Source organism: Clinocottus analis, unplaced genomic scaffold (genome assembly GCF_023055335.1).
Source record: "Clinocottus analis isolate CAN_PGR_092001 unplaced genomic scaffold, fCliAna1.0.p SCAF_1, whole genome shotgun sequence".
Lineage (NCBI taxonomy): Eukaryota > Metazoa > Chordata > Actinopteri > Perciformes > Cottidae > Clinocottus > Clinocottus analis.
The window spans coordinates 11,210,912-11,355,090 of NW_027175820.1; the positions used below are offsets into that span (position 1 = coordinate 11,210,912).

Consider the following 144,179-nt stretch of genomic DNA (forward strand, 5'->3'; position numbering starts at 1 on the left):
CACACACATATATGCGTGTATGTGTGTATATATATATATATATATATATATATATATATATATATATATAGGTAGAGCTCAGAAAGAAGAAAATATTACTTTGTATGAAGTCACTGAAATTGTTCAAACTGTAAAGATGAACAGTTTGTATTTTCTGTATTGGTGTTTGATGCTAGTGTTTTTACTCTCAGTGTGTTCTGAGTGACAGTGTGTGTTATCTCAGTGAGGGTTGTGCAGTGTTTGGCTGCACTGAGCGTGTTTTGAGCCATGTGTTAAGAGTTGTGTTGCTTGGAATGAGTTTTGCAGGTGATGTGAACTGTTTAGCTCAGGTGACTGTTGGTAGTGCAGACTGTAGTTGGAGTTTTACACATGTGACTCCAGTTGTGCCCACTGTCGTTTAGCAATCGAAGAAAACTGTAAAATGATCCAAGCAATAAAGTAAAAAACACAATTTCCAGTATCTACCAAAAACTGTTAGGATCTGACCTGTCAGTGGTTCCCAACCTGTGGGTCAAGACTTCTCAAAGGAGTCATTCAAATAATCGAGATGATGAACAAGAAACTTGTTCCGCTACAAAACCCTTTGCGGTTTTCAGACTTTTCGCTGAACTTGCTTTTTGGTAGAAACATCGACAACTTGGTGAGGTCACAAGGAAAGCGTTTGTAAATCATCGCATGTGCCAATCAGGTGTCTATTGAGACAATATGTGATTTATAAATCTGACCATTGATACATTTAAATTATCCACGGGGGACTCCTGGTTGAGCAAGACAAATTCAGTAGTGTTTACAATTTCACTTTTACTACACGCAATGAAAATCTCAATGAATAAAATACAGCTGCCATTGTAAAAAATATTATTCAAATAGTAATGTTTCGTCACATTACAGAGCACATTTAGTCTTCCTAGCAGTCCTGATTGTTTTCACTATAAAGCCACCAAGAAGCTTATTTCTAAGAAACACCTAATTATTGATTGGCAATACATGTTACATAAGGGCCAGTATGATCACAGCTTGATTGTTTAATTGTAATGTGTGTGTGTGTGTACTTGGGAAATCACAGTATGATTTCACCGGATTTTGATGAGCTATTTTTGCATAACTTTTTTTTTTTTTTTTTTTTTACATTTGAGAAAAATATCAAAGCACACCTGAGCTCCACAGAGGCACAATGACGAGAACCGCTGCTTCGCTCTGCCTTAAGAGATTTCAGGGTGTTGAATAAAGCAAGTCTCTGAGTGAATGCAATGACTCATCACCAGGGTCATTTGCCCTTCACTGCAAATGAGTGTGGGTGTCTGACTAACTTGCAGTTATAAGCTGGATATTGTTTTTTAATCATTGGAGAGGGAGAGAGAAAGGGTGAGAAAGAGACTACTAGTTTCGGTGCTTGTATGTACACAGTAAGAAAGGGTGTGTGGGTGTGTGTGTGTGTGTGGGTGTGTACAGTATGTGTGTCAAAGAGATAAAGACTTTGAGACGCATTCTGCACCCGGAGCCACGCGTGTTATTTATCAAACAGACGCTTCGGCCCGGAAGTGTGGTTACCTGTCATCTGACGGAGAAGCCCTCTGTGTGTCCGCCTCCCGTCCTCCCACATTCATTTGAGGGAGGAATGCACCAAAGGTGGGAGGAGATTTGAAAAGTGTGGTTCGCTGCACATTCTGCCTGATTTCTTAAAGTTCACACACTCTGAGAAGGCTGGTGAAACTTTATTTTTTTTTCATCTCTACAAAGCAGGGGGATTTTTTTGAGCAGGTTTTTAAAAATTAAAGGCTATAGTGGGTAGGAGAAAATGTAATTAAGCTCTATCTGCTGAAATCAAGCCCACATAGCTACTATAATATCCATGGTAACACTTTTTATTATGAGAGCTGACAAGATCATTGACTCAACTTCTCGATGGTTTCTGACTGTTGTCATTAAGTGTCGTTAAGTGTATAATGTCACACAAAGGTGTTATCAATTGCTTTAAGCTTTCAGCAGTGTAATTGTCACTAAATCATTTCTTTATAAACACCGATACACTCTACCACCGGAAAAGTAAATGCCTAAAGCAGGGAAAGGAAATAGATAATACGTATGAATAAATGATTACATGAATTAATGAAATATAATATTTGAATGCCTGCCGTGTTTCTCACAGGCTTAGCTACGGCCAAGTTGTCATGACAAAAGCTGATTTCATGGGTTCTTATGAATGCGTGCACATCCCCATATTTGTGCAGGGGAAAAGATATTTGGATGGACCTCAATTTCAGTGGATTTCTGTCTACGGAAATCAATATTTGACCAATGAAATGTCATATCTCCAGTTGGCTTGCTGACAAAATATGTCTCACCACCCAATATAGTACGAGAAACACTGCAATGACTACCTCAACAGATAAAGGATCAAATATAATTTGATGTCACCCATATCTTATATGTTGGTCACTAGCCTCAACGGCTAGAGCTATAGCATCAAATTTGGGGTCCAATTAGTTTGATGTATTGTGTAGTGAACATTTAGCCACTTAAACATTCTCTGTTGGGGCAGGTTTTAGCTGTGTGCATTGGAACGGGGCCTCTCTGCGTGAAGGTATCAAACTGTTTTTACAATTGATCAAAATGGAACATGCAGACATTTGCATTCGGACATTTTGTATTCTGCAGGTGCTCTAACTCTTAGAGTCGTCAGTCGTTGTGAACCGACAGAGGAAACAGGTTTCTCAGAAATGCTGATGAAATACTTCAAACTGAAGGCGATAACATACACGTTGGCGACATGTTTCTTTGTTGAGAAAGAAAGAGGATTGTGAAAAAGAAAACACATTTTTTTTGTATGGGAAAACACTAATTTAACCTTTTCTCATCACCTAAGGTGACCGAACTATTTGGAGGTACTAACAGGATCAGTGATCGAACAGGGGCAACAAAACTAGGAGGAAAGTGACGCACATGTAAATCACGCACAGCCTCTTCACACCCACACAGTCCTGAGAGGAGGTCAAATGAGGAAGAGCAAGTGAAAGCCCCTGCGTGAGCATAATGGGGATGTGTGGTGGCTCCGTCTTTATTTGAAACGGGACAGAATGTGTGAATAGAAAATTGTTAAATTGGAGCACAAAAAGGATGTTCGTGGCCTAAGGTGCTGTGTTGTGCTTACACTTTCCTGTGCAGGTGCACATCCTCAATTCTGACACACTAACTTTGCCACACCCCAGCGCACACAGCCAGTCGCCTACGCCGCCTTTCGTGAGAGATTTACATGTTTTACTTAGTGGGTAGCATAGTAGCTTCATGTTCAGCACGGTTGCCCCACAGAAAGTAGATCCTCAATAAGACAACCTGACTTTTATCCACACATATTTTCCCAACTACCAGTTTCAGTTTTTCCCATTTGCTTTTTGAAAATGTGTTACCGGTAAAAGCCTCTCAAAGTATAAAAATCAAATAGCCTGACAAGTTTTATTCACCCTTTGGTTTCTATGGTCGTAACCAGTAGACATATGCTATCTGTGACTATTGCAATTACAGTACAGGTGTAAATGTGTTTGGGACGAATTATGATGCAAACAGCCAAACCCCTTCCAGGTGTGGTCGGGTATGTGTTGAACACAATGCAACGCTTGTTCAATTCACACACAACAACGATGTGGATTAAAATACGTCACGTGATGTCTGACCTGGATGAGGACACGGGAGGAACATATTGATACCAGGTGCGAATGTAATCAGGTTAAATCACGTTTAGATACAATCTAAGTAGGAGACACATTTTAGTGCAAGGTAAAGGAGGTCAAAAGGGGATGTGGACCTCGCTTTGTTATGATGAGCCAAAAGCCACAAATGCTCTTCTGTTATGTTCCCCTCAAGACGTGCACGCTGGGTATCAGAGGGGGTGTATTCCTACAATTTGTTGCCCTGGCTGTAAAAACAGGGTTTGTCCCTATTGGGCCTGCAGCACAGGGATTATAGGGATTAATAAAGTATAATTTAAATCAAATAAATTTAGACATATGTCGTCATCGGGTGGATAACCCTCACCCCATTAGTGGCAAACTTTAGGATATAAACAGCACAAGCACAGACGGCAGAAGGACAGGATGCGACAAGCTGAATGAGGAACGAGGGAAGCTTTGCGTGGCATTTGAAGGGAATGGGTGCGAGAGGCTGATGGGAAACAAATATAATTTAAATGTCTGCATATTCCCTAACCACCCTAAGGGGGTGGAGTCATCCATCCACTCAGTGTGCAGTGTTTCCTGGAAGTTGTGGTAAAGGGTAATGAGCACACACTCATGCATTGTAAAATACCAGTAGGTTTCTGTCTCCATGGCAATTGCTGCAATGATGACAAATTTGGTGTTTCAATAAACAAAATGACATTAACTGATGTCTCATTGCTGCGTGCCTTTAGCGACATAGTCATTACATGTGTAACACAGAAGGGACACGGGGGGGATATTTCAGGCCGTGTTTCCTCACAGGCAGAATCAAACTGAATTGGTTTGTCAGACTTTGTATTTGCAGTCTGTGTGTTCAAACTGAAAGTCAGCAAAGTACTCCAGACTCTGCAATTCTCGAAATGTTTATTTGCATGGGTACCTGCACCATACAGCTCATTCTCTTGAGGATGAGTCATCCACAGGCTACATACAGTACATTTGAGGTGGGCTTTGGATGAGCTCCTGGAGGAGAATGTAGAGGGGCAAAGAACACTGCTGAGCCATCACAGCTGTACTGATTTTCTGTCACATTGTTTCACAACAGGAGACATTACCTGGTAAAGGAAACTGTAAATCTCACCCATCCCCCCGCTATAACCACTGCACAAGGTCCTGTCATCAGTCAGCCTGGTATTGATAAGGGGAGCCAGGTATTCGCTGCCACAGTGTTTCCTCACATTTGTACGTCTGAGTTAAACGCAGAGGGAGATTTTAACGGCAAACATTTCAGCAAACCAAATCACGAGTATAATAAACCAACATGTTACTAAAAATACATATACAGTTACATACATATACAATATACAGATAGTCTGTAAAATAATCCGTGTGGTTACATTTGACTGAGAATAATAAACACCCGGTTTGTTGACAGACAGTATATATATATATATATATATATATATATATATATATATATATATATATATATATATATATATGTCCTTTGAGGACTGATGTTTGTTGTTTGTTGTCTCAGATCACCTCATTTTTGTTTTGAAAACAACATCAAATTCAAAAAATGTTGCAGATTTCTTGATGACTAATTGATGAATCACGTTATTGTTTCAACAAAAGTTTAAATATCTGTAAAGGTGTAAGTAATCAAGGCTTACCTTGTCCAAAATCACTTTGTCCAGCCTTTTGTTGAGTTTAAGTATCTCCCCAAAATGTGATCCAATTTTATGGACAACACACTTAATTTGTATTGTTGTACCTATATGCCGATTACATTGCCTCCCACTGTCGGATGTACTGGACACGAAATGTACGTGGTGTGTAAACAACAATCTTCTTGGCCTTGCTTTACATGCCAAATCCAGGGTGCATACCACAAATTTCCATAACCCGCATTTAAATATTTGCATCAAGCTTCACGGGACAGGTCGATGAGCACAAGCAACTCTTGTGCTTTGCTTTATGGTGCTGTATTTTACGACTGAAAATTGAAATACATTTAAGATTTGAAATATTTTTTTGTCTTTTTTTGTCTTCTTTTCTTGTTTATTTGAAGTATCCATAAATACATCAATGTCCCCCAAAAAAGATAAGCAGAGGAGGATGACATGAATAAATACCAAGGTTGCTGCTGACGAGTATTTTAAGCACTATTTGAAATATTAATCCTCACTTTTCAGCGCGCTCACATCAACATGAGACACAATAAACTGACGTACAATTTTAGGCGAAGAGGTAAAACAAACGTTAAAAGAGACACTTTTGGTGGGAAGAGGACAGACAGTGTTGATGGTCAGCTCTCCACCAGTTATTCCCCTGAGACATATTGATGTCGAGTCATCTAAGTCGACAAAAAGTTCACAGCTGCCTTGTGGGAGTCATTGTGAGGAGAGATCAAATGCTTGAATTTGTATGTAGTAATCTTTCCACAAACACAAAGGCTCTTGTCAAACACTGGATTCACCAACACACTTAGGGTTCCTTTATATTATAATAGAGTCCAAAACAATTGCACCAGTGCTTTGTGTGTGTTAGTGTGGTGGTATCTGCAGGTGTGGCAGATTAAATAAGGCTTCAAAAGCAATCGCTGATGTGTCCTCCTCTCTGTGTAGGATCTTTGTTTTCACCAGCCTCATCTTTTGTGCCCTCTTCTCTGACTCCGCATGAAGTCCAATAAAGGGTATTATCGCCGTAATTAGAAACAACGAAGGAATCAATTAAAAATGAGCTCCAATTGTATGTGACTTAGCCACGGAAATCAGACCGATACATGTTCTAACATAATGAGAATCAATTAAAAGTGCTCTGACGTGAGGGTGAACTGCCATTTAACAACGTGATCTTTGTTTAACAATACAAAAATAGAGTTAACAACTTTGTGACGCATTTTCACAGAGGTGTTTTTTACTAACAAATCACAACACATAGCATGTAATGTCTCTCAGGGAGGCAAGATAAAACAATGGGTCCGACATGATCTGAGATTCTACCTGCAGTTGCTAAGCAACACCCACCTCCAACCTCTCAATGTGTCCCATTGGTCAGCGGGAAAAACGCACAAGGAGCCCCATTGGCTGAGAGAAAGTTAATAAACTTTAGCCAAGACCTGCCTCCCTGTGTGCGCACACACTCTCTCTCTCTCTCTTTCTCTCTCTCTCTCTCTCTCTCTCTCTCTCTCTCTCTCTCTCTCTCTCACACACACACACAATGAAGAAATTCTTGTGAATGAGAGCATGAGAGGGTGTCAGTGCTTGCGCAGTACAGTGCTGATATATGCATTGAGCTGCTGAGCTAAAAATAAAGATCACACTGAATGCTGTGCCACTGAAAGTTGCAAGACTGAATTGAAAGTGACAAGTCTAGTTCTCTCCAGACAGAGCAATGAGGTCCCACCCTCATCAGAGATCCAGGAGGCCTTTTTTGACGTTTGTTTTTAGTACAGAATTCTAATAAAAGCTTGTTTCTGTTAATTCTTAACATTTGATCAGGCTAAAAATGCAACACAGGAAAGCCTAAATATATCTTTGAAATACCATTCAAAAGATGTATTTAGCAGTAGTTCCCAACCTTTTTTCCCCCAGCCCTCAGATGAGCTCAAGTATTTTACACTTATTTAAACTGGATGTCATTTAATTCTGAATATGATGTTGCCTACAAGTGGATAAACTTTACGTTATTATCTTTCCCTTGAATTGGGACATTACAATATGCTACAATGTTTTTCTTTATTTGTAGTAGTTACATTACTTCCTACTACTAATTCCACTTCTTTTCAGCTTATTTTAATCCTTTATTAGTTTGAGCCAATGGTTATTTTTACCTAACAATTCCAATCATTGATTAATTACTTTTGCATTCCTTATTGCATCCATACATTACTTTTTACGACAGCTTATCGGGTACATTTGGGTCATTTTATTAGTCACTAACCATTTCAACCTTTTTTTATCAGCCAACTAAATTCTGCTACGCTGAGGCAACTAGTTCAAAGATTTATCTAGTACTTTTAACTATTTTGATAGGCTCACGTTTGTGGGAGGTGCATGTAGACTACAGGCCGATCGTAGCCTCACACCAATTTGTAAAGGTTTAGGAGTTGATTTTCCTCCTTAACATACCGGTAAATATGCAGGTACAGTATATTTTTCATTCAAAGAATTTTGTTCCTTTCTATAAGCTGAGCTACTTTCACTTCTGATCATGTGTGCCCCAGTGACTGCAGACATTGTTTTGTTTATTTCAAAATTAGGAATCTTTTGGACATCGGTGTTTGACTTAGTTGTCTCTTTCAAGACTGAATGTAGAGTCTGTACTGTTTAATGGTGAAATACACTCATCATCCTGAGGCCCCATGAGGCCTCGGTGGACACAAATAGAATATCAATCACTACAGGTTTACATTTTTTCCTAAAGGCATCTGAAACGGTTGCTTTTTCAATAGGAAGACAATGAGAAAGTTATCTTTGCGAGTTATACTGTGAGTCATTCCTAGGTCAGTTAAATTTGTCTTGCCATTGTATTTTTCACCTCCTCTGTGCCTGGCCTACGTCACTTATTTATTGTCAGAACATCTTGTCACCCAAACTTCATTGAAAACCCCAGTCAGACTCAACATCAATAGCACAAAAAAAAAGATATCACATTTTGGAAAGGGATATACTGATTGAAAAACAGCCACAGATTCTGTTACAAGCACTTTTATTATGAAATATCTATAACCCCATGTCACTAACTGTAAAGGATAGAAAATACAGACTGCTCAGTGTAGAGCGGTTTCAGATGATTTTGCAGCCAGTCGTCCATTCCACTTAAGGTAACGTAGAAACAATCATTTTTAGTAGCTGTAATAGAATAATAGTTCATAATACATACCGTAGGTAAAACACAGAACACCCACAGTACATATTTTCATTCTCGCTCTTGGTGTGAAAAATAGTGTTTTAAGAAGATATATATTTATATACATACACACACGCACACGCACACGCACACACACACACACACACACACACACACACACACACACACACACATTCAAATCTAAAGGTAAGGGTTAGAAATTAGACCAATGGATCTTGAAACAATAATCTACACAGATGTCTATACATTGTTTATTTACAAGTCAAGTAAAATTCCACAGTAGTCTAAATCAAAGACAAAAACTATATAGTGCAACTTGTATTACATTTTCATTTCTAGTGGAGTAACCTACACAATGGAACACTATTCTAGGATTTGAGAAAATATTTTTGACAAGATGAAAATGATTTACCAATGTCAAAATGATTCATCAATGTCAAAATGATTCATCAATATCAAAATGGCGCAATTCAAACGCAATGTTGCTTTACATACGTTTGGTCACTCGTTTTAACTGCTGAGACGTTTTATAAAAGAAGGACTTTGATTTCTGAGTTTCAAGAAGATTCCCTTCAGAAACGCTCCTCACAACTCTTCGAGGCTTGTTCTCCTCTGAACCTGGGCACAGACACGTAAACAAAGAAAAGTAGCAAGAATTACAACTATATAATGTGAAGAAATACAAAAAAACACACACAACTCTTTTCCAAACATAATACAGAAAGAGTTTGAAGTCGTGAGGGACAAAATATTTCTGGTTGCAACTCACCAGATTGAGAAAAAATAATAATCACCTTCTGGTATGTTCAGATGAAAATGATTTTATATTGCAAAATATCCAGTCGGTTTCTTTTTCTGTTTCGTCACTTACCAGCAAAGCGATGCACTCTGAGTGGTCTGCGGGCGACTGAGGGGTCCTTCTTTATGCGCTTGGGTGCAGAGACACTCTGTGTTAAATCTTCTTGGATGCTGGTACAGTTAAGAAGATGGACAGGGAAAATAAAAAAAGAAGGTAAATTAATCACATTAATAACTGGATTCTATCATAACACGCAGAACTGGCTAGGAATTTTGTTATTTTGGTGACAGTTTGACCAACTTTAGTCCAGCTGCAAGCACTTACAAATATACCAAAGCAGTGTTTAATCAACTGCTGGTAAAAAATAAGATGATTTCGGTGTACGCAAGAGGAAAAAGGTAGCGGCCCATTACCAGTTCATTTTACGCTTTCCTTGTGCAGCTGACGTCAAGGCCATGTATGTCGGGTTGGCCCGTCTCAATTCTTGTAAAGACGAGATCTGTTGACTACAGAGCAGAGGTTCACGTCACAATGACATTTTTACATCAGGAACATTTCATAATAGCTTAAAAGTTATAATTTTGATTGTGTTGTATTGCAAAAGTGACAGATATAGAGATCTTAAGTTTTGATATTTGAGGCGTTGTTTCAATGCACATGCAGGAGTCCTAAAAACCTGGAAATGAGTTTGCATTTTTGCACTTCCGGTTCCTTTGTCTGATATACAATGGGTTTTTGGTTCGACACCTGAAATATGGTTTGTGATTAATACAAGCTTAGAAATCATGTCAACACGTAAATATTCCACTTGTATATTTTTAAGCTTTTACTTGTCTTAAAAGAGGCGGTTACCAAATAAATAAGAATGAATGGAAAATTCATTCTCCCTCTGGTGTCCCTGTATCCTAAACCTCGCATAAACCCTGACCGGAGAACTGCCACTCACCCGCCTTGCAGCTCCTGAAATCCCTTATGAATTGTTGCCAGAGCAGAACTAATGCACAAAGTTTCCTAAAGTCGTTCACACAGTTGGCACTGTCCGAACAAATATTTTTACAAAAAATAATGCTTTTTCTTACTAGCTAAATGGAATAGTTTCCCTTTGAGATCAGACCTGTCTGTTGCAGGACAAGTCAGTAGCCAGGTGCAAAGAGCTCTCATAAAGTCTGGATTAGCCCCGATTTTTAGTATGTTTGGAAAAAGAACTCCTTGTTGTATAGTATGATTGTGGGGTCGCACAAATGTGGCCAAGCAATTGTTATTTCCTTGATTGAGGTGATGTCTTTAGATTTTTAGGTTCATTAATAACAAATACAATAATACACGATTAATGTGTGAGCTCATTGGCTTGGAGCATTATTCACTGACACAAACCCTGTTTGATGCTATGGCTGGAAATGTTTCCTATTCTGTTTGCCCTTTCTTAGCTGACTTAAGCCTCTTGGCCCAATGTTCCAGTCTGGAAACTTGCTGCTGGTGAGAATTTGTATACCGTTTGCGCTCTAGTCTCTGTCTTGTTTTGAATAAGGTTTGGGGGATTTATCACTTCTGAATGGTTTAGTTTCCCTCCACACTGAGCGTCTTTGACACAGAATTCTTCAATTGCTATGAAACTTTCAGTAGACAGCCAGGGGGGCATGTTTCATATTGATTTTAAACATTTTATGGAAGGGCTCTTTCCCTCTAAACCCATTTTTTATAAAAATGAAATTTTCTGTTTATTGCAACTAACAATTTGTTAATTTATGCTTTCGGGGAGTAATGTTTAATTCATAATGTATGGTACAAAAACTGGGTTTAAAAAGGCATTAACACTCAACAGACTTTTAAATTATTACGTTAAGACATATTAACAAGATAAGCATGGGTGAAAAAAGTTTTTGCTCCATTACATATACAATGTTTTAACTATGCACACAATTGCCATAGTCCTTGGGAAAATGGGAATTTTTGATGCCAATTAACTGCTCTGTGTATATTAGAGGTCAATTGTAATCATGATAACAATGCTGACTGGTAAAGTTCTGCTTGAACAAGGGGGCAGATAAAAATGCTCCCTGGCTATCAGTTCATTGCTGATAAAAGCATGTTCAGATAAATTGTTTAATGAACAGCAGGCAAGAAAGTGTGACAAATGGCTTTGATACATCACAGCAGCTGCTGCATATTTCACTCTGAACTTGATTTATACAAAATAATTTCCACAGTTAAATGGTAATGTTCGGTTTTGGTTTCTGCTGTAACAGCAGTATTTAAATGTACTTTCTAAGTTTCTCAGTTTCCATGAAGAGGAGTGTTTCCTACATTTTCTTACGATTTTTGCTGTTTATGGGGAGAGAAGTGAACACTATTGTAGCTATTGTGGATGGACCACAGGAGTGCAGTAGGCGGAATGTGGGTGTATTGATGCATTCGTTTACGACTACGTAAATGTGTTAAAAGGCTGGCCCATATGGAGTCAAGAGAACAGAAGTCCACATTGCAAGTCAGCCTGCAAATTGATTTGTTATGTTAATCTAATTGACTTTCAGAAGAAAGAAAATATCAAGACATGTGAAGTGTGTCCACATAACCATATACACTGTTAATCATCGTCAAATTAAATGAAAAGTTCTGAAAAGATTGGGATATTTTCTTACTTTTTAGAAGGAACTTGGTTCCCCTTATTGGCCTTAGGAGAATGGAGTAGTCGACTGGGATCCGAGAAGTCTATTGATGTTGATGCTCGACAGGGACTACCGCTGCCAATTATAATGGTTGCATTACTTGCAGTTTGTTCATCATTGTCCAGAACTTCAAACGTCATGTTGGGATCCATGGCACTGGCGGAGCTCTGTGGCAGGACCCTCACAGTTTTTTGTGAAGGTTCTGGTGTGCACTGGAGTGGGAACATGCTCTCCTCAAACACTTGGGCCGTGGCAACGGTGTGGGGGCTTCGCGGTGGCAGTGACGCAGACAAATTTCTCCTGATTGGCATTCTGGGACGTTGTCCCAGTTTCATATCTGTCTGTTTTCCTTTACCTAAAAACAAAACAAAAAATAAGGTACAGTTAATAGAAATGAAACAAAGCAGCAATACAATGTATTCAACCTAACAGACAATGCACAGTAATTAACTTCCTATGAAAGATGAACAGTCAAGCTAGTTTAAAAAAAGCATGGTAAAGACCATGAAAACATCTTTTTACTATTAGTGATGATCCTGCAGAACCACTTGTTCTGCCAAAGCAAGAACAGTTTTCGGTATTTCACATAAGGGATTTCTTTATTTTTTATGTACTGTTCTCACTGGTTTGAAGTAGAAGGGGTCAGGTCACATATTTCCATGCACCAATCAGGATTGAGCAATATTTGAATAAAAACTTGATGGAAGTTGTGTTTTTTTTTGTTTAAGCCCAGCTCTTCAATCAAACCTGTTTAAAACACACCCACACAGTCATATTGAACCAGGTCAATAAAGAATTTGACTGTTAAAACTTTCTTAAAAGACGTTTTACAAACTTAAACTTTGTTTTTCTATAAAATAAATATTCTTGACTAACACTTAATATGCGAGTACACAGGAGATTTAAGAAGGCAATGTTTAGGCACAACTTGTTTCATAAATTATAAGGTTCCTTATCAAAAAGCAAAATATTTGAACATGACATATAAGAATCAAATCGGACTGAGAACTCTCGAGTAGATTGAAAGGGGAATGACCCAATAATCTGCTCTTTGTATTCACTTTCTTTCATAACATATTTGCAAAATAATGTATGCATCCAGTTTTTAAGGGTCCAAACGTTGCATGTTTTTGTGCTTGCTGGTCAGAATATCACATGACGTGGTATGGCAGAACATCACTACGTTACTCTGTGACTAAAATGCTTGCTATGGGAATGATCACCTCTGCAACTGACAGCTTTTTAAGACGTCTTTGCAGATGCCAGCATCTGTAACAAGCCATCTTTGAAGTACATCAATGCATTGTTACAGCTCAGGGCTTTGAAAGATACACCAAACCAAATCCATTTAAAAAGTAAGCATGGCAATACTAAACACACCCCTCCACAAATGATGCTGTCCCCCATACTAAATCAGTAATAAGCGCTGAAGTGCCAGCCTTCGGCTAAACAGTGCAAATTAAAAAACAGAGAAATGCGATCATATGTTGCATCAAAATATGATCAGTAGTTTTGGAGATATTATGCATGGCACGAGGCATTTAAACATTATTGGGCCCTCCTTGCACATATAAACTTTACAATGTCAGAATGGATCCGTGACATGCATTATTATTCAAGAAGTGCACTGCATTTCATAAATAGACATGAACTCGAGGATCTTCATTTCCAAACTGAGTAAAACATGCTGCTCAAACACACAACTCTGAACTCTTTTGAATGTAGGTGCTGCTGCTGAAGCAGGTTTAAAAATGTATATCTATTTTTTGTTCATATATTACAGGTTACTCAGTTTGTTGCTCCCATGACGTTAAAATATACCAACCCAGTGATTACCAGGGAACCATAAAGTCTTGATGAATGTGCCTTAAAGCTGTGTGCTAATATTAGCTAGTAGTTCTGTGAAAACCAACTGCATTACTAGGAGTCAACACAGCACATTTTTTGGGGTCGAGTGTTTTTTTGCATTAAATATTGCATTTGCATTATTTTTTGTTCTAAGATATTGTGAGAATTAAAAAGAAAATTAACTTGACCCCGGTATGATTTTAACCGCATAAAACATCAAATGTCCCGGTACTCCAACTTCTGTACTCAATTGTCGCCATAAAATCAAGGGCATGATCAATGCTGTGTGCAGGCTTACTTTAAAAAAATTAAAAAAATGTGTAAGCTGTATTAGCATGTATTTTGTAAGTTAGCCAAGCTACAAGATAAGATTGCATTGCAAAGTGGTACTTTTTTGTTATTTGAAAAAGCTAGCGAGGATGGCACCTGGCTATTTGCGGTTCAAGAAGACGTTATTGATTTGCTTGAGTCAACTGTGGACATCAACTACACATACTGTAGCAGTTGAGACAGACAGACAACTGTTGCAGATAATGAACAATATTCGGAATCTACTGACCAGCATAGAGATTGGTTGACTTTGCCTTAATTTATGGTAATAATTGCAAGAAAGCCGATTCCAAACAGGACTGATGTTTGTCATTCAAAGCTTGTTTGAACTGCTAGCACAGTTAAATACCTTCAGATCAATTTTGAAATCCAAATACATGTTTAGGCCCAATGATAATGAACCCTGTGGTATGTTCAGCATTACTTAATCTCAAACGCTAAAACAGGATTACCAAATTATATATAGAAATATGTATTCAACTACCAATTAATATGGGACATTGTATACAGTAACTTCCCTCCCACATTGTCGAGCTTCATACAACAACAACCACAAAACTTGCACAAGTTGCAGAGCTGAATGAGGTTAAATCCCGGTGTATGCATCACATTATGCTCATGGCATTTCCTGCTGGCATGTAGTGGGGGTTAGGGAGGGGACTAAAAAGGAAAAATGCCAGCACATCGAGTAAGTGAGAGCACTACATGCAATGGTGAACGACTGAGACATTACCTTACATATCAAAATGGAATATTTAGCAAATGTGAGTCAGACCTCAGACAGCACACCAAGTGAGGAGATGATGACAAATAGCCCTTTTCTGTGGCAGAGGAGTTGTCCCTAGCAGTAAATGGCAGCAGAGTTCCTTCAATCACATATTTTTGGCTTGTAGGGGATTAATACATGCATGAGTTGCTATTTCTGGTGGAGGCTGCGCTGAATTAGGGTCGCCTGGTTGCTGCTGCATGTTTTTTATAGTGCGCCTTTTCTGGTTGGTGGAGCAGGGGAGTTTACGTCTGTTGACGTTTTTTCCTGCCCTGCTGTGGATCTGCATTTTCATGAATGAAGCTCAGGAGGGATTGGGAGGGTTAGATGCTAGACAGAGAAAACATTTCAGGGTAGGAGGGGAAAAAAAGGCAGAATGGAGGAAACATCTAGACTAACAGACGTTTGAAGCAAAAGGCACAGCAAAAATCTGAGGAGGAAAAAAATAGATAAGAGAAGTGAGAGGTAGAGGATTGAATGAGAGTATAAAAAGAACAGCATAAAGGAGGCAGTGGGAGGTAGCTGAATGAAACACGAAGCTATTAATAAATGCATGTGTGGACACGTTTTAAATCAACACCGATTTGTGTTCCTTCAAAGTGATTACTTTTGTGTGCTTTGCTATTATTAAGCAGTGCACAAATAGTTAATGTTCTTTCAAAACCTCAACCCTCTCTAAAACCAGTGAGATTTGATTGGCTATGCAAACTGCAGGGTGGAGCTATTTCTCATAACATGCTGCAGTGACTACCATTAAGAGCTGAGGAAGCAGTAAGGGACTGCCAAACAGCATGAGGATAAGAGCCGAAAGGTTTGTCCGAATCCTATGTAAAAGCATTATTCATCCGTGTTATTTCAAACGTATATCATTTAGAGTTTTGTCAAAATTGACCAAATAGAATAGCTGATAATGCTGCACTACATGTATGAAGCTGAACCTATTGTACATGTGTGTGTATATACTACATTCATGCACCAGTTGGAGCTCTGAAATTAAGATGGACATGGTGATATGTGAGCCAAAGAACAGAAAAACAAAGAGTTGGTGAAACAGTAAAGATATGATCTCAGTTATGGGAACATAGTGATGCAAACCACTTTTTAAAAGCTAAATAAATTACAATGATTGTATTTTATAGTAATTCATTATTATTAAGACTATAATAGTATGTTGAGTTAAAATAGGACAATTATCTGGACAATTCCCTTTTTCTTAAGGTGCTGCTGTATGTAGGATGTAGATATTATTGACAGATTGACAACATACATCTTTTCGGGTCTGGTATACGGTATTGAGCTATATTACAACTGTGTCAACTACTGTTGAAGGTACATTGTAATAATTACAATTTTATATATATATATATGCATGAGGAAGGTTGAAGATTATATACTTATCAAACACTCAATACAGTTTTTTTTGTTAATAGTTAAGTATCATTAAATTAGTGGAAAGTAAAAAGTATTAACTAGTGTTTCTCAAATACCAAATCCACCCAATGTTATATTTTGGGTATGCCAAATGCGGAATAAAGTTAAACATTGGCCATACAAGTTTTTTTGCTAAAATATTAAAGCTTACCATAGCGATACAGTTACAGTGTGTGGAGGTGTTGGCACATGTGGAAAGACGACGATAGATGCATTGGCAAAGAAAATTAGAATGAATAACCAAATGGGGAGAAAAAACAACTATAAAACCACTGGCTTGACTTCGAGAGAAGGGTCAGACAGACAGACGATACAGACTATTTTCATAATAACTTCCAAGGAGATTTAATAGCAGTGGTGACAAACTCCCAGGTGCTTTCATGTTTCATTTCCATTCACGGAACTCTGGTCATCTGGCAGGAGTATTTTCTTTAAAAGTTAAATTTCCCACAATAGGTTTCAATGAAATGTAGACCACCTGCAGTAAATATCATTACAGCCAATTTGAACTGCAATATTTCACAAAGGTTTTTGTGTTACATTTCCCCAAAGGTTCCATGTGTACAGTTTTCCCTCTATAAAACTGGTTGTGAGTATTCACATCGTTTTATTATTCATGTTTTGGCCAAGACAGAATGTCTGCAGCACAGCTATAAATCAAATTATATTACATGTCTGAGTTTTATTGTTTATTTTACTACTCCCAACAAGTACTTTTACTTCAACTGCTAAAAACATGTTCAGCAAATAAAAAGCAACACGGTAAAGTGGAAATTTAGGCTAACCTAAAACAATTGAACATTCAAATCGCACTTTAAAAACACAACTTTATGGCGTGTTTGTTCTGCTTTAATAAAATGTAGCATCATCTCTCAAAGCGTGCTTGGGCAAGTGTGATTGATTGAGTGAAAGCTGACAAGGAGAGAAGTGAATGATTGAGGGGGAGGGGGGATTACCAGGCATGCAGGCTTTTTAGATTAATGACTACAGTATGTTAGCATGACGGGGGAGAGGAGAGTAGATTTACCTTTGGGTGATGGAGCAGCATTGCACATTGATGTACTTTTCGTACGGCCCTCCGCGCCTAAGATTTCAAAAAATCATAAAGAGATTCAAGTAGCAACATCAACACATCATCACAGTTACTACAACAACGTCTTCAAGCCATATGTGGTTTTCTTTTATTAAAAATCTTACATTGTTACTAAATGTCTGAAAAATGCGCTCTTACTTTTATTTCTTGGATTGGAGTTTCAAACTTAGTTAAAGAATTCCCTAAAATTCCTGCCAATAATTGCCAAAATAACAAATTGTGGTAAAAAAGAATCTAGAAAGAGTCAATCCGGCTATTGTAAAAGGTTCGAGAAAATTAAATCTCACACAAAAGCCCAAGTATGATGCACAGTGCAATGTGGCCCAGATGGGAAGTTAGAAGAAACAGTTGCCATTTATAATGAATTGTCCAAAGATCAAGTCAACCTCTAGTGTTTTGAGTTTCAAACAAACACGTTTTAATCTTTCTGACTTTAATCCATGATCTACAGCAGACTGCAGCTAATATCTTTATTCAGGAGTTAGAATTATTTGTTCTACTAACAAATAAGTTTAATTGGAATTCCACAAAAACTGTTTCAAAGAAGTACTGAATGTAACACAATTTGAAACGAGCCAGCAGTGGAACTGAGGGACAGATGCAGAGTTTAATGCCTCAGAAATTATAGAAATGTTCGTAGTAATTGAGTATTTTTAGCCAGCTTTCTAGTGTCTTATATGTCACGTGGGCCTGGTGCCACAGCTGTTAGGTCGTACTGAGATGTCAGTTAAAAAAGGGATTGTGTTATCTGGGTCTCATTGAACTACCTTAGAGGACACCTGACTGATATATTTAACACTTTCTTACATATAGGTGACACGTGGTTATAATCTTAAATTTAGCAAATGAGGTCAGCCACATTTTAGAATCATCAAATAAAAAAATATATCTAAATCTTTTTTTATTTTTATTTTTTAGAAGTTTTTGCTACAATTATATAAATATTGGCTTAATGAAAAGTAGCCTGTGCTCAACGGGATACTACTCATGTGTGTTTGGAGTTTCAGCCACTTCAATTATAAACTGCATGTGCTACCATGGGACATGACACTGTGGGAAGGGACCGTGCTCAAAGTGAAGGACACAAACAAACTAGTGGCAGCCTGTTTAAAATACTAGGAGAATGTCAAAATAATTGTTAAGGACATTGTACTTTTTCTTTAATTTGATGTGTTTTCCATGACTAGAAAATTGCTCAACTGTTTTCCAGTACACGTGGGAACCCTGATCAAGCTCAGATTTAACTTCAAGTAAATATATTTACATAAAAAAAAGTATCGGCTCAGATTCTGCATTGATATTTGATATTTTGGGTGTGACTATTCTCAATTAATTTACTTTGGAGCTGTGGTGTATTATCTTAGTTTCTGTTCAAAAAAGATTTAATGGACATTTTCGAAGTAGTTGTCTTCATTATAAGCAATCCCTAGTTAAGGCAACATCTGAGGTTTTGTTTTTTTCAGGCATTTTGCAGTTATGTGGTCAGTTCTTTATGTATTTTAGAAAGGCAAAAATATCCCACCCCAATCCTATTTAGGCTATATAGCAGTATATTTCAATAACTCCCTGATTAATTTGATCTTTCGATAAATGTATCAAGGAAAATGCCAAACACTGGTTCTAGCTTCTCAAATGTGAGGATTTCTTCTCAGTGAAATTGTTATAAATGATGGGACTGTGTGATGGGCATTTTCCCCTTTTTAAAACTTTCTAGACTGACCAACTCATGGATTAAGCTAAACCAATAATTGCCATATTAATTGATAACGTAAATACTTATAATCTGCTCTACCATACCTTCACTCGTAATTTTATCAATGTAAACATATTCGAAATAGACAGAATGATAAGAGTATGATGACTTACTGCAGGGGCTACTCTGGTGATAGAGCAGATGTGAGAAAGAGAGGACAGGTGCCAACTCGCTCCGGTCCACCTCATTTATCTCCTGCGACCCCTCTCCATTTCCTACACCTTTCAGCAGCTGCCCCACCCCTTCCTGGTCAGCCCAGACCACGCCTCTCTCCCTCAACACAAGGTGCTCTAGTTCATGGTTCTCCATCTCGTCTTCGGCTGTGACCTGCCCAGCCCCTTGCAACGTTGAGTAGTGCCGACTATAAGCTGGCAACAAGATGTTTACCATCCTGAAAATCAATGGGAAAATATTATTGAGACATTTCTTCCAGGAAAATAAACACAGTTACAGTGAGATAAAGTGCAGTATCTTCGGCTGCACTTAATTGGTTCCCAGTAATGTCAACCTACTTCTGCATACGCTTGTTCTCCTGATCCTGCAGTGCAGTCAGCTCGACCATCTGCTTGATATGTTGTTTGAGGTCATTAACCTGCAGCTCCAGTCTGTGGCAATGTAGGCTCTTATCTAAAACCTGAACAAATCAGATAAATTAGTTCAGAGAGCATAAATGATGAGATAATAAGCATTCTAACATAACAGCATATTGAATTAACACTTTGGTGAGCAGAATTAAAAAAAACATTATGTGGCTAGGGGTCAGGATACTAGAGAGAAGATGCAAAGTTCTGTTTCCATCCATGTTTTATCAGAAAAGCTATCTGCTCAGGTTAAGGGAGAGGAAGGGGAAAAAATAAAAGAACTCTGACGTAAAGAAACTACGAAACAACAGCAGAGAGAACATTTGACCGGTGAGTGCGTCACAGTTCTGGGTCAGTTCCTGGAAGAAAGGATAAAGAAGGAAAAAATAACATGGGCATGGTTTGAGGTAACTGGCTGCTGTGTGAGGGATGAGTAAAGGGTATTGATTTATTCTCTTCAGTGATCCACGAGTGAGCCGGAGAAATAAAATGAGCACGGTTCTAATTACTAGGAGAACAGATGGGAAGAAAACAAAGACAGTCACGACACCAGTAGAGACACAGCCTACCTTCCAAAATAAACAAACAAAAACACCAAGCAATGGCTGTAAACCACATTGTGAAGTTTTTCTCTCGTTTGTCTTCTAACAATATATATTAAATCCTCTCCGCAAGTTATGTAATTTTAGTAACTACTTTTAATCACCGTTTACATCTGCCGATCTAACATCCAAACAAAGTCTGACAAGAATTCATGCACTCCATCACTAATGTCAGTGTCAAGTGCTGTTTGAATTCATATAAACATGGCTAGAAGAGCTGTGGTTACACATAATATAATCAAATATATAGATTACACATAACAATTAAGCAATTATATTTGTTTGAAAACATTAGATAAAATTGATTCAACATAACAAGTGTGATATGTAAATACTTCAGACAGAACAAAACACGTATTTGCCAGTCAATCACTCAGCTGTTTTTCAGCACCGGTAAATGTGAGTCAATTACTTCTTCTTACCTCTGAGGTTTGATCATTTGACTTCAGCAGCTTAATATCATTCTCGATACGATGAAGTAAGCCATCATTGTCCAGGAAACGTGTTTCTGTCTCATTCAAACATTTGTGAATGTGTTGCTGCCGAGTGCGTAAGCTGGCAATCTTCCGCTCGTGCTTACAAGTTGCCTATTAAAAGCGACAACAACAAAAGTAATTTAGGTGACATCATTAATCGCCCATTGTTTGCACAAGCATTAGTATACCACACCATTAACTATGTGGTCTAAATAACAACAAATATAGCTGCTAACAACAATGTGTCACCAAGCTCCAGTGAAGTTATATTGAATAATCAAAAAATTAGGGCTGGGCAAAGTTGAAAAAAAAAAAATCGCGATTAATCGCATGATTTTTCTGCGATTAATCGCATTATGCGCCAAATTCAACAATAAAGTAAAAAAATAGTGTATTGCGTGCTTTTATTTTAAAGTAATGTTACCAGAATAATATAACAGCACTCTGGAGAAACAACAAGTTAACATAAATACAGTTCAGTAGTAAGGGTCCCTGTGAGGGACAAACCACTCCTTCTTTTGTCCATGTTCAGTCTGTTGCTTACCTTAAAGATGTATGTTAAAGACCAGCAGTTGATTCACTTCATACAAAAGCAATAAGTGCTTTTCATATTTTTCAGTTCAGTTTTTCTTCCTCAGTGAGAAAAGTCCAGTCTGTGTTGTCTTGAACAAGAGCACTGGACATCTTGTGATGTGAGGAAAGTTCTCCTCTTTGAGAGAAGAGTAAAGATTCAGAAGTAATGCTGCTATAAAATGCTCTGCATGGATCAGACCGCGGGGTCAGGAGCTTTGTGCATGCGCGGTTAACTTTCAATCTGGACGCGGAACCTGCCGGTACTTGTAGTGTATTTGCCCGCCTATTAGCGCGTGTGAAGCGGCTCGCGGCAGCACCGTTGCTTGTTGAGAACAGAAGCTACAGAACAATACGTGCTTTCACGTCAGACTCACGTTGTTACGCTGCCAGTCGGCGAGGCTGCTGAAGCGCGCACGCATCATTATGAATCGCCTTTAAAGTGAAAGCAGTGCCGCTGTAATGCGTTCATGGCGTTTATCTTATTTATTTATTTTTCATGTTTGATTGGCCTCATGCGGGCCAGACTGGGAGAGCCGTGAGACGCCAGGTCTGAACTCTGGAGTGATTTAAAGCGATAAGCCCCTCCCAATGCAAAAAACAACAAAAAAAAAAAAAAATGCAAAAAAACAACATGCAGTTAACGCGTGATCAAACAGTTAACGATAAGAGATAAACAATTCTGCAAAGTTTAGTACTGTTCATTTTCTTTCTACACTTTCAATGGCAATTACAGCTGGGCCTAACACCGGGACTCGAATGGCGGAGCAAGGAGCTGCGGAGCAGTGACCCTGTCTTGTAGTGGTGTAAATGAGAGGCCAATACAACTATAGAGAACAAAGAAGTGAAATGATGACTCAGCTGCAGATTTTCTGCGGGGATGATGGACTCTGTGGATAGCAGCGTAAGCATCAGCTACCTTCTCAGTCTTTTCTTTGGCACAGAAACATTGGACCTGCAGGTTGTCCTCCTCAGTGTACCGCTGGCGCAGCTCGTTCTCCTTCAGTTGTCTCTCCAGATCCAGCTGTTCTTTCCTGATTTGGGCCCGGCCCGAGAAGATTTGCTGCAGAGCTTCTGACACCCTAGTGAGAGAGGAAGGGAGGGAGTGAGAGAGAGAGAAGATTAGAACATTTGAAAGTAACAAAAGTGATTGTAAACTTTCTAAAAAATGGTCTAAATAGTCTTCTAAGACTCAGCTTCTTTGCAATTAAAGAAACATGTGATATATGTAAACTAAACTGGAATTGAGATGAAGCTCTAGATTATATGAAAAAATTAACAGCACCATTAATTAATTGCGGAGAATACCCGCATCACATACACTGTATATGTATATATATATATTTGTGGTTCATATTGTCAAAAGTGATGAATTGTCCTCTAAAATAGACAAATAGCTCCACATATGTAGTATAATGGAATTGATTACACTAGCCTTGATCCTGGGTCTTTGTGAAAATGTAAGGCTCAGTTTTTACAGTTACTGTCAGACAGGGGTTTGGCTGTTTTTGAAGCTGTAGTATTGTTTTTAACTGTATTATATTGAAATGTTTTTTTCGTCCACTCTTATTCAACTACATGGGACAGAATATTAGAAACACCTTTTAGTATAATGCAATCCAATAAAACATCACCATCATCCCGGATTCAAGCCAGATGTGATTAGAAGCTGGTGTGCCACATGTATGGGGCACATTTATATTAATTGCTGTGCCAAGAGCTCTTACAAACCACTTGTTCAGAGTATTTAACACACTGAAGGCCATACGATATTTAAAACTAGTTTAAATACAGTAATACAGCTAATAATGATAATGTAAAAATATACCAATTAATTTGATCAAAGGCTTGCATGGCTGCTACAGGTATTCTCCACTATTAATTAATGATGATGTTTTTCATATAATTTAGAGCTTCAACTAGATGCCAGTTCTTGTCGGACTGAGCCAGAAAGATATTCTTAGCTGTATGATGTATATATGTATTCTTGGAACAGAGTTGCGGTGATATCACAATGGGATGCAAGTGGCTGTCTGGTTGAGGTAAAGTAGGAGAGACAGGAGAGACATGCAGGTAAATAAGACTGGAGAGCTGTCGCTGAAATGTGACTGCACTCTTCAATGTAACTCCAGTGACGTAGGAGACGTCGTGGCCTTGCTAGACTGCTGAATTTTTAATAGCGTGAGAAGCGTGCAGCCTCTATTCAGAGCCTCTCACTGTGCGAGTTGTGAATTCTGATGCCAGTGAATGAAATGTGTGGGAATGAGACTCATTCAGCTTTTCCATGTCCCCCGCCCCCAACCCAAATACCCCAACAGATGCCACTGTGTGCCTTAAAAATTAATCGATTGGATGTGGTTAATGTGATTTACGTAAAAGAAATCAATGTGTATATATATTATTTAAATACAAAGAAACAATCTGCACAGCTGTCCTGTCAAATTAAAACTCCACATTTACATAAAAGATAGTTAAGCTAATGTTGATTATAGCTATATAAAACACGAACTGTATAACGAACTGAGTTACTAACTGTATATTTGGTGCAGGTAAAAATGAAAGGAAGTTGGTTGAAAAGCAGCAGTACTCAGTGCTATATGTTTTTGAATGGGTCACCATGTTTTAATGAAAGACAAATAACATGTAAGCATATAAATAGCAGCAAATTACAGAACACACCAAAAAATGGAATAATGCTTTCTATACGATGAATTTTGTCATTAAAACTGTATTAGTTACCGTCACACTGTTTATTAATATTTTAGTATCTGGCTGTTCTCTGCAGGTCTATTGTCTACAGTGGAGGTTAGGTGTGGTTGTGGAAAAGTCAAAAAGTCTTCTCTATAACAATATTGATATGTTGCAGAGCGTAAATTCTTACTCAGTGCTGGTACGATACTGCAGTTTTCTTACCAAAACAATAAATACACATTCTAAGAAAGAAGAAAGAAATATCTGAAATGTTTCTAAATGAAACAGTATTAATTGCCTTTGAAAGATATTAGTAAAGAGGGACATTAGATTGTTAAGAAGATGCACTGTTTTCCGGGAGGTTCAAGTGGCCATTTCGTGGCATAGCATTTCAAAGAAGCAACACAAACAAGTTGTTTAACAGAAGTGGATTGGATCACCAATTCTGAAAACTGTTTCCGATACACTCTGGGTAGGTCAGCTGTCAAAAACACCACTGTATTGCAAGTGTGTGCGTAAGGCAGCACACACAAATAAATAAACAGCAGCTGGCATTTTCAACTAATGATATCCACACAGACACTGTGAGTTACCGAGAAATGAGAGTAGAGTTTCTTTCGGTAAGAAAAAGCTTCTTCGCTTCTTTCTAGTCGAGCAACATTTTGCAAGTGCACCTCAACTTGAAAGTGCTGCTACTGGTTGAAAACTACATTGGAACTTTAGGATTTTGTTCATAAAGGGTAAAGGGTGAAGGTAGGCTATCTAAGCACGACCAAATCATTTTCAGCCACAACATAGTTTTAGTTTCTCTCCAGAATTATCAATTTATCATACAGAAAATTATAGGTCGTCATATATCAGTTAAGGTGCAGCCTAACACACTGGAGGGGTTACACAGTTTATGCCAGTTTTTGGCCTGGTAATGCATTGTGAACCCCAAGAAAGAGTTGGAGAAAGTGGGCAGAGAGTAGATTATACTTCATCCAACTAAAGGTTACTCTGCTACAACAATGACCTACCAAGTGTCAGAAAATCCATCAAATGATTCATCTGGCATTTTATATTCATATATATATATATATATATATATATATATATATATATATATATATATATATATATATATATATATATATATGTGTGTATATACCTGACCCAGTCCTCTATACATCATGTTATTTATTGATTGTATCATAAATGACAACAAATAAATAACCTTTAAAAATATAAGTCAATTGGAATAGCATATTTGATTGTACAACCTCGGCCATCGTGGCTAATTTCCTCTTACACGGCCTGCAATCAGTCTCTGGCTTTCAATTAAAATGTCTACAATAACAGTGTTTATAATACATGAAGAAACAACCTCTGATATGCCTCAGGTTGCAATCTGAATCACACGTACGTAGATGCTTACCTTTTGAACTCTGCCTGTTTCTGAGACGAGATCATGTTCGAAGCTGCATGCACCGTGTTCTTCTCATATTCATTCAGCTTTTTCTTCAACTGTTGAATCTTTAGAGAACATAAATAGCAGTCAGAATTGAACCACTGATTAAGCGATTGATCAATTTTTTTCTTTTTACCAGTTCAACAAGGTTTTTGTCAAAGAAATGGAGCATGGCAGTGTTGTTGTTTCATACTACCTCTTGTCGTTGCTTCTCACATATCACTGCATACTGGCCAATGTGGCTGTCCAGGCTTACAACATTACTTTTTAGCTGAAAGGTAAGGGAGTAGAGAAAATTATTATGATTCAAGAGAAATTTATACATCCATAGCTCAAGTATCACATTGTTATATAATACAATAACTTTAATACTGACCGAGGACTTAATCTCTTTGGCCCTGTTGGCATACTTCAGTGCATTGTGGGTGTCATCGTATGACTTGGAAGAGGGGCTAACATTGGTAATCATAACCGTCCTGCAGTTGCCCCCTAAGGAGTCTTTAAGTAGCCGCGTCAGCTTGCTGTCCCTGTATGGTATATGAGTTTTCTTACTCTAAAACAAAATCAGAAAAAGATAACATTAGCACAAAGAAATAAGACCATTTATTATGTTTGGATTTACAAAGGTGTACACAAACAAGCATCTTAAAAAAACAAAACAAAAAAACTCATGTCGTTTTATTGAATTTACTTGTATATCAAATTAGAGTTTGAAATGAATTAAAACAGGGTTGGTGATTTCAATTCAGTTCAGTCAACTATTACACAAATCAGAAACAAAGAAAAGGTGCGTTATTGCTGTGGTATGCAGAAGAGCACAAATGTGGGAAAAGTCTTAATATGCATTCTCCATCTGGACAAGCTCAACAAGAGAAGCTTAGTCATATTACACTATTTGGTGGGGACTAATAAACCTAACGGGTAGCCACATTCAAGATAGAGTGTTCACTTTAGGGTTAAAACATGGAACCGCCATTCACAAAACTGGTCTGGAGTCTTATTGCAGCTGGTCTGTGAACACAGCTCAGTCTTTAATAATGACATTAGATAGACTACAGCTGCTTAGGTGAGTCACAATCTCGTGGGCACTGGGATTGGAGAAAGTCACATTAAAGTGAAGTAACAAAGGAGTGTAAAATAATCTCTTTTGGGGTTAGCAGCTGTGCCTGCACTTCTCTCTGGAAAAAAACAGACTCCTACATCTGGATTCAGACAAAGTTATTGTTCATGTCAGGTCCAGGGAGTTTCAGGATAGTTGTGCCAATTTGGAAAATATCCTTTTTAATAAGAACATAAGCACAAGCATCTAAACCCATTCTTTCAGCGAAGGAGGTATCTCAAAGTCAACTAAATGTTTTTTTCAATGTGAAACAGGTTCAATGTGAATGTTTCACCTGCAAATTACAGGTGAATGGAAGGAGCTGCACTAGTGTGAATGGGAGGCGTGAAACAACCGTGAAAAAGAAACGCTGGCTTCAAAAGGAACCTAGTTACAAGTGGCTGTGTCTGGTTATACTGACCATGTGGTGCTTTGTTCCCTCACCTTCTACTCTCCATCATCATTCACATTGTTTTTAATAACAACATAATATCACATAATACAAAATTGAAGTTTGAATATCTTTTTGTTGACGCTGCAAGAGCATATGGTAATTTGAACACTGGTTGTAAATGCTACTTGGTTAAGAGTAATTCTATAGATAATTTTCACAGATAATCTGTCTCATGTACGACTATAGAATATTATATTATATACAGTTTCAGCAAAAATTACTTTGTTTTCATTCAAGTTATCAACTGTAGTGTTAACAATACTACAAGGATCCTGATGTCTCAAAATGTTAACAACCACACGTCAGTATTTTTCAAAAAGATCAGCTTTCTTGCCAAAAAAGATTGGCATAATAAAATGTATCCGGTTTGGACAACATTTTGAGAAAGCCCCTTTTTGTTGGAGGGAAACACTGGCCTTGTGTGGATGGATGGCCAACATAGAGAGAAAGGATGCTGCATCAAATGTATCTGCATTGCATTGGACATCGCCTAAGGCAAACAACTTACAACAAAAACCTCTGTGCAGCATAGCATGAGGATGACATACTGAGGAGCCCAAACAGAAGTAGCGGACATTCTTCTTCTACTCAAACGAATGGCATGTCAGCCCAGACACAAGTGGGGACATTCTTTCCTGCAAACAATGGCCACAACATGAATTCCTTGTCTGCCAACAGTAAACACTGCAGCACCAATAATCATGGGACATGGTGGGGAAGGAGAGGGGATTTGTGGTGGGCGTTGTAAGTTGACCGGATCAAACTATGTCCATGACGGCAACACTCAAGAATGGTGAGCAGGGTATAAAACCAACTGGACAGTTTTAACACAAGAATTAAGTAACCTATTGAAGAAGGATCACATTTCAACATGGACGTAATACATTTGCACAGCACTTCCTGTATGCATGTGGCCTGCTAGTGCCTCATCCCTTGAGACCGGTGTGTAAAATGAGACGACTGCTTGGCAGGTTAATGTATGCAACTGGAATGAAATAATACCCAAATACTCAGTTGACTTGCCACTTCCCAGGCTCCGCGTCTTTTATACAGAGGCTTTTTCTTAAGTTCATACATGCTATAACCATAATATTCTTAAGATAATGCAAAATGTCCATATGCACGCTGACTATATACAAGCATAAAAACAGTACTAAATAAAAAACATAGTTGAAACACGTTCACTGTCAAATCTGTATGTCATATATTTTTTTTTATTTGTGTCGTGACTGTGACATTCCTTGTCAAATTGTCTGTAAATGTGGTATCAACATCTGCAGTTGTTGATAGAGGGAATAGCTAATAATGTCACAAACTAAATATACAATTTATCAATGGAGTATTCAGAATGTAAAATTCAGCTATAATTAAACTGTATATCAGTAAACTGTCTCTCTAGTTAATAATAAACTATTTCTCTATTGAAGTCTGGAGAGTTATTCATTTGTTTATTATTTGTGTGTATTTGATTACCTTTATTGGTTTGAACTGTAGAATCTTGCTTGATTTTATGTTATTTGTAAAGCACTTTGGAACATTTCATCAAACGTTTCTAAATAAATCATCATTCTAACTTTTGTTCAGTGATTCATAAAGTAGCTTTTTATTTGTTACCAAGCTAAAACAAAAAACACTTTGTTCAGTTTCTACAGTCTGACAGGTGCTGCTGTGCACTGTCGTCTTTGCTAACCAGGAGGTGTCTTCTGTGCATCCAAAAGGGCTACAAAAACAGGCACAAAACACTGTTTGAATGTTAACTCCTCTGTGAACAAATCACTAATCTTAACCTCCAGCTGTCAGAGAGACAGCTGGAGTACATTCTGACTATTATATGAGCAGAGCATTCATCAAACCCAGTGCACAGGTAATAAACACAATTTAAAACAACATAAACAAGTATTGCTGTGGTTAATTTAATTGTTGACAATTTTTATTTAATTTCCCTTATTTTGCTGTATGTTACTTAAATGCATAGACAAAATGATACATGCTCTGGGCACCAACTTTTTGTTCTGTTTATTGAACAAAGTAGTTTTATATTGAGTTGTAACGGTATTTTTGGTAACACTCTGTATGTTATTTACAGTATATGAAGGGGGATATAAACTCACCTTTGGGTCAGCAAGTGCATTGATAACATTTCCTAGGGCAAGAAGTGAGCGGTTGATGTTAGCACCCTCCCGCAGACGTGCACCTTTGGCGTTGGTGGCGCTGGCTCTCTCTGAGCCTGCCAAATCAATCAGGCTCATTTTGGCCACGCAGGCATTAGGGTTGAGACTGGCGGTTTTGTCCTGCTGTCTTAAATATATCTGAAGAAAATAATACAAAACTGTTAATTCAAGACTATCCAGAAGAAAATGGTGGCGCAATATTCGATAATTGTAGTGAAACAAGATACTTCAAATACTCATCGTCTTATAAAATAAAGATATCTTGAAATGGGCCGTTCGCAGTTAGGCGTTTGTGTTTGTTATTTTGCAAATTATTGTCTTTTTATTATCTTATTATAGGTTTTGACATCATGCTATAGCCTAATTGTACCTTGGGATTTCAATAAAACTAGTTGAAAATACCTGAAATACAGCATGTGACCGGGAAGAGGTGGCATTCATGTCAGTGGGGTGCTGGGTCCTGTTGCGATTGCCAGAATCCAAAGCCTCAAGAATGTGTTCTGCAGATTTGGGCTGTGTTGGAGAAACAAAGAAAATACATAGATGTTGTGTGTGACCTAATAAAAGGTTACCACTTGGAATCACCACAGAAACAGAACATTGAGGATACCCACCATTAAATAGAAAATTATGTTTTTTGTCATCTACTTTTGTACAACATCTACAGCCTTGGAAAATATGATTTTCTAATTAAAACATGACATGTATTGCAAAAGCATCCAAGGGTTACCTAAATAGGTTGTAATAAATATACTTTGCAATCACACTTTTAGTTACCTTTAATACACTCTATGATGCTATGGGGAAGTCTATATGATACATGTGCTGCTACTGACCTGATGCAGTGTGAGGCCCTGAATAACCACTCCTTTAGAGCCGTCCTCTCTGACTGCAAGAGGGCCAACATTAGCCAACAAGTCTCTGATCTGTTCATTGTAAACCTGTAAACAAAGAACAAATATAACTGAAAATAGCTGCGTTCCCATCAAACCCACCCAAAGAAGTCAGTCAAGATATAAAAGTATGAGTTAGCGAAAGGAATACTTCACCCACAACATTACCATTTGTATACAAATTACTCAAAACTGTTTGCCTTGAAATATGATCAAAGTTTAATTTATCCAGTTAAATGCTCAGTATTTTCAAATGCATGCATTTAAACTAAACCTTAAGATTCAAAACATTTCTGACTCTTCCAGACTTGCATGTGCAGAAGGTACTTCAATTAATCTTCTTTCAATGTGTAAGCATGCAATATAAACAAATAAAAGATTGGTAATTCTAAAAGAATTGAAGGGTCAGAAATAGTTATACAAATGGTCATTTAGTGAGTGAAGTAAGATTATTTAAGGGATAAGAGTCTAAGACTGAGAATTATTTTGAAACAAAACAAGAAGGTTCTGCAATGATACATAGAACAAAACAAACAAAACATCACCTCAAGATATGAGAATGCCACAGCAAACTCTTTCTCCTCCTTGGCATCATCCATGCGTTTGAACAGCTCTGTCATGGTGCGGTACATGACTCCAGGCTCATTTTGCGAGCCTAACATAGTATGCGTCTTGCCTGCTCCAGTAGCACCGTAGGCAAACACTGCAATTGATAGACACATTTTAACAAAATAAAACATGTCGATAAAACATAAACACTTATCGCAACAATAGCAACGACTTATTGTGAAAAGCCTGGCTAAGGTGAGCCTAACTGATTAAAAATGATGATGTTCAAATCAGCCTGTATTTAAAGGTGGGCTTACAGTATGTAATACTGTCACCACACCAACTCAAAGACATGTTTTAAACATATTAGAATTCTGCATCCAATATACACACAGCAGCCAGTTTACTGGGTACACTAATGCAGTGCAATACACACATCTTACAATAAATGCTACCTTCATGAGGGTTATAACATTTTGTTATTGTGGAAACTGTTTTAGAGGAGTTGCTTCGACTGTATGGTCATTTTGGAAGCTGTAGTTTGTGGTGACATTGAATTGTATTGCTGGATGGAAAAGTGTTTCTGTTATTTCAACCACCTCATTTATACCAATGAGGTTAGGCTTAGCAACAGAAACACCTATTTGTATAAGTTCAACTGCACCACAAACTAAAACCCACAAAAGGTACATTAGGACGACTACAACAAAAACTGAGCATTATAACATTCATGAAGGTAGGCTTTACTGCAGGACGGCCGTATTAGAGTACATTAGTTGTAGCCTGGTGTACCTAACAAACTGCCAACAGAGTGAAGATTGTTCAGCAGGTTCAAGACTTTTTGCTGCTCTCAGCATCTTTCAATGGATCAATGATGACTCTTAAAGCCAAATTTGTTTCAGGTCCTGTTTACAGTGGGTACACTAGCTGTCAAAATTTTCCATTTGTGCTGATTTAAAACACTGGTACTGCACTGTTGTGAGCTAGTGACCAGCAAGTGAACCTTGGAGCAGATAAAGTAAATTAACAGCAGCCAGCAGTTTCAATTAATGATATTGCGGCAAGAGTCAGCGAGCCAAAATTCTAATTGAAAACACGGTTCTTACTTGGTGTGGCTCATAACTGTGCATGTGAACTTCAGTATTTGGTCATGCTGGAGTTGAAGATCCAAAAAGTTTACTGCCATGGCAGATTAGTTCATTTTATTACAGAACCCGAGGAGTCACTGAGGGACTTTTTTTCCCTGAACTACTCTTGACTTTCCTCACAATGAATATTATGTTCCCTTACTTTACGTTTTGCATTAAGTGAGCTACTGTTTTCTTGAATTCCTTTGGTTTATTGGTAAACCCTGTTTCACGTAACATGTTTGCTTTGCTAATATCCATAACACCTTTGATAAAAACACATCCACAATCAAATATAATAGCCAGGCAAAGCAGTGTTTGTATATCAGGATTTACCCTCTCGAAGAAAAAAAAGTATTTAGCGATACAAAGATAATAAGTGTCACATAATCTTTCCTTTCTGTAGACCAACACACTATCTCTTCCTGTGCATATTATTTACGTTACCTGTGCAGTTATATCCATTCATCATACCGTCCAACACTCCTTTAGTGGTGCTCTCAAAGATGTCCTCCTGGGTAGAGTTCTCACCAAAGACATGGTCAAAAACAAACTTAAGGTCTTTATTAGCCTTTTTGTTGACATTTCTGTTTCGTATTCTTTGTGACCCAAAACATGATGTATCCTCTTCCTTGGGGTCAAATATGAGCATGTGGTTGTCAACAACCTGGACCACATTTCGACAGTTTTCGCATTTCTCCCTCTCGCTAATTGGCCTCACTCGAACAACCACCTTCACGTGGCTGCACACGTCACTTGCCATTTTGGTCTTTCTGCAGTGACTGAAGTGATGCTGAAAAATAAGAAACAAAAAGGTTAACTATAATATGCACATTGTAAATCGAAATCATCGGTGTAATTTTTAACAATATGCTAAAATCATAGAAATTAAGAAAGAAACAGTGGAAATGGACAAAAGACAGCAGGCGATAGCATTTTTACTTTGTTTCATGTTGAGGGTCTGAGGATAGAGGGTGTCATATGCTGTACAGATTGTAAAGCCTGTGGGTCAAATTTGTGATGTTGGTCTATATAAATGAGATAAGATTACTCTCGGCTAATTAAACCTGCAGTTTTATGTATGATATGATAGCTGAGAGATCAGAACAGCCTTGCAATAAATTATAATCTAATGAAAGCCATAACGTTTAGTTGAGTTGAAAATGTTTCAGAGATATCTTGATTGGGGGCATATTTTTTGCAGTTCTGTTGAATTATATTGCTTTATACTGGCACACATTTCGAAATATCTAATATGTGTCCCATTGTCATTGCTTTAAATTGGTTTTGGCATATGATTTATATATTTTAAGTTTTGTTGTATAAATACACTGGTTTTAGCCAGGTGTACCAAATAATCTGGCAACAGAGTGTATATATTTGCATAAATATGTTGTTACTGGCATTATCTTTATGCACATTTCTGTCCACCATTGCACAGTGAACACACATGATTATTATGCTCCGTTGCTACATTTTACCATGAAACGGATGGACTAACGTTATAATAGCTAAATGGCAGTTACCACCTGGATTAAAACCAAGACGGTAAGAGAAAAGGGATAACAACACAATAACACATTCAAACTTTGCCTAACAGCTCATCCTAATGGATACAATGATTGCCAACGTTATTCTCCAGGTACAAAGGGGCACGCTAGTGTTGTTGGTTAAGTGATACATACATGTTGCCAATCTTTTTTTTAAAAATTCAAGCACACATTACAAAGCAATAGAATTAAAAGCCAACCTAAGAAACGTAAACTCGGCTAACGCCTGCTAGCTATAATAGCTAACAGTTCAAGCACAACTTCCACGGGTGAGTGAGCGTTACTTCCTTTATGTAGAAGTCACCGCATTCCGTCTTACCTTTTGTCATTAATATTTATTTCCTGTCACACGTATTATTTCACCCTTTCCTGACAGTACACACGTAGCTCGTATTGTAAAATAAATTCGCTGAGGGGCAGTGGGCATAGCTCGATAGCCGGTCTTAGCTAGCACGACGAGCGCCAATATTTTCAAAAACAAGACCTCTTCCTCTGTCGCAGCACATTGGACGCGCGTCTCCAGTCATTGGGCGGATCGCGGTGACGCACCGGACATGCTGCTGCAGCTGAAGGTGGAGCTACGCTCTGTTCCACTACGGTAAGCTACTGATACCTTTCAGAGGTCAAGACACGTTTCTCTGTTACAGCTCACCTTAAGCAAACATTTCTTAATGTAGCTGAATGTCCTGTTGCGACATTCCACATCAAGGAATTTGGTCGAGAGTTCGTGTAGGTAGTCTTGTGTGGGCACCCAACATGGTGGCATAGCAACAATATCCTATGCATCGCTCCATCGTCAGCCACTGACGATGTAACAACGTTACATATGAGTGTGATATGATACGCGCCTGATATGAGTTTATAACCCCACTTATCTTACCTCCAAACACACCTTTAACGCTCGAGTTGGGGTGTAAATTAACTCTATTTTTGTTAGCTCTGGTGTTTATAGTAGGGCAACCAGTGAGCTATCGTCCACCCGTTTCATACACAAACTGCCTGTTTTTGTGATACGACAACATTGACACACACTTGAATCCACGCGTCTGGTGAAATGAGACATAGCTAGCAGCTCCCAACTAATTTAACGTTAACTGTTACTCAGACTGCCGTAAAGCAGCTCACGCTCGTGTGACCTTTTCATCCCCACTCCTAGCTTAATGGCTATAGCAACTCAGCCATAGCGATATGAGAATGAGGCCTTACTACCTCCTTCTCAAATCGTTAAATAATGCCGCTATTATCCTATCCCTAGTACCTTACACTCACCGTATGGTACTGGGAATAGGCTAAAGGGGAGTGGTGTCTGATTGACCTACGTATCCACGGCTATATTACGTTGTAATGATGACACATACCAATAATTCAAGTGATATATAGTTTGCTCAAAACAGTCCATTCAGTCCTTTCTCCGCTCTTCTAGCTCTGTTCTAGTAAAGGGTAGCTTACCTTACCTAAACGATGTAAAATTCTTAATTTACATCTTGATGCGGGCTCAATATTTGATTGTCATTTCATGAACTACCGTGTTATGCTTTGCTGTCATTGGACATTTGCTTTCTGTTCACCAATGCCTGGTAAAAATGTGTTGAATTCCTTCAGCTCCTGCACATATTTCTATTTCATTAGAAAAATGCGTCACTAACTGATCTCTAATTTTCAATGCATCTTGTTGCCAGGAAACACCTGCATAGCTTTTTAACAATGTGGCTTACTGCAGGCAGTGTTGTCCATGAACAATGCCAAAATGTTGAACTAATATACCAAAGATGTACTTACGTGTATTGAGGATGTGGTGGCAAGTGTATGAGCCACGGATAAATCTAAAAAAGGTAAATCAAAAAAAAAAAGAAATTGTGTGTGTGTATATATATCTATATATCTATATATATATATCTATATATATACAGATATCTATAGATATCTATATATATAGATATATATATCTATCTATCTATAGATATCTATATCTATCTATCTATCTATATATATATATATATATATATATATATATATATATATATATATATATATATATATCTATATCTATATCTCTATAGATATATATATATATAGATATATATATAGATGTGTGTGTGTGTGTGTGTGTGTGTGTATGTGCCGGCCTAATGTTTGTGTTCCAAGTTATTATACTTGATCACTATTCCAAATATTAGCATAGCTAATACGAACCCTTTTTTGGTCACACTATTATAAACCTTGCTCCCCTAAATTGCTTTAAACACTTTGTTCCTCTTGTTTCCTCCATAGATCATTAAAGGGACCATGTTTTTCCGAGTGTACACCAACCCAATGTTATGGAAGGCAAATTCCACTGTATGGCGAGCATGGAGGTCATGGAAGTTAAGCCTGCACTCTTCTACAGCATGTGCATCTTCTGGTCCTGGTCCCCTTGACAAATCTGAAGAACTGTCTTCAGTTTTCACCCAAAGTCCTCCTCACAAACCTGTTATGCTTAAAGAGGTGCTTCATTACTTAGACATCCAGCCAGGTCAGGTACGTTTGCATCTTTTGTTTTTTGTGCAAGTTTAAAAAAAAAGAAAAAACGCTAATGTCTATTTGTTGAAATATTTCATGAGTCAAAGCTTCATTTAGATCAAATCAGTTCTGTGATTTTTTTTAATTTTTTTTTTATGGAAAGCAATATTGTCAATTTCCTTTTTTCTTATTGCCAATATAATGAATAATCATCCACTGATGTATTCTTACATTAAAAAGCTCATAGAATGTTTTCAGACCATAGGCAAATCTGATGAGTGTTTAAATTGAATCTCATGGACTGACTTCTCACTGATATAAGTGATTAGGTCGTGTTTTTATTTTTAGGCATTGTTGTTTCGTCTGCTTTGGTTGCTGTGGTAATAGCATAGGCATGCAGACTCATATTGAGAGGTGTTTATTATATTATGTCTCTCTAATATGTGTCAGGACATTTGAAACACCAATGGAAGTCATATATTTTGATACGCCACCACTTACTACATTCTTAGAAATGACAAGAATAATGTACATTTTAATCTCCACAAAGATAAAATGTATTGCAGGTCTGTTGTATTAGTTCAGTAATGAAAATATTATTTTATTTTAATTGGTTTTCAAATGAAAGAACATCAGTCTCAAGAAATAGCTTTCCAAATGTGTGCATAATAACACCAAGAGTATATTTTTGTTATCTGAAGATACCTATTAGAAATTACCTCCTCACTAATAATGATTTCCTTTCTGAGATGTTTGTTGCTAAGGTGAAACAGCACGCATGAATTGGACAGGGTGTCAACAGCTTGGCTTTCACTTAATGTATGTACTACCAGGACAGATGGGCATGAGTCAAAAGCCTTCTGGTGTGGCAGGCAGCATTAGAGGGGAAGTGATGCCCCCCCCATATAATGCATGGTCAAGACAGGTGGGGGCCATGGGTCAACAACTTAGTCAGGAACTGCGCCACCGTAAGGCTGTTGGCAGGACACAGGGTGCTGCGTCGCTCCTGCCTGAACTTTAGCACCTCTAAACTCCTCCGCTGCCCGCCCATTTGCCAACTGTCCCAAGACAGCTTGCCAATCAGATGCTATTAAAAAAGTCTGATAGATTTTGTTTTTTTGTGCAGTACATGCTGTAAAACCTCACTTAGTGTGACGCATTGAGTAAATGTTGTATGGTTACATCCACAAGTCATGTTTTTAAATGTTGCTCAACTGCAGATGTCAGCTAATTTATTTATTTATATGGTGACACGTGTAATGTTGCAGTTATATCATTTATATAAGCACCGCAACATTACAACCTGATTAGGGTGCTGCCATATTACACATTTATAGAGCTAAATCATCACTGAGTAAAGGCAGCCGCATGCCCCGTCAGTCTCAGTCAAGCAATCAAAAAATCCGAATTCTGACATGACTTCCTGATAGAGCTGTCATTTAAGCAGTCAAATGTGTGTGGTGGTTAAGTTATGGTGTCACTAACAGATCAGTTTCTGTGAGATTGAAAACCTGATATCATACAAGTGTCCACTGAAATCACTGAGGGCAGTGAGATGTATAATTTGAATGACTATTGTAAAATAATCACCAAAATGTAATTGCTCTTGTCAGCTGAAGCAGAGTATGTATGAATGGAGTACTTAAGCCATGATGGGTGTTGGAGCATGTACTGCAGTTAAACCAAAGTGTGTAAATGGAGCCTTTCAGTGCCCTGCTGCCTCCCACACACAGGCCATCTGACTGTAAATGTGTATAAAGGTTGTTAATTTGCGCTGCTAGCCTACACTGTATTTTCATTATTTTACAAATAGCCATCATGCTTATTGGATCTGGATTGATAGTTTTTATGTTTCTTCACTAAAAGCATACATTCACTGAACAAAGATATACACAGCTCATCTCTAATTGACTTTAAGGGAGAGGTGGGGGAAAAAAATAGACAAATTAAATCACTTTTTTTTCCAAGAAGGATCACAGGAGGTGATGTGTTCTGTCTTGTGTGTGACAGTGTGAGCCTGTGCCTCTGTGTCTGTCCAAGCCTAATCTCTCCTCCTGCCACAGCAAACTATGTAATATTTTGGTTGGCCTGTTATGGTTGCACGCTCAAGGACTTTTCGTGGTTGCGATGAATTTACCAAAATACATTTTTTATTGTGTGTTTTATACTGCCATTGACTCCCGATTTACTCCTCACTTGCCACTCTTTAACGGGCCGCTAGGAGCCGCAAGTGATAAAACTGCTGAAGGCATCGCCGACCCCCAGCCACTACTCTGCGCCCAGAGAAACACTGGGAAACAGTTTGCACACTGTTATTGTTTTGGACTGTGTGCTTGGCTAACAGCTAACAACTACCAGTACACACCCTGCAAGCCTCTTAGCCGCTGCTGTGTAGCTCACTTTAATTGTTCGATTGTTGTTGTTTTTTTACAAATGGCTAACAGAACTATCAGTACACCGTACTCTCGTGCGCTACTCTGATGCTCACATAGATTGTTATTTTGTTTTTGCTTTGTTTGTTTGTTTTCTTTGTTGGTGTATTTGGCTAACCAACACAGACACAGTGGGATGGGACAGTTTGCACTCTGTTATTGTGTTGGACGGTGTGTTTGGCTTACAGCTAGCGTAACTACCAGTGCACACAGTGATATTCTAATCAAAGACCTCAATATTGAGATTACAATATTGCCGGGTAGACTATGTACAACAACTGTTACACAATGATATTTTTGAGAAATAATCATCAGCAATGAATGATAAAGTGTGTAAGGTAAATAATAGTAATGCTATAGTAATATAGTAAGCACATAATTTGACATTAATTTATTGTAATGTTACTTTTTAAACCAGGAAAAGACAACACTTATGCCATATTACCATATCCATCGTCGAAAGTAATATCTAGTTGCATATCGCAATATTAACTTAATATCAATATATTGCCCTGCCCTACCATGAGGGTAGTTGTTATTGTCATTGTGAGCATGTGCTGACGGTCAATCAATTTTATGTGACATTTAAAAAATTTAAATTAGATCACGTCTTTATCAACATGTAATTTTGATGTTCTTCATATTCCTTGGATAGTTAAATATGTTTGCAAAAAGAAAATAAGAAATCCATGATTTTTGATTCACTGGCATATGAATGAATGAAATGAATGAAAAGTACTTTATTAATCTCCAAGGAGAATAAATACATTTGTGGTGTAGAGCTACAATGGTTACAGGTGTCATTCAGATTTATAGCGAGGTTAGTTGGAGAGGCTGTTTACTTGTTCACTCAGGGTCCATGTCACTCTCTTCTGCAGAAATCCTTAAAAAAATTCAGCTCAACTCTGGCAGAACCTCTTTCTCTCTGTTGTTCTCACTCACTGAACAGTACCACAGCTCCCAATGCTCTCAGAGCCTTGAGTCATTTAGAAGCTGAATTCACCCACTTTTTCACTGAAAGACAGTTAATTGTCTTGGTTTAGCTTGCCAAAGCATTGTATAAAGCAGCAGACATCTAGAGACACATTTAGCAGGTTGATCGAACTATACATTTCATCATGGTTCTCATTTTCAATTGTATCTTTTTATTTAGGTTTAGTCTAATTTCTGTCAAAAAAAAGCTTGTCAGATATATTTGTGTCCACAAAATGTACACTCCATCCACAGGCCCAGGTTAACTGAACTTTAGTAAGAGAAAATTAAAGCAAATTGTGAAATAAATCCAAATTGTCTATTGTAAACATCATCACAATTTACCAACTGGACTCTTGATTGAACTTTGACCTACTTGCCAAGATTTTATTGTGAACTTACTAGTGACAGGAACCCCCCAGCCTCAGGTTTTACCTCAAAATAAAGTAGTAGCTGATAAGACGTTTGTTGTTTTACAACCTGAATGATCATCTGATCATCCATCTTTTGTCCCCTGTTTGACCTCTCTTAGGCTGTGTTGGCACTTTCTGAAATCTTTACAATGAATTTCAAGAGTAGTAGAGCATGTTATCCTTCAACTGTAGAAGTAAAACCCATGTTGTCATCAATCATATTTTTCTATTAGTGTCACAGTTTTTACAGAATGTATTATTCAACTTGTCCATCAGATAGAGAGGTTTACAGTCAAGGCTTGGGAGTAGCCTCAGTTTTATCTGGGGAGGTCAGTGAGAGCTGGAAGCACTCACCTTGACAGTCCGCTACGACAATAAGCTTTGAGGTGCACAGAGCTGCACACTGTGATGTTGATGCTCAGTGGAATTGGCAGAACCTGCAACCGCTGTAAACTAAAGCAAGTCATTTAAAGAGTTTAAAAAAAAGTTTTTTAAACTTTTTTTTTTATCAAAGCTGTAAAGCTACAATAGGTTTAGGTTGTTTCTTTGTTATAACACTTTCATGAAACTTCCCCCTCAACTTGTTAATACTCATGGTTATGTAAAAGCATGGGCTGAAAAGGACAAAGCATGAGAAGTCCTCCACTGGCACAGGCTGCTTGTGTAGGGGACCTCCGCTAGAATAGATTAATGAGCTATCAGCTGAGAGTCCAGGGGAAAAACCCTGTGCTGCTGCAGAAGAAGAAACAAGCTGCATACTCTTACATTCCAGTCTCAACACACTCCCTCTTGTGGAATTTATGAGACCAGAAGTGTTGTACCTCCTTTTTTTGATCAATATCAGTCTTTCAATAATCAACACCTTTTTTGAAATTAGGATTAGGTAAATAATAACGATCACTTTACAGTTACATTTGATGATAATATGGCATTGAGATTTATTATTCCTTACAATTATCTGATTAAAGATATGTTAGTATTAATGTTGAACAAATGTTGTTCTATAGTTCATATAATTATGTTGCTGTAATGCGAGCGTCATGCCAGTCATTTAGAAATGTCCACATACAGATTTCATCCTGTTCACACTCTTGAAATAAATAGGCTTTATGATTAAATTCAAGTCAACTATCTTATCTCGGTGCAGTAAACAGTAAAAAAAAAAGAAAACTCCTAAAAGTGGAAACTTTTGAGAGGACCACCAAAGTACTGGAATCTTGAAGCCTGTGGTCATTATGAAAGTAACAGAATGCAGGTGGTCGTCGACGTGAAACCTGCACAGAATAAATAGTAATTGTAGCTTGTTTAGGCCCTGTACCACAGCAGTTGAGCGCTGCATTTGTCACTTCCCCTGTTATTGGGGTTATTTGGCTGGGTGTAATTCGGACACATGATGAGGCACTAAGTTCTATGGATGGATGACCACAAAACACTCTGCCAGCTGCTACTGCTCAGTAGTTGTTTTTCATTTCTTTTTGCATTTGTAGATGCAAGATAGAACAGAGTCTAGAATAAGTAGCGTACAGCTATGGGATATGAGTTGCCATCTGTTTTATCTGTAATTTTCCATTTTTCCATTAAATGTGTTTTTTTTTTTTGTGGAATTTATAGCTTCCGGTTGTCAGGAAGGAAAAGTGCATCAATGTTTAATGCAAGTTAATCCAGCAAATCTTCAAATGTGTCCCCTAGTGTGCTAATGTCAGCAGAGGATAATCTTTTACCGGGTACTGAGTGTACCAGCTTGTAAAGAGGGGCATTGATGGGGTTAATATGATCTTGTCTCATTTAATTAGTTTGAAGTCCTACAGCTGAATTTTGGGCCAGCTGAGGTGAGAAATGAGTCTACAGTAAAGGGAGCACCATGTACTTTTGTGCAAGGCTATTAAGAAACGTAATATACAATCTATAAAACCTGTATTGTAAAACTGACGGGGTCAACATTTGTCCTATAACTTAAATTCCCATCACCAGCCAGGTGAAGCGCCGTTGTGGATACAAGCAAAAGGGTAATATAATCTTGTCTCTTCAAATTAGTTAAAAGCCTTGCAGTTTCTGTTTGGGTTGTGCAGCTGAATACTAGAAATTGCTTCAGAAATAAATATAGAGCTCAGGGAGTTAGAGTAATTCAGCAACCCATGTTGTCTTTGCTTCTTTTCTTTTTTTCTCAAACTTTGAAAAACGGTTAAGACAGGGGCTTACGTTTTATTTATTTCTATAAATAATTTTACAGTTTGTCAGTCAGTGTCACCTTACGACATATATGTCACTGACTTTTCATGAATGTCCCAAGAGTTTATTTGTTATCTTTTATTTTTAAATTTGAACTATAATTCATTGTGTAGTTGTAGGCACTAAATGTTATTTTGAATTGTAAACACAATGCTTTAGAATTACATTTTATTTACACCTGACAACAAATACTGAAGTGACTTTTGCATATGATGCACAGAATGAACACTATATCGATTATCTAAATCAAGCAAATTGTTGTTTTCTGTTCACAAAATATGCCACCACAACCTCTTCTGGGTCTTTCATGTGTTTTTCTTTTTTTCTCTTTACACTCCTTTTTTGGGAGCACTGAGTAGTGAAAGAGGAGGCTGGTAAATAATTGATCCTTGTAATTAAACACTCCAGCCAGGGATGCTGGGGCTGATTGACGGCCAGATATTAGGCCCTTGTCTCGTAAGGTTGCAAGTTTAGTCTGAGGTTATCAGTGGCCAGAAGAGTCTTTCTCCCTCCCTGCCTCATTACTTTCATGAGTAGAACATTTCATAGTGGAGCGGTGGGTGGGGGTGTGGTGTGAAGACAGTCTGGGACTTCATTAGCCAAATGGGGTGCCTCAGTCTACAGAGCGCCAGATCGTTCAGCTTTGCTGAGCAGACAGCCCTTTTGTGGGTGCTTCACCGCACTGTCTTGTTGAGTTGTTTTAGCCCTTTCATCTTACACTTTCTTCAGCTTCACTTAAACAACAACTTCAACACATACTTTGAACCATATTGTGCCTACCTGAGCAGATGTTGTCTATCATTACTTAGCTCAAGTAAATCACCCTCCGACCTTCCAAACTATATTTGCTCACCTTTCCAGTTTAGCTGCATTGCTTACAAAGCTGTATTGCTCATAGCTACATTACATTGTCCAATGAAGCTTAAATGCTCTCTTAACAGTAAATAACTTTCCCAAATGTTGCACTTTATTAGTGTTTAATTGAATTTGCTATAAAATTGAGTGTGCGTGTGTGTTTTGGGGGTGAGAGTGCATTGTACATGGGTAAACTGGAGAAGAGTGCTGCTACAACATACATTATTGGGTAATATTTGCATTTAGCTTTAATAACTATTATTGAAATTGTATAACTCCATCCTCACATGCATCCAATATTGCTAAACTCAATGAAAATACACCGGAGCCCATCCTCAACACTGAATTGATACTATTACACCGGGTTTTATTGCAATATTTACATTTGTTCCTGGTGTGTGAGTGCGGGTATGCTAATCAGATACATGCCCTGTGGACAGCAGATGACTCATTCCTGCAACACATCTTCAATTGGTGTTTGTGTGAGGTCCAACTGCATTATCTCGGTGCTCTTTCTTTTATATATGTTCAGGATCATTAAAAAACCAAACATTCATCATGTAGTCCAGATCACTGTTTAGGTATGCATTGTAATTTTTGTTCTTATTTTTGTGATTTGCTGATCGTAAAATATATCTTAATTTTTTACCCAATTTGGTTTCTCAAAAAAGTTGATCTATCACAAATGTTTCGACGTTTTGGTGTTTTATGTAAAAACAGCAAAAAAAAGATACATTAAATGTATGGCCTTATTGTATTCACGACAGATGTGTGGTGATGCGCGTGCAAGTGGTGATGTATATAAAGTGACCTGATCTGTAAACACAAGCCAACACACACTTGCTTTTTGTGCAGTGTCATCAAAGGTGTGGCCCATTTCACAAAAGCGTTTTGTGAGCACACTCGGATTGCAAATGGTGGCAGCATCGTGTTTTAAAAATGAGTGTTGCTCTCAAATTGCAAACACATTTGCAAATCCTACCTGACTCTCAACTGCTTACAAGCTGCAGGTATGGCATTTGCATTTTAAGGATTGAAAGAGGTCAAAATTATCTAGAGGAAATTATCTCTAAATTGTAAATTGCAGCTTGCACATGTGGTGGAATGGGCCACTGGCTCAACTTTTGACACACTACAATGCACTGTCAGCAAAAGGTTGTTGAACACATAAGAGTTACATGCAGACAAGGTAATTCTACTCTTAACCTGATTGTCGAGACGGAAGAGAGAATGATACTTGGTGACTTTCCAATTGTAAAATGTATCATAAACCACAGTCTTGAGGCCAATTTAAGTGTTGGAAATTTAAAACTGATGTGATTTCTCTTACTGATCTTTCCTGGCATGTGTTCCTGCATCCTAATGATCTTTTTTAAACTGCTGCTGTACCTTTTCTGAGTTGCAATGACCTTATCTGTGTATTCAACATTATCTATATTCTCAGCAGCATCCTGATGAAATGTTGTTGTTCTCAGCTGGAGGGCTTCCACTTCTTGCCTACTCTGTTTCCCAACTAATTTGGCAGGGAAGAGCATGTCCGCTCGACACTACATGACACTACTGACCTAAACCAGTAGCAGAAATGTCCTTGCTTCCTTTTCACAAGTTCTTACACAGTGTCGACCTCCGCAGTTTCTCTGGAGTCTCCCTACCTACACAGGGTTGCTGTTTTAATATATACCAGCCTATATTGCAGACACCTTGCTTCATATGAATCTCTCAAAAACCTGCTTGAATCTTTTTGTCATGCTTTTGAGGGGAAAGCCTTTTTGAGGACCATTGTATCAATTATGACAGAACAGTGTTACTCCACCCTCACTTCTGAACCACCAGCCAGCTGTTCTGCTCAGTTTCTAATGTTAGCTAGTCAACTATCCTGCCGCCAAATGAGAAAATCTAAACAACTTAATGCTAAATCTACACACTCTTGTCACAGCGTCTAGATAAGCAGTCATTATCACAGATCCACCAGATTTTATAATTTGCAAATGGCTTAATTTCCAGTACACAAAAAGGTGATAACAGACTTGGGCTGACACGAAAGGGGAGGTTCAGAAGGCATTAACATTATTTTATTTCATGACTGAGAAAAGTCCCAAATGGTCGACTCTTATCTCAGAAGTAAAAAATTAGGACTGATTTAAAACAGTATATGGCGTTTTGAGCCATTTTCAACATTGCAATGCAGATTGTTTGAAAAAAAAAAAAATGGAAAGGAATGCCAATATTTAAATCAGCATTGACCTGTTTTATCACAGCACATTAATATTATTTAATTCAAAGACAACTTACAGATGTGCTTTGACTCACACCTTCACCTTTTGCTGAAAAGTACCTGGAGGAAATCACACAACAGTGTTTGGTGTGGTCACTTTTATCCTGACTGCATCCTGCTGAGGGACAGCCTCCACTCACAAGTGTAGGTACCCTTTAGGCAGCCAGAGGCTCCTGAGACTTACAATCCCCTCAAAGACATGTTGTCAGTGACTGAAAGCTTGGGGCAGGCTGATGGTCATTTTTCCAAGGTGCAACTCAATGTGTGACCTTTGGTCGTTTCTGCCTTTACAAACTACAGGTCTGTGCCAGCTCAGGGATGGAAAATATAAGTGTATGTAGTGTGGGATGATTGAAATTTGTCAACTAGCCTGGTTGTAGGTCTTTGAAATGCTATCCACACAACTGATTTGTCGGAGCGCTGTATGAATGAATTTCAAAGTCATTGACAATGGGGCAATTAGTAAAAAAATACTAAACCTTGGCGTAATGATGATAGTACCAGTGATAGAACGGCCCAGGGGAACTTAATAAAAAATCAGTACAGCGCTGCACTGTGGAGCTTTCCTCAGATCCCAACCCTTCCCCCAAGCCACTGTTCTCTGCCCCCACCCCATTCCCTAGTTCTTTTCATTTCAAATTGTATTGTATACCCAGTCTTGAAACTACTGGAAGCATCTTTTTAAATGCCTAGAAGTCTTTTCCCTATTACCATGCCTTCCACCACGAATCCTTCATTTAGCTCGACTCCTCTTTGCACTCCCTAATGGACTTGGCCCTGTTCTTCTTTTGTCTTCCTTTAGTGCCATGAAATTCACCTTCAGGAGAGGAAGTCAGCTTTCCTGATGCTTCTTTACATTTTGTGAATATAGTTAGATGATTCCACCCCCTCTTTTCAGTTTCACTTCTGCTTTCTCTCGAGCTTTATATAGTTTGCATTGTTTCCCTGGCATACTGTATTGACAGTAGTGTCACACTGAAGAGAAATCCTTCAGAGCAGTGAAGAAGAGCAATGAAGCATGTAATCATTTTGAATAGATTCACTGCATCATATTTGACCTTAATTCTTATTTCATGTTAAAACAAAGAAACACCCTTTTGGCATTTCTGTCACAGTTAGTGGCATTTCCTATTCACTGAAAATTAGCAGTCTATATTTTGTGTTTTTACCTCAACACATGTGTTGGCATGTCAGAAAAACAGCATATGAGGTTGGACAACCAGATTGAACAAGAAGTTTTTATTTCCAGTGGAGACTGGCCTCTTGAGGGGAAAAAAAGACGGAATTGTTTGTTCAAACTGCTTAAAAAGGCTTATGTTTACATTCGGTCACATTGCTTGAGGGAGTGTGACAGGGCAGCAAAATGTCGTAGTAAGGAGGGGTAATATTTAAAGTGTCTCTCTTACTCACATTCAGTGCTCTTGTAAAAGTGCAAGATCCCTTACTGGGAGCATTTTGATTGTTTCTCAATATGTCGTCGGTGGGCTGGCCAACAGTGCTGATCGAGCAAACGGTGTTAACCTGAGGATGGGTTGTGGGTGCTACGCTTTAGCGATGACGCTGTTGCCTGCGTCGGTGTTATCAGCTGGAACCGCTGTTTGAGAGCATCATTGTTTTTGCAGTGGAGGTTTCATGTTTCCACGTCACACTTGCATGAATTGAATACTGGACCACAACTGGCTTCCAAACTACGTGTGATTTTTAAACTGAGATTTAAGGTGATCACAATGAAATCTTTATCTCTTTAGCATATGGACATGAAAACAGCCATCTTGTGTTAAACTGTGCAAAGGTCATTCTGCACAGTCAAGCTCAAATGTCCAAGACAGAAAACAGTAAGGACAACTGAGTTTTAAATGGAGGGAGACTTAATTTTGATCGGAAGTTTGCCAAAGCCTCTTATTTTTGTGAATAACTCATCCATTTGTTAAAGAAGTTTGTGTTTACTGTGGTAAACATTAATTTGATTATCATGAACGACCACTACAGAGGACAGAAGTGGAGCTGTAGTCTGTGCTGATGTAAGAATGTGTATCCTGGAGCCTCAATGCAGAGTTTACAGAATAATCTGTTTTGTGGATTAGGTTGTGATTTTAGATAATAAATCACTATAGTTAAAGCCAGTTATACTGATAAAGGAACATATACAAAATGTGTCTGCGTTCTCTTCGTTTTAACAGGCAGATCTCTGTCACAGTCAGTGCATATTAGTTGGAGTGCTTAATAATTTCCTTGTTAAAGTCTGCATTCAGTTTTATGCGAAAATTAATCTTTTCAGCAGAGGAAATGTAGCTCAGTAAATCTCCAACCTGCAAGACAAAAACAGACAGTTTGGCTGGGGGGTGGGGGTGGAGAGTGATGACTCATGCACACAGTAGAGGTCCCTCCCTTTCCATTTCTTTCAGTATCCAATCAGTTCTTCCCCAGCTGTCACTCATTGCCTCCAAATCAGATCCTCCCAATGCATTACCATCCCCTATAAATCACTGCATTAGCAAAGGTTTACAACTTGAACGTTAGAAAAAAAGGCCATATTCATATATTTTGGACACATATTGATACTTGATAATGTGATCACCTTGCAATGCCAGTCATAATCATATGCATCAAGGACGTTTGGTCATAGAGTGGCCCCAAATTCAACTGAAACACACATGAACACATTTTGTAATCCTCCCGAAGAGATTTTAAAGTTGCTACTTAATGCACATTGAAATATGTTTTTGCTTTAATAGAAACATTATCATATTTAGATAGTTCTCCAAGAAGATAGATAAATTACTCATTTTTTTAAAACGCAATTACTTTCAGATTATTTTTTCAGAGCACAGGCAGCCTATAAGGCAGCAGAAAGACTAATCGTTGCCTTGGATTGCCCACGTACAGTAAATATTGAGTTATTGGCTCATAGTTTCAGAGAAGATACAAGTGCCTGCTATCCGTGTTTCTCCAGGGATCTCCTCAGCACCACTGTGTTGTAAGAGCCAGGAGTCCTTGAAGTGGGCGGATGCTTGACATGGGCTTTATGAGCTTTATGTAGAGGAGGACAGGGACCAGGGTTTTCCTCTGTGCAGTCAGATGATTTTTTTATTGAAAAACATAACAAATGTAGCCATAGAACATAAGCAGAGCTGGTAAAAATGATCTGGAAGTGGTGGGGAGAAAGAGTACATAAAGAAGAAAAAGGAAGAATATGTGAGGGGGTTGAGGATATTGTGGTGCTTGACTTTAGGTGAGTAGAGTGAGTGGAGGTTACATTACAAGAGTCTTCATAATATATCAGCAGTCGGGAGCTTCAAAACTTTGAACTATACTGAAGTTTAGGCTTCAACAAGATGACAACCAAAAAAGAAGTATCAAATGTCTAATTGTTGAGGAGCAAGTTCAAGTAAACTGAATAGCAATAATTTTTTTCCTGAGCTATTGTCGGCTACTACAGTGCACTTTCGGTGTTTGGGGATACGGAGCAAGGGTCGATCATTTAGGATATAAATCGACTTGATTATTGTCACTGTAACTGTGTCAATGCAGATTCTTTTGGTATAGATCGTTCTATAATTGAGCAGCACATCATGTCAAGGCAGGTGCTAGGGAGAAACTGGTGTTTTTGATAACATCTATGGAAAATCTCCAGGGGTATGGATACCGTTGCAAAGTCTATCTTCATGTCGACTGTCCTGTAACAGGGTTGCATTGGCAGTCAAGCTACATAATCTAGAACTTGCAAGGGAGTTAAAACAATAGCTTTAAATGCAATCATTTCTGTAAAACAAACAACCGCTCAGCCATCCATTAAATTAGGTGCCATTAGGACTTCTAGCTTGGCATCCTACTTCAGTGATTGTGACCCTAAATAGTGATAAAGTGATACGTAATTAGGGCTCTAAACTCTTGACTGATTACACTGACATTTTAGTGGGTGACACCAGCAGGTAAATTGTGTGCAACATTGCTGCTTCTGCAGACTGATTCCAAACTGCTTATTTATTTAAATGGTTCAAAAAAGTTTCAATACCAGCTGGAACTCTATCCATTTAAAACCAAGTGGCTGACTGGCTCTATGATTGCAGATGTCCTTTACCATCAAAACAGTTTTGCTGTAGGCTTGCTCCTTAATATAGTACAGTACTGAATTGTATTACTAGATTGCAATAGTATTGAATTACAGTAGATTATCCTCATATACCTAATAAAGTATCCACTGAGTGTATCCATGCATTCATGGCAAAAACAAATTAGCAATAGTATTGGAAGTTTTGTCCCATACATTTTTGTTGTGTTGCTGTGCTGTTTGGGAAGGAGCCTTTAGGATTCACTTCACCCTCAACAAAGAATATACCTCCGACTCGAGTGGTATTGGACCATAGTTTTGATATATATGTGACAAGCTTTGTTGATATGTTTCTCTGAAAAATCTGCTGCCAACCAAATACAGTGAAGGTGAGTGGTATCTCTGTTGTGGTACTGATTCCCACAATTCAAAGTGATACTCTCACACCTCGCGGAAAATCACATTTGTTTGTCACTAATTTATCTAACCTAACGGACAATGTTGAGTGTCCTCTGACAACTCCCACATCCATGGCTCTCCAAGGATCAGCACCTTGGACAGCGATCATGGCACACTTTTGTTAAAAATACGAAAAAAATGATCCACTAAGCTGAAAGCAGGAGGACCAATCGATAGTCTTGAGCCTTTACAACAGCTAATCATAATATTATTTTAGATTTATTAAGTCTTCAGTACACTGTTGTCTGGTTGCCATCCAGGAGCCTTCAGATAGTTTAAGCCTCATTAACCAGAGCCCCTGCTCGTCATAGAAAAATAAAAGCACAAGAGAAAAAGAATTAAACTATATTCTCTTTTAAAAATATACACATAACTATAACAGTTTTAAATCAGCTCTCTGTGAGAGCTAGCTTCGCTTGCATAGCAGTACAATTGTTTGTCATCCCATTTCTTTTTATTTCTTGTCTTTGTTTAAGTATCCTACTGCTATTTTGTAAAATAAAATGTTGTTTATGGCGGTCCTGATTTTTGTCTTTATCCCAGTGACCGACAAATCAACCACATAATCGTGTCGTTCATGGACGCTCAGGTAGAGTCATGATCATAGTCCTCGTACAGTAAACAGAGTGATTGTGTGTTTGTCTTTGTTAAAATCGAGCTGTGGGGTCATCCATAAATATATATTTGCCTTTCAGTGCTGTGTGACAACGTGAGCGAGTAGAAGTGTCTTGTTGATATATCTTCACTTCTTTCTTTCTTTCTTGGATTTTTATTTATGGACTTTTAATTTTTCTGAAGGCATTATATTATTGAATGGGGATTTCTTCTTATTCCTTGCAATCTATAATATTGACAAACTAAGGAATAGCTTGGATAACAGTGGGGTTCCTTTTACTAAACAGGACATGCCATTGTGTATTATGGTTTACATACATGTAGTGTATTTTCCTGTCTAAAGCTTTTTCTTCTGACCAGGTAGCAACTGTAATAAAGCAGTTTCAACTGATTGTTGATTTACTTTTACACTACATAGTTACTTTGTGCTGCTTACGTAGACCTAAACAATATTTTACTGATGTATATGTCAAATATTTGTCCAACACGATTGCTTTTCTTGCGTCTCCACAAATACACTAAATCAGCCTTAAAGCAAGTTGACACCAGAAGGAACACGAAAATCCTTAACCAGATAGTTTCCAGTATGTCCTCGGCCTTGTGCTACACAGAGAGCACACGCTTCTGTAGACCAATAGCCAATGTCCTGTTGCAGCCAATCCAAAAAAGGCATGTCTAAAGTGAAAAGACGAAGCACTGTCAAAATAGGCTGCTCAGTTAGTATTTGCGACTCTGTTTTCCATGAAAAAAAAGCTATAGGAAAGAAAGTCAGACACTTCAACAACTGAAGATAAAGCTCTCAGAAGTTATGCACATCAAATCTTTAATGTGATCCTTAATTTCAGTGTCCATGGCTGCCATTGAATTTATTCTGTGTCTCTGTGGATATGTCTGGCAGTATTTGATACACGTTTACCAGTCTGTTAGTTTATGGCTCGTCAGCCGCTCACTCTCCCAGTCCTCATGGGAAGATTCATGAATTGCTGTTGCTTCTTTTATAAAATCATGTCAGCAGTGTTTCATGATTGTTTAGATCAAGAGCTGACTAATCAAAAATTAAACGGTGAAAGCTGTGATAATTGAATAGTCATCCTGGTCTCAAATGGGAGTTTTTATTGCTTTTATGAGTGGCATTTGATCTTTTTTTTTACATTTTATTTGCAGGACAAAATAACTAATTGAAGTAATTCCTTTGGGTCTTGTGTCATCTTGGGAGCATAAATCTTTGAATGAATCATCAGTTGCAATTCTAGTTAAGTGTGAACTTCTCAGAAATGTGTGTGAGCATGTCAGTAGTGTTTATATAGTAGGCCTGTATGTAGAATCATGCCTTCATTAGATTTAGTTTGATCCCCAGCAGTATTAACCTTTGTCAGCCTTGTTATACCTGTGCGTACATGTATTTAGGTCAGGGAGCATTTACAGCAAAACAAACAGTGAGTCTCAGCTTGCTTATTTAAAAAAATGTGAGCAGAAACATCAAGCTGCTGAAAAAAAGGGGCGTAAGATAAAACAAAAAAAAAGGGAATACATGTATTTTTGTATGTGGACACAGTACGGGTTCGATTACATTTAATCAAATCACCTTCTCTCAACCTCTTTTAAAGCCAGTAAGTTTTTCTTTTGTATTATCTTTTTTCTTTTGTTACTTGATTAAACTTTTGACCAAAGTGTTGGACTAAAGGACTGTGGGATTTGCAGATGTTGCCGCCCTATAAATAATCACAGGCCTTATTATCTAAAATGTTCAAATAATACACATAAACAAACGTGTTGTATGATCTCCTTCTACTTTCTAACAAATAATAAAACCACCTCCCCTCAAAAATTAAAAAAAGAAAGTTATACTAAACTTTATTTTTATATTTTAGACTTATAAAAAGGCAGACCTTTCATGGCTTCTGAGTACCTCCAATAGGATTTATTGATTCTCACTTATTCATTTGACCTCTAAACTCCAGATTGGTTTTTTTAAAAGCAAATTATCAAATGCATTTTTTTCTTCTCTGTGTAGATTAGTGTTGTCCTAACTAGCTCAAATACCTCCTCAAGTGCCGTTTATTTAAACTTGTGCCAAAAGAGTGCAAACAGCGCTGAATAGATGAGGAATGAAAGTATTTGTTGTAACTCTTCAGCATTCCTCTGACAAAAGAGAGATTATCTTAACATAAAGAGAGGCATTTGGAAACAGCCCTCTGGCAAAGAGTTTTGTCAACATTTCTGTGCTCCTGTATCACTTGTTTGCTCACACACTAGCACATTCACTCACTCTCTCTTACTCAGACAGGCTGGTAGTATGTTTAGTACACTTTGAATTGAGGTAGATCAGGCAAAAAGCTGCGTTCTTCTCTGTCATCGCTGATCATCATCAGTATAATCTCTTGACACGGTAATTGCGGGAAGCTTTCTTGCCTTTTGAGTTTGTCTGTTCTCACTGGCCATCTGTTTAGTGTGCCACACCCCCACCTCCACCTCCTACTTGCTAGACTAATATACACACCTATCCCAATCGTTTAAATAAAGTAGAGAAGGGTGCGGGGCAGAGGGGGGTTGGGGGACAACACTTTTATAAACCATTTACACGCTTTTATCGAAAATGGATATCAGGAAAGTACTGAAGTTGTCATAAGAGGGTTCAAAAGTGATTTTATTGTAAGATAGTTGATATAGTTTGAGCATAGCTGTAGTCTTAATAGTGAGATTGATGTCCAGAGTCAAGTGCACTAGGGCAACAGCCAGGTATGTTGACACTTTGCTGCATTCTAAAATCGATAAAACCACCATCATTCCTGTTATCATAACCTTCACCTTCATGTATTCATAACATGCTCTCCTGCCGCAAACCGGGAAAAAAAATGTGCTCACTTGTATCTCACCATGAACTTTGTGTGACAGAGAAAGAAATGCAAACCGGTTACCTCCACTCTTGCCATGGCAACGGACGCGACAAGAAAAGCGATCCTGTACCTGTGTATCTGTCTCCCTAATGGTCTGTGTGTTAGTGTAACAAGATCTGTAAAAACTCCCCTCAATGACATTTTAGATCCCCCACTGTAACTGACCTGGGCTGGGGAGTCACAAGTAGGATTTAGGTGAGTACTCAGCCTTCTCTCAGGTTCCTGTTCCCCTTTTCCTAATGAATTCAACCATAAGACAACTTGAGATGAGGCCCCTTTTTCCACATGGCCAGGATATTATTTACTGTTGTATGAGCTGTATTATGTTTTCAAAATCTCATTAAGCGAAAAAAAAAAGAATCCTTTTGCCACATCATGTGTGTTTTAAAAAATCACTCAGAATAGATGCTTTAACTCGTTTATTTGTTTAAACATAACAAATAAGAGACTGTAACCTGTTAACATTTTTCTTTTTGGGGAGAAAAGCTCTCATTGAGAATGCTATGGAGTGACTGCTAAAGTGTCTGCATTATAGCACCTTGCAGCTTTACTGTCGGTCTGCACCACTTGGACCACTCCTAACTCTCCTATTCCCTCTGCTGGGAAAGGCAGATATTACACACCTTAAACGGAGTACAAAACACAGACAGTAATTACTTGTATTTTAAGTATCATCTCTGCATGTAGAGACTGAGATGACCCACGTTGTGTTTTGGCTCAATTTCAACCTGCTGCGTTCGCGAGGAAGGCCTTGTCTCAGTGACACCCTCGCTGACACCCCTCTGTATGAAATACAAATAAATAATATGTGAATGACTCACTACAAAGTTTCGTTTCAATCATCATTGCAAATGCCAAACCCATTATGACCAAATCTTTTCATTTTGTCCATCTGGTGGCAGAACCAGCAGCTTCTTTTTTTTTTTTAAAGGGGAGGTTTTAACATTAGCATTCTGGGCTTTTGAAGAACCTTGTTTTCCCTCAGGGCGAGGGCACTAGATTTTCAATTTACCTTTAAATTGCCTTGTAAACATCAATTTTTGTTTTGAACACACTTAATTTTTAGCTTAGTTTCTTAGGTGTGTGTGTGTGTATGTGTGTCTGAGTGAGTAAAAGGGGTGAAACTTGAACTGAAGATCCATACTGTCTGAGCTCAATGCCCCAGCGAGATACACATGTGAATAAATGTGCAGTATTTATATTTTCAACAAACCAACCTTAAAACATATTGCACATCAGTTGGCAGTCTGCGCTGTCATTTGCACCAGTGAAAAAAACAATGCTTTACCTTTGGTATTTGGGCCACAGCTTCCATAAGATGTGACAAAGCATTGTTGTGACAAATGTTGCACACTCCAGTAGAGGACCAGTTTGTCTCCTGGTTGCTTGTGTCGACTGTTTCGATAAAAGCCAGCCTACTTTGCTGTTTGTGTTTGTGTTTTCCTTTTCCTTTTTTGTATTGAATAGCACAACAGGCAGGTTCATTATACGTGTGACTCATCCCACTAGCCCACACCCCCTCCCCATCTGCTGCTGTGCGCTGGAAAGAAGAGGGAACCGCCATTGATCACTTCTTCCCTCACACATGCACGCACACACCCCACCTCCAACGTCACTATCAATCGACATGTTTAATGTTTTCGTCGGGAAAGGCTGGCATTTCCTTTTCTGTCATTTTACATCTTTTCCTTGTCATTTGCTGACATTATACTAAATCCAAGAGCAGGCATTTAAAAAAATAAAAAGTAGAGCATAACCCAAACAATTATTCCAACAATCTCAGATGTTTGGTCAGTGCAGTTTTTTTTGTGGCAGTCAAGAAACGTATAAATAAATATGCCTGAAGAGTAGATGTCTGTTGTTTTGCAAGTGTTAATTCATGGATACAGCTGAGTTTACAGCTGCTTGATAATCTAAGATGTTTCGGCAAAGTGTTTGGCAGGTATTGGACATATTCTGAACTTGTCATTTACACAAATATAATGATCAGAATCAGCTTTAATTGTTATGTACATTTTTACGTACATGAAATTGACTCCGATTTCTCTTTGCTCTTCGTACATATACAAAAGATAACTATAAAAGACATTAAGTAAACAGAAAAAAAACAAATAAACAGTGCTCCAGAAAGTGCAGACAGTGCCGGTGGAGGTGTCTGATTAATTGTTCATCTGAGTTACGGCCAGTGGGAAGAAGCTGTTCCTGTGTCTGGTGGTTTTGGCGTACAGTGCTCTGTAGCGCCTACCAGAGGGGAGGAGTTGGAACAGCTTGTGTCCAGGGTGTGATGGGTCTGCAGTGATCTTTCCAGCCCGCTTCCTGACTCTGGAGGTGTACAAGTCCAGGATAGAGGGCAGGCTGGAACCAATAGTTCTCTCTGCAGACCTGATGATCCGTTGCAGTCTGGCTCTGTCTTGTTTGGTGGTCGATCCAAACCACACGATCGAAGAGCAGAGGACAGACTGGATGAATGAATGATGTGATATCATTATTTCAACAAAGTGCATGACATACAGTGCAAATTATAGGTATCCTGAGCTTATTTTCAACCATATTACTGATACACCAGACTGCCCTAGTGACATTTTGATGATAACGCTAAGCTACGCTTTCTGTACACCAACTCAAAAAGCTCTGCATGGCAGGCCATGTTTTCACCATTGACTCCCAGCAAACCTCCACTATGCGAGATTCAAGATTGAGACTTTTCCTTGAGCAAGACCTTTTCAATAATGTTGTCAGACATTTAGAATACCAATTCGAACATGTCCGTTGCAAGAAAAAGTACTTTTAGTTGATGTAAGTGATTCTGCTAGCTTTCCCTGGATAACATAAGCGCCTGCCACCTACAGTACTCTCGCTCAATACTGGTCCAATTTAAAACTATTAGTCATTTGGACACAAAATAGTGTCCAGGTTTAAAAATACCAAAGTTAACCTTTAAATACTGAGACAAGACAAATTCTGAAAAATCTGATTCAAAATGACACTTATCAGTGCACCACTGTGCACTAAACGCGTACAAACTAACGATGTAAAGATAAGATCATGATTCATGTTGTATATATGGTGTGAGAAGAATGTGTTGTTTTCTTGTCTTCTCATATGCAGGTGGTCCTGGACATGACATTTGGAGGTGGCGGTCATACCAAAGCAATACTGAATATGGTTCATGATGTCACAGTCCTGGCCTTAGACCGAGATCCTACAGCCATGTCTCTGGCCCAGCAGTTAGCCAAGGAACACTCGTAAGTGATTTATTGTGAAACATCAACTAGACCAGTGGTTCTCAAACTTTTTCCATCACACCCCACTTTAGAGGAAGCAAAATGTTCGGGCCCCAACAACATTGGAACAAAATGATCCAACGTTTTGTGACTCCTCCCTCCGTGTTTTTTTAATTAATAGACTAAAGAAAATTGAAATCCCTTTCAAGTAAACCAGATTGCTCCATCTGACAAAAACTAATAACATGTGCAATCACTTTGTTAAAACAATGCAAATAAAGTTATATATGTGCAACAAATAACTCATATTTGGCAGAAAAGATTACCAAGGAAGTCGGTTGGATCCCTGTTTTCTCCCCACAGTTTCATGTTGAAGTGTCCTTGAGCAAGACACTGAAGCCCCAGTGCTTTACAGCAGCACAAAGCTTCTTAATTACTAAGGATGGTAAAATGCAGAGAATCATTCCTCCACTGTGGGATTGATAAAGGATATATATATATATATATATATATATATATATATATATATATATATATATATATATATATATATATATATATATATATATATATATATATATATATATATATTTAAGAATCTGCAAACCCCTCCCCACCCGCCACTGAACTGGACCAAAACACCAAAAGTAAATGGGTATGTTATAAGTTGTCTCGACAAATGTTTATACTAAATACATTTTCCCATACATTTGTCTTGTTGTAGCTGACAGCTTGACTATGTTGAGCAGTATTTAGTTTGTGGTTATTATTTCTTAAAACATACTCTAGGTGTGATGTGGTATTGCAGTTCTCCATGTGTTTCTCACTTTTTGCATGTTCAGAGCCCGATCAAATACTGCTCACCAAGATACAGCCCATGAATTTCACCACCCAATCGAATCCATTCCTCCTTCTTAACTTAAAGCTTTTCTCCCCCCACGCAAAGCTGGTGGGCCCGGCATGTCATTTGTCAGAGTAAGGGCCCACGCCTGCAGTGTGAAGGAGATGCTGCCTCCCACGGAGGATCTATAAGATATGAGAGGAGGGGGGGCGGGAAGTAGAAAGAAGCTCAGAGAAGTTAAAAAGTGGAGAGAGAGAGAGAAAAAGAAAGAGAACAGGGAGACACATGGACACAATGCCAGGGTGAGAGGGAGTGTGTGTGTGTGCATGAGCAAAGCGCGGGAGGATGAAAATGAGATGTTCCTAAGACCATGGCGTGGGAAGGAATCCTTTTACGTAGATTCTGGGGAAACCTCTCTCAAGGGAATCTGCCAGAGAAATGTGCCTGTGAGCAGGGAATGACAATTAAGAGAGAGAGAATGAGAACATTGTATTCTGTCAGCAGCAATATACCCCTGCTGTAAACTCTTCCACGCCTACTCGTGATGCAAGTTGAGAGAAGCTAGAGAAATCTAGCAATTAACCAATATTATTGGAAGCCTGAGTAAAAGACCCTGGCAGCCTACGCAGTGCATCCACACAACAGGGTTAGAGGATTTTCTCTCTCCTCTGTACTCTCATTCCTTGAGGAAACCTCAGTGCAAACTGTTGACTGTCGGTGTGAATTTGAACCCAGTTTTACAGTACAAAAAGAATAATTTCACCTCCTAACGTTATTTGAAAGCATTAGCTTATAAACATAACCCTCTGTTCCCTGATGTCTTCACTGGGATTTGTCTCCTACATGTTAAGCCTCACTATTCTCCGCATTTCACCACTCCTGTTGTTGCTATGACTTCCCTGCGCTTGAAGCTACGCAGGAGTTGTGCCCACAATAAATGTTATGAATCTGAAAAGGCACTAAGCATTATTGAAAAGCCCAGTAAGGCTAATGTTGGATTTACATGTGTGCTTCTGGAGTCACAAACAGATTGATGAGATATGATATTAACTGTTTTGATGCACATTGTTGATTTTATTTAAGTGCCATGCCACATCAGGATAGTAGTAGTCAGCCTTGTATTCTTTTTTTAATGTTTTATTTTCCTATCAAATTGCTGTGATGGAGTGCTTGTACTCATCCACACTTGTTGCCATTTTTTCTTACTATTTTTCATAGATGTAGTTAGCTATGTCGGAAGATGACATTGCTATTTTTAGTTGAGATTTGGCACTGCAGGGGGCCGCGTTGTTGGAGGTATTTTGTTTGAGGTACTGTTGAGTGCTATGCTGGATTGCGTTGCATTGCAGCAACATTTCAGACTGGTTGAACCTTTATGCCAGATGACCCAGCATTGTTTTGACAGAGCCCTCTGCACTTTACTGACTCCATTCAAATGATTTAGAGGGCTATGTTTTGTCATGCAGAGCCGTCGGTGTGAACATGGCCTTAATCCAGCCCTCTAAATTCTGACCATTTAAAAAGGGCCTTGTAAATAATGTAAACGACGGCGGGACTACACAAACACACCCACACACACAAACACACACGAACCAGCCGCGACAGCAGCGCTGGTATTGTTTTCACCATGTGAGTCTATGTTTGAGTCATCGTGGCAAAATGTGGTCCTGGAGACACCTACTGTATGAGAAACTGCTTCTGAGGCGGTTGATTATTTGTCTGTCCGTACAGTCATTTTCGTCAACATGACAGCACCATAACAGATCAAGATGCAGTCACAGAACTTTTTCAGGTGTGCAGTTCAGATCAACGTGACGGTAGAATTCGAAGATGGGCATGTTCCAAGGAAGGTGTGCTTGGTTTTTTCACCATAGAAAGAACATCCAACCATGTGCCATCGTCTTTGCATCAGTCTGCACACATCTCAAGTTAGCCATCTTCTACACGATCAATCCCACATCCTAGACCACATCCAGGGAAGTGTATATTTCCAAAATGGTAAATTGTCCTGATCTGCGATGCAACATTTTCGCACTGTTCAGAAAACTTGCGATGTGATCGCACCAGACACTACGGATAATCAACCCAAGGGCATCTTGGCTGGTAAAGTGGACAAGCAGCTTAGAAGCATTTGGCAGTTATTGATGACATTTCTAGGAGACGATGGCAAGGCCATCATCAAAAGAACAGCCATTACATTTACAAAATTCCCAATTTTTATAACATGCATTTTAAAAAACGAGTGGGTTTGTTGACCTCTTCTTCTTCTTCTTCTTCTTCTTCTTCTTCTTCTTCTTCTTCTTCTTCTTCTTCTTCTTCTTCTTCTTCTTCTTCTCAAACTGAGTCTGCTGTATAGCTTCCCAAGTTCCAAACTGAAGGGCGTAATTCACAAAAAGGTTGCTCAGCTTTTCTAGCGCTAAATCTGCAGAAATAAACCTTAACCTCAGTGTAAAAACATTACAATTCACAAAAATCAGCCCGAATAGCCAAAAGCAGTAACTGAAAATATTTGTCTTTTGTAATTAAGGAGCAATGTGCTACTGTAAAGCACTTTGGGTTCAGTGTCTTGCTCAAGGACACTTCGACATGCAAACTATGGGGAGACCAGGGATCAAACCGGCCGTCTTGTGGTTTCAAGACGACCACTCTTTACATGGTACAAAACCACAATGTACACAGACATAAAACATTGTTACGCCGTTAACAGGTTACACTTGCGCAACTTGCTGATGAGAAGTTGGCGTTTTTCCAAAAGTCGACCTCTGTTAAAGAAGTTGGCTTTTCTGATGTTCCATCTCTTAAAATAGAATACAGATCTAAGCTCAACATTGAGCATGAATTGAGAGCCGTATTAAATCTGAAACCCCATTTTAGAAAGATTTGTAGAGGAAAACAGCTCAATGCAGCCACTAATACTGATTTAGTTTGATGGCTCAAATATCTGCACTCATTTTGTTTTGTTTTGCAGAGGTTGCACATTATTGTTATTATCTTGAAAATATATTTAGTGCAAAACAGGTTACATGCATCCACACTAGACATTTTCTTTGTGGTGGGCATAAACATTTTTCTTCATCCAAAAAAAGTGACAAAAAAGTTTAAAAACCCTTGCTTGAGTGGAAGGGGTAAAGGCACAATTAGACTTAAAATTGCGAGCCAGTTGACATTTTAAACCTTTTTTTAAAAGTTTTTCCAGTAGTTTGTAAAAAACAAAACATAAAATAAAGTTTAAAAAAAAAAGGAAATATGTTGAGAATTCAAATGTCAGTTGGACTTTATTTAAATGTTGAGTTGTATCAGGGTTTCTTGACTGGAATAGTTTTATCTAGATAGATGACGAAACAACAAAAACTTGAATGATGTCTATATTGTAGGGTGCAACAACTAAAAATAGCTGAGATCACTTAAGCAATTATGAGCCCACACTTGGACCTCAGCACATACACCACTGAAACTTGTCCTCTTTAATAATATAAGACCTTATGTAAGGCATTTATATCTCCAACACTGTCTAAGCCACATAAAGAAGTTAATAATTTAGAAATGTTATATAACTGTTTTGCATATTTTTAAATCCTTCAGTGGCTTACAAAAATGTGTCGGTGAAGAAATCGCAGTGTCTAGTGGAAGGTATGTTCATCACCTGTGTGTGGGTGGACATGGACTACAGCATTTTAATTGCCATGATTACATGGTTTAGATTATTATGATATAGTTATTAGTATTGTATAAAATATAGCTATTACAGTAATTGTATCCGTCTATCTATCATCATATATCAGCTTACTTATTTTCACCTTTTACCATTCATTCATGCATATAAACTGGACAGGCTTGAAAACACTGCTTCATAACGTAGAGAAGCCTAACTCTTGGACACATAACAGTCCTCTCGTAGCCCTGACTTGTATAACACTCATTGGAAAGCTTGTGGAAGTGCCCACCAGTCACTCTTATCTCCCTGTGGCCATTCATGCAGATGAATCACTCATTCACTGCAGGTCAGCGATGGGCTTTGACAGATTGGGACCATGCACTTCCACCAGTAGGTTTTCTGGAACCCCATCACTTAATTAGCTGATTATAACTACTAATTTAGATAATATGAAAATATATATAATCAAAGTTTATTACACCAATATTTATATTTTCTTTATATTCAAAACATGAATTAATGTGTTTCTTTATTTAAGCTTAGCAAAGACACACAACATTCACATTCAAATATACCCTAATTTCAGCTTAATGGTGCCTCAAAAATCATCATTTAATGATGCCACAAAAAGTTAATGCCAACAACTAATATTCATGCTTGTAATCCATTGCTATTCTCCCCGCCAATTCCATGACGTGTTTCAAATAAGCATGCATTTATCTCAAAAGCCATTGACACTCACCCACAGGTGGATCAGTATAAAGTTCTGTCTCAATGAGATACTTCTGGCCTCTCCTGCTGCTGTGAAGTTGACTGAATGTCAATGTTTGTGCATCCAATCTGCATGAGCTGGAAGGCTGTCAGCCTGTTTCTCTCGTTTGACTTGTTGTGCTTCATTGTTGAGGAAGCTGCTCTCGCAGATGTAAGTGCTCCCAAACATGCAGGCCATTGAGATTGCAAAATCCCTGGAGTGGAAAGCGGGACTCGGGAAGTCGTCTCCAAAATGAAATTCTCCTATCATTGCACTTTGCTTGAAAAGGGGTCTGACTTTAATTCGCAAAGGTTTTTCACTGACAGCAGAGGAGGGTGGGATGAGGAGGGGCGGAGGGGGGGGGGGGGCTCCATGGTGTAGAACGGGGTTCTTGAACTGCTGCTGCAGTGTTTCTACATCAGCTCTGGTGTTTTCTTGCATTTGGACATCTTTGCGCATCTCTTCACAGGCTAAAGAGTGTGCCAAATCTGAATGGTCGAATGGTTTTTTGAACAGGTCATGATTATATGCTTTCATGTGTGCAGAGAGTTCAGCTTGCTCCCTGCAATTGCATATTCATGTGATTGGCAAGGTAATATCTGAAAGGATGGCAATGTTGCAGATCAAATCTGTTTCTTTAAGTTTACTGCAGTAAGCACTTGAATCGTATTCATTGCTGTCCTGCAAGAACACTGGGATTTCAGTGCAAAGCGCAGAAGAACCCCTCTCCAAGCGCTTACAGCAGCTCATCCATCTGATCGCAGTATGAATCTGTAAGTCCCCATAAGCGATGTTCACTTCATTCTAAAACGCTACAAACTTCCTATGATTAAGAGACCTGTTCCCCTCTTGAATGAGATTGGTAACCTTGGTCACTAAATCCATGACATGGTTGAAGTTTATTATGTAGGTGCACAGGGCCTCTTGAAGCCCCAAGCCTCTTTTTAGCTTTCTGCTTGAAAATGACATGCCCAAACTAAAATGGGTGTGTCTCTGCAACCACTAGAGCTATTTGAATAATCTTGGAGTTAATAAACAAATATAATGTTAAATTTTGCTCAGATGTGTAAATATCAGTCTATGTGTTACTGGTTAAGAGTAAATGAAGATGACACACAGTGTGTAATGTAAAGTTTTCAGGTCTGCCTAGAAAAAAGCACTTTTAGCATCATTTTTACCTTGAAATGATGCATTTGTTAGGTCTAAACTTCTCCTAAATCCTACCTCAAAGTTTTAACATAATTTTTGCATTGTTTTACTTTGATAAAGTGAAGCAGAACAAAGTTAGAGAGGATTTAGTACAGAAAAAAGTCAGGCGAGGGCTCACATTTGGAGAAGAAGAAATAAAAAAAATCAGATGTTTTTTTTTTTTATTATCTTTTTTTAAATTCATAAAACAACCTATATTTCCCTTTAAAATAAAACAAGCACACAAATTAACAATGATCAAACTAAAACAAAGTTAGGCAGTATTTGCTGATTGTACAGCAATTAAGCGATTCATGTTTCTATGCTCTTTTGCTCATATCTCCCTGGTTCTTTGAGGTGGAAGGATTTTGAAGGCATGTCTGGAATCTGTGTGGAATTGTCTTGCTTCTGGACATCAGGTTTTTTTCTGATAGCACCAAGCTAAGGGTTACTGGTTCTGGAAACAAGCTAATTTTGGCTGATTTTGGGCTTTTTTTGTTTTATACTTTTATGATTATCTTTCTTTCTCTTTGAGTTTTTTTTAAATGGCTGACTGATTGTTATAGCAAAGGTGTTTTGTGTTTAATTTGGTGTATAACATCAAAATATTTTCTTGTGATTTGTATGTTGTATTTGCAAAAAATACTAAAACACCCGTATATGGGTGCCATGGTTTTTAATAAAATTAAGCATATGATACAAAAATGCAACTTTATAATTTTCAAAAAGCATTACCTTACCTACCTGATGTATGATGCAGGGTTGTCATAAATAATGTCATAACATTTTTTGTAACATTTTTTTATAACTAAATTTTAGAGGTCAAAACAAAAAACATTTCATGTTTCTTGTAGTCGGAAAATGACTATTTTGGAGCAGCCAGATGAGTCTAATGAATCATGGATGGATGGATGAATGGATGGATGAATGGATGGATGGATGGATGGATGAGAAAGTGAGCCACTGTCCCAGCAGTACTTTTTTTCAGTGTCCTCCTCTCCACCACCTTCCAGTTTGCCAACAATGATGGAGCAATATGTAGGGTTATGGTGACTTATTATGCGGTCAGCAATATGAAAAATTTGAATGCCATCATGTATAAATTGAAAATGTAAATTACTACAAATGTAAATTACTACAGCGTTTCCTTAGCCCCAAGATATTATATTATATATGAAGAAACCAAAATGCATGAAATGGTGGCAGAACGTTAACCGGTTGCTGTAGAAAAGTGGGCAACTGTACTTTGATGTAGTATCATGTTAGTTATTATATTATGTGAGGTATTATTTTTGGATGGCTGAACTATTTTTGGTGGTGACGGCATTACCGGTGCAATTGATAGGTCCTCCTCTCAGTGCACTTGCAGCTATGCCTGGTCAGAGTGCTTCTCATGTTTTTTTTTGCCAGTATTTAACACATGTATGTAGATTGGGAAATTAAAACCAGTATAACGGGTGATATGGTATACCGCCCAGCACTAGCCTCCTTGCTGCCATACAACACTTCAATGAATGTTAAAAACATCCTTGTTTTGGGAGTGTCATATATCGCTACTGATTTCAATAACTCTTTGAGCACTTCAAATGAGCTGTGACTAGCTGGCTATCATCCATCACATCTGTACTCTCATCCAAATGCCAAGAAGAAATACTTGTAATCATGCATGACTTGTTTGTTCGAAGAAAAAAAAAGCTGTATGACCAGACAAACTATTTCAAAGTTCTTAGTCATGCCATCATTTCCAAAAGCTTTAGCTACCTGTCTGTGTTCTTCAATGGGCTATCCTGACGAACCTGGTAGTTTTTTTCTAGAAATGCAGTGAGATACATATTTATGCCTCTACTGCAAGTTTTGCTTTAATGTTTTTCCTACTGACAAGGGCTTCTTTGCTTGAAAGAGAAACGGCGTGAGACAGCATGAGAGAGGACTCCTGTGTCGTTGTGGCTTAGGTACAGCTCTGCTGTCGTGTATTTTTCCTCTGAGGTCTTCTGTGATGGTGACTCTGGCAGCTCTTATGTACTTATTTAAGTTTGTGCGTAATGTTGCAGTGACAACTAAAGTTGTTAATTTAGTTTCCAGGCGCATTTAACACATAGGTCTGCCTTTTCTGTTTCCGATTGTGCGTGGAAGATATGTTGGTCCAGTTTTCTCTCTTGGCTGATTGTGTCACGTGTTGCGTGTTGTGAAGGAAGAGGCCGGGGTAAGCCAAGACGAGGCCGTCTGTAAGCAGTGGCTTGGCTAGAGGCCTTGTATTTCAAGGAAGCACCTTCTATCAGTGTCAAATAAAACTAGAGCTGTGAAAAATAACGCGTTAACACGCTTAATTAGTTAATTCTTTTTAACGCATGAGCAGAATGAGCTTCCAAAATACCTATTTAACTATTTCCGGTGTAATGCAGCTAGATATATATCATATACATCTGACATCTACGTGTATCTATCTATCTATCTATCTATCTATCTATCTATCTATCTATCTATATATATATATATATATATATATATATATATATATATATATATATATATATATATATGTAAATATATATAATATATGTATATAATATATCGGTATAATATTTACATATCTTTAAACATCTGAGCAAATGTGATTAATCATGATTAATCCACAGAAACCTGTGATTAATCTGATTAAAATTTTTAATCATTTCACAGCCCTAAATGAAACATATTACTCTTCAAGATGTCATCTAAAAAAAAAATCATTATTTGATTTCAGACATTTGGAAACAAATTCTTAAATGTAGAGGACATAATCACATGATTTTCATGGTAATCCTTTTTTTCTAAGTAAAGTTTCTTTAAAGTTGCATTACTTTTGTTTTCATTTACAACTCTGTTCAGTCTTATCATTTCCAGCAGTGGGAGGGAGCTCTTTTCTGCTAAAACAAAAAACAAAGCTTTGATAAATGAATTGACTGCCAGTTGTATGTTAGCAACTAGCTTTGAGGTAACAAGATAATCATCCGCACAATACAGCTTGACCTCCAATGAAAATGCTTGAACAAGAACCCAGAATATCTGAAGTTCTGGAAAACGAATGAAATAAAAAGTATGTAAATTGTCACCAAAAAAAAAAAAAGAAATAGGTAGAGTGTTAGTGAGAAGGAAGTTAAAAAAAAAAAGGCTTGTGCAGTTGATGGGAGAGAACAACAAAGCCTTTACTAAAGATTTTTCAACAAATCAATCACGGCACAGGATGGTGAATAACAACAGAAAAGCAAAGGAAGGCCCTTACAGCGTGGGTGAGATGCTCGATTGCCATTTTGTCTTCAGTGGGTTTTGAAATAGAAGACTTGCCAATTTGTGTTATTTCCTTGCATGCCCCTAGTTCATCTTGAGAAAGGTGGATCCATTATTGTCAACATAAAAGGGGCAAATGTTAAAAAAAATATTAAAATGTCTTCTAAATGGGAAGGGTGTCAATACCTGTATTTTATCGATCCCTATATTGATACCTATGCTGCTTTCTGGTATCAATACAGTTTAACAGAACTAAAGGGGAGCATTAGAGCAACATATAATTGGAAGCTAATGGCAATACATAACTCTAAAGGGAAACACATTTTGCAACAAGTTTTACAGACGCTGACTAAAATTCATATTGAGGCGCCCCGGTCCTCCTAAATAATTGCCTTAGAACAGGAGGAAGAGAGAATAAGTAGTAGTTTGATTGATGCAGGATGCAAACAACTTTTCTTTTTCCTTCTTATCATGAGCGTCAAGTGGCATGGTCACCGGACATAATTGTCCGCTGCTGTCCAAAACAGACAACTACTAAGTCAAGCCGACTACTTTATTGAATTAGTTTTCAATTCTGATAAAATAGTTTTGATTTATAAGTTGACCACCAGCCTCCGCTTCAAAACAATGCAAGCGTGGCGTGCATACGTGTGCTTAGCCTCTGGGTTACGTCCTGCCAAGTAGAGAGGGGAGAGTCATCTTCAGTGTTGGACAAATATTAGCTAAATAATTGATGACAAAGCACATCAAAAGTTGCATTGATTTAACACAGGGTACATCCTCCCTAAATGGACTTCAGAAAACACCAGTGCAGCAATTTAAATAATTTAAGTTGAAATTTATACGTAAGTAAAACAAATTTTGTGTGTGTGGGTGTGTGTAAATGTAGAGGGATGTGTTTGTCTTTTTGAAGGAGGAAGCTTTTCAGTAAATTTAAGATAATGGCCAAAAACTTGTGATATTGAAACACCTGTCAAACTAATGCGTACCTTAAGTGTGCATTTTCAAGAAACAGATGGACTCCCACTAACAACGGCTAACGGCTATGAAGTCTCTTCATATAATGACTGTTACTCTGACAGAGGGTGAACTTCTCATGTTATTCTGAACGGAAGAGAACCTCTCAAATTGATCCTGGGGAAGCAGACATGCTGCACACCAGGACTGAACGATTAATCAATCGTGATTTAATAGAATGTAATTTTCAAATTGCAAAAGCTGCTATTAAAGGAACAATGTTTGTTTTCTTGAATACTACACCGTCTAACCAACTAGAGGGGTGGAGACACTTTTGCCCCCTGGGTTTCATGTGCACAGACGCTGCCCTACACTCCATGTGACATGCGAGTGGGAGTAGATGAAGAAAACAACTTTTTAAATGCCTCGCCACACAAAGCTTTAAAGCTCGTAGAACTACTGTGTGAAAATGGCCATGGCCGAGGGCGGGTTTAAGTGCAAGCTGCAACCCACATGTTTACCATTTACATTGTTGTAAGAGTAGCAAAGTCTCCCCTCTACTTCTTGACCTTGATCTGGAAGAAGATGCAGGAATGATTAACAACAAGGCTTTGAGTTCTCTAACTATTTTAATTGTGTGGGATCTGTTACAATACTGATAAGACCATATTTAGTTTTCAGAAATTAATGTTCAACATTATGCCTTGTTGTTCAGCAATGCTTTGTTGTTTTTTATTTGAGTTAAGTCATAATAATTATAATACTTGTTGAGAAGGCTTGGAGTTAAAGGTTATTATATATTCTACTGTGATTGAAGGTTCAGATTTGTGACAGTTCAATATCTAAATAAAGATCGAATTTCATCATATCACGTAGGCCTGGCCAGCATAAAGGAGCTGCTTTTATGTTGACTGTATCCAATGTTGTGGTGATCATACCAAAAACAATGTATTGCTTGTGTATCGTGAATAATGTAGAAGATAAGGAACTTTGCAAACTGAAAACAAAAATTGCACTTTGAATTGCACTATTGATATATATATATATATATATATATATATATATATATATATATATATATACATATACATATATATATATATATATATATATATATATATATATATATATATATGTATATGTATATATATACATATATACATATACATATATATATATGTATATATATACATATACATATATATATATATATATATATACATATATATATATATATATACATATATATATATATGTCCCTGTATCTACTGCACATTGAAAGCATATTATCTAACTATTTTCCTTCACTTTGCTAATGTTACCCCTCTCTTCTATTTATTTAAACCTGTCCACCTTGACAACAGTGCATTAAACGTAAACAGAACCATGTGTGCTTAGTTGCGCGAAGCTTTCAAATATGTCATTATGAACAGCAAGACATTGGGAAAATGCTTATTAAACAGTAGGCAAACGTAATTGCTTGCCATTTAATGAGTGAATGAATGACACAGGATACCAATAGCAGCGGTAGTATTTACTACGACATGTGGAGAGATTATTACAGCTGGAGCTTAAATTCCCTGTTTAAGTTCCATAATTGAGGTCTGAAACATTACTTTAGCCTTTAAAGCAGATTCATGTTAACCTCACATTGATTACACATTGTACCGAGTACAAGATAAGAAGGTTAGATCTGCTTAGATTTTGCTGTTTGGTCTGTAATGTACAAAATTTGATGTTTGTCATTTGGAAATGACAATAATATATTTTGGTCACTTTTACTACCAGTAATACCTGGACTAACATCAATGGGTAGCGGAGGCTAAAGAAGAACCTTTGCTCCTAATGTATATAGAAGGTAGTAGCTCCTGTTGCTCTCTTCTGCCATCATCTTTGTTCACACAATGTTAAAAGGTCAAATGAAAAATGCATGAATGTGGCTGGAGGATCTTACTATTCGTGCATTTGGAAGTGACTGTGTACACAGTGTCTTGCTCTGTCAGTGACGAGGAAGCATCTGAAGAGGCTCGCAAAGTCAGTTTGTTGGCTTCCAAGGAAGCACCCGTCTACTGTTGCGGGTTTTCATTGAATCGAATACCTCATAATGTCTTCCCATGAACTCGTCTGCTTCAAATGTTTAATATTACTGTGACTTGCTAAATGTTGGTTGTTTTTTAAGGCATGAGTTCATTGTAGTAAAATGTCTTACTCAACTAAAACAGATTTTCTAAAAACATGAACCGTGCGGCATTCATGTTCCACTCACACATGAAAAGAAATTATGTATTTTTCCCTTATTGTCTTTTTATTACTAGTTACAATTCAAAATTACTATACTTTTGAAAACACTGGATGTGTTAAAGTAGCATTTCTTAACATAATACCCTTGTTGAAATGGATGATGAAAACAGCAGCCATATGCATCGATGTACAAATGTCTAATAATGAATGAATGAAAAGTACTTTATTAATGTATAATAATAACTCTATTATGTTCCCTAATCCTTTCTCCAGTGGTCATGTAAAGCCATTGCTTGGCCGATTCAGCGAGCTTGAAGCCCTGTTGCACAACATGAACCTTAAGCCAGGCAGCATTGATGCGGTCCTGTTGGATGCTGGCTGCTCCTCCATGCAAATGGATCAGGCGCAGAGAGGCTTCTCCCTCAGTAAGGATGGGCCCTTGGATATGAGAATGGATGGAGAGAGGTAAGAGATTTGCAACATACAGTCTGTGTTCATGGATCTAAAGTTGATTAACACTGCTGCATTAACAATAAGTACCATTTGACTTAATTCTATTAATTCTACTGATAACCAATGCTGGGAGGGTCTGGATATTTATATTATAGTTATAGGTGCCTTGAATTGCTTCAGGTGCAGCGAATAAAATGGGCTACCAATAACATGGCTTCATACACTTTATTTTAAATATCTTTTCTCTTACATTTGAATAAATAACAAGTGAAATAATAACTGAATTATATTTTTAATAAACAAGTATTGTTTTTGACAAACAATTTGGGTTAATTTTGGTTAGTTTTAGGCATTATCGGGTTTGTGTCATAGTGCGTAAACATTAAATATTAAAATAAACTTTAAAGCAGAAACAGACCAATAAATCAGCAAGACAATACAAGCATATTTCACTTATCGGTATGTCCTGTTGGCGTATACATATTTGGGCCCACAAGTAACAATAAATGCTCAAGATATATAAATTGAAAACAGAGTCACAAATGTTATCATGTTCATGTGTAATATGTCATGTTCAGGACATATAATTGTAACAATCTGTTCTAGATAAGCGTGCATGTAACTAAATGAGTATCTGCTGATGTATCATAAAAACCCAATTACTAAAGACAAATGTATCGCTATAAGTGTTTGCAATTTAAGATCAGATATTAGTCAAGCTTTCCTTTGAATATACAATATTGGCAAGAACTTAAAAAGGGTGTTTTTGTAATTTAGTTGTAATACTTTCATTCATTTTGCACCCATCAAAAGGCAACAATATTAATTGAATCATAGCAGCATTATAAGTCAATGTAATCTAAAACCTTGTTGCAGTCGTCTTAAGCTGCATGGTTCATGTTCTAGTGTGTGTGTGTGTAAGACGATAGATTGATAGATAAATAGATATGTATGTATGGATATATATGTATTGCAATTCAAAGCATTTTGCTTCTGTTTTCATGAGTATATATGAATCACTTTACAAGGTCAACATAATGTGCAAAGCTACAAGCTAAGTTAACCCATGTTAGGCTATTGCACAAGCTGCAGCTCTCTTTTCATTCCCTCACAATCATTCTATTCACAACTGTCAGCCATAAAGGATTTCAGCTGTATCTCAGAGTTGTCAGAATCCGCCACTGTCAGCAAGGACGTGACGTCAAGCAGCTTAATTGGGCTTCTCTTTGTGCGTAGGTACCCCGACATGCCCTGTGCTGCTGACGTTGTGAATACCTTAGATCAACAGGCTCTTGCATCCATCCTCACTGCATACGGGGAAGAAAGACACGCCAGGAAAATAGCGTCAGCCATTGTGAAGGCACGGCGTGTCAACCCCATCACCCAGACACAGCAGCTGGCCAGCGTGGTGGCAGGTAGATAGACACTATCCTGATTAATTCCCTGCAGCATTCTGGGGGCTACGAGGGAAAATAAAACACAAGTGAAGTTATTAAGGCTGTCTCCCTGTGGGACGTATTTGTCTCAGAAAATTACGTGGACTGTGACCTTAGTCAGTATCCTCTCTCCTGCCTCTGTGTTGGGTGCCTTTCTTCTATATCTGAGACAAAGACAGAGCTGGAGTTGGCTGCAACAGAATGTGGCTAATGCCTTGAAAGCAAACAGTATCTCACACAGGAACACATCTCTGTCTCAGTCTCTTTCTTTTATTCTCTCTCTCTCTCTCTCTCTCTCTCTCTCTCTTTCTCTCTCTCTCTCTCTCTCTCCTTCCATATTGCTTCATCACTGTATCTCCGCTCACAAATATGCACACACGCCTGACACAAATGCAAACACCCACATATGCTCACACACATGACACAGTCATGCATTAAGCCGGGATTACATTGTTTGTCTTCACTGATTGTTTTTCCTTTTAGCCGTCTGTTTTGAGATTTGAGCTGCTGAATGAGTGAGATGTCTTTTCAATAGTTATTGCAAAGAGCAGTATGTGCGTCAGTATCACCCAGGGAGAGCAGGTGTGAGTAAGAGCAGCTGTTTGATCTTTCTTGAAGAGCAAAGCGAGTCACCACCAATGTCTATTTGAAACAATCCAAGAGGTTTTGATTTGAGGATGTTCCGAGGGGGCTCTATGAACAATTGTGACATTGATGCCGACAGAAAACATCACAGGAGAAATGACAAATACAATATTTAGTTTATTTTACACATTCCACAGCAGTTAACATCAAAATGCTGAATTTTCTAGATGAAAATAACAAAAAGTCCAGAAAGAATGTGTTGCAATTTGACTTGAAGTGTGATTGGGTGACCTTGTAAAATTGAATTTTAGTCGTTTACAGTAGCATGGCTGTGTGACTGGGCGGGGCTTTGGAGATCTATGCCCACATGGGAAGACATCGTTATTTTATTCCAGAAAGTAATTCTTCACTTGATGAAAAATTTAAATAAGGTAACACAATTTTGGCGACAGTGAAAGAAAATGTGGGCTAAACCTTTGCTGTTCCAGAAACAGCTGACAAGTCATATCTGACCCAGTTCTGTTTATTTCTCTTTAAAAAATAAAAAGGGATTTCTAAAATATATAACAAATGTAGCATAAAACACATCAACATGGCAAAGGCGGTCATGGAGAACCAACCATGTCATACAGCTTGAAAGTTAACTTAAAGATCCCATAGCTATGTCCTGTTGTTGTGAAGGTGTCTAAATAGCCCAAAATGGAAAGCAGAGCAGCTTTGCTGAATTCTACCCAACATGTAACTGAAAGGGAAGTGTGTTTACTTTGCTGAATGCTGAATGCAGGAGTCAAGTGAGCTACATTTAGCTACATTACAGCACCAAATGCATTCAACAAAACAACACAACAAATGGCAGTGTGTGTGTTTGAATAGCCAGTGGGCAGGACATGGATGCATTGATTTAGATGGCAACAAGCTTTGTAACTTTAATTCTGACCCTGAGCAACAACATTAAATCAGTGTGGTGATCTACTGGAATTAATTTAACATTAGCACATTAGCTTTCACTGACAATTTAAAGTGCTTTTAGAAAAACACAACCTGTTGCAGAGTTCCGCAAGAAGCATCCTGTTTTTTTGCTATTGAAACACTTTTAGATCCATTCATCCATTTTTCCGCTTCGGCTTATCCAGTACCAGGTCTTGGTGGCAGCAGGCATTAGCAGAGTATTCCAGACGTGCCTCTCGCCCCAACATGTCTGTTTTTTTCTTTTTAACTTTTCCTGTCACCAAAGTGTTCAAAGGCCAGACAAGATACATAATGTCTCCAGTGTATTCTGGGTCTGGCCTATGGCAAACTTATCATTTGGACATGCCTGGAGAAACTCTAAAGGGATGCTCTAGAGTCGAGCGACAGGGTGATGAGCTTAGGCATCTGATCTGGACGCCTCCTTTCAGACACGTCCAACTGGTAACGGGCCCGTGTAATACTGTAGATTAGATAGTCTTCAATGTTTTAAGAAAATAAATGTTGTCACAAGGACTAAGTTGCTCAACATACCAATACATCTTCAAAAATGTATATTGACTATAAAACTGATTTGAAGTTTAGTTTTTTAATCGACGTTACATTATTACATGATTAACAACCAAGCTACTTGCTTGTTACCTAGCAAAGAAGAGATTTAGCCACACCCACTTCGAGAGTGGGTGGGGCGTAAATAAATTACACTGTGAAACAAAGCACTTAGATTTGATGCGATTCTGATTTTTAGTATTATTATTAGTTGATTTTTGGCTAAAAATAAAATGAAAAAATTGGTTGTACCACCTCAAAACAAGTTGTTTCAGCTTTCTTCTGTTTCACTTATTCTGTTTTTGAAAAAATATATATTTTTACTGGCCAGACATGAAAGCCTCAAACGGTGTGGTCCAAATATCTCATTGTGGAATTTAGTTGTTCGCTTGCCTTTGTTGGTGCGCACTACAAACATCAAATATAGTCGTTTATGATGAAGCAGCACACAAAGGTGGAGCTGAATTCTGTATGTTGTCCTATGGAACATTGACAGTGCTGTTTCCCACGTAGCTGCCTGATTTCCTCTATATGTACACACCTTATTCTCTTCTTTTCTAGATGGATCTGTCTGTAGGACCTTTGAAAGATGAATGAGAGAGAGAGACAGAGAGAGAGAGCTCGGCTTGGTGAGGCCAGACCAGGGCTGGTCCTTGTATTGATTGCAGTGTGAGTCACACCTTGGGCTGTTTAGTGCAGGAGGAGAGAAATGCCACATCACTCACTTCTCTATTTATTGCCGTTTTTTCTTCAGGTCTATATAAGTGTCTAATTGTTAATTTGTCTTCTGTGTGGGGGTTATGAGTTGGTCAAGGTGGGATAAACTCATCGCATGTATTGAAATTAAGCTAATGTTTTCCCAACTTTAATGTGCACCAAAGTTTTTATACATTTTCAGTTACAGTTCTGGCCTTAACCTTTTAAATGAGCTGTGTTTTACATTCTGAACATGAATATGGCAGCAAACAACTAACTGCTGTGTCAAGACAAGCGAGCAATGTCTGCCTGAGCTTTCTCTTTTGTGTGTGTTGTTATCCAAGCTTATCCTTGCTTTGTTCATATAACCGGGCTGTCCTGCACAGGTTTTTAATGCATGTTGGTGCATGTGTTTGTGCCTCAATGGTTAGCTCACGGCAACTGATCTGTTATTCTCTCATACGGAGCTTACAGCTATTATCGCTGTCCCGACCGACAGCGATGTCGCAAAGGTGTCGGACCGACCCTTCGATTCCCCCTCGATTCCCCCTCACTTAAACATTATAAGCTCTGTCAGCACTTTGCCCTTGGTTTATACTGCTGTTCACAATGGAAACAATGAGCCGCTGGCTCGTCTTCACCCTGTCGATAGCCGTTGAAAGGCCTCGGAATGCTCACAATCTTATAGCTTGTACCTTTAATGTCCACATTTATTTACCTTTTTGTTCTTAAATCCTCATGCATTCCACCCCCTGTATGTTATTCATCAAACAGGTGCAGATGTAGCTAAATGTAGTTTTCCTCTTGGCATGTATGCAGTTAATGATGCCTTTCTCTTAATTGCTTGTGCATTTTCAGGATCATTGATATAACCCTTCTCTAAAAGGCATGTGCAAATGGTTCAGTAATAGAGAATGGTTTTGGTGGGGAGATAAATAATAATAATAGTGATAATAATCATCATCATCATCATCATAATAAAGGTCACTTTTTTATTTTACCCAAAGCAAGACTGAATGCACCAGTGAGTCACAATATTTGGTCATTTTTAAACAGAAATCATGACATTGTCATCTCATCTCTTAAAGTTGGCATTCCTTGAGCTGAGAGATAATGAGAGGCATTCGGCTGCATTTACCTCGATGCTCTAGGGACACATTAACCACATCAACACCATCTCCACCTCAATCCGCTGCCCATAGAGCCTCTGATGGACCAGCCGCTCGCTCTCCACTGCTTACATTGGCTTGTATGAATTTTTCAAAAAGCTATCCAGTTATCACAAGACCCACTCACTCTGCCCATCTCTTTGTCTCTAGGATCTTTCCCTGCAGCTGTTCTCTATGCACGTAAAGACCGACTCCAAAGACCTGCACACGTGGCCACTAAGACTTTCCAAGCGCTGCGTATCTTTGTGAACGATGAACTAAACGAACTCCATGCAGGTCTGTGTGCTGCCCGCTCGTTACTGACACCTGGAGGACGTCTCTGCGTGATCACCTTTCATTCGCTAGAAGACAGACTGGTTAAACGTTTCCTCCAGGGAGAGGACTTGTCCAATCTAGATCAGTATCACTTCAGCCCGAGGAAGCAAAGCGCCGGGAAGAAAAAACTGGTGGAGGAACAAAGAGATGGTAGAATTGTTGATTGGCTTCCTTTGCGAAGAAAAGTGATCACCCCAGAAAAGGACGATGTAAAAGAGAATCCTCGAGGACGCTCCGCTAAACTGAGGGCAGCACTCAGATGTTAATTATGTAATCACAGTTTTTACAATTGATACTCCAAGCTAGTTAAGTGAAAGGTGGAGATGGAGTTACAGTTTCCACTTTATAATTTTTGCTTCAGATGCTGTTTTTCTTTTCTTTTTCTTGACTTTAAAGGTATAATTTGTTCCAACAAACCCAATTGGACAGGTGGGAAACCAGTGAGGGTTGTCGTCCTTGGCACTGCATCAGTGGTTGGTTAGGGCACTGCACAGTGATTGGGGACTCCGGGTAAAATAGAGAATGGATTTCCAGATTATTTCATTTTTTCATTATGCAGGTGAAAAAACTTCTTGCCGGCACCACATGTTGCAAATGTCTGCAGTAGTTACAAAGACTCGTCTGTCTTTCTCTATGTTTGCCTTATTGAAAAGCCTAATGGGAGCTGGTGGCTTGGTTAAAGGTGAAAGTAAAAGAAAAAAAAGTAAAAACCTTTCATACCCAAGAAAATATGTTATTTTTTTTGTTTTTGGCCTTCTGTAGTTCTGCAGAGTTTAGTTTTTTTTAAACTAAACCCAATTTTACAATACAATCCTCAGGTTGGATAGAGCATTGTAATGTTACTGTATGAACTGTGTTTGAGTGATGAATTCATTGATTGATTTTAATAAATGATATTTTCTTGACTTGCCAATGTTTGACAAAATATTTAGCTGCAATAACTACCTAATATGCTAATATGTAAAACCAAAAGAACACCGTTTCTCATTGACGTCTGTATTTCCCTTGAACCTCCCTTGATGAGTCGCTCAAGTGAAACCACTACTGTATGATTCAGTAAAGCCACTGAATGACGCAAGTGTCAGAAGTGGTGCTGAATGAGCTGGGTGGTTGTTCTTGAGCATTCTCTCGCCTTAAACTGTAAGCCGATGAGGTGTTTTGATCTTTACTATTTGACTTTGACTAATTGTAATTGCTCCATCAAGATTATTAACACCTTTTTTCTTCTGTCTCAGTTTAGTGCACTCTAAATATACCCTCCTCGTTACCTTGGAAACTAAATGGTGCAAGTAACATTTAACTCTGTCTAAAATTATGTTCTGTTTTATTTTAATATGAAATGATGCCACACTGTGAGTTTGACATCAGTGGATGTGGAATACGTCATAACATTTAATCTTTTGGATCCTTTGCTTCTTTAATTTAACTAAGATCTTTCCTGGAACACACTGTTTACCATCTATAGGAAGAAAACAACTTAAATTCACACTGATGCTAAACGTGTTCATATACAAAGACAAAAAAATTAAGAAACATGGGAAATATTGGCACTTTAAGTTCTGAAAGGTTTATCTGCAATGTTTTGAAGTGCCCTTTTGTACTGCCGCTATTTTACCCGCCATGCTGTCACATTAAGTGCGTGTTGGTACGTGTTATACTTTCTTCTGAACACTAATTCAGATTCTACAAACTCGCCACACATATAATACCGACAGCAAAGGTGTTTGAAGTTCAGAGTCATAGAAATATTTCAAAGGTATAGCCTCAAAACAGTAAAATCTTAAATATACTGTTGATTTGCATTGAGTCAGTGTCAGTTTAAAAGGGAAGAATCTGGGGGTGTGGAGTTAAAACACAGTGAGACCTCTATAGCCCGCTCCTCACCTCTGCTTGAAGCGACATTAGCAGCTACTAGCATTACACACCCAAATCTCCAAAGGAACTAACGTAGGCGCTAAAGATGATTAACGTTTTTTTTTTAAATTCTGTTCTATCGATTTTCATCCTTTAAAAAAAAATCGGTACATAAAAAATTATGCTAACCCATGCTAAATTGCTGGAGGTACAAACTTAAAAGGTGCTAGATTTTATATTCTAAACATTTTTATAGCAGTAAACAACTGTTTGCCATTTAAAGATTTAAGGGAGATATGTTTCCCGAGCAGAGACCACACTAACTAGCTCATGGCCGCTGCTTGTCACAAAGCTTAGCACCCACGTTCCAGTTCACTCGCAGGTTCCCACTGTGAGCTTTGTCTGCACTCGTGTCATCGTTTGCACTGTGTACGGCTGTGCACACACAACCTTTACCAAGCTTATGAAACAGCCATTATTCACATGGTGATCACCTTTACTTTGGATACTTTACGTACATTTTAAAAGCAACACGTGTCATTTAGAAAACAAAAAATTAAATACATTTAGTTTAATGCACAACCCGTGCTTGTGGGCATTTTTTTCATTGATGCACTCATTAGGTTTTATTGTTTTCTTTTTTTTTATATGAGTTTTATGAGTTTTTAACACATTGTCTCAGGTAAAGGTGCACAATAACAGGTCATATTTTTTTCATATCTGTTAAAGCTCCAATTTTTCTGATCCACTGTTTCGACAATTATGTTATATTTAATGGTTTATTTGAGGTGCAGGGCAATTGGATGTCCAGTGTAACCGGTATCAAGGTGGACGAGGGCATGTAAATGTACCAAAATACACCATATAAAGTTGTCTTTATTTCATTTCAAATCTCTTTTCGATAACTCTAAAACAACGGATGTTTGTTTCTCGATGCAGGAAAAGATAAGTCAGAAAAATCAGTCATAAATTATTAATATGACTGCAAATTCTCAATTGCCATAGAAACAGTAAACTCGGTTAACAGTAAATATACTGTAGGACAATGCTATTATTGTAGACTTGGATCAATCCAAAAATAGACGCCAAGGTACGCAGCTCATAGCTACTTTTGGTAAATCACGTCTCTGAAACGGCAATCAGACACAGCGAGCAGCTTCAAACCGTCTTTACTTGAAACGAAGATAAACCAACCAGACACAAGTCTGACTTTCAATTCAACAAAAGAATACGCACCAATGGTGTCTTAGAAAGCCTTCTCTTTTATTTCACAGATTTACTCTGTACATGAGTTTGATTCACAGCCGGCTTTAGAGCACAGAGGTACAACGAATGAATCCATCTGTCTTCTTGCTTAGGGTGTTTGATTCAAGACATCATTCACGTTGCCTTCACCAACATTAAACAATTATTAATACAAAACAATATACAAGTCTCCAACCCCCAATATTTATTTTATTTATTAGTATCCTCTTAGCATCATATATGTTAATTATCGTCTTTACATACAATCCGATCTCTAGCATAAGAGGACCAGATCCCAAAAGGTTTGTGATTTTTATGACTGGAATCACTTGTTCACAGCAAGGATAGTTAAGTGTAAATGTATGAATAAAAATGTGTCTAGTGGTGCAATGTTCACATTCAGTCAAGTGCTGCAATTATGGGCAAATATCTACTTCACTTGAGTATTTATATTTTATGCAGCTTTATACACTTCACCAACATTTTAGAGTAAAATATTGCACTTTTTACTCCACCATAATTGACAGCTTAAATTTTAAAAGTCAAAATTAAGATTTTACATACAAAACAATTGGCTTGAACTGTACTATTGTAGATTCAACAACATAAAGTGAGCTTCACCTTAACAACAGTTAAATATTGACTGGTTATTACATTGCCAATAATGATCTATTCATATTGTCATGACACACGTTTGAATACAGGATATTGGATATTATTAATACAGTGAAAATACTTCTTATTTTTTAAATCTTGTAAAATGTTGGTATGTGAGTATCGAATTTAATTAATATTGTGAATCTTTTTTCTTGTGTGAAAACTCAGAAGGAGTTACGGACAGCAGATGTTTCGCCACCTCAGGAATCCAAGCCAGTTTGAAAAGGATTGTTGGAAACAAAAAATGCCACGAGACCCACTGGGTCGAAAGTCGTTAAATAAAAGGTAAGAAGAAAAAAAACTATGAAATTAGGATGTTGACATAGACTCTCATTTGTGTCTGTGCGTCATTCAACTTTTTGTTTGTTCTGTGACTGACATTCCAAATGTTTGGTTTTTCTTTGTCGTAAATGTAATTGTACATTTATATTGTCTTGTCTTTGACTGTTGATCAGACATATTAAGCTATTTGAAGACATCAATTTGGGCTTCAGGATACTGTTGCAGTCATGTTCTTCAATATCTTATGATAATTTGTGTAAAAACAATGAATCAAGAAAATAACTGTCAGATTAATTAATAATCAAAAAATAATAGTTTGTTGCAGCTCTATATGTTGGGTAAACAGATGATTATCATATGCTCAACACCCACAGAATGAAATACTGTAATTTGTCTCAAGCTCATATAAAACATACAAAATAAACCACGTTTAGGTCGGTTTTGACAGCTTTAAAGAGACTATCTGGTTGCCCTGTATCAAATAAAAAAAAATAATTAAAAAACAACCAAGGTGTATATACAGACTGTGTACTCTATCTGATTATAACACTGAAGTTTCATGTCGCCATCAATTCAATCTCACTGTTTACATCGTTTGTACAGAGCAACTCAAAGTGTGAGGAGGCGACACGAAGAGAGGGAGAAGGTTAACCAAGGAAAATCATGTGTTCTCTTTGTAGATGAAAACAGGTTGTAGTAGCACAGATAAATTCAAATTCAAATAATCAAACTGAGGCAAATTTGTGATTTGGGGCTAACAAAATTAATTCAATTGAAATGTTTGATCGTTTAATAATAAGCAAAGTAATTTGTCGATGACAGCGTCTCTACTGAATACTTCCAAAACATATCCCTGTTGATATTAGACGTAGAATGCAACTTTATTAGCTAAAATTGTAAAAAGCTTCTTCTCTAACTATAACTGGGTTGAATGATAAATGTTTGAAAACATTTTTTACATTTTCCTCAGTCTGTCCAGGTGCCAACTTATGTTGTTTTTGTTTGCGTAATTTAAGTGTTGATCTTCTGCATGGTTGTTGCAACTGTAAAGATCTTGACGGGACAATTAAATCCACCTTTTTGAAAATGTAAATGTATTCAATCATCAGAGGTAATTAAACAGGTCTTAGCATCTTGCCCTCATTAATTTTTTACAGTTATGTATATCTTTGGCTGTATGAACAGTGGAGGCTATTGTAAAGCAAGACCAAGGTGATGTCATCAAAAGACAGGTGAAGACATGACCTTGAACTCTGAACTTGAACTTGCACTCTCTTTTTAAAAAAATATATATTCTGCATATTGACTGATCATGAAAATAATTATCATTTGCAAATCGTATGATATTAAGGCAAAAATAGTTGCACATTAATAGGAGATGTAGGATAACAGATACCAATACAATTTAAATTTGTGTGATTTTGAAATCATTATAACCTATGGATTATTGTATGAAATGCTCTGTAGTTTTAGAATATTCTGTAAATGTGGGGTTTAAAATGATGTGAAATGTATACCTATGTTGTAAAAGCTCTAGAGCATTTCAGTTGTAGGCGCGTACTGAACCTTTCATTGAAAGAAAAAGAGGTAAATAATTGAGGCTATAACTATTGATAGAACAGCTAGTAACAGCAGCAGCATGTTGAACTAACAAAACAATAAAATAACAAGACAAAACACACACAAAAGAAGAAATAGCTGTAGGTTGAAGCATGAAACAATAACTCAATGTTTTCTCCCCCTAAAAATGAATGACTGTGCCCCACCTCTGGATACTCATCTACCTCTGAGTGTATCTTTTTGTGACACTGTGACCATTAACTGTCTGTGCGAGGAAAGAGACATGCGTCAGCCTGTGGCTCCCCCTCTGACAGAGTGAAGAATGTATGAGTTTCACTGACTGAGGAGACCACAGAAAGCTTATTCTATCCACATCTTTACTCCCCTCCCTCCTACTCTCACTCCCCGCCCATCTCTGCTGCTCCGCCTGCTATAAAAAGACTTGTCACTGAAAAACTCTGAGGTCAAAGCCATTTGAATAATTATTGTGATTGACGCAGGGCTTGCAGGTCTCTTACGAAGAAGATCCAACTGTGAAAGAAGACAGCCATGTTGGAGAATAGCGCAATAGTGCACAGCCAGGGGCTACTGCTGCATTTTGCTGACATTCAATTTTGAAGGGATTAAAGTGTGTCATTGAAAACATTAATTACAAGTCCTTCCCACTTCAGACTTTACCCAAATTCATCCCCTTTAAGCTGCCAAAAATACATCAGAGCTGTTAAGTGTATTCTAAAGCTTAAGCTGATCGCAGCATCTTTGTTATGTCTGACCCATCTTCAGAGCACCTCTTGCTGTGTCAGGTGGTGTATGGGTGACCTGATATCAGCTCACTTACTCCAGAGTCTCCAGCTGAAGGAGACAACACCGCCTTTCTTTCCTCAGCCAATGGTATTTTTGCACCTGTCTGACTTCATAGCAAACCCTGCCACAGCCAAGAAATCCTCATATCAAAGATGGTAAAAATCTAAATGGCAAATACCACACAGTTAGTTCAGGAAGTATAATACGTGACCAGTACCTTGATATCTTATCTAAATAAGTATGATACGTGTTGACGCAAAGTGTAAATGCACTTAACAGAAAGCGTTTCAATCAGATTGTCTGGATCACTTTTCTTTTTTTAGAGGACCTTTTCCAAGCATGAGTTAAGCTTTATATATTTCTGTTTTATTGTTTTTAAGATGTCTTTACTCAAATTTATATACAGAATTTATATTATACTATATACAATATTTTTCTCAGAAGGCATGTGTAATATTTTACATGTATTTCGTCTTTGTGTCGTGTATTTATTAATGTATTACTGTCGTTTAAGGTGATCCCACTTGTGTGTTACCCGAGTATATTATCTTGTCTTATCTTCAGTAACTATGGCCAACTGTGACCTGACCCTCACCTTGCAGGTCATAGCCGTATAGCAAATCAGATTTTGTTATCTAGAGTTATTCAGTGGTCCCCAACCACCGGGTCGCGGCCCAGTACCGGTCGCTTGGTACCTGTCTGAATGAATGAATGAATGAAAAAAATGTTGATTGATTATCAAGGTCGGAAAGATATTTTATTTTGAAAAATGACCAGATACATCCGTCTGTGCCTCTAAGCCTCTTGGGGTTGAGTATCACGTGACCATGTCAAGAGGTCACGTGATACATAATCACAAAAATGAAACTTAAAAATATGTTTAAATTCTGCTGGTGTTCTGGATTAAAATCAAGGCAGAATATCCCGAGATCGCGAAAAAGCTTTAAGTTACGGAGTAGCTAACATAAAGAACACATGTTGGGTGTCGTAGTCCCCCATCAGCCTGAGATGGGACCGGCTCAGTACAGAGAAACGAGCTCGGGACTCCCATTAATTCGATGTAATGGTGAGTTGTATTTTTATGAGCTTTATATTTGTTTTCATATTAGTCATATAATTGTATTACGTCATATTTATGACGTGATATTTATCGCCAACACTGTGAAGGCCGGTCAGTGAAAATATTTTTTTCACGAAACCGGTCCATGGCGCAAAAAAGGTTGGGAACCACTAATGTAGATAACATATCCACATGCACCACACGTTATGATGTCTTTATCTCTGAAGAAGAAAAAAAAGTAAAGAAGAATTGTGGCGGTGTTCAAGTGCTATTATTTAAACATATACCAAGAAATTAAATAGCATCCGTCATAATTGGACTATTCTTCATCAATGTGTATTATTAACTGTCACCAAAAGCTAGAGACCATGAAAAAGATTCATAATCTCTTTGAACCTGCTGAAAATCGGAGTTGATTTGAAGTTTACATTGTGCTCTCTGAACTTCAGTTCAGGCCGGACCATCAAAATGTTGTATTTCATTTCAGAGCAGTTACTTACTGGCATTTTTCTATACAGTGGTGAAATAACACCGCATGAAAACAAAAACCCAACTGCCTTCACATTATGCTGTAGGTGAGATGGTGAAACCTTGAAACCAGGAGCTGCTGTGAGGCACTATATTGGATGGTGGCAGCAGAGTAAAATCGTAGGTAGGTGTACAGTATATGACTAAATCTTACCAACCCCCCACTTACTGCCATTACCTCACTGTTGGGAAAATTGCCTGTCTCGGTAAAAAGCCTTCAATATTCCCAGCAGTCGTCCATTTGGCTCTTACTCTCCCAAATGACAGTGAAACGGAGGTCACCCTGGGGTTAAAATGATAGAGTTTGTGCAAGTGTAAATTGCTTAATAACACAGGACACCTTGACTCTAGTCTTTAATGGATACCTTCTGAGTCTTCTTTATCGCTATCATATCTGTCATTGCCGTGACAATGTTAACACAGGACTAATACTGTGATCTATTCTGTCTTTTTAGTCTTTTTTTTTTTTTCGCGTTCCCAACTGGTTGCATACTGACACTTTGTCGGACCATCTACCCTACGGATGCAGTGAACACCTAGCTAACGTGGCGAATTCAAACAAAAACAACTTTAGTTGAGGCAACAAAACCTCTTTTTTAAGTTTAGGAAGAAGAATTTGGTTTGGGTTTGAATTACTCAACACGTTCTCAGTCCAAACTGGTCAAATACCGGCATTTAGTCAGTGCCACTTGTCATTGGAAAGCGACACACTACGTACGCCTTTAATGACCAATTTGCACATGTTAGGGCGCGTCAGCATACACTCGCTACATGTAAAGTGGCATTTCAAAATAAATTTCCGTCTTTACAGGAAGCTAGTTTTAGGTTATGAAAAGAGCGTGGTCTACGTTGTTAACATGACCGACTAACAAATGACTGACTTGGCTAGTGAGAGACGAGAGACATGTCTAGCGATGAATGACACCAATGATGGAGCGGAACATGTGATTCTCAAAACTGAAGCCAATGCGGATGTGTTTTAAACCTGCATTTTTTTTCTAATGGACAGCAGGTGGAGATCCTTCAGGCAACAAAAAGAAGTCTAATTGGGAACACAAGTTTATACTCTCAATTGCTAGTTTCAAGTCTTTGTCAATACAGCACGATGTTCTTCCAGTAAATTATGGTCCCATTTAGAGGTCAGATGATAAAGCAGCGGATGCTTTAGGGCGTGACAGGGCATGTTGATATTCAAATTTGAAGACGTTTTGTGAATATTAAAAACTGTTTGGCTACAAGTTCAAACTTTTTGTTTCTCTGAAATACAGGACCATTATTAGACCTGCTTGAATATTTTTAAGACATATTCAGTTTTGAAATAGTGTAATGTATTTTTTCGTGATTACGGCAGAGGCTTGGCTTCAACTTAATAAAAAGGTAATACAATGCTCATGCTCCTCTCAATAAAATCAAACATTTCAAACATGAACTCATATTATTGTGGTACTTGTTTTATAGGGGTATTCATTGCATATTAATTGGATTGTCCAGGACCTGAATAAAACTTGGATTTGAAGTGTGCATTCAAAAACATTCATCAAAAGCTTAAGTCAAACTCTCTTAGTTGGTCATCACAACACGGCTCAAGGATTGGGGGAGCGTGGGGGAGGAGGTAGTCAACCTGCCTTGACCAGAGCAGCCTTTTAAGGTATCACATAGTTTGCAGTATGGACTCATGCAATGTCTGTTTCCTATTGAGGTGCAGGTGGCTTGATACACGGCTCAGTGAATATTAATATGCAGATGACTGTGCCCATTATATCACTAATTACTATCACTGATTACCACTAATTACACATAATATAGTATTAATGCAATGTCAATTCAGAAATTTACTGAACCCAAATGGCTTGTCAAGTAAACCATGTTAGAGTATAGATTCAATATCTGAATCTCTGGAATACTTTTTCTTTGTTGTGTCAGTGAGTCATGTTCAGACAAAGAAACAGAGAGATAAAATGTTGCACTTGTTATAGCAATGGTAATACATTATTTGCCCTTTTATTTCTCTGGAACCCAGACATGAGAATGTTTAACATAAAATACAAACAAATATATAATAATAATAGATCATATCTATATATATCTATATATATTTTTTTTAAAAACTAGTGCCTTAAAGCACATTTACTCTAAAAACTGTGTAGAATCAAAATGGTATCTCTCCAACTTTTGGATTTTCAAACGTTTTTTTCTTCTCTTCGACTGCAGGATTTTTACCTCACAATGGCCTTCGGAAATATCATAAAGACCACTTAAACAACTTGCTGGAGCAATGCAACATACCACCTACTGCACCTTCGTGATTTACCTGCTAATAAGACTTCATGTACAACCAAGAGGTAAGGTGTGCTACTTCCTGCAGACATCCATCGTGTACGTATGTTTGTGTTTTTTCCTTTTTTTTTTACATGGAATAAAAGTATATAAAGAATGTATGCGACACTGCTTCGGTGACAGCAGAAGGTGAAGTTTCTGAGCAACAACAGCTCCATTATTCACACCCTTTTGGACAGAAATGTACTGCACAGTGTATAAGGTTATATGCATCATTACAATATACTTTATATTAAGGATGAATAAAGTCAGTATTGTCATTAGATGTTACACAAAATAAATGAATCAGATACCTTCACATTGTGAGAATTATAGCTTAGAATTCACAATGTACAGAGTGTACTCGGTTTGGTTTAAGTGCAATGAGTCACACTTTTGCTCGACACTGGTAGCCAGACAAAGCTCTGGTCGTGTATTCAGATAGACAGACAGATAGATAGATGGATAGATTGATACACAGATAGCCAGATGGATGAATAGATGAATAGATGGAAGGATGGATGGATGTACATTTTTTAGAGTCTCTCAGATGTGAGAAAGGCTCAAGTGTGGCTGCTGCTCACAAAGAAGTTGAAGCAGAGAAATGCCACAGCGCACGCTGAGTGACGTCAACCAGGAGGCCCCGTGGGGATGAGGTGAGTCAGAGCCAGGGCCGCGGCCTCGCCAGCTCTCCGCAGCCATGAGCGCGTCATCACCAGTCTCACTGACACCCTCTCACATTTCTCTGCATCTGCTTCAATGTGCCTCTGCCTCCCTCCATCCCTCCGCCTCCTCAAGAGGATCTCTTCACATCCATGGCATACGCCAGTCCTAGCTATGCCTGTCTGTCTTTGTTTCTCTGCACACTACGGGGTGGGTACTAATCAACTATGAGATGTTTTATAACGATGGTGAAAGCTTTCTGTCATTTTTTTTTAATGTAATCAAAGAAGCATCCTACAATAGGAGCAAACAAACAAGATAGAGTAAGTCCCAGGTTTGTCATGAGCTAAAAAAACAACTTTATTAGATACCTCAACATTGTGAAAATGATATAGTTTTGTATTGATGATGTACTAGCAATAGCACAGTTGGCTGTTGCAAGTGCAGTGAGTCACTCCTTTGCTGTACTCTGGTAGTTAGACAAAGAACAACGCGACAGACCAACATCCTCTCATATCTTCCAGACCTAGGCATGTGCAGCGTAAGAGAGCAAATGCCTCTGTATCTCAGCAGTCTAGGTTTAAGCTGATAAGGAGCTCATTAATGCAAGATATACTGTTAGTGATGGATCGGGGCTGGCACATCTGAGCTGTGATGATTCATCCATCACTTGCAGAACAACACTTTAAATATTTTTGAGGGACCGCTTAGAAACAAAGTACCCTGTAAACCTTCAGCACTTAACCTGCCTCTCTTAACAGCCATCACTGAATGGAAATGATGATAAATAGATCCTGCAAACAAGAATTCCTGACATTTAGCATCACAGTCATTACCGTATCTAAGGCTAACAAATTTACGTCAAAATTAGACCAAATAAAATATGTTGATTTCAATAGCAGTACATTCGTCTTAATGACGTCAATCTTCAAATGGTTAGTTTTTTTTGTATTTCTAATACTATTTTATTTATAGTATCAAAAGACAACGTACACAAGTCTCAGGAGCTAAAACAATAATTAGATGGCCAAAACAATGTATTTGCAAATATTTTGATAATCACTTAAAATAGGCTTTGAAAACCTACCGTGACTTTTTTTAATGTGTTTGTATGCTGAATTTACTGTACAGTACTTGTGATATACTGTACTCTGCTAAATGAAAAGGTTTGGAACTTTTTTGAATGTAAATGTTCAAAATAACCGTTATGTACACAAATAAAACACTTTTGTAAATTAATCTATTCGCACCAGGGTGGACATAAAGTTTGTTTTAATGAATACATTTCTCCCTTCCCTCATTTCTTTACATCTAATAATACAGAGCAGAATCCTAAAGCATCTTTTAAAAAAAATCAACAACTGTCAGAATTTGTTTACAGAACTGACAAATAAATCTAGAATTGCACCTTTCTACACAAAGCCAGCTCTTCTGACCTGCAATTTGCTATAGATACCAGTTGCTCTACATGACAGGGTTACAGTGCTATGATGGCATAGCACAGACAAGCCTCTAATAGTGAGGAATGCAGTAGATGGAGGGAGGGCAGTCAGATATGAAGAAGCAGACTTAATTTTTGCATTAACTTCCTTCCAATTGGTTGACTTGACGCCTGTCTGCAAGCTGCCTGCAATGTGTTCAAATTCCATTCATGCCAGCTAGTGCATGCTCAGCTAGTCTGCTGGGAGTGGCGGCGGCAGCGGCGGCGGCGGTAGCGGCGGTGGTGGTGCTGGCGGTGGAGGGATGTGTGTTGCTGTTGGGTTGAGAGCGAGATGGGGGAAGTAGCTTGCCCGGAGAAAGAGGTCTGCACCACATACAACATTCAAGCGGACATCTGACGTCAGAGCATCAATAATTAAAGCGTTTTATTCATAGCCTCAGAGAAAAAGAATCAATTGACAAATCACATATTCACTTTGGGTTATTTCAAACGGTGAGACAATCAAAATGCACAACATGTCTGTGTTGTGTGTACGTGTGTGTTTGTGTGCAAAGCCACTTACACATTTTCTATTTATAGCGTCCATGTTATTTAGGATACACTCCCTAATATATGGCAAAATCAGGCACAGAAATCGTGAATCACATTATTCCTCCCACTATTCTGCCCTTGCTTTCTGATTGGTTATAAGATGCAGCCAGCCTTTGCATTTATCACATTTTTCACACTTTGACATTGCCTCTTCCTTATTTGTATTTCATGTTTTGTTGTGCACACTAAGACTATTACAATTGTATTAATAATTAATGTTTATATTTGAGTGTATGTAGTTCACTGACATGTACCCTGGTTTCCTGCAGACATCAACTTAACTGTTCAGCTTTATATAACTATGATGTGAGGGTTCGGGTTGCTGGACCCGAGCGCAGACACGGGGAGGCAACATGGGGTGAAGGAAAAGGATTTATTTTGCAAACATTAATTGAAGAGATGGTAAGTGGGAGTGCAGGCGGAGCGGTGAGGTGGCATGAGCGGGGCGGCTGAAGTGGCGTGCAGAGTCCTGGGCACAGGGAACAGCGTTTAGTATGAAAGACACAATAGCAAGTAATACAATCTGGTTGTAGAGAGGCCCAGGGTTGAAGTACCACTATGAATGGTGCAATAATCTGGCAACTGGAGAGACGGTAGCCAGGGTGTTTTAACAGGGAGGAGTTGATGATTTGATTGAAGGCAGGTGCCAGAGATGAGGTGCAAGTGTGGGGATGATTGCCAGTTGCCGGAAGCCACGTCCACAGTACACACACACACACACACACACATACACACACACACTAGGTTTGCAAAGGGGCGGAAAGTCTCCAATAAATTTCCGGAAAGTTTCCACGGAAATTTTGGCTCGGGAATTTTGAAAAAAAGAAATGTGCCGAAGTTTTTTGCACAAGCATATAACAGGGAACTTAAATGTTCCCATTTTTTGAAGCGGTGAACTTCAAAATGTTGAATTATGGACTATGAACTAAACTAGTTGATGTAGAAAGTGAACTTTCCCAACACTGTTTGTCATTAGCATATTGATTACTTGGTAAACTGAAGCCGTTTTCATTTTAATACCAATTTTATTTGTATACAGTAGACTTTTTACAGCAGTGAGAGTAGGACGTATGTATGTCCACACAAAAGTACACCATCACCTCCATTATTCGCGGCTTTTGGAATGTCAAAAAAGTCATTTTTAAAAGTTGTATTATAAATGTTTGCATGCATGTCTGCTTATGACAAGGTAAATACAGTTAAATTACCCCAAAATTTCCTGTTAATTCCTGTTAATTCCCGATAATTCCCGTATATTCCCGTTTATTCCCGTTAATTCCTTTGGAAAGTTTTCAACTTTGAATATTCCCGGAATTTTACAACCCTAACACACACACAGCGACAAAAGGAAGAAACAAAAGGACACGAGTCACGGTCAAGCCATGACATATGTAACATGAAACATAAACTCTGAAGACAGCATGTTGTCCTTCACAACTTTTATGAATCACTCTAGATGAACTCATATTGCAGGGTTAAAATTAAGATCATATATCATTCACTTTAGATAAACTGCTAACTAAAGCAAAAATGCTCAGCATAACCACATGTCTTAAATGGTAAATGGACTGTACTTGTATAGCACTTTTCTAGTCTTATGACACCTCAAAGCGCTTTAACACTACTTGTCATCATTCATCTGTTCGTATACTGATGGGAGGAGCTACCATGCAAGGGGCCACCTGCTCATTTGACGAACCATTCATACCACATGTACACGCCACACACCGTAGGCACAGAACATATAGACACCAATCCTCTGCGTAAAGGACAACCATGCTATACACACACAACAATTAATACATTAGTAAACGGTCTTCATGAGGAAAATGTTTCTCCTTGTGGCATTCCTTGTATTTTGTTGTATTTTACCCAATGCTTTATGACTAAGGGTTTCTTGTTTTATTGAATGTAGATAAGACTTGCTGAACATGACATCTCATTTTCAGATGAGCAACATATAGGAGAACTCAGGCAATTTTCATATATATATATATATATATATATATATATATATATATATATATATATATATATATATATATACATATATATATATATATATATATATATATATATATATATATATATATATATATATACATACATATAGGGAGAACTCAGGCAATTTTCACATGTTCTCTGTCAACACTCCTCCTAAAATATGAATATTTAAAATAACAATTGATCAAATGACTGTGTGTAAGATGAAAAGAGTCGCTTGAGAAATATACCTACAATTTTTACCTAAATCTAGTTTCTCTTCAACGCTGCAGTGTTTTTTAGTAGAAAAGCTAAAAACAAACTCAGTGCATGCTACCTACTTAGCACCAGGCAAAGTTAGCAACTGGCCGATGAGTGGTGCGGAGCATTTAGCTTCTTCAGAGCCAGATGTGTTTTTAAGGAGTGGGTAGAGCCCAAAACAGAGGAAAAGAGAAGTGAATACTGCTGTTAGAGATGTCAGGTTGCCAGACATGACTTTGAATGAATGTGTATGTTGCCAGTGTTGTTCTGCTGTCCCTAAGTAATTGGGAACAACACAGGGCTATCTGACAGACTATTTCTTGGCTGGATGCAGTGACTTTCTACAAAAACACATTTAAAAGCGACAGTTCACCCCCAAATAAAAAATACATATTTTTCCTCTTACCTTTACTGCTATTTGTCAATCTTGATTCTTTTGATTTGAGTTGCCAATGTTTTTTAAATATTGGCTATATGTTAGCATTCTCTCGAATATAATACAACAGTATATGGCACTCGGCCTGTGATGCTCAAAACGCCAACAAAGAAAACAAAAACGTGTATCCACTGACCTTGTTTTCAAAAGTTTAATTGAGACACTTGTTTCTTTCAACTGTAGTTCTTACATTATCTTTGTACAATTGATAAATAGCACTATATGCAGGAAGGACAGTATGTATTTTCTAACAAAGCAGATACTGGCTGTCGCTTCATATTTATCGTACTGACGCAGGCATCCATCTTCTCATCTAACTCTCGGCAAGAAGTTCAATAAGTGTAATTACAAAATGTCAAAGTGTTTCTTTAAAACAGCTTTAATAAATCTGAAATGCTTCAAATACTGCAAAAACTATCTGTTTCTCAATTACTTTACTATTTGGTCAGCCGAGCAATGCTGCAAATTAAAAAAAACCTGCCTTTTATGTAAAAAAAAAAAGATATAAAATACACACACTGAATCAGTGTTGTATTAGACTTCAAGTATAAAATATAAAACCTGAACTATCAAACCAATACAAATGTTGACTTCATTAACATGCTAAGCGTGTCCTCTGTTTTCCCTTACTGAGCGTCTTTGGCCTGCCCCCGACCTGTACTCTGTCTTTGCCAGTTGCTGCATCCCGGCCTTTGCCCTCTGCACCTCCCAAGACACTTTTGGATGCATTTTCTGGGGCTTAGGAGCATGTTTTTTTGTGATGGTCAGGATCTGGTAGTGAGCTTTATTCAAAAGAGGACATTATCACTGTCACCTCCTAGCTGAGTCAAAACAAGACAAACAGGATTCAAACAGATGTCTGCAGAGTTAAAGACGATAGATAGAAAGTACAAAAACATGCAATTGAAGTATTTATTTCACAAAATCTTCAGCAAGTTCGAATAGAAACAGTGTGAGTGCTAAGTAAAAAGTACTAAACCACAATGTTGTCTCCATCAGGTGGTTCAATGGGATGTTATGAGGACTTTGTGTCATCTTTTATGCTGACTATTTTTACTGTTTTACACTTTTTCCATTTTGTAGCAAATTTAGCTTGTTGCATCCATTTTGTTCCCAGAATCAGAACTGTTTAATGCCAAGTACATTGCACATACATTTAAGGAATTTGACAAGGTGAAAGGTGCATAACAATAAACGTAGAATAAAAGAATAAACAGAATTGAGATTTAAAGATAAATATGGCAAACAACAGATAACAGTATTTTTAAAGTATATAATATAAAATAAGTGGCAAATGTATTTTAATAATGAAATAAAAGATGAGCAAGAATGTCCTTGGAATTTAAGAGTCAGAGTGAGTCAGTGGGGTCGCAGGCTTTGTTGGTGAACCCAACTGCAGCTGGAAAGAAACGGTTCTTGTGGCGTGAGTTCTTGGTCCTGATGTCCCTGCAGCCTCCAGCCTGAGAGAACAGACTCAAACAGTTTTTCTACGGGGTGAGATGGGTTTGTCACTCTCTAGGAATTATGTTAAAAAAATCTTAATATGTTTTGCAAAATGTGTTTTAAAGGACACAAAATAACGGCCTGGGTTTTGAGTAGTTAGTGATGGTCGGGTGGACGGTAGGTGAACAATGCACAGGACTTAGAGTCCAGGGAGAACGGTTCACATCCTGTGAGTGGCCGGGTGTCGGCAGCTGAACCACTTCAATTTTGAAAGCAGGTATTTACATTTCAACTTTCATTTTAATTGTTTATGAATCTATGTAATGTTACAACTTCCAAATTTATGACAGACTCAAAGAGAGACGGACAACTGACTGATAAAATCTTCCAATGTTGTGCCTAAAAGCTCAAGCAGTGCCAATGCTTTTTAGGTTTGCTACCATTAAATCTGGTAGTGAGTTACGGTGGGTTCTGAAAGTTTATTCAATCTACAACTATGCCTCTTCAGGAAGAACATATATTCACAAAATCTGATGAAATTAAGTCCAGGCTGCATCTTTGACTCTATGTGAGGCTGGCCATGCCACTCATGTCAACGTGCCATTCTCTGACTCATGGTGTTGCCTACAATGGGGGAGGGAAACTCAGGAGGCAGAGGGAGGCAAGAGCTCTGCTACTGAGAGTGGGATGAAGTGTTTTCTCCCCCTACTGACTGAAAAGCTGTCCGGTATTTTCCGTGGAAATTTCCAACACAGATCCCCATAGTCTTTTATTAATTCAGTCATTCATGTTTACCATTTCTTGTTTTAATTAAAGCTTTGTTTTAAGATTTATTTACCCTCTAAAGGTCAAAGGAATGATTTTGTGTTCCGTAGTAGTTCTAATGAACAGTAGGGCCTTGACAAATTATACTTCATTACTCATTATTTTATTCATTTCAAATTAAACACAAGCACAGCTGCCTGTCCCAGTATATTGTGCTGTACAGTGGTCTCTCGTTTATCGCGGAGGATACGTTCCAAAAATAACCCGTGATAGACGAAATCCGCGAAGTAGTCAGCTTTATTTATTTTTTTACCATTATTATACATGTTTTAAGGCCGTAAAACCCCTAACCACACACTTTTATACACTTTTCTCAGACAGGCATTTCATTTTCTCACATTTCTCCCTTATTTAAACACTCCCAAAGTTTAGTGGATTTAAAAAAATAAGCCTGAACATGTTTAACAAATTTTATTTTAATGATCAATCTACGAGGTCCTCTGACCGTGCCACTTTGTCCTGGCACCGCTCCGCTGGCTTTTTATCCAGACGTGTTCTGTGCCGAACGTATTCTGTGCTGTACAGGAGACACTGCACGGAGAAGATTGATTGACAAGGTGTACAGTACAGTCCCTCAGCTTAATTAGGGCGCAGAACACAATGCGCGTTCAAACTGTACACTGTAAAAAAAAAAAAAGCAACAAAAAAAAAATCTGCGAGTTCGCGAAAGGTAAACTGCGTTATAGCGAGGAACGACTGTATATCAGTATGCATACATACCATATATAATATTATTAACTTTCTATATCATATCTACTGCTGACGGTTATCATTGGAATTTTTTGCTGGTCCATAGTGAAATAATAGAAAAGACAAGCTGTTTTTAAATACTCATAAATTGTTAATTAATCTTATCAAACCTTAAACAAGTTATTTTAAACCCTTCTTTAAATCTATGGCGTCTTGGCTTTTAACATTTGCAAGAAGAAAAAGTTTTAAATAACTTGTGGACTGAGATGGCAAAGACACTATAATTTCTAATGGAAGCCTAATTGATAGTCCCGAGCTGCAGCTATAACTGAAAATGAAAAACTAAAACACGGATCCACTCTGGTCGCTGTATGAATAGGGGGATCAGGACGAGCATCCGGCATAAAAGCTATGCCAAATCAAATATGCAGATCATAGTGGATCATTTCCATATAGTGATCAGTCAACGAGATGGAAACCGATGATCAGCTGTGGTGACCCCCAAAGCAAAGGTGACAGTCAAAAGAAGACAAAGAACATTTGTCATACTTGCTCCAAGTACCAGAGGTCCTAATTCAAAACTATTAACTTGATAAGTTTGACCTGTTTTAAGACATGCTTGAAAGTTTAACTGGGACATTGGGACATCTTGGATTAATGGCAGAATGCATACTAACCACATTTGTAGACTCACTTGTTGCTTTTTCCAATAAAAAAAGGAGAGATTCATAGAATTAAAATAAAATATTTGTTAGCTTTGCAGTTTAGCTGCTACTTTTTCATCCTAGAAAGGGATCCCAAATGGAAATGGCTAAAATGTGACTACAGATCACATCTCTCTTTCTTACTGACTAAAACTATTTTTTTTAAATGCCCGGTTAAAGGAGAAAAAAGAAAAGAAAAGAGTGGTGTGTCTGCTTTCATACGTTTAATAAGTTTTAATACGTTTAATATGGCTCACAGTGTGGGCCATAAATATCACGCAATAAATATGACGTGATAAAATGACACCATTACGCCAAATTAGTGGGAGCCCTGAGCTGGTTTCTCTGCAAGGAGCCGGGTCAGGGTGATCCTGTTTTTTTTTTTTTTTCACAAAAACAGGATGTTGAAATGGAAGCAGGTTTCAGAGCTTTTTTTGGCAATCTAAGGATATTCTGCCTAGATTTTAAACCGGAATACCGGCAGAGTTCAAGCAGACTTTTAAGTTTTGTTTTGTGTGTCAAGAGGCTCAGACGCACAGGTGGATATATCCGGTCCTTTTTCAAAATAAAACATTTTCCCGACTTCTTCAAAATAAAACTTTTAAATTTGTAACTTTTTTTAAAAAATTCATTCATTCTTTCTGTGCAGCCCGGTAACAACTGACCGGGCCGCGGCCCGTGGGTTGGGGACCGCTGCTTTAAACTGTATTTTCAATGCTTGCCTATTATGCCACAGAGTAAAACTGTACCTCTTTAGAATTATTAACACCTACAGCGTCCAAATCTGCATAATAATCACAATAAACACACGCAATGACCCCTTTTCAATTTTTTTTAGGCAAAATTATGTTTTTTTTCGGTTCAGAAATTTGAGTTTCGACTTTGAGCTTTTCCTTCGTCAAACCATAACAATCTTGTATTTAAACCGACCGCCTCCTTTCTTTATGTGTCATCAGACGTGCTTTCAGATAAGTCTGAGCACCAATGAGATTGCAGGACTTTGAAATGCGCCAAAGAAAGGAAAAAAAAACAACTTTGGTTACTGCTTTGCAGCTTGAAACGCCAATATTGATCACACAATGCTCTCACTATTACTGTTATATTCACACGGTCTCTACAGTTACAACTGTATTATGTTACCATTGTTATGAGTACTAAATTAGTGATTTAGTGAAACGTTATATTCACTCAGTCATGTTAAGGAGTTTATGTAATTATCAAAATATAACAATCTTTAAAAAAAAAAGTATTTGGTCACGTATCTTCTGACAAGGGTTTACAGTACTACAGCACTTTAAATTAATTAAATCAGACTTGTGAATGATACATTTGAAAAGTTATAGTTTTTTAAAAACACACTTTCTCATCGCCGTAAAATAAGGTAAAAGAGGCTCGGGCAAGACCATAAACTTTTACGTTTACACTATTTCCTGAGGTAATAACTCAAGTGAGAGAGTAATTTTCTCATTGACTTCCATACAACCTGAGTTCTTTTTGTATCCAGAGAACCCGGACATTCCGTAACGGAACCCAGACATTCCGTAACGTAATGTCAACAATAAATACTTCAACTCCTGGGCCCCATTCCTCGTACGTGGTTCAACAAAGTCGATCAAATGTCCTATTATCCACCTTAAATTACCGCAATGATTGACTTTAGACTATCTCGGTTTCTCGAACGCTGACACAGGCTCAAATGGTCTCGTTGATTCGAACCACAAGTCAGTCAACAAGATAATTGCGCGTGCCCATTCCTCTTCAGAAGGGGGAATAATCGAGCACTGACACCATGATGTTTTTATTAGGACAATGGCAAATAAACTCAGAAAAACAGCCTCTTTTTTCTCCGCTGAGGAGCAGGAGATTATCATGAATGCATGTGAGGAAGTCACGATCGTAATCATGGCAAAGTATAATTCTGCGTTCACAGCAAACGCGTTGCCAATGGTTTGAATATATGTATGGGTGGATCAGTATGTATGCATTATTCATAATTAGAAATTCAATCAATCAAAGCAGTGAAAATAATTTGTGTGTGATTCTCTCTATTCTTATTACGAGTCCACCTTCATCATGTTCTACAATAATGATATGTATGATATAGAAATAACGCTGTCATAAATTTATGAGTGCTATCAACACATCCATAAGTTCCTTAAGCGCTAAATAAACGTTACGAACAGCATCGGCGACACTGTACAAACATGTACCACTCGCAAAAAAGCGCAAGGCTGGGATCTACTCAGTGATGCAGTATGCCTACATTATGTGATCCAGGCTACGCGTACAGTAGGCCCTATGGGAGACAGCCAACTCTCGGCTGGGCGTGTGGTGTTCAGTGTACGGCTCCAGAAGGTCTCGTAAAATAAAGTATTCCTTGTCGGCAGAATCGACAGCGCTCATGTGAAGTCATCATGATGTGAGAACGGATCTCGAAAAACTCTCCCTTTTAAAACTAATACAACTAATATCGCTCCTTCATCAATGAGGTACGGAGGTGGCATTTTGGGAGTGGCCAGCTTATCCAGTGAATTTCACTAGACTTGCTCTAGACCAGGTTAAGGGATTTTGATGTGTTGCTGTTGTGATTTTTCCAAACTTGCTTCGAGGAACCGAAAAGCCTCACCTGCGTCATTTTACCCTAAAAATGTTCCGGGTAACTCAGTAAGCCATGTACGAGGAAAAGGTATTTTGGTCCAACCCTATGTCTCCTGAGACTATAACACATTATTTTATTTTACTTTTCTTAGGCATGTTGGAATGCACAGCTCCATATGAGCTCTGAGACCTGGATGTGAGTGACAAACTAGATGTCAACCGGATCATCCCAGTTAATATATTCAACTACTGTGAGGATATTGACGGTCAGAGACAACAAACTATCTGAAATCCTTTTATGTCTGATGCAACTCAGAATTTATCCAGATCTTAGTGTTTTTTAATGGCTTGTGCAAAAACATAATGACTCCTTTCATTTGCTGCATACTGGTACATGTGCAAACAAATGTAGCATGTTGGCAGGTGAGATAATGCATTTTCTGGTATTAGGAGAAAAGCTCTGAATACACTCACGTGATAGTCTGTCCATGTGCACATAGGTGCGTCAGTGTGTGTATGTTATGTGTTTGTATTTTGATTCTAACATGAAAAGGCACTTCCACACCCATATATTACATTCTAAAAATAAAGTCATGACGTCAAACAGTTATTTCAGTTGGTCAGCTCGCGTTCCCCCCCTCCCTTTTCAAAATGCACTCAATAACAGCAATTTTCAGGCTTAAAAAAATAGGTGTAAAAATGTTTCTTGGTAAACAAGTAACACAGAAGATAAATGTGACTTTGTATATAATATATATGATGCTGTAATGCAACCATTACTGTTCTCTAAACTAATACAAGTGAGACATTTCAAAAGTCAAATCAAATATTTACTTATTTATTATTTTTCAAACAGCTTATCTGCCTCCTTTCCATAGCCATGGTGTTCTATATATTAAAAGCAAGCATTATGTCCCACTGGTTTATTCATAAAGGACAGATATGTTACTATAAGGCTGAATTGTAGAAACAAGTTTGGGATTGTTGCCTTGATAAGTATTCACATCACATATAATGCTCTGCAGTGAGGCTTAGATATGAGTCATAGTCTAGAATGGTAGGAGGGCACATTAACAGACTGACTTTTTATTACCACTCAGCCGAAAACAAATATCTTCATCGATTGGCGGAATGACTGTGGAATCATAATAGGAACTGACTAATTAAAGAAATATTAGGGTGCTTATACAAATATAGTACAAATCTATAAAATGTTGATTTAAACTGGAAGTGGTCTGGGAAAAGTGGCCGGGCTGATTTGACCAATGTTGGACTAATGAAGGTTTTAAATCACATCACATAGGAACACACAGAAATCCTCAAGAAGACAACAAGTAAATCGTTTTTGTATTCCCATTAGGGTTGCAAAATTCCGGGAATATTCAAAGTTGGAAACTTTTCAAGGGAATAAATGGGAATTAACAGGAATTAACTGGAAATTTTGGGGTAATTTAACTGTACTGACCTTGTCATAAGCAGACATGCACACAAACATTTATAATACAACTTTTTAAAAATGACTTTTTTGACATTCCGAAAGCCGCGAATAATGGAGGTGATGGAGGCTACTTTTGTGTGGACATACGTCCGACTCTCACTGCTGTAAAAAGTCTACTGTATACAAATAAACTTGGTATTAAAATGAAAACGTCTTTAGTTTACCAAGTAATCAATATGCTAATGACAAACAGTGTTGGGAAAGTTCACTTTCTACATCAACTAGTTCAGTTCATAGTCCATTATTCAACATTTTGAACCAAGTTCAAGGCTTCAAAAAACTAACTAGTTCAGTTTTTTTTTTTTTAATATGTTGCCAGCTGTAATTGAAATCTCTATCTGTCTGCAATACCGCTCTTGGCCTCTACGCAACTCGGCGCTCTCACACTTGCCAGGCATCGGGCTGAAACTTTCAGACGCAACACTGATGACAAAAACGTTAAAAACAACAGAATGTTTTATGTTTACGTTTATGTTTCTGGCAAACAATGTTCCTAACCAGCTGCCTTCAGGGTCCAGCTGAGCTCGGCGTACATAGTCTTGTTCTCAACTACATTTAAGTTCCCTGTTATATGCTTTTGCAAAAAAACTTAGGCACACTTATTTTTTTTCAAAATTCCCGAGCCAAAATTCCTGTGGAAACTTTCTGGAAATTTACTGGAAAGTTTTCGCCCCTTTACAAATCTAATTGCCATTACATTTATTTTATAACGGAGGCTGATTTAATGATTAAATATTGTTTGTGGTGGATTAATATTTTTCCTGACGAAAATATGTTTAAGGCGATTAAACTCGAGTTTGAATGGTGCAAGCCAGAGTTTAGGCATCGCTTCAATATCAATAATTGTCAGGACAACGCAGAGTTGTTTTATTTGTGTAAATTAAAAAGAATACAACATAATATATATGTTGGATTATTCATGTGAATATGACATATTGTTTATAATAGAACATACAAGTGGAAAATGACTTTGCTGACTGTAATGTAACAATAGAATATGGCCAAGAATAAACATTATTTTAAGACAATTTTCTACTGATTTTGTAGACCTAACAATTAACCTGGAAAATAATTAACGGATTCGACAATAATGAAAATGATCCTAAATGGCAGCCCAACAGTTATGGAGCGAAACAATATCGTAATGAAAGAACAGGTTTTCCAAAACTGTGAAACGACTGACCCTCAACACTTAATCTGTTGACAGTTACAAGACAAAGCCTGCAAATGCTTCAAATTCCATGGAGGGAGGCCAAGTGACAGCACTTCAGATATTTTGAGGATGAGGAACCATTCTATTTTGAAGAACAAAGCAAGAGCTCTGCTTCATATTCATCTCTGTTTTGTTAAGTCTGCCTCATTTTGATGCCATGGAAAAATGTAAATATTGAAACTTGTCAGGAACTGCTGTGGGAGCCGGAAACAAAGTCTGCTGGCAAATGGCTGTTTACATATTTCAGTTGTGAGAAACATAATTCTGAATGAGTCTTGCATAAATATCGCACATCAGCATTGTGAGTGGAGTATTTAACTGACTTCAAATAAAGCAGTAAGGTTTTAGTAAGTCCTAGCTTTTTGTTTTACAAGGAAGCTGCAAAATGAACCCTCCACACATCCTCCTTGCTGTATGCTGTATGCTCGTCCTAGAACTTCAAATCCTCCTCCTATAGCCACAATAACTTGTGGAACACTTTCCTCCTCAGAATCATTACCACAAGTCTTTTGAAAATGCTGCTTTTTTTATGCAATCCAATCTCAACTTAATTTGAACCATACAAAATATGCTGACAGCATTTAAACACAGTTAAACTTAGAATTTATGCATTTTTAATAGTATTCTTCGTGACCTAGCAGCGTGACCTCGCAGCGTGACCTCGCAGCGCGACCTAGCACTGTCGAGGTGAGGGGAGGACAGCAGGGAGTTTGGCTGCTGCTGTCTTTTTTACAGTGAGAACCCTCGTGAAGGGGATGTGTGATGATTTCATGTGAATCTTGTATGTTTCTGGAACTGCTCTGTAAGGTGTCAAAGCGCTGCACCTTTTTAAAAGGACCACCTCATTGCAAAAAATGCAATGGATGCAAGTTGCAGCACTCTTATGTAGCTGTACATCTGCTGGTGTCTGCCTGAACTGAGTGGTCTATGTTCCATTAATAAATGAGAGAAAGTTGTGCATCTACTGTAGATTTAGAGGGCCTTTTTTACTATCCTGTTACATTTCCATCAAGAAAATGCAGAGTGCAGCTTTTAGCTCATGAAAAATATCTCAAAAGGTATTGTAACAGACTCAGTGACATGTAATATTAACCTGCTATGTTTAAAGTGTTATTGTGTTTACACAAAATAAGTTGTTCTAGCTAAGAAGACTGGTTATTGTAATTACTGGGTTCAGGAGGTCAGTGAATGTTGCATGAGCTGTGTAGCTGTGAAGCCTGTCAGTCATCGTAGCTACCTATGAGCGTGCCTGTGATTGGCAGAGCGAGTGAGGTGGGGGGGGTTGTTGTTGTGTTGCAGGCCGGGGGGAGGAGGAGTCTATTGACCCGGAGCAAAGATTAAGCATGTTGAGAGGTTTTCACGGGGGTTCCTGTTCTTTTGGCGCAGTCTACAGCCGACAGTAGCCTGTGTGTGGTTCCATAATAAAGCACACAATAAACAAGACAACGTCTCGTAGCTTTCCTGACCCAGGGTCACAACAGTATATTTGCTCAAGACATGAGCATACTTTGCTTTGAAGGATAACTCGTATTTGAGGTTTACATCTGAGACACAAGTTAAAGAGGCAGGTTCAGCTGGTTGTTTGTACATTTGTGTTTTAAATGTACATGCGCCTTTGTGTGTAGCGCAGTTGTACCCAGGCTGTGAATGAAATAAGGTGCTTGTAGCTACAGCAGGAGAGGAAGTAATAACTCTTAATGTTGCGCACTTCGGCGAGGCACGAGGCCTCATTATCTCCCTAAACGCCTCAGGCTTTCCGATGTTCTCACCTTACACCCACTGCTGACCTATGACTCACCAGCCTTCTATCCTCATAGTAAACCTTTATTGCATTACCTTAATTGCGAAGCATCACGTTGGGAGGTTGGAGGGCAAACCCCTGGCTTCCCATCATTTATAATTTCACCCTCTTCTTATAAATGACGTACACTTGACTTGGACTGTGTCCATTTGACAAAATACTGCACATACTATGCATTCTTCCAGCATGATGTACAAAAACAAGCAGTTCACTTTTATTTAGATTCACCAGACTAGTTGAGGGCTTGGCAGACGTCTACGTGACAGAACACAGGGCTGTTTGGACACTGACGTCACTTCATTGAAATTATGATATGAGAACTGGTGTCTCTACCCCGGAATGTATCATACGTTGTTTGAGTTTATGTACATTTGTCAGTGAGTGTCTTGAACCAAAAACCAGATGAGGTCAAATTTCAAACACTTATTTTTCTCATTTCCTTGCATAAAAATATGCGATCCTTTCCGTACTCTTTTTGATCAACAACTGTACCTCTTGTTGAATAAACTGACAGAAACTGTGTATGCAATTTTTCCAATTCTGAATAGAGAGCAAGTTTGTTTATCCTGAGAGACATTCATCTCAAGGCATTTTAAGTGCACTTAAATGTCAATAATGAACAGTTTTTTCTTTTTTACTTCATGATTATTATGACCATTTTTGAGACGTTTTTTAGAAGTATCCTGAGTAACACGCAGCAAAACAGTAGCTTGCACTCATATATCAAACTCTTAAGTGGGCAGACTGTTCTATGTGTGGGTGAAACACCACAAATGGACATTCATCCATTATCTTTTCCTCTTCTCCGGGGCCGTGTCGTGGGGGCAGCTGGCTTAGCTGGCTTAGCAGGGTTAGCGGCTACGTTTTTCAGCTCTTCCCGGCCAGATGTGGTATAAAACCTTTCCAGCCTGGTCTTGGTGTGGTAGGTCTCGTACAGCATTTATAGAAATACATACAAAAACCAATGTGCCATAATTCGTAGATATCCCACAATTTGATTTAGTATGTTATCCATGTAATTTTGATCAAGGACGTATAAAGAAGCAAAATAAATCGGGCGAGCGGATTGGGGCGGTGGTTGGGTGAGAAGAACAGATCTTTCAGCCAGGAGACTACAGTTCGTAAAATGGAACAATGAAAAGACAGTGTTGTATGTAAGAACCAATACCTTTTCGATGGATATCATAGGAACTGTTTCATGAGGATACGTTGCCTGAGTCCAGGAGGCATCCTGATCAGATGCCCCAATCACCTCAGCTGACCTCTTTCAGAGTAAATGTTAAAAAACAGATTTATAGTTTGGTCGTCTCGAATAGCTCTCCCTAACTCACAGCACTGTCAGCGCTAAAGTACGGTCTGGCTGCATATAACATCATTCTGGTGGAGGTGGGAAAAACACTTTGTAACATTTGAAATTCAGCTATTACTTGTAAAATGTTCATCAGTTTAGTGTCCCTGGATGTCCCTTTCCTGATCAATCACATAATTGCGTTACCCCTTTTCACCACACAGTCAAACGGACATTTACTATATGTTTCAAACCGTAGTGGCTATTTCAACATATTCATATTAACGAACCCTGCTGCATAATCCACCTCTTCGCTTTTTAGACATATGGTCAGAAAGTTGCAAACAGTGCTGTACTTCTTGAGAAGCCTTGTCCTCAGTATTTCTTTTTTTCCAAGGGAACATGAAGACCTGAAGTACATTCTGTTTTTTTTGGTTTAAAAGTCAGTTTTCGAAATGCAGATGGTAATCATTTGTATTTTTGTCAAAATGAATACATACATGAAGAATGTGTTCCTAAGCAAGGAACTTGAAGAGAAACTCTGGGATAAAAAAATATATGAGAATTTTTTTTTTGTTTTTTTGTTTTATTTTGTATTATTTGTGGCGGGAAGAGCGGTTTAAGCTTGAGTATTTGCTTCATTTATGTTTGCTTTTGTTGGATTTAGGGCAATGAATCTCCCTAAAGCGCATTCTGAAATTCACCAATAAATTAATTTTAAAAAATGTGTTAAAAAATATTAATTGCGTTTTTGTAAGTAGTGGCAATAGTAGTAGTGTTGTATTCAGTCATCCCATACAATACAATGAGTAAAGCCTATATGCAATCTAATATACATTTCTATATACTTTATATGTAAAAGGAATTACTGTGTTTAAGCCACAACGGATTATAACCATATCGATTTACGGTAACAGAGTAGAGGCTTACTGATACAACAAGGGATGCAGCAATCTTTTTAGGTCAACTTAGTTGTGCAGGAGTGTGTCTGTTTTTCAGAACCAAAGGTTTTCATCTCAGCCAGAGGCCACCATCTCCACATTCCTTATTTCCAAGCCTCACTTCTGCTGATGACTCATCTCCCCTGCCTTGTTACAGGGAGCAGCACTCACTCTCCATCGTCGGACTACAGGATTACTTTACTGCACACACCTTATAATGAAATGGAGAAGCCGATGCAAAAAGCAGAGAGGGCCAACAAATTGATTGTAAACTGTTTCTGAATATCTATTTATATGCAAGGTATTCCTATTTCAAGAAGAGGGTAAAAAAAAGAGGAAATTTACAGAGAAGGTAAATTTTACGCTGCAACAAAGAGAAATAGGAAGATCATTTGGCTAAATACTTAAGCAGCTGGTTGAATTGATGTTCCAAAAATACCTTGAAACATATATGGGAGCTGCTATTTCGGGACTGTTGCCTACAATGTAGAGGCGTTACCCGATTCAAAGCACTACTGCAATTGTAAAATGAAGATACTGCACATTTTTCCTATTTTTCGCGTTGGAAATTTCCTACTTTTTTACTTGATTTTTCTTTCACAATGTTTCGTGTTAAGCGCCAATCGACCAACGCAAATAATTTGTATGTGAAAACCTACTCAAAGATCCCGATTTTGATATGACATTCTTATTCCTTTTTCAAGTTGATTGGACGAACTTGTTAGCAAACAGTTGCTTATTCACACATCCAGCAGTTACGAAGCAATATGGGCAATCATTTGTTTTTCGCCATTTAATGAATGTGAGTCCAATATTCTCATTTATCTCTGTTTTTGGTCTCCCCCAACCCCTTAGATAGCTGCTATAACCTCCACTATGTTTACCAGCTAGTTGTTGATTGTGTCTCTGCTGATGGTGCCGAGGAGGTTCTCTACAGGGTGTTGTTGGAGCTTTTTCTCTAAAAACAGTTGATTGCTGCCATTAAAAACCATGACGACAGCAATGAGAGTGAAGAAATAATAAAGTTACGGCCAAAAAGCTAAACAATAAGCTAAAGCTCCATGAAACCAACCGGATGTCCTGCAGTTGGGTGATAATTATGTGTTGGTTCATCACTATGAATTTTACATGCTGCCAGTTGATATGTTGTTATACTATTATTATTATTATTATTATTATTATTATTATTATAGCTTATTTATGGACCATTGTGACATAATAAAACTATTTTTCAACAGTGATTTGTAACAGGTTAAAAGACGCAGACGAATGACTGCCAGTCAATATGGGTGTCAACATTAGAAAATCATATTTTTTTGTTAATTTAGAAGACTTATTGCCAGAAATCTCCAATGATATGATGTATATTTAAGAGCTGTGTATATCAGCTTGTTTTGGACTTCTTCTGCCCTCTAGTGGTCATAAATTGATTATTGCAACTTTAAGTGTAGGACTGATCATCTCCATGGTCACTGTTAAAATAACACTGGTGAAACTCATGTCCACATTCTCTGAATTTGTACTCTGCTGTCCACTCTGTATACATCCATATTTCATGTTATATACTAGCCAGACATAAGACAGTTTAACTTTTCAAATATGCTTTAAATATACCGTTGACTGCTCGCTGTGCAGGCTTTATCCCCTTGTTTCCTGTATTCTTCTTATTTATCACTGGCACATGCATAGAGCCCAGTGTGTTCAATAACCCTCATTTTTCTCTTCCTTTATGATTTAATCAGTGAGTATTGGCAGGAGCCTAATGGCAAGGCCAGTGATGAGTCAGCCAGGCTGCAGTTTTGGAAGCTAGAGGTGAGAATAACACGGAGGTAACAGAGGGGAGGAGGAAGGCAGGGACGGAGAGAGAAAACACACACAGAAAGGGAGACGGAGAATGAGGGATACCATGTAAAAAAACACACTGAATTTGGAGACAAGATTTTTGTTCTATCTAGTCATACATGACTGCTAACCTTTTGAAATGAGTGGATTTGTTCCAGACATGGATCTCATTCCAGCGCACGGATGCCTTTCCTCATTCAGGAGCAGCTCTACTTGGTTAGGATGACATGAACGTAACTGGTGTTGAAAATAAGAAAAAAAACATACACTTTTATTAATCCTCTTGGGGAAATTCTTCTCTGCATTTGACCCATCATTGATGAAGGAGCAGTGGGCTGCCCTGTGAGGCGCCCGGAGAGCAACGAGGGGTTAAGTGTCGTGCTCTGAGACACTTCGACATGTGAACTGTGGGGGGACTGGGGATCGAACCGGCAACCTTGTGGTAACGGGACGACCTCTCATCCCCCTGAGGTACAGCCGCTCCAGGATGCATACCCTTGTAAGACAACCTGATTGATGAGCCAGACTTGTAGCATTCCTTCCATAGTCCACCAAATACAACCATGACAGGAGAGAATTCCATGCGTGTGTTTAGTCTTTGGCCTGAGGTCTTTATTTTTAAACATGACGGTAAATGTTAATTATGGACCCATTTAATAGTTGACTGTATTTTCACTGCCAAAAGAATCTAGTGACATTGTTTGGGTGACACACCACAGTTTAGACAGTGTGGTATTTTCATTCATAACACTGAAGCTATTCTTGTTCCTGCTATTGAACCAAAACAATCAAATTACATTAGAATTTTAACAGCTGAAAGATATTGTCTTGTTCAGTCACATCTAATAGGTATCATCATTTTTTTTTAATCTCTCATTTGTCAATCTGCACATTTACAACAGCAACATGATGCCTTGAAATAACTAAATAGATTCATCAGAACAATTGTTTGCCTGTTATCAGGGATTATAGCTCAAGAAGATATAAAAGTGATGGGACTTTTTCACAGAAGGTAAGAAAAACAAAGATGACAGACATATCTTCAAATACTATATGCGTGTAACCACCAAGTTAGACTTTGGTTTTTGATTTTTATTGTTTTTGTGTGTAAATTGCTGCAGTGAACTTGAATTCATTAATTTGTGGTTAATTTGATTGATACAGTGTATTGGATACAGACAAAGTGCAAACTGCTATATGATGCCAGTATAAGAGCTTACTGGAGGCATCGCTGTGACTGTCACAAACTCTGTCTTCTCCAGTCACATCACCTAGCATTTCTTCACCAACTGTATAAATTAAACCAATGACAGCCTTTGCACAATCATTACAATCTATCTCCTCGTTATGCATCTTAATGATAATTTATATATATATATATATATATATATATATATATATATATATATATATATACACACATATATATATATATACACATATACACACACACACACATATATATATATATATATATATATATATATATATATATATATATATATATACACATATATATATATATACACACATATATATATATACACATATACACACACACACATATATATATATATATATATATATATATATATATATATATATATGGCTGGGCAAGTTACCACGTTAATATCGCGTTAACTTTTCAATCAATTAACGGCATTCATTATTTTATCATGCGTTAACTGCATTTTTTTATTTAACAAATCCATAAAAATTTGGGGGCTTTTACTTTGAAGGCGATAATTTACTTCCGCCCTCGGGCTTCCGTAGCATTACCAGACTATTTGCCGACTGGAGCCAGACGCGAAAGCACGTATTGTTCTGCGAGAAAGGATGTGGTTAGCAGACCAATCACATCCTTGCGGGCCGCGAATGGCTCGTGTAGCTTTGACGGATAGTCAGACATTTTGGGTGATGCACGCAAAATGGCTGATTTGACTACGCAAGGGGGTCCATGCGTGCTTGCGTCTCTGCATAAAACCTGAGTATAAATCAGCCTTAAGAAAGGGTGTGAAAATGTATGCATTTTATTTAATTATATATCCAAGATCTTGGTATGAAATGTCGTTATGGACTGCTTGTAAGCTGACTTTTATATTTGAAGAAAATCTTTGGCTCAACACGTGAGACCGTTCCATAAATTTCGTAGTGTAGATTTCCTTGTTCCACGACTTTACGGTATGGGCAATAAATATGACGTAATAAAATGAAACAACCATCAAAAAGACCATTATAAAGTGCATAAAGATACAACTCACCATTACACCGAATTCGCAGGAGCCATGAGCTTGTTTCTCTGCTAAGAGCAGATCCCCTCTCGGGGTGACAGGAGACAACAACCCCCAATGTGTGGTGTTGATGTCCAGTCTACTGACTTTACTACATAACTTAAACCTTTATGTGCACTCTGTAACTTAATTAAAACCAGCTTCATTGGATGTTGGAAATAGAGATAAGGTTTTCAGATCTTTTTTGGCAATCTCAGTATACTCTGCTTTGATTTTAATCCAGAACGTAGAGTTTAAACAGACTTTTAACATTACATTTTTGGGGTAACATCAGACGCTACGTCTGAGGTTACACATAGATCGCTGTATCAGGTCATTTTTCAAAATAAAACATTTTTCCGACCTTGATTTTTTTTTTGTTCATTCTTTCTCTGCGGCCTGGGAACAAGGGGCCCACGGATCGGTACCGAGGCGCAGCCTGGTGGTTGGGGACCGCTGGTTCAGAGGACCAGAAGGCAACGGAAGTCCAACAGCTGTGTTTTGGCAGCTCTTGATTTCTTGAATGGCTTTTGATTTCTAGGTTTTATCACCAAAATGTTGCCCTCAAACAGCCAAACCACCAATTAAATGTATGGTATAACTAACTCACATTGTGTCGTGTCCGTTGAAAACGGCCACACTGCTTGGTCTCTGGTGCGTATAAGCTTGTTTGGGCTGGACATGATGCAAGATACTATCACAGAACAGACTCCCCATCAAAGTAGACTTTTCTTGTTTGATATAATTTGGTCCATCTAACAGGAGGATGGTCAGTTTGAGAATGCATCAGCAGTCAGGTAATGGTAATTTGAAAATCAGTAGGCAAGTTTAGTCACAGTTCTAGCCAATTCTCACCGATAAATAGACATTTAATGAAGGCTACTGTAAGTAAATAACAGCACTGACTATCCCAACAGATAATGAGACATAATTATGATTTTTCCCATGAAATTATTTTTTTAATAATATGTTTAGGTTGTAGTCTGAAAATCAGATTTTTGTTTTTCTCTCTGCTATTGTTCTGCTCTTTGTGTTTTTGGCGCAAAGACAACATTATATCTTGACACAAGGTTAATTGAGATCAGACACAAAAGAGGGAAAATTGCACTCTAACGTCAAGGACCTGTTTGCACTGTAAAGTCATTAGCAATCTATCAATCCTCTGGATACTGTGGAGGTGGTGGGAGACAGGAGGGTGATGGCTAAGCTATCGTCCCTGATGAAAACACCTCCCACCCTATGCAGGACATTGTTGCAGCTCTGCACAGCTCCTTCAGCCATCGGCTGATTCATCTCCAGTGTGTGAAGGAGAGGTACCGCAAATCTTTTCTTCCTGCTGCTGTCAGACTACACAACAAACTGAGCTAAAAACAAAAACACTTTAATCACTTTTTGGTCACGTTTACTGTTTACTTATATGCATTACTTGCTTCTTATTTTATCTCTCGCTGCTGTAATCCTGCAATTTCCCCTCTGCAGGACTAATGAAGGATTATGTTATTTTATCTGAGCAGATAGTTTTTTTTTGTTTTGTAAGCTCTGCCTGTGCGACAATGCACTGCACTATGTAGTGTAGAGGTGGTAGAACAGTTGCAGTATGTACATCCTTGATATTTTATCTCATCTGGATCTCCAAATCACAAATTGCAAACCCAATGACAACACAAAATGTTAACCTGTGACGAGTATTATTATCTTTTTTCAAGAAAATAATGTTCATGTCTGTTCTTGATGCTAAAGTTTTTGTTCTTTTATTTAATAATTTCCCATTATTTCCTTCAGTTATATATCTAAATGCAGAGATCATTTTGTTGCTTTAACAGATACAGAATGTAACTTCAAAAATGGTTCTCAACCTTTTTTATTCATTTTATTTTTTATTTGGATGTCCCACGCCGTGAAATATTCTTTTTCGGTTAAGTACACCCTAACCAGCGCAAAGCATTTTTGTTTGAAAAATATGTAATACACAGAGCTGTACCATCAGTGTCTGATTTAATATAGAATATATACAATTCAGTTTCTAAATTTACACTTATATTTTATTGAATATGTATTTAATGACAATTTTTAAAGGATTTTTGAATGGATGCTTTTTTAAAAATATATTGAAAACAAATCTCACACCCTCATTTCAGAAACACTGTACTAGAGAAACACAAACAAGCTGGTCTCATCGTGTGAAAGAAGTAGACTATTCGTCAATATAAAATAATATAAAAATCTGTCTTTGCGCTACTGTTACACAACTGAAACAGGGAGAAATAATCATGAGAGTGATCAAGCAGTTTCTCTTAGCAAAAACTTTACTGAAGTGGCATTTATACACTGAAAACATAAGTCAACATATATATTAGGGCTGGGCAAGTTAACGCGTTAATATCGCGTTAACTTTTCGATCGATTAAAAGCGTTAATTATTTGATCATACGTTAACTGCATTTTTTTTTAAATAAAAAAAAATTGTGCTTTTACTTTGAAGGCAAATAACTTTCGTCCGCAATTGCACTTCCACAGCATTACCGGACTATTTGCGGACTTGAGCCCGACGTGAAAGCACGTATTGTTCTGTAGTTTCTGTCCTCAACGAGCACTGCACGAGCGAGTCGCCTCACAAAGCGGTCAGACTACCTGCAGCTCGCGCTGCAAGCTCAACAGACCCGGATTGAACATTAATCGTGCATGCGCAAAGCCGCCGCTGATGCCTGTCATTTGTCCTTCACATCTCCACTTCATTCAACCAGACGTCAGTGCACTTGTTCAAGACAACACAGACTGGAGTTTTCTCACTGAGTAAGAAAAACTGAACTGAAAACATGAAAAGTACTCATTGCTTTTGTAGAAAGTTAATTAATTGATGGTCTTTAACATCTTTAAGGTAATCAACAGACTGAACATGGACAAAAGAAGGAGTGGCTTGTCCCTCACAGGGACCCTTACTGCTGAATAGTACCTGTTTAGAAAAAATATTTATAAACTATATATGTATGTATGTTAACTTGTTGTTGCTTCAGAGTGTTGTTATATTGTTCTGATAACATTACTTTCAAATAAAAGCATGCAATACAGTATTTTTTTTACTTTATTGTTGAATTTGGCGCATAACGCGATTATTCGCAATTAATCGCAGAAAAATCATGCGATTATTTTTTTTTCAGCTTTGCCCAGCCCTAATATATATATACCCAAACACAAAACCCAATCCCTTTACAAAATGCCGGCTACGCTACACTTGCCACAGCTAGCTACAGCTAGCAGGAACTCACGCAAACAGCACAGCGCCCCTTCCCCCTCAGCCCCCCACCCTCCCCACCTTCCCCCGACACACACACAAAACTCTAAAGTAAACAAAATAGACACACAACATCTTTAGGAAACATCCCACATCCATACCAACATGCTACATTCATATATAAAACAACATACCTAAAACGGGGAGAAATAATCACAAGAGTGATAAAGCAGTTTCTCTCAGCAAAGACTTTACTGAAGCGGAAAGACCGGGAATTTTCCCCAGAGTTATGTACAGGTGCAGACCAAAGCAGTCGAGACCAGACTCTTGCTCAAAATGATCTCAAACGATTCAAAACAATCTCAAACAATTCAAAACGATCCCAAAATGATCCCTCTAATACATATCAGATCAAACACATGTTTTCCTGGTTGGGAAGCCAGGAAAAGCCTCTCAGATGTTTTTTTTTCCCGCGGTCCTCACCAACCAATAGTTTGCCGTTTCTTCTCTGAGTTCCCAGCTGCGTCGTCCACGTCAGCCACGTGGGTTATCATGTGGCGCGTCCGAGGGCTTGTCCGCTATTCCTATTTTTACGCCTCACCAGGTCCTGCTTTTTATCTGCATCCCATCTTGCGCGAGCAGCGCACTTATCAAACTCGGTCAATTCAAAAATAAAATGCAAAATACTACCTTCCTGTACTCTTTGCTGGACTGTCTGAAGAGAGACCGGATAAAAGAAGAAATGTCTCTCATACCCACCTAGGGGTCAGTTTGCCCTTGGCCCACCAACAAAAGTTCCTCACCAACACTTTCTTTCCAGGCAGCAGTGTTCGCGACATCGATTTTTTTTTAATTTTTTTTTTTACCTCTGCTGGCCTCGGGCCTGTCATTTCAACACTGTTTCATTTGCTTGCAACAATGTCCGATAGTGCCCTTGAACCCATCCTCTATCTGTTGTTTGCTGTTGAGGGGCTGCCATCAACATATCCACATGAAGATGGGCGTGCCTGTCAAACATAACAAAGAAAGGAGAGAGGCCTATAGATTTATTAACAGTATTGTTCTATCCATGTACAAATTATGGTGACCTTTGAGACGTTTGTGTCTCCCGGTCTGAATGTATCCTTTTTAAACATCCAAATGGCTGTATGAGTGTCCACAATACTTTGCCTGTCATACCATGGACGTTATCCACCTGCCCTGGCCAGTAAAATCTGTGCTGCAACATAGATAGTCTCGTGCCAGCCAATTGGCCAACAGCTTCATGGTAGTGTTTTTAAACCAATTTTCTCCACCCTGGGTAGTATCAGTGTTTTCTCCAGAGTTACTGCTCCTGAAACTCTGCATCTTCTGCTGTGGTGGCCATGGTGGCGGCAGCCTCTGGTGTCTCCTTGACACGGTGTTCGCATTGACATTTTCTTTTCCCAGGCAATATTTAAGGACATAGTTAAAGTGTGCCAATTGTACTTCTAAGCTGCCTCAAGATTTGCCATGTTTACTTGCACGAGTGGGTTTGACCAGTAAACCCAGAAACCTTAGAGCCCCACAGATAGTCTTTGGAATTTTCTGTCACAGCAAACCCTCAAAAATAGCATCAGTGTACAATCTGAATTGCGGATTAAAATCTGTTGAAGCCAAAATAGGAACATTCTCCAACTTGCTCTTCAAGTCTTAAAAGTCTTCTTGGCACCTGGAGTCTTTGCAACCCCAACTGTTTCATTTGTCAACATATGCAAGGAGGCAGCAACTTTTGCATATTAAAGTGTCTATAGCAACCTACACAACCAAGGAAGGAATTTACCTGGCGTACAGTAGTGGGTGGGGGCCAGTCCATCAAAGGTTTGACCTGCTCAGAATCAGGAGACACTCCCTCTTGGTTTACTAGGTGTCCCTGAGTTATGCACCTCAGTTTGAAACAGCTTGCCCTTCTGTGAGGTTAGCAAGATGTTGGTCAAAGGTACACAATGATACCATCTCGGTAGACCAAATTAACAGCCCAGGGCTGAATTCTTCATCAGAAGCTCTTCCACACTCTCCAAGTCCTCATGGTCCCATGAATGATACCAAAGCCACTAATGTGACATAGCAAAACTGAAATATTACTTACTTCAGGAATAAACAATACTTACTTGGTATGTGTTGTTGGATCTGCTTGAGCAGAGCCCCTTCGGTGTGGAACCACAGGTGTCCAAGGTCTAGAAAGAAAGTTAGGGCAGGTATACTGCTAACATATAGCAATATTTTAAAGTATTAAAAAAGTGATCATATGCCGAATTGAAAAGGAGAAATACATCCTGGAAGTGATATATGCACCTCTTAACTGGTCTCACAAGTGCTTTCTGTATATTGTTTAGTATTCTCAAAACCTCGGGTGCTTGTGTAAAGAAAAATCTAAAATTATAATAAACAGTTTTAATTCAATTTCAATGATAATACAATGTACATTACTCAGCTGAGGGTGTTTAAGCTTCAACTTCCACAGACTGTTCCTGTCTCGCTTCGGCTCAAAAGACTTCAAAATCTACAATCTGGTTTTAACATCCCAGCACTTTGGGCTCATTTGCCTCTCATTTGTTCATTTCTACAGCATGTGAATAGCTAAAAGTCCCACAGAGGGGGAGTGTCTCTTCGGCTTAGGTTTTGAAGATGGCTCAGTAACGTTCTTGTTTTCCGGTACCTGAAGTCCTCACTCCGCTCTCCTGTGTTTGCTCACAAAGGTTTTACCTAGAAGGAATTTGTTATTCAGTTCTATAGGTTTCACAGTGTAATGTGAATGTATATTCTTAGTTACAGTATCCTCTAGAATGCAAAGTATCTTCTTTCCTTCAGCTGTTCAAATCCTTCTAGACAGCATAATGCAGACCTTCCAGACCACTAGTGACCCAGTCCCTTTTTTTCTTGTCTATTTTGTTAACCCTCAGCCCCAATCTGTTTACAAATGACCGTGAGTGGTCATTCCCCAACACAGCCCACAGCAGACCAGTTACTATGCAATACATACCATGCATATATGAAATACCTATAAACAATAATCCATTTTAAGTATTGTAATGTACTTATATACATCATTATATACATGTGCAAGTCCAAATCAAATTATTACGATTCTACAATAGATATGCCCTGCTTTTATCCACAGCGTACTTATCAATCTCGGTCCAATCTGGCGCACCGCTTTTGATTGTGTGATTTGCCTCAGGTGAGTTTGGGGAGTGTCTTATTTACCTGCCAGGCAAAGCAGAGAAAATTACCCCAAAATAAAAACACCACACTGTAAAAGAATAATTACACTCAATGCAAAATACTACCTTCCTGGCTACACTCTGTGATACAGCTTGTCATTAGAGGGCGAAGAGAGTTGTGGGTCCATGCAATTAACAAGCTTATGCTTTATGGGACTTTTCTAGCAGCTTGCTCACAAGCCCTCAGTGATTTACATTTACTTCACTGACATTACTTTTTCACAAATTACAAAGTAATCAATTTTTCATTCAATTCTCTGCAAAAAAAAAAAAGCTGATAAGTGGTTTCCCAAAAATGTCCCACTGTTATTTTTCAACATTGTTTTTTTTTCGGTTCTGTTTTTGTTAGTTCCCATTTCATTTAAGGGACTTTTATAATTTTGTTTGGACAAATATGTTACTGGAGCTTCGGTTTTCAGTGACTTTGTATTTTCCCGGGACCTAAACCAACTCTGTAAAGCTTTTGTAGGAAAAAAAATATTAACAGGCCAGATCTAACTCACCAGCTGCCTATTGACGATGCCTGTTCCAGGCACACAGGAACTTGTTACATCTGATATCTGGGTGCTGTGAATTTTGTCTTTCCACTCTTCACTATTTTGTACCTTGTAATATGAGCCAAGTGGGAATTTAAGCTTTTGTATTTCAATATGCTGATTGGATAGTCTTAAATAGTATATACAAAAAAATATTAGTGGCTGCAAAGGATAACCAAACAAGAAGCCAGTTTTGTTTCTGCCGCAACGGCACACATCATTCTCACCATCTTCTCTACCTCGATAGCTCATATGGGGATCATTCTTTAGTAAAGCAATTTTCTGTAATACTCATTGTTTCAATTTTACAGCAAAGAAGAAATGTTTTATTCTCTCATTAATCCATATAAAAAGAGCCTGCATGGATTATCACTCACTAGCGGTTCACGTGCTTGATTGATTAAGTATTTAAAGAGGAAATAATCCATATCCATATTGACAATGAATCACAATAGTTGAATGATGATGGTTGAATGAAATAAGGCGGTTGTGATCTGTGTTAAGACGGAACAAAAAGTATGTGATGTGGAAGTTTTGAGATTATCTTGGAATGCGTATGTCTGCGTTTAACACCAATTCATATGCGTGATTTTAACAAATGTCAAATAATGTGCTGGGAAAGAAGAGAGTTATTATTATATTACAATAATGATACTTTGTGTATAGCATGAAATCAGCTTCAACTAGACTAAATTACATTTGCCAAGTAAATGGAGGGAAAAGGATTCCTTTGTTGCGCTAAGTTATAGTCTCCATAGTGAAGCCAATCACGGCCTGTGCATTGTGCACGAAGGCAGAATTTTTGTAATTTTTGTAATTCAATGATGTTATGCTGGTAACATTTGTTGTTTTCTTGCTTCTACACAGTACATTTTATTTGTACGCCCTCTGGCGTTTTGGAAAATAATGCAGAATAACAGCAGATCAAGCAAAAGCGCCTTTGTGCATGCTCGTAGCTCGTGTGCCATCTGTGAGGGCTCGCACCACGATGCCACGCACATTTTCCCACTTAAAGTAAAAATTTAAGGATCCTTGGGAACTGAGTTAAATGGCTCTGCTGCCTTTGGATGGGTGAGTCCCAAAAATACACAACAATGTGTTTGTGAATACTGTGCATTGTTTTGTTTGCTTGTTAATGCGTGAGAGATTTTGTTGACTGTAAGATTCAAAGATAGTGCAGAGAAATGACAAACAAATGTGAAAACTAGCTTCATGTAACCTTGTGAGCAGTACTGTGAGGCACTGTGAAAATGTGTGTGTATGTGCTGTGGGTGTATGTGTTTGTGTTGCATGACGCAGATCATCAATTGTGAGAGGCAACTTCCAGCAATCTTGTGGAGAGGAGCAGTCCTTCTTGTGGTTGCAGTTACAAAATGAGTCTGGCATGTAAAGCTGTCTCTTATTGTAAATCTGCCGTTTATTAAGCTACTGTAATAAATGCCACTGTGTTACAAAAACAACGAAACGTTTGTCTCATCATTCTTTGTTTTACATGGCTCATTCACAAGTATAACCCTGTCAATTCAATTCAGCCTCTTTGCATTTATTTGCTTCATGATTCCTTTATTAACAGCATCTTATCAAACACACAAATGCCGAGAGGTCTTTGGGAAAGCCTTGCTTAACTGTGCTGGCAGAAATATGTGCGCAAGAGAGATCCAGTGACGTGGTTCAACCCTCTGATGTCTTTCATGGAGGACATCGGCTGAGAAATTATTAATTTGTTTTGCACTAGAGTGGTAGGCAGGAAATACTATCAGCTATACTTAGGGCTGTAAATGTTGTCTCCTATAGATGGATCTGGTTTCTCACAATGGACAGGAGGTCTTGTTTACAACTTTTATATTTAAACTGCAAATTACTGTCCATTGTATTGCCATAATGGCTTACAGTAATGTTTTCTATTTACATACCACTGGAACTTGACAGTGTTGTAGAAATGACATGATGATACTGAACTGAGAGAAGTAAATCAATCTTATGAATTAATACTGCATGATAAAGGTATTTAACTTAAATAAGTCGGTTACCAATAGACGTATACAACTTGATTCGATGTTATCCTAGAATGTGTCAATACATTGATCCAACACGTAAAGATATAATAATAACTCATGATTTTTTTCATCTGGTTTTATTAAAAGAATGAATAACATGCAGCTGATTGTGAAAGAATATTCACATTACCATTCGAGACAGAACCTTCCCTGCGTATGACTTGTCTTTAGTTTTGTGCACCTTCTGAACTTATGGCAGTTATTCATTATTAACTGTACCAGGTTGAGATCGACAGGGGCAGGTGTATGATTGGTGCCAACACAAAAAGTCTACCGTGGTGCACAAAAACGTTCCCTCAACAGAACTGATGATTGATGACAAAAGTGCAGCACAATGCTTTACTGTTCGGCACTTAAAGGGCCTCAAACAGCTAAAATACTGAATTATGTTATGATTTTAACTCATTGTATTATAAAATAACTTACAAGGGACCCGAAGAGCACATATAAATATGCAACTCAATTTACTGTGTACTTCTAATCAGATGAATATTGTGTAGTACTATATTTACAGAGAAATGTTACTAGTTGCAGATTCAGCATTATTCGCAACAGTGTCATAGAATTGAAAGATGCAACTTCAATTAAACACACTTCATTCTTCTGCTGGTTCATAAAGCACTGAATGGTTTAGAGCAGGGGTGTCAAACATACGGCCTGTCTGAAACAAGGTCCCTGAAAGCTGCAGGTCTGCTGAGACCCTAAGCTCCTTTAAATCCAGATTGAAGACTGTTCTGTTTGCTGTTGCCTTTAATTGAACCAGATTCAAGCATATCAATTTCTGCATCTCACTAATTTCATTCAATGTTTTTTTAAAAAATTTTTTATTGATGTTTGTGATTGTCTTTTAATCTTGTTTTCCTCTGCATTTTATTTTGATGCTTTGCTTTTATGTGAAACACTTTGAATCATCTGTTCTATACAAATAAACTTGCTCTGCCTTCATAAGAAACCGTCACTTTGTGTTGGTTTCGTTGGTTTCGTTGGTTTCGTTGGTCACTGTGGACGAGACTGGTAGTGTTTCTGAGCACAATAATCCCTTTACAAAACTCAATTTTACTGCAGCAGGGTCTGACAGTCTGAAAGTGGTCGTCCTGAAACCACATGGAAGCAGGTACGATCCCTTTTCTCCCCATCGTTTACATGTTGAAGTGTCCTTCTAACACCAACGCCATTACCATGCTCAAATCACTCAATCCGGCCCTGAAAAACCTGCCCAAGGCACAGTTATTCGCGGTCAGGGACAATGATGAAAAACAATTTCCAAATAAGCATATTAGTCACATGATTTCAGTAAGCGCCGTGGTTATAGTAGAACATGGATTTAAATGAGCGTAGATATTTTGTCGGCAGGAATGGTTTAACCTACTTAGTTTGAGTGCCACTGTTCCTATAGGCTATCTGGTTGTGTTCATTGACTCCAGGGAGGTGAAGAAAAAAGTTTGGCTGTAACATTGTCCAGCATCCATGTAGTGTTGGCAGGCTAGATCCAGGGTCCAGCACCAAAAGTGAACTGCAGTTAATGAGCTGTTGTCTGCAGAGTCAGATGACACGCTAAACTCAGACTCCGGCCCAACTGTTGAACACAGCACTTTTTCCTTGTTTATTCACAGTTTATTATTATTGAACGTGTTGCGTTTCCAAATTGTTACAAATTTGAACCCCAGCAATACACCCACCAAGTAGATGGATGAACGATTCTCAAGATGTACGAAGGACACACCCACATACAGACAAACAGAGAGAGATTCTTTATATTGGGATATCCATCCATCTATTATTCAAACGCTTATTCTGTTCAGGGTGACATGTTCTGGGGCCTATCACATAATAAATATTATATAAAAAATAAACTGGGACACAATCTGGACAAATGGCCAGTGTATGATGTCACAAAGCATCAAGACACAAATACGTCCTCAACAGATGATTTAAATTTTCCAGTTCATCCAATCTAGATGTCTTCAATCTGCTGGAGGAAACACACATGAAAACATCCAGAGACAGACCGAAGCCTGCTGGCATACTGGAATACTGAACCTTCTTTCTGAAAGGAGACTGGGTTAACTGCTGAGCCATCATTATAATGTGTTTATCAAGAAGGTTAAATTGCATTACGCAGGCATGCCAAACTGACACCTTGTATATAGTTAGAAGAATTTGAAAATTAACAGAGATTCAGACCTTGATTTCAGTCTCCACAATTATTATTAATTTTATTATTTTATTATACACTGACAGGTTGCTTATTAGCAGATGAATACTTTTAAATGACCCACTTCGAACACATTACAATTATCTTATTTAAATTAAATTGAGTTTGGCTGCACTGTGTTGCCTTCAGCTCGTCAGTAGAAATTCAATGTAATTTATATGTAGAAATATGGACTGCATCTTATAAAACATGAATCTTTTCCAGGCAAATACTGAATACGTAATGTATGTGTAATCTATACATTACTGCTGCCAGGAATTATCTCTCTCTCTCTCTCTCTTTCTCACACACACACACACACACACACACACACACACACACACACACACACACACACACACACACACACACACACACACACACACACACACACACACACACACACAGAGAGTCTATGTTCCTATATTTTGTTTGCTGAAAGTGCTTTAACGGCAGTGTATAAATAGGCTCAGAGGAGTCAGATTTAAACAGCTCCTTTACAAGAAAACGCTTACAGTGCTTTACTTTGTTCAAACATTCATGTACTTTTATTCATCTTCACATCATTAGCCAGCTGTTCAAAGTGAGCATGACTGATGCACAGTGATGTACGAACAGTGCATGAATTGGTTGATTACTGTATTAATAGTAACATGTTTTAGGGATTGTGTCCACGTGTTTGGAGGGTGTGGTGACTCATATCTTGTTGACATGGAGACCAAAATAGCAGCCAAATGGAAGAGGACATTCAGTCTACCCTTGAGACTTTGCACGATGGTGAAGAAAATGGGGAGAGAAAGATAGAATGAGAGGAGTGACAGAAGGAGAGAGGAGAGGAGAGGAGGACTATGAAGGTTTGAGTTGTATAAGCCAACGGTGAGTCACACTCACTGTTTGAATCTTGAGAACTAATAGAAAATCATTTGTTTTCTCTCACTAGGGAGTGGGTTAACTCTGCAAGGACAAAAAAGGAAATAGGTTGATTTGAGAAACAAGAAGGAGTTGTCTTATGCAATGCATGTCAGGTCATTGCAGAGTGGCACGATGATTTGTTATACCAAGTGCATTAAATGCACTTTCAGGATGTCAGATGAGGTTCTGAGTGGTAGGTTTTTTTTTTACAGCTAGGATGTGTCATAACCCAGCAATGTGTCAATACTGCAACAGATTTTGTCACGAGCGTGAACTCTAATCGTGTCTACAGTTAAACAGCACTTCCAGCCGCAGGCAAACAATTTTACTCGATAGATGACAATGTCGACCTGACGATCAGCTGGTTGTTCCACCACTGTGGTCCAGACTAAACTATGACGATGGCCTCCTAATCTTGTCAAATGCAAATTAAGAGGTCATGATTCAATTACCAGGAAAGGAAACGGTAACAGAACTGTACTACAAATCTTTGCTGTTTTTCTTACTTCTACTGCTTTCTTTTACACTTCTGGTCAGACGCTAAACTGCATTTTGTTGTCTTAGTACTTGTGCTCTGTGCAATGACAATACAGATGAATCTGATCTGAATTTGATCTTAAGCAATATTTGCAATATAAAGTGGATTTTAGTTTTACTGTCTGGTTCACACTTTCTCTGGGATTTCTTTTGTGCCCTGCCAATCCATTTCAACCCGTGCTGGTCTTATCCAGGATACCTTGATACCAGCAGGATCACATCAAAATTAGTTACCAAATTTAGTGCCACACAATATTTTACAATATTTTTATATCTTCGGTTCAAACTTTATTTACATAATGTAACCTAGCATGCAATTACGAAGATAACAAAATTGCAGATAATCCAAAAATCGTATATATCACATTTTAGTTTTACAATATGAATCTTAATGTGAGACTTTTTTTTCTCTCCATCGTCCTCAGAAGAAACAGGAAATTCGCCACGATTTCAGCAACAGAAAGTATACCTGACCAGTTTATTACTCAGCTTTTATGTAAATTAATTTCATCCATCAATAGAAACCAACTGACTAAGATTGTATTTGCTTTTTCAATCATTTCAGCCCAAACATGTATCAAACCTGCAACCTTTTAACTGATTTTCATTCCCCACCCCCTACACACCACACTCTTAAAATTGCACCACTGTTTCTTTCATTGTCTTTAACCAGTAGACGTTGTGGGTGCACAAAAGGAAAGCAGCCTGGTTTTCTGGTGCTCCATCAATTGTAAATGTAGACCCACAATGAACTGGCAGGATAAGCCGAACCTCGCCATCAGCAGGACTTTCAGATTGAGAGGTTGAAAATTAATCTGACAGCATGCTTTCAAAAGACAGCCTGGAGCTACACTGGCTAACATGTGTTACAATGTTTCTCTCGACTGTGGTTTTCAATTATTATGTTTTGGGTCTGTTTGGGTAGAGTTTCACACTAGGCTGCTTTTTGTGGCTAAAAAGGCCCACATTGGATTTATCCTTTCTAGTATTACAAATTTTATTGCCAGGGAATGTGTCAAAGCTGATTTATTTTCAAAGCAACTGTAAAATCAAATACATCTGAAATAACAACAAGGTTCCATGGAGTGTTAAAAAAAACGAATGATTAAGGACAACTGGAAGATCTTATTAATTAATCTATTCAGTGTTTGGCAGCAATTTTATTTCCAATTACTTTGTTAATCGATTAATTAAACAGAAAAAGTGCCAAAATTGAACAGCGAAAATGTTAACAGTTGCTGGGTTTTGTTGTCCTCCCGGATATTAAGTTCACGTTTTGGACTTCTCTGACTTTATTTACGAGACTATTAATGTAATTGAATAGCTGAGAATCATGTAATCATCAGTTGCACGCTCATTATTAAACTGCCATAAAAGACTCTAATTATTGTTTTGTTCCGCATTTTATACCCTTTATTATCTATAGATTGATTTGCATTGTATGGTTCCATCCAATATGGTTGCTTGGATGTTGTCAGATCTTTGAAGCACCAGGGTTGGTCCTGATTTTTAAAGAAATTATATTATTTTAAATAGGAGTAAAAAACTGATAAAAAGTCGGATACATTTCGGGTCAGAATAGGGACAGTAGACTCCATCTTGTCATTGTGCTGTCAGTTCTGAACATTGACAGAAGTCAATCGGATGAAGGCACATCTTGTTCATCTGAGAGGATATCAGACATATGTCACCAACTGGTGAGAAACAACAGTGTGCACTGTACTGACGCATGCTCAGATGTTAGGATATAGCTTGAGGGGATAGTATTACAATGAGCATTTATACAGACAGAAAGCATGAATGACAGGACCACATAGGCCGACCTTGCAAGAATGCAATTATGAAACATGTATTCTGTCAGATCATAAAGGGGAATTTGGAGATAAAACATCGTAACTTACAGAACACTTGTGCCCAAAAAGTTCTTTTGCTCAGAGCCTTTTAACAAAAAATGACAACTGAAATATATGCACTAATATTTGAGCGTGCTTAACTTAGTACAACCGTTCTTTCATTTAATACCTGGAACAATTCATCCTCTTTTGCTGGTAAGGCATTATATCCGTGAGTAACTTTTAATGAGAGTGGTAGCTTTAGGCCTTAAGACTTAGACGCTTCTTTAGAGCAATTTGTCCTTTATTGCTGCTGAGGAATTATATCCATGAGTAACCCTTAATATGAGAATGTTAGCTGTAGGCCTTAATAGTTAACATTTCTAGGTCACCATATCCGCAAGCGTCATCTGCCTGAGTCGGAACAACCCGATCCAGTCTCTATTTAGTTCCGTGACAGCGGGTTAATAGTAAATGTCGAAGTTCTTGGTTGGGCAATATAAAATTGGTGTAAATGACACTCATGAGCAACAACAGCACATTGAGGATTTGAATGGTTACATCTGTGTACATCATCAAAGCCCCCTTTCAAAGGCGCAAAACACGGCTCTGTCCCAAGGTTATTTATATAATATTGTCTGAACAAAATGACAAGTGCTTCATTACCTTGAAATGTCAATGAAGACTTCATTTTTATTAGTTTACTTCACAGCCTGCTCTGTTTCTGTGGTGTCTTTCCCTGAGATAGTTCTTGTTTGTGTCAGCGATGGTCATCACACAAAAGCTTTATTATAGTCAAGAAATGACGAACATCAGACATTTAAAGTCCAAAGTAGAAGAAGGTGATCATTGTGACCAATGACACTCCTCTGAGGACAGACAGATAGCGTCATCTGGCGTTACGGTCACACTATCCCTTACTTGCTAATAACTAATCTGAATTTAGCATCAATTTGTCCCTCAGGGCTTGCCTTTCTTATTGAGCAGCAGAGCTAAAAGGAACAGCCCGACAGAGAGAGACAGAAAGTGACAATCACTGACATTTTTCACAGCATACAGTGGCGCTACGTTTCTTGTATAACAGGACAAAGACTTCCAACTCGACCTTAGCAGAGGAGGATAGGCATGTGTGAAAGCCAAGGTTGTGTTCTGCATTACAGGGAATCAGAGCTGAAAGAACTCATATGGAAACTATTGCATCTTAGTGATGGGAGTTAAGGCTCCATTCCTTTCACTCACCCTTCTCTTAACACATAGTCATTTGACTCATTAATTAAGAAAACATATTTATTTGAAATAGATGTCATGTCAAAATGTTGCAGCTAGGTTGGGTAATATACTGCTGGCCTGGGTAAAATAATCTATAGCAATTTCCGTCAAGGTACTATACCTCACAATTGTACTTAAGTACAGTACTTTAGTAAATATACACTGGGATCGCTTTATTCAGTTATTCACAAGCCTTCTGACTACAGAGATGACATTTGTTACACAGAGTAGAGTAATGAAAGTCCTTGTTCCATGCCTTAATATTCAGTCATGTGGAATATATTAAAACACAGTTCGGTCTCTGCGTCAGTACAATGTTTTACTCCTTAGGCAACGTTCATTCACACCATTCAGTGTGAATGGAAAATAGTTTGGAGCACTGAGAAAATCTAACCACTGTGGGGTAGTGTTTCTCTTCATAAGAAGCTGGCTCACAACTGTTTTTAGAAATAAACTATTTAAAGAAGTAAATGTACACTTTGTGTGTTTTTTGCTGAAATATGAAGGTGTGCATATTAAACAGCAATGGACCTTGAGAAGCACTTGTTGACATACTGGCTTAAAAAACCAACACACACTTTTACAATCAGGTCTATTTTAATTTACTTTCTAACTGACTTACCTTTTCAAACTATACATTGATTAATCAAGTAAAAATAATAAAGCATAGCCTGTTTACAACAATCAAGTGGATTAATCGTAGTTAGGGAATACTATCATTCGTGACAAAAATAAGTTTGAGGCAATCACATATTGTTTTCTGTATTTTATTATTTCAGAAAATATCTTGCTCATTTGACAAAGGTCAATACTGTTAAGTTACTGATTCGCACTACTTACTCTACTGTCTTGAAATATCTCTGACTGGAACTCTCTGGAAAAAATTGTTTGTCACTGGGGGTCCAGTACGGAGGTTGTTGATGCCTTCCACCTTGCTTAACATCAAGAAAGAGACTGAACTTATATGAACAGTGAATATGCATTCCTCCTCAAAATGTCTTTCTTGTTTAAATATTATGCATTGTTAGCTTGCAAGCTAGTCACCATACATTCAAAAGTCACCATTACAGTTGATAAAATTGAGACCAGGACTTTGACACGCAGCAGCCTGGACTTGAGGATAAACGACTTTAGAGATCCAGACACAAGCTGTTGACGCAGAGAAAATCAAGATGGCAGAAGACGCCCTGGGGAAGACGGTCAAACAGCTCAAGAGAGAGGACCACTGCAAAAAGTAGCTTCACCAGACAGGCAAACTTCATGTCCAGAGGGGTAAGCAGCATGCTTGAAGCAGAGCTAAAGGAGAAGATCACTAAACTGACAGTTTTAGACAACTGCTTGAGGCCAATGATGACTACAGGAATGCAGTGCTGGCTGAGATGAAAAAAGCCAGAAGTAAAAGTTATGCTTGAAAATGTCCCTACATATTTTTCTTCAACTCTCGCCCAACCTGAAATGGCTGGTACATTTGGTCCAAAGGACACGCGGGACAACTCGTTTCTAACACAGCTCAATCTTTATTGTTTTTCTTGTTTGTCAATTGTTGGCTGGTTGATCCATCAGATTGAAAACCTTCAAACACAAAAAGTTATACAAAATAATGTAAATAAACTTTGAATAATTTCCATTCAACAAATAAATACATAGCTACAGTACCAGAAGCTTATTTGGCTGTACTATGAGTTGACTGCTTTCCTGTCTGTCTCAGCTGAAATGTTTGCTGTGAGACCTTCCTTTGCAGGTGTTTCAACTTAAAGTCTGCAGCAGTCTGCACTGTCCTACTGGTGGTGCATACTGGGACTTGCAGTCTTTTGTTTTTCTTTTTTTCTTTTGGCAAAGTAAAGTCATTAGAACTCAACACTGCTGTTACACTTCAAATGTTTTTTTGTTTTTTTACCCTGAATTCATGTTATTTACAGAGTGTAATAGCATTATTTCCCTACTTTCAATATGAACCTTTTTTTTTAATTAACTTGTAATATTTTCAGAAATGTGAGTGCAACTCACCTTTTGAACAATCATTAGTTCACTCTTAGGAGAAGCAACTTTGAGAGACTTCCTTCCACAATAGAGGTGTATGCCACAGTGGGTTGATTTGAATGGCCATGATTGATGGCACACTGTAAACCATCCCCCTGATAATGTATTGCTTGTAAACCAATCCCAGTCTCCATACAAGCTGCAGGTGCGCTGAATGCCTCTGGCTGCAAGAATACCAAACATAGTCACCACACCCTGTGCACCTTGTGCCCTGTCTGGTTGACTGCCTTTTGCCCCATGCACCATTGATTATCCCAGGATGTCAAGGGTGGAGATGCTCTGAGTGTCAGGTGCCATAAGAGTGAATATGTCAGTGGTGTGTTAAGAAGAGCTTTTTTTCATTCATGATGGAAATAATCATGGGAAAAAAAGATTAGGCAGGAGCAAGCTCACTGAAAGAAATCAGTATTAAAGCAGCAATTATTGTGATTTTCATGACATGAACTGAATGTAGAGGTCTAAAGTGGTGGATAAACACAAGTGTACAAGTGGGCCTTCCCAACTGGCGTTGTTGTTTTTTTTGTCCCATTTGATACTTGCAGTCGACACTTAACCATGACCACAATGTTTTCAATGTATCTGCAAGTGTACATGTAATGTGCTTGACATTTAATGTCACAGCCTGCTATAATCTACTCTGGCACAACAAGAGAAACGATTCATACGTAAGAACAGTAGACAAGCACAGAGGAGCCATAAAACAAGGGACATCTTTATAGCAAATTCAAACATGTTTTAGTATCATCTTGAAGATACTACAATATAAATGTCTGCCTGATATGTTGAAAATAAGTGGCTGTATTTCATCCCCCAAAAGGTTACCTTCTCGTGCAAAATACTCACATCTGAATGTACTTCTTGAACACTCACTTGGTCTTTTCTGCGGTTCAAATTTTGGTGGTAAAGTATAGTCACTTTGACAGCAACTTCAATACATTAAGCTAGTTTGTCAATAGATTAAGCGGGTTGTCAGACATCATGTTAAACCTGGCAAACCTGCACAGGATCACTGAAATTCTAGGGTCTGGTATTAGGATGTACAAATAATTTGCAAGAAGGTCATAAATGTAAAAAATATGCCTATTTAATAATTTAGTTTTTGGTGTGAGCTACAGAGACACTTTCGGTAGATTATTTCATAAGATTTTACAAACAGAATTAAGGACTCATGGTAGCTGTTGATTCATCAACCTCTTCTTTTTTGTGCTTTATGTATTGTGTGTTAAGAAAGCAGGTAATGGGTAACCCTAAAAACAACAATATGTAATCCCCTAGAGGCAGGAGGTGTTAGTCCCTGCATTCTTCATCTAGCTCATAGTATTTAGTTATTGCATCCCACTGCCACGGCATGTACGAATACCTGGATTATCAGAGCACACATAATGTGATTTCCACTGAACATTGTGAATCTACCTTGTCACATAGCACCAAGTCAATTATCAACCTCATCAGATTAGTGAGCAACACAACTGGTTTTCAATTGTAACATTAGAGGTTTACTCTACTCTAAGTAAAAGCACATGTATTTCACTTTCCAATATGTTGAACTTATGTTGTTCCACTTTGTGTGTTGCCTTTTACTCCTCACATATTTTACATAATAAACACAAATGATCACATCATGGAATGTGATGCCTTGCCCAAGTATATAAAAGGAGTCAGCTAAAAGATAAAATACTCCTTTATTAGTCCCGCAGTGGGTAAATTGCAGGATTAAAGCACTAAGAGACAGTAGTAAAATAAGAAACAAAGAAGTAATACATATAAGTAAACAGTAAAACAGTACTAAAAAAGGAAAAATAGTCTACCATAGCACTAGTATACATATATACAGACAGAATAAACAAGAATTTTAAAATGTATTTATATTGCACCAGTTAAAGTGGTTAAATGATCTAAAAAGTGATTAAAGTGTTTTGTTTTTAGCTCACTTTGTTGTGTAGTCTGATAGCAGCAGGAAGGAATTATTTGTGGTACCTCTCCTTCACACATTGGGGATGAATCAGCTGGTGACTGAAGGAGCTGTGCAGCCTGCCAGAGTGTCCTGCATGGGGTGGGAGGTGTTGTTCATTAGAGACGATAGTTTAGCCACCTGAGGACACCCCAGCACCCTGCTGGCCTTCTTTACCAGTCTGTCCAGTCTCTTCCTGTCAGCTGTCTTGATGCTGCTGTACCAGAAGACCACTCCATAGAAGATGGCTAATGCCACCACAGATTGAAAGAAGGTCTTTAGGAGTGCTCCCTGTACACTCCAGCGGTTTCTCGGCACCTTCCTGCTTTCTTACAGTGCAGACATTTTGCATTTTTTCTGCTAATACCTTCTGATATTCTTATTTTTCTTCGTTGAAACTCTTTGGGCAGCAGCCCCTGGACACTTGCAAATCACTGGCACTCTAGCCTATAGATTTAATAGCCTCTTGCCATAATTCCTCTGGTTTAAAGATAAATTGCTATAGGCTACTTAGCAGCTAAGCTTAGTCGCAGCAAGATGCCATCCCTCTCCACGGACAACTACCGCAAACTCCTGCAGAAGATTAGTCTTGGAAAATAAAATCCACCAACTAGAAGTGAACGTGGAGTTAAATGGACTGTGTCAGAACAATACCACTTTACCATGGGCTCAAAATCTTATACAAGTGCAAGCTAAGACACAGCTCACTAGCACAATCAGGCCTACTAAGAAACAGGAGCGCTGTGTAGCTACTAACTAATCCTCAAATGGTAGTAAATGTGAACTTAAAAGGCATGACTGGGCCTGAGACTCTGCTTGTTGGTTACTATGCTGTAAAAGATGTCAGTGATGCAGTAAGAATACCAAATGCTCTGCTTTCCGACGGATATGGTCTCGGACATGAGAGACAAAATCTTGAACTTCATGGCTGACTATCCCACAGTGAAAAACATCATTGTGCATAAGGGAAGCTGTATAATGTGAAACAAGAGTCTGAAGTTCTGAAGCGAGACTTTATTGATTTCTTAAACACTTACACCCCGTATATAATATATATATATATAACATATTTTATAACATCCAGCATGATTCTGAGCAAGATTTGGCCAAAATCCCTCCTCGAGCAGTCCCTGAGTATTTTCAACTCCATGCTTCAGGGTCTTAACAACATCCCACATACTAATAACACACCTTTTTGGAAAGGAATCAGATTTCGCAACAAAAACCAGTGCAAAACAAAGCTTTGACATGTTGGGAAGGTGTTTTAGTAAAAAAAAACGTGTTGTTCAGTTCAAAAATAGAAAAGTAAGCTGCGGCCGTTTTGTAACTTTACAGGTAGACATAGGGGGTTTATAAGGACAAGGATTGCTGTTAGATTCCTACAAGCCTTACGGTTATGTGGATATGTTTTTTAGTGAAATCTGACTTTGTTAAAGGGTACTTATCACAAGTTTAGTGAAACGTTACAGTCGCTGTGGCAACTTCACAGAGTTAGGTAAGTACTTAAATTTAATGTTTATATATTTTTTTAAACATAGGTATATGCTCACAAGGGTTGCAGTATTGTAACACGTCAAATGATGTTAATAAACGTTGCAGAGATAATTACGTTTATGTTGTTTTTTTTTAAAGACACTTTGGGTGAGTCGGGGGCCCAAAAGCAGGCTGTTTGAACTGAACAGATGGCTGTCAACTGCATGTACTGACCACACATTTAAAAAAATATTTCACACAGCATGACCACTAGTCTTTTACCAATTGTAAACACATCCATTCTCTCAGGTGTCTTCCCACAAGCCCTAAAATCTGCATTAATTAAACTACTCCTAAAGAAGGCTAGTTTATGAATAAGGAAAATGTAGGTTTATATCGAACCTCCAATTTCAAAGTAAAAATGTTGGAAAAAGTGTTTTTTCAACAGCTGAACAACTTCTTGGCCGCAAATAACAGTTTTGATGTTTTTTAGTCTGGCTTTCGTCACCACCACAGTACTGAAACTCCTCTTGTTGAGGTTTTCATCCACTTAAACTTCAGTCTTAGTGTTACTGGATCTCAGTGCTGCATTCGGCACGGTCGATCATGACATACTACTAGACAGACTAAAAGTCTGGGTCGGACTCTCTGGCGCAGCTTTTTGAATCCTACCGACAATACTTTGTGTCGGTAGCTAATTACCAGGGCTGGGCAAGTTAATGTTTTAATAACGCGTTAACTTTTCCATCCATTAACGGTGTTAATTATTTGATCATGTGTTAACTGCATTTTTTATTTATTTTTTTTGCATTGGGAGGGGCTTATCACTGCCATAAAAAGGTGCTGCCCTTTAAATTTCTCCTAGATAGCGTAGTTCAGACCTGAGCGTGTTACGGCTCACCCAGTCCGGCCCGCATGAGGTCAATCAAAAATAGAAAATAGATAAATAAATAAGATGCATGCCATAAATCCAATGCAACAACACTGCTTTTACTTTGAAGGCGATGTATGTATGTGCGTGCTCACGCTTCTGTAGCCTCACTGACAGGCAGTGTTGCCAACTTGCTGACTTGACTGAGCACATATTGTTATGTAGCTTCTGTTCTCAACGAGCAGCGAGTGCTGCCATGAGCTGCTCCCCCACATGAAGCGCTCACAGGCGGTCAGTCTCTCCGGAGCCTCACGCTGGACTTGGAGCCTCTGCAGGCTCCGCGTCCACATTGAAATTTTATCGCGCAAAGCTGCCGCTGATCTTTCATCTGTCAGCTGTCCTTCACATCTCCACCTCATTCACCCAGACTTTAGTGCACTTGTTCAAGCCAACACAGACTGGACTTTTCTCATAACAGAAAAACTGAACTGAAAAACATAAAAAGCACTTATTGCTTTTGGCCAAAGTTATTCAATTGCTGGTCTTTTAAGGTAAGCAACAAACTGAACATCGACAAAAGAAGGAGTGTTTAATTTTTTTCAACTTCACCCAGCACTACTAATTTCACATGGGGATGGACAACTAGGATGACATGTGGTGTTCCCCAAGGTTCAGTAATGTGTAACCATGATTTAATCAATTGCTAATTTAATTACACATATGCACTATTTAAATTGTTCATAAGTACAGTACTTGACTGAATAGATTTAGTCAGTGGTGTAATGTGACTGAGTCATTTACTTCAGTACAGTATTTAAGTACAATTGCAATGCAACTTTATACTTCTATACTTCACTAACCTTACAGGCATATATTGCACTTTTTTACAACATTTGTCACACAAATTTAGTTCATTTTGAGATTCCATGCCCTTCCTGTCCCATCAAAACCATGTATCACCAGGGGATTTTTTATTTTTCTGATAAATTATACGGAACAAATATGATGCATCACTACTAAAGTATCCAACAATAGTGTAGTGAAATGCAACAAGAAGCCTTTTGCTGCACAACGAGTACTTCTGGTACTTCAAGTGTATCTTGATGAAGATCGGGTAGTTGTACAATTTGTTTAACTTTTGTTCATTTTTAATAAAAAATAAGTTTAACTGCATACTTTGTTTTACTATAACATTGTATATTTTACAAGACAGTATAACTGAATACTTCCACCCCTGGTATTTCCACAGTGTGGTATTAATCCAAAGTAAAGAATCTAAACTCTGATTATTCATCCACCAATGTACTAAGTTACATACCCACTCCCCATACGGGACCTCCAAACTTTGTGTGCACAGTTGTTACCTGACTTTTCCCCCCGAGCCGCTAGTGAGTGTGCAGCAGTTGGCACTGTGACGCGGTGGTGCAGGTCTGAGTGTTGCACAGGCCGGGCCCAGTGCTGCAGGTTGTCCGGTAGGGTGTCTGCAGAGCTACAAGCATGCTGTTGATGTCAGGAGCAGAGGAGGGGAACGTGAGCAATAGCTGAAAACTGTCTGTGCTCCTTCAGGAAGGAAACAACCCGTAGTCGCCCGCCGGCATGTTTTTAACTGAACGTTTCACCGCCACTGGATCAGTCTGTTAGCGACGCATTAGCAGGCGTTTTGGTGTGTGTGTGTGTGTGTGTGTGTGTGTGCGCGCGCGTGTGGTTATTTAATGGGACAACGAAAACGCAGAAAACGCAAGGTAGGCTACCGCTCCTGTCGCCAGCGCTGCTACTTTATTTCCATGGACTAATACGACACACGCACAGGGTCTGAGCCATGTTTCTCAGCAATGTACAACGCTGCTCTTCGAAGACTCCGTTTGGTTGTTACCGCTAGCTGGACCGGTTAAGGGGACATTTTTTGGGTCGGACTCGTGAATGTATGAAGTGCTCGGGCGTCATACGTTTGTTTGTTTGTTTGTTTTTTTTGTTGCTTCATCTCTTCGTGCCTCGACCGACCACATGAAAAGTCGACGTGCGGAATAAATTAAACCACAAAGAAAGGCCTCCCTTTTTCACCGCGTCCACCTGAACCGACGAGGAGACAATGCGTGTGGATTTGTTTTGGATATGTTTGTGGTGTTTCCTTCGCCCTGGAGCCGCCGGTCAAGGGCAGTCGACTGCCGTTTGTTCGCCCTCATGCAGCTGCGATGAAGATGGGGGTGCAGACTGCTCCGGGAGAGGGCTGACCACCATCCCGACCGGGCTCAGTGCGTTCACCTACTACCTGTAAGTACCGATCCACTGGGAAACCTCAGCACAAGTCAGTGCACTTAGAAGTGCCTTACCGTAAAGGCCTGTGTTTACATCGCAAGTGAGTAATGCACATGCAACACAGGGCAACTTTCTACTGATGGTCCAACAGGGGAACAACATGGCCTAATCAAGCTGTTGAAGAGTCTGAGGATTATGGCACATGGATATTGATTAGAAACTTATTCAGCTCAGTTACACAGCTAGAGCTGCACAACTTGTACCAACTTTCAATTGGAGCCTACAAGTGAATCCTTCTATGAAACAACATTAAGACAGCTTACAGTTTCCACTAATGGTATAGTATACGTGTGTAATGTAAGATGTAACTAGTGATTATGTGATGTTATGATTTTACAGTTTAATAAATCTACAGAAAACGTATCTGCAGCTCTTTTGATAATCAATTAATCACTTTACAAGTTATTGTTGAACTTAAAAGTGAGTAGGTAACATTTTCTGATTTTAGCAGTTTTATAAAATATAGTAGGTAGTATACTAAACTTAATATTTTGAGATTGTGGATCATCTTGGACTTTACAACGGTCATGCCACACTACTTTTTGATGAACAATCAAGCAAGAAAAAAACTGACACATTCGATAATGAGAATAATTATTAGTTTCTGTATTTAGTTTTGAAAAATGTCCACCATACGTGTGTAGAGCCAAAATGCTGTCTACATATTTGTTTTTCTTCTCCTTTTTGCTTGATTAAACACTAAATGATGAATCAATAACCATAATTGTTGATTCATTTTCTATTAATCAACAATTTGTTGCAGCCAGGTTAATGAGTTTTTTTCCCCCCAGTTTAAAATCAACATGATTCGGTTCAGCCCTATTCAGGCGCCAGCCCTCCATATGTTTCCTCAAAGTGTTATTTTGTATCTGTTGTCCAGCAGCAAGTTGCATCTTCACATGCATTTTAATGTAGATACCCTCTAAGGTTTGGTAAGAAAATGTTATGTGACTGAACCGCAAAGTAAAGTTAGGAGTGGTGAGTTCAAACTCAGGGCCAGATATGGTTGAGTAATGCGTGGATCATAGCCAGCATTGTGTTTAATAAAAAATAATTGAGGGCCATTAATACATTCTCGCCACAAGTCTGATAAAGAGTTTAACTACTGTTTCATGTAAGGGCACTTTTCTTTTTTAAAAAAGTGTAGCGCATGTGCACCAGGTAGGTGGGATCTGTATGGGGTGGTGCAGATACAGTTGATGATTGCCCCATGAATAAACTGCTCAGTTGGTTTCACAACCTCAGGGTTAATCATAAGCTAAAGTAACCACCTTGGCAACAGCATTCAAAACAGTAATCTATTGTGTCATTTTGTTATTACTATTCTCCCTCAAAAATAAATAGAAGTTGTGACGTAAAGATTACATAGGCACCTATCCATTTTACATGGCCCTATATTTCACAGTCACCTTGCCTTGAGGTTTTAGGGTTTGTTCTTGTTTGGAGAACCTCTGTGCTCTTTTTTGCCACCTTCTTAAGAATGGTGGCCAAAGCCTCGCTAAACCAGAACTAATTTAATGTGCAACTTGAAATCCCCATTTGTCAGAAAGTGTTGGTTTAAGTAAACAAGTGGTGGTGGATTCATATTTTGGGCTCTCGCGACATTTCACACTAAATTCTGCTGCTTACAGCTGAGACTCAACACATGTTTTCTTTATTTTTGGCAGTCTTACTGCTCAACCACAACAAAATTATATTGTAGACGTTACTGATACTCTGTAGGCTTATTTCATGCCAAATCAGAAAACAATGAGTTGTTTTTAAGATTATGCTATCTTCTTACATGGGTATTTAAATGCTCTGTGACAAATTTGAAGCTCTAAACTGCCTCATCTATTCGCTTCAACCTTTCACAAATATGTGAAAGGTTGTTTGTCCCCCTCTCTGTCCTGCTCTCATTTGTTCTCCTGGTCTCTTGAACTTAAGTTGTCCTCTCCCACTCCCTTCGTCTTTTGTATGTGGAGCACTGGGGTTAGGGATCATGATGGATTAGTTAGACATATTGCAGCTGCAAGGGCTCCTTCTCTCAGGGCTAATGGACCCACTATGGTCTGCTGATGTGTAAAGGAAAAAAAATCCCATATGAGTGTTTTGGCATTACAACATTTTAACTGAAGTTGTGCTCGTTATTTTGCAGTCATTGTGTCTTCACAACCAGTTTAATAACTAAGAGACACTGACAAAAAAAAAAAAAAATAGTCTAGTCAGTGCCGGCAAGCCGAAGAAAGCTGCAAATTTGGTAAACGTAGCACTGCTCAGATATCAAGAAGGCCTCAATCAATACAAGGACAATTACTTTAAGGTGACCTCTATTGTTGACTCTCAGATGTTGATTTGTACACTTTGCTTTAACTAAATCTCATGGCAATACAAAAAAAACATTTTACAATAAATCAGATGACGAGGTTGGAGTGGACTTTCACCTACAGCTCACAGGGGCTTGAGTTTTGGCATCTGTAATGGAAACAGGCCTGTCACAGAAAAGCAGATGAGAGAAAAAGTAGGCTCCTCAGCCAGTAACAAAGCAAACACTCCTTTTGAAGGTATGTAGTTTACCTGCCACCAAGTCCCTCACACTATTTCGATACAGTGTTTGCTTGAACTCTTGTGCATTTTCAGAAGGGTTATTACAGATTGCTTCTTGGTAGTTTGGTCCTTTCATACCCTGAACAAGGTTGAGACTTAGGGGAAAGGAGGGGCGGCGCCAGGGGTCTTGCACTCTGCTGGTGGAGCTTGCCGGCTTCACCATTGGTGCCCTCAATCCATTTTTAACTGAATGATACTTTTGTTCTTGGTTAGCAGAGGTGAAAGGAGCCAGTCAGTGGTTCCCACTCCCAAACAGGATGACTTGTGGATGAGAGAATATTAACGGCGCTCTCTCCCCAACACTGTCCTCCACTTACAGACCTATGCCCATCCCCCATTACACCGTTTCTAGTTTTCTGAATCTTGTGCCAGTATTCAAAACTGCAAATATTAACCCAAGCTGAGTTGGTTACACATATATTACCGGTTTTCAACTTACATGGTTTGTATTGTAAATATGGTTAATGTTTAGTTGTATTGGTAACCAAAGTCTTTGGACATGGTAGTTTGTTTTTAACGATGACTTATTTCATCAAAGTAAAGACTGTCATGTCTTGGGACTACAAAGCCAAATAAGTGGGTGAGTGTTTGGAAAATGATGGCTAGATGCTTGAAAGCTAATCTTTATGCAACATTGGTAACGACTATCCTATAGGTATTCCTAGGTAGCTGACATGTATTCAGGTGGACTATGAATACATTTTAAGTGTTGTTTTGTCTGAAATGGAGCAGAAGGGATAGCTGCTAATTTTACATCCCACCTATTCATCCATACAATGACTGCTAACCGTTATTAATGTGGTATAATATAGATAACTTAACTTCTAAATGTGTCTATATTTACTGTCTATTGATGCATCTCACACACTATATTTGATAACGCTGAGTAGATTTTGACAAAACTTTGCATAGCAATGCTTATCATGGCATTGTTCCTGTACTTAAAGTGAAACATGAAAAGGCCTGGGAGTGTGCAACAGTTTAATTATTGGTTACACACAGCATCGTTGATTGTAGGTTTTGAGGAAATTACGAAGCATTGCATCACTGGCCTAATGCGTTATTGGTTATGCAGCTACTGTTGTCTTGTGGAAAGAAGAAAGAAGTCTAGTTGTCAATCAGTGCCAGATCACAAAAAAGAAAAGAGTGTGATGCCAGTAAACACGATTTCTAAAAAGGTCTAAAAACTTAAATTAAAGGGATCTTGGTAAGGTCTTACATTTTTCCATCCAGGTACTTTATTTTAATTGTTGAATTGAGGAGAGATAAGGTAAAGCTAGTCAACATCTGGTCAAACTGTGTTTTAAGTAAGATACAGTTAAAATTAAAGTGTAAAAGGAAGAGCAATTGAGAAAAAAAGTTTTTATGAAGTAGAATGGTTTGTAAACTTTAGCTGCAGCTTCCTATCTGTTTTAAAAGCATGGTTTGAAAACAAACCGTTGCCAACTAATCTCAATTAAGTACACATCTGTTGTAATTTCCTGAGCTTTTTTACAATCTGATATTATTCAGCGTTGGACAGTATTAGATGGATGAACTATACAGTAGCTCTAACTGGTTTCCCAGACACATGTTGGATTGTAGTTGACTCAGACCACAGGACCTTTGTTCATGTGCATCTCTTTTCTAAGGGTGTGTTTGTTTTGCCCACTCTGCCACACAGGCTTGATTTGTGAAGTGCTGAAAGGATTGTTGTCCTTCTGGTGAAACCTCCAGCAGGAGTCAATTCACTATCAATTTATGTCACTGCAGTTTCTTCCTTCTTGGCTAAGACCTCGATCTAACTCCTTCCTTGGTTGTTTGGTTTGGTCAGGTGTCAAGATTTACTAAAGTAAGCCAGAGATCGTGGTGGCCGGAGGCATCATGTTGTCAGGTTGTCTTTCCGGTGGTACACTATGGCTCAGTAACGCCCAAAGGTAGTTTCTTCAAATTTAGCCCAGACCTCCATCTGAATGCAAGGATGCCACTGATTAGATTTTAGTGGTCAAAAGTCAAAGTCACTACGACCTCAAGTCCGTCCGTCCCATCCTCGTAAAAGCAATATCTCAGGAATGCCTTTAAGGTAAATTTCTATTACTATGGTACACATTTTTCACTTCCCAAGGATAAACTGATTAGAAGTGGATGCAGTGTAAGGTCACTGTAACCTCACAAAACAAATGTTTGGCCTTAACATCAGACTGTACATGCTAATTATGGCATTCACATAAATGTCTAACAAGACAACAACAAAAAAATGCTGAAGCGATAACATTTTGGACACATGGATGTAAACTGTCAATTGACTGAGTCATACAACGGCTAGGCGGTAATTCTAGTTTGCAATTATGGAGCTTATTGTGCTCTTTGAAATAGTTTCACACAGAATCCAATGAAGCACATTTTGTCAAATGATTAGAATATTAGAAAATAGTGATTTAACAAATAGGCTCTTTGTCTGAATTTGTGTGGTTATTTAGTATTTTAGACAGCACACTGTAACCAGACCAGGACTTACAAACAGTAGGCGCAACTGGCTGCAGATTTGTGCTTCATTGAAGTGTTGTGGACAGCTGTTATATTATTTATATTTATGGGAGGAAATGCTTCATATTCAAATTTTATCCAATAAGTTGTATTGGCTACAGGTCAGGACTTTAAAGTTGCACATGCATCTTAATAATGTTTCAGGAGAATTTTTAGTTTATTTTCTGCACATCTTTTAAATCTTACGCTGGGTTGTAGGAAGTGTCAGAAAGTATCAACAGAGCAACATGCACGGTTACTACAGAGAGGAAAGACAACAGGTTAGATGCATTACTTGTGTAGACTTATGACTTGATATTCTTTATGCTCAAAAGCAGACATACGTTAGCAGGTCTCAACAACAGAAGTACAAGACCTAGTGTATGTCCTGTTCATCTCATTCATTATAAATTGATAGTCTAATTAAAAACATAATTTCAGTATATGATGACTATATACTGTTTAAAAATGCAATTGTGCATTTAAATGTAACATTTCAATCAAGCTCCTATCCATAGTTTAAAACACGTTTGGTTTGTAGTTTTTCTGAGTTAACTGAATTGCACAGAAATGGCATTTTTGTTTTTTTGACTTACAGAATATGTTCAAGCTTCACCGTAGTGGTCTTATTTTCCTTTTTCTCAAAGCATGTCTGCTCCCTCTGAGATTATTTCTGTGCTTCCTTTCTGCTAAAATGAAGCCAAATGGCACATGGGATAGAAATTAACTGATACCTGTTTGTAGAAGCGTTTAGGCTTGAAACCATTTATCACAGCTGCATTTTTAGTGTCCCCTTCAATCTATCTTAGCCGAGACAGGCCAGGGCCTTGATGAGTAAAGCAGCCAGGCACAGAGGGAGGGAGGAAGTGTGATATAGTCATGCAGGCCTCCTGTTCTCCCCAGCCCTGCATGTGGTTCAGACCAAACCAGTCAACAGTCTGCAGAAGATTTAGTTAAACGGTTTAAAATGTGGTTAGGGGATGTATCCGTTTTACCACCAGTGGTGGCAGATTTGCAGCAGTGGTTGGAAAGCACCACCAGAGATGTTGCCTGGGTTGAAAAGAACGATACGGAGTGGTTGGATGTTGATTAAAGTTTGGTTGTAGCTGCACAGTCTATGTGGTAATTGGATAACCAGGTAAGTGGAGATGGGGCATAGGTTGCAGGGATTGTGTGTGCGTGTGTGTGTGTGTGTGGGTGTGTGTCTGCGTGTGTGTGTATGCGCACGTGTAATTGGGACTGCAGTGGAAGGGCAATACGATCCTCGTTGGATTCAGGGGCCCACACACAAGGTCCTAGAGAGATCTGGCAGTGAAATTCAAGATGGCCAGTTGGAGAGGGAACGGAGTGTAGGGGGTTGCTTAATAAAAAAACATATTTTCAGTAGCAAATACGTATGTATTTTTTATTATTATAAAAATAAAAGCCCTATACTCATATTAGCTTTGTGGGGAAGCAAATCAAGTCCTGCATGCATATCTTTCATGCTGCTACATGCCTATCTTTACTTGAAAGTTAGTTTGAAAAATGAAGATCCCTGGGGCAAGAGAGAAGGGATTTTTCAAGAAACTCGTGCAGGCATAGTTAAAAGACTTAAACTGCCATAAAAGATTGGTGACGCAGCTACCCTATTGGTTGTATGTATTATGTTATGCATCCAAAAACCTTGCCGTGTTAATATCTTAACTGCATCATTTATGCATTTGAAAGCCTCTTTCAAAGATAATCGTCAGAAAGTATAAGGTTACACATCACTTTTGAAAACTAAGTTGTTTTTTTTTACAATTACAAACGCGAAGCAATACACATGATTGAAATGACAAAAGTTTGAAATGTAATTGATGAAACGTTTTTATCAGAGTGATTTGAATGTGAATTCATTCAGAGATTGAGCCGTCTTTTTAAATGATTGATTGTTTCCACAGGGACCTGAGCATGAACAACATCACTGAGCTTCCAGCATTTGTATTCAAGAACTTCCCCTATCTGGAAGAACTGTGAGTACATGCTCCACTTTTTTTCTTCTTCTTGCTAATGATGTATTTACTCTGTACGATGTTGACATGAGGGCTTATAATATGCACCTGGTTATTTGAGTTTGGGCTGTAAAACACACACGCAATATAGGTGCACAGCTTGCCCTTCTTCTCAGCTGAAAAAGATAAGCGCAGCATTACGTGAGGTTACAAATCACTCAACCATTCATGAATTGAACAAGGGCGGTTACAAAGGTGCGGTAAAGCTCAATTAAAAAGGTGAGGTGAGACGACATGTATTGAAGCAACGGTCACATGACATCCTGTGTGGATTTTTGCTTTTATGCGATTATCAGGGTGGCAACAGCACATCTGTGCTTTGGGCTTTTGTTGAGTAGTGTACTTCTAATCTTAGTGGGTGCTTGTTATTTCTTTACTCTTTAAACACTGTGCTGTCTGACTCGCTGCTGAGACTCAGAGATAAAATCTGTCTACCTGATATCAGGTAACATACAGCCCTGAGAAAGCAAAATGACCAGTGAGTGAACAAACGCTAGCGGTTCCAGCTCCACTTGACCTTTTTGCGGGTGTTTCTTCAGCTCTCGTGCATCTTTCAGCCGGACGAGTCTGCACCCTCTTCTTTTCCAAACACCACTCCAATCTGCTTTGTCGAAAGGCAATTTACTTTTCATCGCATTGTGTGGAGGAATGCAAGGCAGGAAGGAAGAGGACAAAACAATTGTTTCCATGGCAACAAGGCAAAAAAAGAAAAACACCCAGTCTTGCTACTACTCCCTTCTGGCCTTTGGTCATCATAGTGGATGGACTGTCGACAGGGTGTCATTGATTGACATGTACCCTCAGTTTATATGTGTTTGTTTAACCTTTTTTTTTTCTTCCTGGGAACAAATCTGCAGGCTTGTCTCAGTGAACTTTGGTGGAGGACTTTCTCGCTCCAGGGCTGCAACAATGTCAGTGAACCAGAGCATGGGCCCCGAGGCCAAAGACAAGGAGAGAAAGAGTTGACATAGAAAGAGATCAGGAAGAGAAAAGAGAGTGGGACATCCTCATACAGGACAGGAGACGAGACGAGGGAGGAATATATCCTACTTCGTAGTCACGCAAGCTCCTCTGCTCTCTTTCTTTCTTGCCAAAGGCATCACAAAGCTCTGCAGACGTGATGACAGATATTCTCTGTCGACTTTGCAGTTTGTTTATAGTCTTGAAATAACTTATGACCGATAGGCTCTCTATAGGTCTCTGGCAAATTGCAGTAATGACATCTGGGTCTAGATATGCTGCATTTTGTTGGCAGAAGGATTTCAAGTGTCTTGTTGTTTTATGTTTTTTTTATTTATTGATGTGTATATGTATGTGATACATATACATATCAATAATAATGTAATACATACACACACACACACTCACACGTATGTATGTATATAAATATAAATACATAAATAATGTGTAATGTGTATTTTTTTGTAAAACACATGGTTTTCCATCCATTTGTCTGAAACGTGCTGTAAAGATTATTTTTTCTATCTGTCTAAATTTGAACTCTCCATAAGGGTTTTTGGCTACGCACGCACATATTGTATTTTTTTTTTGCTCCAATATAATCTCTTGTGCTGTTGATTTAACCAGGGAAGTGTGATTCTGATCCAAGTGCTCCGACTGTGAGTCACAGTGACTGTGGGAAAATGAATGTGACTTTTACTTCTGGAACAGGGACACCTGAAATGGCTCCTCTAACTTAACAACTTTGTTACATGGTTATTGGAAATGGCAATAAAAATATCTACATTGCCAAGATAAACATAGGAAATTAACCCACAGGCTTATTTTCACAACTACCTGTTCCAACAATGGTACAAAAAGGTGTGTACGACATGTGGGAGCCTGTTGTGGGGGAGCGGTGCTTATTTGCCACAGTAGTTCTTGAAAAGAAAGTAAATTTGTATTGTTTCAGCAAAAATATATAGAACAAAAAATGTGTTTGTGCTTAATTATGTTTGTTGCCCTTAACTGCCAGAGTGCACGACGGGCCTCTTTGTGAATTTGCTTTTGACAAAGGTAGACCTATAGGAGTGGTGTTGCACAAAGAGAGGATTTGGCTTTTTCTCAACGGGATTTAGCGCATTCTTCTTTCCTTGTCAAAGCCTAGGGGGACATGTACTGCATTTGTTGAGAGATGCAAGAGGAGGAGAAGCTCTTTATGTTATGAAACCTGATGGATATCTGAATGATTTGTCAAACCGTGTTTACATGTGGTGGTTTGTGGCTTGTGACAATGATTGCATGTTCTGGGTTGTGTGAGTTCTTCTGGCATTAACTCATATTGATATTTTAGGCACATTGGTCCCTCAATATTTTTAAATCAAGAAGAATGACCAGCTACAGGCAAGATTTGTGTCATTTTCAACTTGTAGGCATCTATCTGCGTGTGACAACTTGTACTGCAGTCATGACTATAAGTGCAGATTACGTCTTGGAATTGAAAGCTATGGATGTTTCAGAGAGATAAACAGCTGGTGGCACTGATTTTCGGGCGAAGTGACACAAAGCCATTGCTGAAAAGGAGGGCACAACAAAATTACTACATTTTAAAAGAGTGCTGAACCTCAAACAGGTGAAAAACAATGTAAAAAATATGATGGGAATATGGCATTTGTTTTAATGTATTCATTTCAGGACAATGACATTATCTTAATTGCTCTACACAGATCTGATGTTTTTGTTTGCTGCCATTGTCCATACCGTCTGTGGACCAGAAGCTTCATTGGACGTTTAAATCACTTGCTTTAAGTTAGATGTCTACTGACAGTTAATTTTTAAATGCAGATATAAAAATGATGGTTTGTTGCAGGAAAGAGGATGGACGATAACAGGAAGAAATTGCATTCATACAGATATTTACAGCAAAAATGACCTTCAGATGGACAGATAAAGCCCCTATATTAGTTTGTGAAAACCTTTGTGCTAATTTTGGAAGGGAAAACTTTCGTTGGGGCTTAACATTTTTGTTGGAGAGCTGTTTTCCTAATACTGTCATAAAGTATGTTCATGGAACAGATAATCACTGGTTCACAGCTATTCATACTTGTCAACTCGCAGCTATGCTACAAAAATGCCTTAGGTTGAAGTGGCTCTCTAATTTAGGGAAATGTGTGAGATTTGAGTCTACATGAAGGGTATGCAGTCTTCTAACACAGTCTTGAGCCTCGATCCTCTGTCTCACACCAACAGCAGCTCTTGTTGCAGGGAATTCGGTCTGGTCTGACTCACGTTGCAGCGTGATACATTTGTTGCTAATCTCTAAGACCAGTAAACTTGGGCTCTGTGTCCCAGTCAGCCAGTCAGTCCCCTACTTATGTACACCCCTGTTTCCTATAGACATCCTGTTCCCAACAGGAAAGGGAGGTGTCTCCTAAGTCTAAAGTAATTCATGTATTGACCGAAGAAGCTTCCCACTGATAAACGTTACAAGGAGGAGACTGTTACAAAGCTGGACCGCTCGTGTCAGCCTCAGAGGGGTGAATCAGTTTTTCACGCACTGAATAGTAATGCTCGGGAGGCTCAGAAAGGGATCTAAAAAGGGGATATCCAGGAACAGCTCTAATCTCTTGTGAGTGACGGACTAAGTGACAACAGGCAAAGGCACAGACACATGTCTTTGACACCCCAAACCCCATGTTCAGCCTGAGAGTTGGAACCTAATCTACTGAGCGACAGGATGTGCATGGTTTTTTAAACATGATGCATTGCTTTATTCAGAAATGTAACTTGTAGCTTTGAAACAGTTTGGCAAATTTCCAAATGATATACGTGTGACTCTTTCTCTCACTACAGACGACTTGCAGGGAATGACCTGTCATTCATCCACCCTGAAGCCCTGTCTGGACTGCATCAGCTCAAAGTCCTGTAAGCATGCACCCCCCTGTCACCACCACCATCGCCGTCACCACAAACCCACACGCTTATGGCTGTGACTGTGTGAAGTTTTCCACATATTGGGGGAGAGAGTAAATATTGCAGTTTGTGGTGCTGTCTGTTATTGCCACTTAAACATAGTTATACAATTTATATCCACCCTGGGATAGACTAAATGCCTTTTTCCATCCCTGCCCCAACACCTTCTTTAGCTGTGAAAACACCTCACACAGAATTGCAAATAATTCCTGTGTAAAATTTAGTTCTGCATAATTCACATTGGGCAGCACACCCCACTGTGCTTGCACAAACACATTGAACAACACACAAAGCGCTGCCCTGTTGATTCTGCAACAGGCCAAAAGTGCAAAGTCCTGTTGATCTACAGGTGAGCTCTTGGTGACATGACTGAAAACACAAACACATGGAGGTATTTTATAAGCTTATCGTATCAAGTGATTCATTCACATTGTTGCTTCTAAAAAACAGGTGAAAACAAACGAG

The 144,179-nt window shown here is 38.3% G+C and overlaps 3 protein-coding genes across 7 annotated transcripts in view; 2 read left to right on the plus strand and 1 right to left on the minus strand.

Moving 5' to 3' along the window:
- Positions 1 to 8,768: 8,768 nt before the first annotated feature.
- On the minus strand, positions 8,769 to 35,049 carry kif18a (kinesin family member 18A). Of its 5 annotated transcripts, none has more exons than XM_068580418.1 (18): positions 34,885 to 35,049; positions 32,328 to 32,673; positions 30,750 to 30,907; positions 30,148 to 30,252; positions 29,714 to 29,824; positions 29,252 to 29,449; positions 25,964 to 26,140; positions 25,784 to 25,858; positions 25,555 to 25,652; positions 22,366 to 22,528; positions 20,823 to 20,987; positions 19,730 to 19,851; positions 19,331 to 19,608; positions 17,399 to 17,455; positions 11,970 to 12,351; positions 9,744 to 9,836; positions 9,403 to 9,500; positions 8,769 to 9,149 (listed from the first exon to the last, which is right to left on the minus strand). In XM_068580418.1, exons 2-18 carry the CDS (start codon positions 32,641 to 32,643, stop codon positions 9,019 to 9,021), a joined length of 2,727 nt encoding a protein of 908 aa, XP_068436519.1. In that variant the 5' UTR covers positions 32,644 to 32,673; positions 34,885 to 35,049; the 3' UTR covers positions 8,769 to 9,018. The 5 variants fall into 5 exon arrangements, with proteins under 5 accessions (XP_068436519.1, XP_068436509.1, XP_068436536.1 ...); XM_068580408.1 differs by having other exon boundaries at positions 34,880 to 35,049; XM_068580435.1 differs by lacking the exon at positions 34,885 to 35,049 and adding an exon at positions 34,083 to 34,164.
- mettl15 (methyltransferase 15, mitochondrial 12S rRNA N4-cytidine) lies at positions 33,985 to 76,686 on the plus strand. Its single transcript, XM_068580457.1, is given in 7 exon segments — positions 33,985 to 34,008; positions 34,011 to 34,028; positions 35,702 to 35,947; positions 56,236 to 56,372; positions 69,525 to 69,716; positions 70,941 to 71,119; positions 75,256 to 76,686. Coding segments are annotated over 7 exon segments (1,227 nt in total). The 3' UTR covers positions 75,687 to 76,686.
- Positions 76,687 to 131,700: 55,014 nt separating this feature from the next.
- The window catches only part of lgr4 (leucine-rich repeat containing G protein-coupled receptor 4), a 25,912-nt gene continuing 13,433 nt past the window's right edge, over positions 131,701 to 144,179 (plus strand). The window contains exons 1-3 of the mRNA XM_068580501.1: positions 131,701 to 132,630; positions 139,692 to 139,763; positions 143,595 to 143,666. Of these exons, the coding sequence (XP_068436602.1) occupies positions 132,449 to 132,630; positions 139,692 to 139,763; positions 143,595 to 143,666 (326 nt within the window). The 5' untranslated portion in view covers positions 131,701 to 132,448. The remainder of the gene's footprint in view (positions 132,631 to 139,691; positions 139,764 to 143,594; positions 143,667 to 144,179) is intronic.

Excerpts from the sequence above, each read along its gene's own strand:
- kif18a (XM_068580418.1), bottom strand. The coding sequence starts at position 32,643 with ATGGCAAGTGACGTGTGCAGCCACGTGAAGGTGGTTGTTCGAGTGAGG. Across the intron at positions 25,653-25,783 it reads GTGAGAAGCAACGACAAGAG|ATTCAACAGTTGAAGAAAAA; the intron begins GTAGTATGAAAC and ends TGTTCTCTAAAG. Across the intron at positions 22,529-25,554 it reads AAACAGGCAGAGTTCAAAAG|GGTGTCAGAAGCTCTGCAGC; the intron begins GTAAGCATCTAC and ends CTCTCTCACTAG.